Source organism: Astatotilapia calliptera, chromosome 3 (genome assembly GCF_964374335.1).
Source record: "Astatotilapia calliptera chromosome 3, fAstCal68.1, whole genome shotgun sequence".
Taxonomy (NCBI): Eukaryota; Metazoa; Chordata; class Actinopteri; order Cichliformes; family Cichlidae; genus Astatotilapia; species Astatotilapia calliptera.
This window is the reverse complement of record NC_137424.1, coordinates 62,711,585-62,840,341: the sequence shown is the minus strand read 5'-3', so window position 1 is coordinate 62,840,341 and position 128,757 is coordinate 62,711,585. Positions and strand designations below refer to the sequence as shown.

The 128,757-nt window shown below is 39.5% G+C and overlaps 7 protein-coding genes across 15 annotated transcripts; 3 read left to right on the top strand and 4 right to left on the bottom strand.

Annotated features, from left to right (window-relative positions):
* The first annotated feature begins 16,499 nt into the window (after window positions 1–16,499).
* Window positions 16,500–113,532, top strand: LOC113017443 (butyrophilin subfamily 2 member A2-like). 4 transcript variants are annotated; one of them, XM_080293564.1, is made up of 7 exons: window positions 16,601–16,698; window positions 22,680–22,828; window positions 23,065–23,406; window positions 23,685–23,972; window positions 24,076–24,195; window positions 24,299–24,316; window positions 24,353–25,411. In XM_080293564.1, exons 2-7 carry the CDS (start codon window positions 22,720–22,722, stop codon window positions 24,823–24,825), a joined length of 1,350 nt encoding a protein of 449 aa, XP_080149690.1. In that variant the 5' UTR covers window positions 16,601–16,698; window positions 22,680–22,719; the 3' UTR covers window positions 24,826–25,411. The 4 variants fall into 4 exon arrangements, with proteins under 4 accessions (XP_080149699.1, XP_080149690.1, XP_080149685.1 ...); XM_080293573.1 differs by lacking the exons at window positions 23,065–23,406; window positions 23,685–23,972; window positions 24,076–24,195; window positions 24,299–24,316; window positions 24,353–25,411 and adding exons at window positions 107,199–107,540; window positions 111,651–111,938; window positions 112,030–112,149; window positions 112,267–113,532 and having other exon boundaries at window positions 16,500–16,698; XM_080293559.1 differs by having other exon boundaries at window positions 24,299–25,411.
* LOC113017464 (uncharacterized) lies at window positions 25,355–34,757 on the bottom strand. Of its 2 annotated transcripts, none has more exons than XM_080293606.1 (9): window positions 34,720–34,757; window positions 33,905–33,964; window positions 31,462–31,728; window positions 30,841–31,092; window positions 29,595–29,753; window positions 29,418–29,471; window positions 28,247–28,321; window positions 27,966–28,031; window positions 25,355–27,512 (listed from the first exon to the last, which is right to left on the bottom strand). In XM_080293606.1, exons 1-9 carry the CDS (start codon window positions 34,748–34,750, stop codon window positions 27,421–27,423), a joined length of 1,056 nt encoding a protein of 351 aa, XP_080149732.1. In that variant the 5' UTR covers window positions 34,751–34,757; the 3' UTR covers window positions 25,355–27,420. The 2 variants fall into 2 exon arrangements, with proteins under 2 accessions (XP_080149732.1, XP_080149734.1); XM_080293608.1 differs by having other exon boundaries at window positions 29,418–29,468.
* On the bottom strand, window positions 46,216–51,518 carry LOC113019640 (low affinity immunoglobulin gamma Fc region receptor III-A-like). 2 transcript variants are annotated; one of them, XM_026163406.2, is made up of 7 exons: window positions 51,335–51,518; window positions 49,488–49,547; window positions 48,918–49,184; window positions 48,273–48,518; window positions 47,877–48,044; window positions 47,251–47,317; window positions 46,216–46,962 (listed from the first exon to the last, which is right to left on the bottom strand). In XM_026163406.2, the coding sequence occupies exons 1-7, from the start codon at window positions 51,363–51,365 to the stop codon at window positions 46,953–46,955; spliced, it is 849 nt and encodes a 282-aa protein (XP_026019191.2). In that variant the 5' UTR covers window positions 51,366–51,518; the 3' UTR covers window positions 46,216–46,952. The 2 variants fall into 2 exon arrangements, with proteins under 2 accessions (XP_026019191.2, XP_080149588.1); XM_080293462.1 differs by having other exon boundaries at window positions 46,216–47,317; window positions 51,335–51,515.
* LOC145420934 (uncharacterized) lies at window positions 55,195–56,509 on the bottom strand. The gene is made up of 3 exons (XM_080290370.1): window positions 56,356–56,509; window positions 55,674–55,775; window positions 55,195–55,500 (listed from the first exon to the last, which is right to left on the bottom strand). Exons 1-3 carry the CDS (start codon window positions 56,386–56,388, stop codon window positions 55,195–55,197), a joined length of 441 nt encoding a protein of 146 aa, XP_080146496.1. The 5' UTR covers window positions 56,389–56,509.
* On the top strand, window positions 60,486–86,661 carry LOC113019638 (butyrophilin subfamily 3 member A2-like). 3 transcript variants are annotated; one of them, XM_026163403.2, is made up of 7 exons: window positions 60,486–60,740; window positions 62,751–62,838; window positions 63,032–63,370; window positions 64,058–64,336; window positions 65,867–65,986; window positions 66,375–66,899; window positions 67,028–67,840. In XM_026163403.2, exons 2-6 carry the CDS (start codon window positions 62,760–62,762, stop codon window positions 66,893–66,895), a joined length of 1,338 nt encoding a protein of 445 aa, XP_026019188.2. In that variant the 5' UTR covers window positions 60,486–60,740; window positions 62,751–62,759; the 3' UTR covers window positions 66,896–66,899; window positions 67,028–67,840. The 3 variants fall into 3 exon arrangements, with proteins under 3 accessions (XP_026019188.2, XP_080149667.1, XP_080149662.1); XM_080293541.1 differs by lacking the exons at window positions 60,486–60,740; window positions 67,028–67,840 and adding exons at window positions 61,205–61,452; window positions 86,196–86,661; XM_080293536.1 differs by lacking the exon at window positions 60,486–60,740 and adding an exon at window positions 61,208–61,452.
* LOC113017468 (butyrophilin subfamily 3 member A2-like) lies at window positions 74,030–86,235 on the top strand. 2 transcript variants are annotated; one of them, XM_080293593.1, is made up of 7 exons: window positions 74,030–74,128; window positions 82,414–82,504; window positions 82,700–83,041; window positions 83,884–84,162; window positions 84,254–84,373; window positions 85,558–86,082; window positions 86,191–86,235. In XM_080293593.1, the coding sequence occupies exons 2-6, from the start codon at window positions 82,423–82,425 to the stop codon at window positions 86,076–86,078; spliced, it is 1,344 nt and encodes a 447-aa protein (XP_080149719.1). In that variant the 5' UTR covers window positions 74,030–74,128; window positions 82,414–82,422; the 3' UTR covers window positions 86,079–86,082; window positions 86,191–86,235. The 2 variants fall into 2 exon arrangements, with proteins under 2 accessions (XP_080149719.1, XP_080149722.1); XM_080293596.1 differs by lacking the exon at window positions 74,030–74,128 and adding an exon at window positions 81,398–81,415.
* LOC145422358 (high affinity immunoglobulin gamma Fc receptor I-like) lies at window positions 93,731–98,325 on the bottom strand. The gene is given in 4 exon segments (XM_080293624.1): window positions 93,731–94,122; window positions 94,317–94,408; window positions 97,515–97,689; window positions 98,295–98,325. Coding segments are annotated over 4 exon segments (618 nt in total). The 3' UTR covers window positions 93,731–93,802.
* Window positions 113,533–128,757: the final 15,225 nt, after the last annotated feature.

The following is a 128,757-nucleotide window of genomic DNA, read 5'->3' as shown; positions in this document are numbered from 1 at the left end:
AGTGTGTGAATGGGTGGATGACTGGATATGTAAAGCGCTTTGGGGTCCTTAGGGACTAGTAAAAGCGCTATATAAATACAGGCCATTTACCATTTACCATAGCAGCTTTGACTGGCAGCTGCAGTCATGGAGAAACTTGCGTATCTCTGTTCGGGAATAGCAGATAGAGCGTAGGCTCTGAGAGGAGGGCCAGCGTTTACGTTACGAAAACACGACCGACTGTTTTAACCTGACAGCCTGAGGTGTTCTTCAGTAAACTGGACTACCCGAAAGAAGGACCCGAGGCCCTGCTGCTTACTTTTTCGGTAAGTTAAATGTGTTTGTAAGCTAATCCGTAACTACAATCCTAGCTAAGATGAGCACTCGGCTGTCGGGGTTCAGCTCCTGTGCAGAGCTGAATATGAAATATGTGCAAACAACAGCATGTTTTTAGTCTCTTGCCACATCTGTAAAGACAGTAACTTAAAAAAAAAAAGCTTGTACCTTGTAGCTCCTCATTAATCAGGAACTATGGATTAAAGTACTGTAGTGTACTGTAATACTGAAAAAAAATGTAAGAGAACAACTTCATATCCTGAGTGTGTGAGGACAGAAGAATCAGCTTTATTTCAATTTTGAGGGATAAAATTTATATCTGAGTTTGATGGTTCTGTTCTCTTTGTGATTACAGGAGCTGCCCTCAGATTCAGACCTCAGCACCACCCAGTGACAGCAGACAGATCATCCAACATGTTCACATGTTAACTGCAAAATGAACTGATGTAAACAGTACAAAGGTTAAAGTACCACATGTGCTGTAGTGAAAGCTGCAGCTGTTTTATTGATGTCAATAGAAAATTGAACTTAGTAGTCAGTATAAGCTTTTAATGATATAAGTTAACATGTGATAGAATACTGCATGATGACCTTTTTATTACTTAGACTGATTGTTCACTATAAGACTTGTTCTGTTCTTTTCTTATCAGTTTCTTCCCACAGCGATAGTAAGAGCTGAACAAGCAGTTTTCACTCCCTACCAGGAAAAGGAGCTGCTTCCCACAAACCGCACACGCACGCACATGCTCATGTATCAACATTCCACTGAACCAATGTATTCACTGTTGTATTACTCTTGTGTATAAATAAAGACAATTGCAAGAACAGAGCGCGCACATCACAGGGCCCCCACTCTGGCGCTCTGTGACCGCCCTTGCAAGTAAAATCTGCAGCGTGTGTGTTTCTACTCTCTGATTCTCAGCTGAAGAAGTGTCTTTTAGAATAAATCTCTTGACAATTGATAAAGTTAAAGTCAAAAAGTCAAAAGAATGAATCACCCCTGTAACTATGTCACTTTATATCAGCATTAACAGGACCTCAGTTTGGTGTTTCAGAGAGCTGCTGATCTCAGACCTGCACACCTTCCATTTTAAACACTTGATGTACTCAGCTGCATGAAGAGCATATGAGATTTTCTCTGACACAATTAAATAAAACCTGATGAAAGTCAAAGGTCGTCACTTGTATGTTGAACTACAAACTTGTCATCTGGAATTCTTTCACAGTTTTTTGCAGATAGTGTGTTATTTATCATGAAGTGATTCAGAGTTATTCATACCAGAGTAACCAGAGAGCATCATATATATTTTTAAATATATAACTTTCTACAGGACTGAATATAATATCTTTGTGTATGAGTCCAGAGCCCTTTACACAAACCAAAGGTCTCCATCACAGTGTTCATGAAATGCTGGGTTTATCCATTTTGGGCCTACGGAGGAGTGCTGAAGATTTCCCTGTGAGGGAGCTGCTGGTGAAGATCATGAGTTCTGCTTGATCAATGCCATGAGCTTCAGTGTTCCTGTTGTTTCTTAAATGAAGCCTCTCTCAGTGGGTCAACAGAACTTCTGGCACAGGACAGCTGTGATGAAAGAAAGGGAAGAAGTTTCTCCAAACCTCTGGACCCAGAGACCCAGCTTAGTCCTGATGGTCTCCCTCACTAGTTTCTCTCCAGGGTGAATGTAGCTGTTGATATAATATGGACTCTATTATTAAATGAAAAGAACAAATTAGACTACATTACTGAAACGTTCTGCTGATGTTTTCAAAGTTTCCATGTTACCAGGATGTAGAGGGCTCTGAAGATTTAAACTGTTATAGATCCATTACACTCACAGTCTTATGTTAAAATCTCAAAGGACAGCGTTATATTGTTGATATTAACAGTAACTCTGGGCCTCTGTGGAGTGAGCAGCTGATCTTATCGCTGTCTAAAAATGGAAACAAATCCTAAGGAGTCCTGAATCCTTCAATAACACAGACTATTAGAGTAACAGGTGTGTAGCATCACTAACTAGCTGGCAACAAGCCCCCAACACAGTGCGTATGCTTGTGGCTAATCTAGCAAACGAATTAACAACAGAGTGATTTCAGATGTTGTAGAACTATAAGATGATAAGCTGTTTGTCTTTTTTTTTTTTTATTACAGTCACATTGTTGTATTTACCTTGATTGAACGAGTCATCAGTCTCGGTAAACCAGCAAAAAACGTCCAGCAGGTGTGTGGGCGGAGGCGTTACACAGTCGCTCCACCTCAAGTCACTACTGCGCAGACTCTGGCTCCAAAAATGCAAGATGGCTGCCTCCACAGGAAGGATATATTGGCTTCATTTTTTTACAATGGGAGGAGGCGGTGTCGCGTCGTCCATGTTTTCTACAGTCATTGGTATGGTGCGCGTCTATCAAGCGATAGTTATGGCCAGCGATAGTTATGGCCAGCGATAGTTATGGCCAGCGCTGGCGGTCCAAGTGGAGGAGCAGAGAAGTTTACGGCATTTAAGCAGCCCTATGCTGCCCAATCCAACCGGGCTAAAGCTATTGCAAAAGCTATTGGGGTGTTTAGCTGCAGACGGGAGGCCGTATTCTGTTGTGCAAAACAAGGGGTTTAAACTATGATGAACGTACTTGAGCCACGCTGTGATATCCTGTTGTGCGTCCACTTTAGTGGCAAGATCATTCCAAGCATGTATGAGCAGGAAAAGTTTAAAGTTATGGCTGAACTGTTCCAGGCACCTTCTGTTACCCTAACTACAGATGGGTAGACCTCCGAGGACACGGAAAGCTACGTGACCGTGACCGCTCATTATATCACAGCGGAGTGTGACATAATGAGCGGTATGTATTATTGTAGGGTCTACCTTACAATATCAGTTGCCTTGAGGCGACTGTTGTTGTTGTGATTTGACGCTTTATAAATAAAATTGAATTGAGTGGTAGATACAAAGCTCTATACTGCCCTATATTGTACCATAATTTGTTTTTATATAATTGCGTTGAATGAGTCTTGAGTTGAATGTTTTTTACAGGCAAAAAATACTTCAATAAGTAAATGTTACATTTTTGTCATTTTTTCTTTTTTTGCTGATCCGAAAATTGATCCGATCTGTGACTTAAAACAGTGATCCGATCCGAACCGTGAGATTTTTGATCCATTGCACCACTAGTGAGAAATATAAGTCCAGACATGTGTGGTATTCACAGAAACCTCTTAATCTAAGCTAAACTCTCATAGAGACCATTTCTACAACCACCAAACTCAATGAAAACAAGCCATGATTATACGAGCAGTTATGTAAATGCGCACAAGTCCGCTAAACAAACAAGGCGAACCAGAAATTCTCCACACTTCATGTCACCAGCTAAAGATAGGCTGGTTATGTTCCAGAGCTATCACTACTTCTAAACACCAAGTTTCACCACACTCTGACCAAAATTCACTGAATGAGCTGCAAAAGAAGACCACAAAAACACACAGCGGTAGTGATGGCCCGCTTGAAGCTGACGCTCCGGAGCGTGTGTCGAAAAAAACAACACACTGGTTCAGAAGCACTGTGTCGAGGCTTGCTTCGTTTGGCAAAAGTCACGTGACCAGTGACGTCCGAAGCTTCATTACGCACGTAACTGCTTCGGTACCTGATTCAAACGGATATAAGGAAGTGAATCATCCACGGGATTCGTGGAGTGTGTTGATGGTGACAGATAGCGACGAGGTGATCATTCCACTGACAGATATGGAGCCAGCGAGGAAGAGAGGACGTTCTGGCGTGTGGGGATATTTTGAGTTGATTTTGCTCAATTCATTTTATCTGCCGAAGTGAAAAACTTGAAATGTCCAAAATCATGTTTTCATAATGTAAATATCATTACAGCATATGACTTTAGGAACACTTCCATGTGAATTAAAGCTAATGAAGACTACAAAAATGTATTTGACACTATACGTACATTACATTGCTACACAGTTTAGAAAATCATTTTGTTTATTGTTTTTAGGTGATAGTCTGCAGGACCCAGGGATACCTGCATATCTACCAACTTACAGTGTAGTTCCTGCACTCCACAGCCTCTTCTGTTCCATGCAAGTGGATTTTCTCCAGGGCAGGAGAAACTATTTCTAAGAAAAGAAACAGACTCAGCCAGCGCACAGTAACACTAATCCTCTTTTTAAATGTAAATAACAAAAGGGCTACCTTACATAGATCATGTTTTTACTTTGCAAGTTCTTGATTAGGGGTGGGTTTTGATTATCGCTTTTCTGATTACAATCCATGCTAAATTGAATAAAGTGATATTGATTCATTAAAATCCCGTGTCGATTTGTAAATTAACGTTATTATGCCTGAAACGCCAGCATCTCAGCTTAAACCTCACAAACATGTCGTCAAACACCATACAGCTAAAACAGTAACTGGGAGCAGGTTTACGGATTCTGCATACAAACGTGAACGCAGAGCGCGGACCCGACGCGTCAGAGTCAGATTTTGGTGCGTCGTCGGGTCCGTGCTGTGTTTGCCTCTTTTTTTTTCCGCTGGCTTCTGCAGCTGCAGGTTTCATAACTCTCTGTTTACATCTCTAATTAAGTCTCACATGTGTCAGCTTTCTTTTAATAGATACGAAATTATGGATATATACTGATACATGACCAGAATTGTAATATTTCTGACTGAGGCAAAACTTTCCAGATTCCAATCAAATTGAATCGGATCCTGTATCGAATCAAAATGATTCTACAAATCAGTGACGATGCAGCCGTACTCAGCTTCCTAAGCATTTTCCCTTTCCAGTTCACAATCAATCCCACCCCTAGGTCAAAAATATGTATAGGACAATTGGCCTAATCTAATATTTTGTATGAACCTGTCCAGCTGTCCAGTGATTAAACGACAAGTAAGATAAGATAGAACTTAGTAGATGGAGGCAGGACTTCACAGCAGGGGCATACTCCATAATGTGCTGTGCATTATCATATGTATATTATATATATTGCTCACTTATTGTATTTACCAACATCAAGGAGTTATGAGCAAAGAAAGGCCACACCATAGTGCATGTTTAAATAGGTAAAGTTTATTGATCAAAATGTATTACGCAAATACGCATTACATTTTTTTCAGCCCCCCAATCGAGAAAACAAAACCAATTACATGTTCAAAGCAACGGAACGGTGGCCCAATATCAGAGAGAACTCCACTCTTGAGTGAGCAGTGATGATTGAGCAGTCCGTTTTATTTTGCAGATTCAAGCTGCTCTTCAAAATTTTCACCACCAGATGTCACCGGAGAGGACTGTGTTGAAAAGCTTCGAGTAATGAACCGTTTTTCAATACAAGCTTCAGTGCTTCGGAAAGCTTCATTTGGCCATCACTACACAGCGGCGCAAATGCGCAAAGACAGTAATTGGCTTACCGTCCAGATTTCCTCACCTATAGACATGTGACTGGACAGACGTCACATGCAGTAAATTTGGGCCCACATGGGTTTTGGCCTTGGAACGTCTGATTGGTTGAAGTAACGTGAAGGTGGCTTCGTTACTGTGATTCTATTGGCTCAAACAATTAAAAAGAGGTGTCAATCATGCAAATTGGCCAAAAGAATCAAAAGTTACAGCCCCTCAGAGTTTAAAGGGCCAATTAAGCGCTCCATGCACACGGCAGAAAAGGCCCATTATCATGTAAATGTATGGTTAATTCTTCAAAAATGTATTTAAAAAAAAATCATTTTTAGGTATATTAATAAAATTTATTAATTTCTGCTCTTAAATACCTGAAAAATTCAACTGGCATGGTGTCCAATTGTGTGCCAAAATTGGACATTTTTGTACAACGTCTGGATATTCATGCATTGACAGCGCTGTAATTTTTCACTCTTTCACTTTAAAAACATAAATCTTTGCACAAATGATGTTTATATGTTGGTTATTAAATTTCTGTAATGAAATGTGAACTGAGTACCGATTTGGCACCGGTATCGGATAAAACCTAAACAATACCCATCTCTACTCCAAAGTGTGGAGGCCTACCTCCCTTCACCATACTTCCTGCCAGTGGCTGATGCCCTCAGGCGTCAGTGCGTTGGTGTTTCTTGGTGTCCAGGGCTGGGCGCTCAGGTGTGTACCGGCTCACTCCCAGTGGCAACATGGCGGGGCCTGCCACCCGTGGCTCAGTCCTCTTCCAGGGTGTGAGGGGCCCTCCGGCCTCTGGGCCTGTGGCTCAATTCCCTCTGGCACAGCTGGCTTCCTGCAGAGCCTGCGGGCACATCACTGCAGTCCCCTCTGGCTTCTGCTCCGTGGCTGCTGGGTGACCCCTCATCTGGGGCTCTCCTCAGCTCTTCCCAGGAGGGTGGCAAGGATGCCCCTCCGGTGGTCCTCCTTGGGCTCTTGCACTCCGGGGAGTCTGCATGTCTGGGGCCTGGATCTCCTCCATGCCTGCTTCATGCCCTGGGGGACAGAGCTCTACACCCTCTAGCAGATCGTTACTTGGAGAAACCTTTTGAATACACGTGTGCTGATCCACACAGGTTTACACAAAGGTGATAACAGACACAAACTACACCTTTCTTGGCTGCTACCTCAAAGCACATTATGTGCTGTCCATCCTGCGTGCTGCACAACAACATTCAATATTTAGTATTTATTGTTATTTACTGTTATCTAGATTAATGCAATGGTGCTGTGTTTATTATGTTGCTGTCTTTTTTTGTTCTCTCTTTTTATTCTCTCTCAACAAGTGATCCAGGAGATTTTTTTTCTTTTAAGTGTCCTTCCTCACTGTCCTCCTTCCTCTCTGTTTTTCTGTTCCTTCATCTTTCTCTCTCCCTTTTCCCCCAGCCATGTCTGTCCCATCGGTAACAACTGAAAACCAAATAAAATAAATGACAACAACAAAGGTCGATCAAATGGACCAAAATGACAAGGCTGTGATGATTCACTTGGCAAAGCAAATCCGTTGGGTATATTTGTTGGCTTTCACAGATAAATTCTGACGGCTAAAAAACCAAACAGGACAGGCAAAAATAAATAAATAAATAAAAAAGAAGAAGAAAAAAAGAAAGGGAGACAAACACTGAGCTCAGTGATGTTTTGCATCACACAAAAACAGACTTGAAACAACTCTAAATAGTTTTCAAACTACCAGAGCTGCTGTTATATGGGTTAAACCTCAGTAATTCCATTTATAACCAGAAAGTCACACTAGTGCTGCCTTCAACACAACTTGTAGTCATTTCACATTCACTTTTTTACGCTTGATTCATAGCAATGAACTAAATTGGTTGTAATCTGCAGTGGAAATGTAACTATATGTTGCAGCAATGCGTACCTTATACATATTACACTGCAAGTGTGCAGAGACGAATTTACAAGTCAGTGCCTCTGTAGTACTGGCAGTACCTTTCAATACATGTATAAGTACATCATGAAGCAGTGCAAACATTTTCCCACACAGCAACACACACTTATGCAGATTGACATGGCTGATCTGAGCCTTTCATTTCCATTAAAGTTCCTTAATACCAGAGTGATATTTACATGTGCATATTATGAGAAGTTTATGCCTCCCACATTCTCCTAATGAGAAAGAGTTGATACTCAGAGCACTCAGGCTCTATAATGGCTACTTTTACATCTGATCCCATTGTTTTAGCACTCATATTCCCCCGTTGAAAAGATCCCAACATTAGCCGAGCCCCTAAAATTATGTATGGATGGTGCCTTCATGAGGGTTATGTTGCCAGTATATTATAATAAAGAGGGACAGAACATGAGCTTGTTTACAGCTTGACACTCTTGCCTCTAAGGGGGTTTCCATTTCTACTTAGTGCCATGCGCCACCTAGTGACATCTTGGAGTAATGTCAAAGGAATCAGTAAGTAAAGACAGAATAAAGATATTATAAAAAAAATATTATTTAACTTATGAATTGAATTTTGAATCCCTACTTGTGTTATTTATCAGTTAAAATCACCTTCAAGCCTCAGTCTGCCTGGGCCTTGTGTTCAGCATCATAAACAACAATCAAAGACAACAGTGCGTAAACTGAAGGTCCTGGCAGTCCTAAATATTCTGTTCTCTTTTCTTCTTCCTCATTTGAGCACCTCTTTTTTTTTAGCTTAATTTAAAATAGTATAAAATAATAACACAATAATCAAAAAGGCCACTGCCTCACCCAGTGACTGTCAACTGATTTGAGGTCATCTTGCACAAATGATTTGGGACGCCCCTTTCTGTAGATTTGCCTTCCTGGTCTCCCCGTTTCCCACACCTTCAACTAATAATTCATCAGAGACCTCCATATAGAAGGAATAGGTGTGGGTATGATTCTCTGTGAGACCATGGTTGTATCTACTAGAGATAGACTGATCCAATATACAGCATCGGTATCAGTCTGATCCTGACCTAAATTACTGGGTCGGAGATCAGGGAGAAATAAAAAATGTATTCCAATCCTTTAAATATCACAAAAGCACCTCACAAAACTTACCACATGACATAATCCAGGTAGTGAGAAGTGTCCGTCACATGATAGAGCGAGTTACTTCACACTGAAAGCATTTGGAGCATCTGGAGTCTCAGTCTGTGCTGCCAAACCAGCATTTCATCTCCGAGCAGGCCAAGCCAGACAAGTAAAGCAGGTGTGTTCTTCTCTGAACGTTTGTAAAGCATTCCCACCTTAAGCTCAACAACCAATATACGGAGCTCCAATGTCTGTGTGTTGTCATTGCTAAGTCTGACCGTACGATGGATAGACTCAAGTTTTACAAAAAGCAGTGTTGCAGGCTAAACAGTTTTGTGGTTCTAAAATAAATTTATGAAAAACACAGTTTTGTATAGAAATTACACAAAATTCAGGACATCCATCTTGATAAAAGATGAGTGTCATGAAGCTGTGTTTGCATTTATTTGCACTGCTTTCCACTCTGGATGTCTTACTTATGTTGAGCTGTACGTATAAAAGGGTCTATTCTACAATCAGATCTTTTTAGGTTGTTGAATAGAAACATTAATTTGTACTGATATTGCGCTTATACTTATTTTTTCAGAACCAGAGTTTTTTTTTAAATCTGCATAAAATTGCATTATAAATTACTTTTTATTATTACTTTATATATTACATATATATTATATAAATTACTTCATTATTACTTTTATTACTTTAAATACTTTGGTTTAAAGTTCTGCTAAAAGTTAAAGTAAAAAGATCAGTATTGCTGAACTGTAAAATATTTTGGGTGCAGTGTATTTTTTGCATACATATATAATAGAGTAGCTTTAGTGTTTTTTGTTTTGTCTTTTTAAATTTGAGTATGAACTTGTACAAAATACAGCAAGACATTAAAAAACAGTTTTATTGATTAGAAAATACACTAAATCGAATTCATATCGGTATTGGCAGATATCGAAATTTATGATAGCGGTATCGGACATAAAAAAAGTGGTATTGTACCATCTCTTCAAAATACCATCAATTATTTAATATATTGTCAATGCCCATTCACGCCTCGTGTCAAGACAAAAACTGAGTAAATAGAACTGTTTAGAAGATGGTGGTAAAATTGTGGTGAGCCATGTGTAAGGCAAATGATATACAAGCGTTTGCAAAGCTTTGAGTGCTTCCAGATGCAACTCCAGTAATTGCATGACAGAAGTTAGAGCTAAGACCCAGTTTGGCTTGGAGTTGACCAAATTAGGCAGAAAGACATTAAGGGATTCATTATGTTGCTTTCAGCATCTCTGTTACCACGTTACTGTTTTCTAAGAGACATGTTTTTGAATGTGCTGCATGAAAAACGTTTGCTCTGTGTGTGTGTGTGTGTGTGTGTGTGTGTGTGTGTGTGTGTGTGTGTATGTGTGAGGGCATTTTCTTCTTTGTCTGCAAAATTAATCACATAAAATTGAGCCATTAATATCACAAATGCCTTTCCAATTTGGTAATAGAACAGACTTAATTTCTTCTTCACATATCCAAAACACATCTGCTAGTGGATAAGGTCCATTTGTTAAACTATAAACATTTAACCATTGGGAATAGGATTTATTATGTCCTATTATATATACACCCCGCCCCGTTTTTGGCAGGTCATACATGTTCTCACATATTCTTTTGCTGAAGTTTCAAAATTTATAGTGTAGAATTGTCGGTATATCATAAAGACCATCCCTCAGATTATCCCTCCTGATGAGCCATGGCTCAAAACCATGCCTCACTAGAGCGGCTGTTTTGTGTAATGACTTGGGAAGAATGGGTTTTCCTGCTATTTTCACTATGTCATCAGTGTCTAGTACTGCTCCATGTTTTGCTTCTGTTCTCTTGGTGATGCTGCTTTTTGTTTGCCCTGCAGTACAGATAGTGGACTGGTGTGGTTTTCATGAGTTGTTAGTAAGACTGTGGTTGCTATAGCTGCAGCTTTTTGTCAGCAAAATTGTTTCCCTTTGTAATTTCAGAGTCATCCTTCTGATGTGCTGCACATTTGCAAATTGCTAAATGTCGCATAACATGAGGAGTTTCTTCCCATGTAAACAGATGTGTGCCATGATAAAACCTTCCTCCACACTAGAAATAAGAAACTGATTTCAACCCTCTGTTACTTCTTATTCTCTTATTTTATAATCCACTCATTTTTCCAAATCTAGTATCAATCAACAAATTTACATATCAGCTCATAATGCGCTACGTTGACAGGTCAACAGAAATGCACGTTCAAAATATTATCACAAAAGAGAATTTCCTTCATACAGTAAATTACTTGTGTTGCATCAATCAACCAGAAAGCATCTCAAAATTTATTGTATTACCAACTAAATGTATTGTCTGATTACTGCTGGGTCATACCAGACTGTCTTTGTCTTTATTTTTTCTTTTCTGTTTTCACAAACGTTTCACCTATTGTCCTGCAAGCTGGAGAGTTAAATGTCAGCAGTGGATAAATTCAACATTTGATAACAAAACTCTGTTAAGTCTTTCCTGCTTTAACACCAATGGGAGATATAGGCGCATGTATAGTGTGTGCTATAGTGTAAGCTGTTCTTCATTGCATGTATGTGTATTAGTACGCTTGCATGCAGGGCCTGTGGGCCTGTCTCACTCAAAAGGGCATTTTCTTAACAGCTGCCTTTCTCTCACGTGTATTAAGAAAGGCAAACGTGCTTGTAGCAGTTGTGAGATTATTATGCTGTTATATATTACATTATACCTGTAATCAAACTGAGTGAATCATGATACTGCTGTAGGCCACATCATACTTCTTGTGTAATCAGTATGTAGTTTTAGTTTGCATCATACTTCTGAGTTAAAAGAATGTGAAAATCATTAGATGTATTAGATAAGTTTGTATCATCCTATGCTGCTGATTTTCTGTGAGTGAGTTACACTATTTCATGACATTTCATATTGCTGAGCTATGAAGAGAATATTTTGTTCAGAGAGTCAGGGACCCTTCCCCCCCCCCTGATAGTAGAGACAACAGAGCACATTGCATGGGAGCTTCACCCCCACCTTTTGTTGAAAGCAGAAAAACAGGGAGCCAAGGTCATAACTCATGCTCACTGACAGTTAGAAAGGATGTGAATGCTTAGTTTTGTGGCTGTGGCGCATTTTGTATGGCTTCTTTTCTTTTGTTCAGTAGCTTTCTGCCTTCACCTGAGAGGGTGTGCCCTAGGTATGTGCCTTCAGGTCTCCATAATTAGAGTTTATTTAAAGATACCTTGTGGCCCTAACTTAACCAAGTGGCGTAACATAGCCATAGTATTTTGCTTACACCCTTCCTCTGTGTGGCCAGTCACTAAAATGTCATCTACGTAGAGTGGAAACTGTCTCTGCCCCTCAAAAGTGAAGCCAAACAGGTGTTGTGGGTCAGGGTGGAAAGGCACTGAGAGAAAAAATTCAATTCAATTCAATTCAATTTTATTTATATGGCGCCAAATCACAACAAAAGTCGCCTCAAGGCGTTTGATAAGTCTATCACTGAGAACCATTGTTCTTTTGGAGTGACTGGATTCAGTATAGTGTGAGGATTTGCTACTACTGGTGGCATCATTTCAGTGATTTCATTTATTGCTCGCAGATCATGCACTAGACGGTATTTTGCAGTATTAGCTTTCTTCACCACTTAAACAAAACATCACTCTTTGTTTTATTATTATTATTATTATTATTATTATAAAAATTACATTTTCCTATCTCAAAAAACAGAAAATGAAATTGTAGTTGTTTATGGCTGAGAAACACAAACCCCCCCTTTTATTGTTTAGCTTTCAAGACAAGAAACTAAGTTTTAACTTTTCTACCTTGTCACCTAAAACAAAGCAAACAACCCAGCTCTCAGCTGGCTCTGAACTTATCATTATCAAGGTCGCATGGTGAGAGCTACTTCAGAAGTCACAGTGCTCCTCACTCAAGCAACACGTCAAAAACAAAAACAAAAAGCAAAAAACTCAGCACACTACACAGAGAACAACAGTCAAGACACAACTGAAGACGCTGTTCTTCTTCTTCATTCTCCTTGAACTTTAGAATAAACTTATCTGCATTAGTAAATCATATACCTAATCATTATATGTCACTGTGATCCACGAGTGTGATCACAAAGTTACTTATTTTTCAAAACAAAACAAAAAACAAATTGCTGATCACATGAACACTTTACACACATGAGTCAGGATGCAAAAAAGGCTGCTGCCAAAAACAAATCAGAAGTATGAGAGAAGAAAAAACTGAGCTCACAGACAGCTGCATGTTTGAGCTCTCATGCAGCTCCTGCTCTAGAAAACGTGTTACTTGCTCATCAGCTTACAGTGACCACATATTTAATTCAGCTTCTCACTCTTGTAGCTTTAGCTGTTGTATGCAGGGTTTAGCTTATTAGTTGTTAGTATAGGTGTGCTCTATATCTCAATAATGTCTCATCCAGGATGACAGGTTTTCAAGCAGGTCAAGTGCCTCTATGCACTTAATTAGTTTAGATATTCTCTTTATTTTCTTCATCTCATATGTCATTGTACTGAATTTGAGCAACCTTAAGCTTGATGCAGACTATTTCTAACAATTATCCACCTCACATCATAACTGACTAAGGTTCCTCTTCATATTAATATTATTTCATTATTAATGCTATTATTTTTATATAAAAGCAATGGTATATTACAATATTTTATTTATTTTGTATCCACCTAGGGCTGCAGGTGATCTGCAGTTTCACCCTTTTGCAAGCTGGAGACATTTTCCACACTTTCCGTGGCTGAACAATGACACAACCTTAATATACCTTATGCATCTCTCTATTTTATTTAGTATGTGTTTGTGTGAATTATCTGCTTTCATTCATTCTATTCATTCTGGGCATGTCTCATTGTTAATACCAGTTTACAGGTTGTTATCCTTGCTATTATTAGTTTGAATACATTACAGTTAAGCTCTAATGTAATTAAGCCTTTGGTTTATTTAACTTTATTCCTCTTGTATTTATATGTATTCAGTCGGGTTTGTTTCCAGCCCTTTTTAAACTTCTACTTTGATCTCTAATTTTTCACTGAGTGAGGGATTATTACGTTCTTCCTGATCTGAACTGCTCTCATCACCTGAGCTGCTATCCTGTTCTGAGTCTCTGTCTTCTTTGTTTGTTAATGCTTTTATTCTTTTTTGCCTGTCTGCCTCTCCCTTTCATCTGTCATTCTGTGCCGGGCGTTCTCTGTGTCTTACAGTCACGTGCAAGGCGTCCCTTTTCCCCACACTCCCAGCATGTAGTGCTAAAGCCACTGTTTGGTGTGTGTCTAAACCTGCCTCTACCTCTTGCTCTTCCACTCTGCATTCCTCTCCCCTTCTTTTGGATTATTCCTGCTCCGGCTTGTTGTTTTTCTAACCATTCCTCATCAGGTGTTAATTTTGCTTGTTTATCCCCCATTTTCAAAGATTTTGCTGGACCGTCGCTGGCACGCTTGACTTCAGAGTGGTTTACTGATACGGCCTTCGACTTCACCCTAAAGGTGAAGCGGTATCAGTTTTATGAGATGAAACTCAACCGTTCTCCTTTGTCACCAGTACGTGAGCCTCAGCAAAGAAAACAAAATGGAAGTAGTTCAGCAGCGTATTGTGCTGTAAAATCAACTTACTTCCAAACACATACACACATAGACATTTTATGGCTACTTCTAAAACTAGTCTAAACTTTGTTCTTTTTGGCGAACTTAACCTATTTTATCACCTTATTTCACGCATTTCTTAAAACCTTCTCGGCAGTTTTATACATCAAAATAGTGTTTCTCACCCTCAGACGTCTCACTGGTTGTTTGGATCGCCAGACTGAATCCCACCGCCGTGGACCAGACTATAAACACCGGCCCGGACCCAAATTTACGTCGCGGGGCTTTCGTCCTCGTCTAAGAGGGCTGTCAACAGACTTCAGTGCTGGCTTCCCACGGCGTCAGGAATCAGTCCTGCCAGATCCTGGAACAGAGTCACAGATAACAGTTCTGATGTTTCTGCCCCAGCTACGAAGGACCAAAATAATTGTCAAGAGATTCATTCTAAAAGACACTTCTTCAGCTGAGAGTCAGAGAGTAGAAAGTCACACGCTGCAGTTTTTACTTGCAAGGGCGGTCATAGAGCGCTCACATCAGAGTGGGGGCCCTGTGAAGTGCTTGCTCTGTTCTTGCACTTGTCTTTATTTATACACAAGAAAAATGAAAACATTTGTTCAGTGGAATGTTGATACGTGAGCATGTGCGTATGTGATTGTGTGTGTGTGTGTGTGTGTGTGTGTGTGTGTGTGTGTGTGTGTGTGCGAGCGAGGTCAGAACTGCTTGTTCAACTTCCCACTATCGCTGTGGGAAGATTCAGATAAAAATATCAGAACACATTTTATAAAGAACAATCAGTTCTAAGCAAGGAAAAGGTCATCATGCAGTATTCTATCACATGTAAACTTATATCATTAAAAGCTTATACTGACTACTAAGTACAATTTTCCATTGACAATTAACCTTATGAACAAAATAAAGTTCAACATCAGTAACATAGCTGTTAGGTTTTGTATTGTTGATTGTCATTTATGCTTAGAAATATTTAACCATTTAAGCTTAGAAGTATATAATCATTTGTAGATTGAAAGAATGTCTCATCCTAGGTCTGTAACAACTCTGTGTAAGCATGAAGAGGGGGGGAGTGTGTTCTGGCATAGATCACACACCTCCTCCTAGGAGAGGTCGTATCTTCTCTTTCTGATATATGTACACATGTATATCTCTTTAAGTATAAGAGCCTTTTGTTCAGATGGACCGCTAGACTCCTGGCACCAGCTTTGGGGAGGCTTCACAGGGTCACATCTTGACCTCACACAAATCACACACACACACACACACACACACACACACACACACACACACACACACACACACACACACAGAGGCATGGTACTCTTTGTGTGTATGTAGACGTCATATGTTAATGAACCTATGCATATTCATGTAACCTCAATAAAAGAACAGTGGTACGGGAGAACGGACGAGAGCGACTGGGGTCAAGCGAAGGAACGGCGTTTGTCCGGCCTCTCCCGTGCACGAGTAACATGAAGAACTTTGCCTACTTCGTGTCTTGCTTTGCTGTGTAATTATATTGTCTTTAACGTTCCAGCGAATAGGTTCAAGCTACAAACCTATCAATAGCACCCACCCAGCTGTATAGAAACTCCGTCATGCTAGCTAGTACCCAGTACGAAGAAGTCAGCGTAAGGAAAATAAACTCCACCTAAACTTGGTTTATATCTGACCCAGATAGACTGCAGGTTATAACTTCTTAACTGAAGTTCAGTTCACCTAACACTCAGGCCGGCAGTCTCTCTTCCTCCTGCATCCCCTTTCTCTCATCCACCTGCTGGCCTCCACCACTTGTTAATGTTACTGAATCTGTGGAAGCGCCGCGATAGCCACCACACGAAGTAACAAATAACAACCCTAAATCCCAGTAACGATTAACGCATTCCTGATTTTGCCATAATAACTAGTTACCGTGCTTGTTACCACAATAATAACGTAGTTACTAAAACGTGTTACTTAATAACGCGTTAGTCCCAACACTGGTTGTGTTTACAGACAGAATGAAATGCAAATACTACCAACAACATGAGCTCCTTGTTGAAGGTAATAAGAAACTGCTGAAACTATTTTGTGCTTTGGTTTACACGTGATTTACACAAGTGAACCTGTCCCTGTGTTCATAGTGCTCACTGTTCACATGATGAATAGACCAAGGAATTCTAGAAGGTGATCAGACTGGATTGTCTGGTTTTCAGTGACTCATTAATTCTTGTCTCAGTTCCTGCTCGTCTCCAGTAAGTCACTTCACTTTGACAGCGACAGTTTGGATCACTGTGTCGGAATCTGGGGTCTTTATCTGTGGTAAGTCTATTTTTTTATTTGTTCGTTTTGTTTTTCATTTGTTTTGAGTAAGAGAACAAACAATCAAGAACACAAAACACTAACAATTAATTTCAAAATTAAAGGTCATAGTCTAAGCTGATCTGTGTTCCTGGTGAGTGTTTGATGGGTCACCTCCAGCCTTGGCTGAGCCTTTGTGCTTTTCTTTAATGTATTTGCCAAATAGAGATAAAATACAGAGCTGACTGCAGCAGCTCAAGAGCTGGAGAAGGAAAAAACGAGATTGAAGAATGTCTACAGAAAACTGAAGGACTTTCAAAGCTATCAAATGAAGGGATTCGAATAATAACAGCTGAGGATAAACAAGTGAAGACAATAAAGAAACCGAAAGATGAGAAGCAGGGAAACACAGGCACTCAGAGAGTACAGTGCAGGTAGATTCCAGGAAATCTAAGATAAGGAGAATTTTCTGTTCAGCCAGAAAGACATGCCAATATCCTCCCAGCAACCAGTCTATTCATTTATGCCCTCCATAATGGGCATTTCTTGATCTATACCTTTTAAATTATTTAAGCTACCCTACTAAGTCCTGATGTACGAAATAGAGAACATCCTGGGCTTTCCATTGATATTGTCACGGTCTGGCTGGCAGACCGTGGGGAGATGGGGAAATAGGACCCAAACGCCGGACTCTTCAGTGCAACAGTGTTTATTTACAAGGTGGTGAAGTAAACAACAATAAATCCCCAGTTTCCCAGACTCCCGTGTAGTGCTCTCTGCCCCAGTGTCCCTGCACTCCCCGTGCTCACTGCTTCTCGTCCCACACTCCTCCTGAGGGGAAAACAATAGAGGCAGCCGTTACAACTTATCCCAGCAGGCATACACTCACACTTGACTTGACTTGACTTGCTAGAAGACTGACGTGTAGTCAAACGCAATAATCCAGCGTCGGTGGAAGCTCCATCGCTCATCTAAATAGCTCCTCTGACGAGCCCAGATGAGGAGCAGGTGTGCGGCCAGGACTTCGGGTGTGGCCAGCCCTCAAGTTAGGCCACGCCCCCAGGGCTGAAGGTGCCTGTAACTTGGCCACAGCAGAAAGGCAATACACACACACACACATACCTGCCTACATACAGATGTGCCAAGGGGCAGTGCAGACAACACACCAAATAATAATAATAATAATAATAATAATAATAACAACAACAACAACAACAGTCATAGTCCCCACTGTCCACGGACCCCAAGTCCCCGGAGCCGGGTCCGTGACAGATATCCTGTGTTTGGGTGGTTTCTTTTAGCTGCAATGAGGCAGGAAGTCACATGAAGTTAAATGGGAATATTAATTTTCTTTTAGTTCTCAATATGATATGTCTAAAACTGTGATCAAAAAAATAAATAAATAACCAGGGTGTTGAGGTTAAACAGACTCGAATTCAATACAGTGTAAAGTAGTAGCAGATCCTAAATAAATATTTATTTACAGAGCTTGCCTATAAAAGCTAAAAAATGATCTTCTGTGTTATTTATAAATACCTCTATTGCGAATAACGGTCTTAAATCTAACCATTGTCATTGCACTGAGCCTGTGACCCAGTGTTCATGCATTTTCAGGTTTAAATTATCCTCTGGGATTTAGTCCCTAAAAGGTTAATTCTGTTTATCTGGATGTAGCGTTTACAGTGGGAGAAATGTTTCCTCAATCTTCCACTTTCATGAGTGACTTAGATCAGAAGCTAATTTTTCCCATAGAGATTGTAACAACTATTCTGCGACCAGACCTTGTCCTTTGGTCTAACTCCTGAAAACTTGCTTACGTCACTGAGCTGATGGTACCATGGGAGGATGCAATTAGGAAGCATTTGAGTGTAAGAAACTGCAGTATGCATACTTGGTAGCTGAATGCAGAGGACAGAGGTTGGAAGATCAAGGTCTGCTCAATGGAAGTGGGGTGCAGGGGCTTTGTTGCCAGTACAACAGCAAAACTACTTAGAGAGACTGGAATCAGAGGACAGGCACAAAGGCAGGCTATAAGAGAATTAAATAACACTGCTGAGAGGACCAGTCACTGGCTATGACTAAAGAGGGCTGACATCACTCGGGCAGCTAAGGTAGTCAGCTAACTGTGAGACACATGCCGAGGATTAATTGACCCATGGTGCCTGCCTCAGTAGAGGGCGTCAAAAGGGTAGAATATCTAACACTAGAAAATTTACTGGTTGACTGATACAACTCTCTCAGGGATTCCTGGGGGCTGTGCAGTTAACCTGATGGTAGTGAAACCTAGGGATGGGGATTGTTTAGGTTTTATCCGATACCGGTGCCAAACTGGTACTTTTGAAATGGTGCCGGTGCTTAAACAGTGCTCGAACCGGTGCTTAAAGAATGGAGAACACACACTTTGTCCAAAAACCTCTCATGTTCAGCTGTTTTATTGTAAAAAGATAACAATGTTAGCCTTTTCTGCAGCTATAAGGCATATATGGTTTCACTCTTGGCTGGAAGCAGTGCTTAAACAATGGAAAAAACACAAACTTTGTCCAAAAATCTCTCATGTTTATTAACTGTTTTCCACTTTTCTTTGGTCATTTTGGGTGAAGGTAGTGTCTGCCATCAAACAAGAAGACAGCCGCATGTAACTATGTGTTACATGCGGTGTTTGCTAGTTCACCTTATGTGCATTAATTTAATAACATAAAAATATATATGTTACTCTTCTCCCCTCCCCCTCTTTTTCCCTTTTCTGGGAGGCAGTGGGGAAGTAGAGCGTACAGTTCGATCCGGCGAGGAGGTGTGGGATACCAGATCAGGTGCCCCCCTTCTGGCACAGAAATAACAGTTTAACATGAATCAGTGACACTGATCAACCCTGGCAATGCCTCCTTGGATGATGATGTTTACTGTAAATGGCAAAACACCCAATGAATGCATTGGGTAAAAGGATTGTAAGGATTGTAACATCTCCTTTTACTGAATCAAGCAACTTCTTCAGTCTCCTCCTCCTTTATTTGTGATTTAGTATTGTTCATGGTTCAGTTTCCTTGTTTTTCCATGTCTCTCGTACATGTCTCCCAGTTACTGTTAATCTTGCATGTCTTGAGTCTCTGTCTGTTTCCTGTTTTATTTTGACAGTTCCAAGTCCTGTGTTCAGTGTTTCCAGTTTGCTTCCTCCTTGTCTCAATCCTTGTCAGATTTGTTCCAGCTGTGTTTTCGTCCTGTGTCTCATTCCATTGTTATTATTTGTGTATTTAGACTCTGTTATTTCCTCTGCACATTGTTGCGTTGTCCCATGTTGCTGTGTTGTTTCTCTGTGTTCCTTGAAGCTGTGAATTTCCTCCTGGTTTGTCTAGTTCTAGTTAACCAATTTCCCTGTTTTCTAGTTTTAGTTCCTTGTTTCTAGTTTGCAGTTTTGGTTTCGTGTCTCCTATTTACCGTATTTTAGGACGATAAAGAGCACCGGATTATTAAGCACGCTGCCGATGAACGGGTCTGATTTCATACATAAGGCACACCAGATTATAAGGCACATTAACCCTTTAAAACCGGTCAGAGCGGGCACGCTCTGTTTTGCTTAACTATTTTTAAATCCCTGTAGCACTGCAACCACGTAAGCTGGCGCAAATTTTTTTTTTGCATATGAAACCGGAGGAGTTGTACTTACATCTCATGCCATCAGCTTGTCCTAGGTCATGGTTTCCTTCCACATATAGCTTTGCAAAAACTGCATAAAAAGTGCTTGCAGGAACAAAAGCATAATATTCCAGAAACAGGCTTTGCCGATCCGATCAGCTGTTCATAACACTTCCTAGGTCCATCAGCGGGAACTTTTGCATGTCCGCCATGACCTACCAAAAACCGGAAGTGACGTCATTTTCGTGGAAATGTAGTTTTTTACCATCATGGCCTCATGAGCTTATGCTTGTGTTTTTAAAAGTTATCTTTGACTTTATGACTTTCTGTGTTGTTTCTGGGATGCTTAGGACTCACATTGCACTGCTGGAAATAGTTTATTTTGATGCATATGCTGCTTTTTTGCAAATTTGCACTATAATATTTATTTTCGTTTTTCCTGCAGTATATAAAAATTGGTGTATTTCAAAAATAAAACTATGAAGACACTCAAAATAAATTTCCTGTGGTGGGAAACTATTTTGTGCAACTTTTTTGTATTTACAGTTTTGAGGGATAAGCCTCTTAAATTTCTCTAACTAGAAATATATGTTAAAAAAACAAAAACGATTTTCAATCTTTTTGTAGTTTATTGCACTTTTTTGCAATTTATGTAGTTACTATAAACTTAATGCTTACATATTTTTAAAACTTAGGCTGTAATGGTTGTATTGATGTATAGAAACTTGAAATGCTCCCAAAAATGGCTCCACAGCATGTAAAAATATAATATAAGCTCTGGCGGACTTGGTTCTATGGTAGGTCTTAAAGGGTTAAGCAAAACAAATAAGTCAGATAAGTCAAAAAAGTTAGCGTTCATCCCCCAGCTTCACTGTGTTTATGTTATGCTAACATAGCTGTCACTAGCGATCACGGAGCACATCATTATATACCAGGTAGTCCAACTTCAGTAACCCTACAAACGTCACTGATGTTTAGTTTTCTGTCTTCATTTATGTCAAATTTATGTTAAAGTGAAAACAGAGCTGTACGTTTGAATTTTTAAGAAATCTCTTAGTCAGAACATGGTATATCATGTTTAGATGGAAACTAGTGAGCTAACTTCCTGCTAGCTTCTAACTACAGTAAATTTAATAAATTCCGTTTTCATGGATGCCTAGATGTTAAACGTAATTGTTACACCCAGTAAAGCAGCAGCGCTGATCATTTTATTAGAGAGGAAATAGTTTAGACAGTTTTCAACTCGTTTGACTTTGGGACCTGGAAAAGATGGAGTTTGGACCCAGATTACTCCGAAAGGCTCCTGCCTACGGTAGCCGTAATGCTCCGACAATCCATCAAGTGGTGCGGCTTCCAAAGTCGTACTAAAACATTTTCTGACAGGTCTTTGAGTGCCGTGTACCGCATAAGTTTGGTTCAAGGTCAGTAAGCACAACCAGAATACATGTAAGGTGCACTGGATTATCAGGTGCACTGTCGATTTTTGTGAAAATTCAAGGATTTTAAGTGTGTCTTAGGGTGCAGAAAATAAGGTAGTGTTGTAGTTTTTACAATGAAATTAAGCTCCTTCGTCATGTTGTTCTTATGAGTATTGAGTCCTGTTTTTGGGTCGTCATCCTGCCTTGCACAGTACATTTACATGACAACCTCACTGTTACAACATCTGCCATAAAATCCTCAAAAACACAGACACATATATGGAAACAAACATAGGTTTTGTCAGTTTTTCCACAGATAAGTAATGATTCAAATGTTTAAACTGGCATTTAAAGCGTTCAAACCTTGAAAATTATTTAATGTTTGATCATTTTGAAAAGCGCTCAAGTTGGTTATTTTTGGGGAAAAGGACAGAAAAAATATTGCTGTATTAGGATTTTATGGCAGATATTGTCAGTGTACATTTTTGTCTACAAAGGTGTTGCAACGGTGCAAAATTTGAGGAGGACATAAGGGCTAAAACAGATATTTTGTGTCCTTTTATTTGTCTAACAAAAATGTGATAATATAAACTGTAACTGCCCACCAGAGACTAAAGACTCTCTGGCCTTAAGTACGAATTGCCTGGGCGCCTCCTCTCTGTGGAGAAATAGCTCTACACAGAGGTGGTACATTAGGCTGGAAAGAGGGTAGGATGCCCACAAAGGCAAAAGAGCCAGTAAACTCTAAATGCTCTGATATGCCATATCAAACAAGCCTCATTAAACAAGGGACAGATTGTCCTTTATCAATGATTAACAGTTAAGGTTCTTCTGTAGTTGCCCCAGTTGCCTCAAGATGCTTTATATGTCTACAATTGTGATGTGAAAAGCTAAATCATAATTGTTTATAGTGGTTATTTGTATGAATAATGTTCAATTTTCTGTGCTTTCTAGGATTCTTTTCCCATATTTTTCACTTCAGTCTACATCTACAATGTTTTGCCGGAAGGATGGACGATGCTGTAAAATGCCACTTGGGGCCATCTGTGTCTTCCTTTTTCATCACTTTATTTTTTTCTTTCACTTAGCACAGTTTTGTGGAGGTAATTAAGTCTTGTCGTTATGGAGTTACACAAATTATGCAACACATCTAAGTCTATTAATTACTCAAATATTTCTGTTATTGATTAAATGTCAGCCATTTCATTTATGCCACAGGCTAAAACAGCAAATGTACAACACCTGGGCTTCTGAACCTCGGTTTAAAATAATCAGAAACTAATAAAACAATGTTTGGTAACTTTCTCAAAAATGACACGTATTTGTAATTTTCCTTTAGGTGTGTCTCGGGTGGTTGGTCCATCTGAGCCAGTTGTGGCAATAGTTGGTGATGACACTGTGTTACCATGTCATCTGGATCCTGCTGTGAATGCTGCTGATATGACAGTAGAGTGGACACGATCTGACCTCACACCTAAATTTGTGCATGTTTGGCGAGACGGCGTGGAGCTCGTGAATAAAAAAAATGAAGCCTACATGGAAAGAACATCACTACCCATTAACAACCTGAAGCTGGGGGACATTTCACTAAAACTCTCCAAAGTGAAACTGTCAGATAGGGGATCATACAAATGCTTCAGTCCTGCGCTTAGTGGACAAACCAGTGTTGAGCTTGTTGTTGGTAAGTGGAGATATAGTCTTTGCACAGAAAGCTCAAAATGAGATCTAATGTTGGAAATCATCAGTCAATATTTAGTTTAGAAAAAAAAAACATTGTTAGTAGTAAAAAATCACAAGGGTAAAAAATACAGAATAGTAGAATAGTGTTTTTCATGTCACTGTTAAATGGTTTAAATACAGTTGGTGTACACGTATTCAGTGCATTTGCAATAAATTTAATGGCCCTTTAGTGTTGCTACTAGTTATGGTGACCAGTGTGTTTTCCCTTTTCAAAATTAGGTGTAGTTTCATCACTTACCATCACTGTAATGAGGAACAGTGAGGACAGCGGTAAAGTGGTGTTACAGTGTGAGTCTGCAGGCTGGTATCCAGAGCCTGAGCTGCTGTGGTTGGACGGTGAGGGAAACCTCCTCTCTGCTGGCCCTACAGAGACCCTCAGAGGTCCTGATGACCTCTATACTGTCAGCAGCAGAGTGACTGTGGAGAAGAGACACAGCAACAACATCACCTGCAGAGTCCAACAGAGGAACACCAACCAGAGCAGAGAGACACACATACATGTTCCAGGTAAAAAAATCAAACACACAAAGTATTTAGTTATAGTTTTATGTATTTTTTGTGTAAAATTGCTGCAGGCTACTTGTTGATATTCTGTGTGTTCTTATTCCAGGTGATTTATTTAACCCCTCATGTAGTTCTGCGGCTCACATCACCATTGCTGTTGTTGTGACAGTCTTGCTAATTCTTGCAGTTGTCTTAGTTGTGTGGAAATATCGTTCTAAACGCCGAGGTACAGTATCTTGTTGTAAAAAGTGACAAAAAAAAATTTTCTTAAAAAAAATTATAGGATAATAGATTTCTGTGAATTTAAATGACTTTCTTTTGTACAACAGGAAGAAACTTCACAAGAACGTCCTCTGATCACAGATCACTTCAGCTCGACACTGAGGAGAAAGGAGAAACAAAGCATCTCACCGAAGACAGTGTTGACACTGTTGACATAAATACAAAACAAGAAAATCTTGAGGCTCAAAAAGAAAAACAAGCAGTAGACAAATTTCATTTGTTAATGGCGGTTCAATTATTAATGAATCATAAATTTAATTTAGAAAAAGATATTGATGAACTTACTTCCGAAGTGCGGGAGCTAGAGAAACAGCAAGATAAAAATCAACTGGTGACAAATATGCAACAGACAGAACAAAATAATATACAGTCTGCAAAAATAAATCAAGATGAGGAAACAAAAATTATTTTTTGTTCAATGAAGCAAGCTCTTGATAAAAAAATACACGAAAACGAATCAGTAGTGTATGCGGTTCAGGTAATGTCAGAGAAGAAGGAAGAATTAGACAAGACTTTAGAAACAATTCTTGATCAGTTGGAGAAAATAAAGAACAGAAATGAAGTTCAAATGTAACTCAATCAGACAGACCAGAGGCATAAAAGTAAAGCCTAAAACAGTCACATTATTCATTTAATGAAGAGTCTCTAACATTGACATAACCACTACAGGAAAGAGTTCATAAATAAAACAAAATCCACAGCAGCAGCTGAAGTAAAGAGAAGATAACTTTTATTTCTTCCACAGAAGAGACCCTGTCATCACCACATAAACTCAGTAGAAGGCATTGGTTGAGTTGCCCCACTCACACAATGTTTAATTATACCTCAGTGACCTCTAGTGGCCATAAGATTTATGACAACAGTATATGAGTAGATACCGATGCAAGATAGAGTTGCCTGTGTCAAGGAAATGGCATTTTTGTGTGGCATTTTTCTTTTCTTACTGGTAATGACAACCCAACACTGGTGATGACCTTAATATAAACTGAATATTAGTGCATTTTGGTGCCATGTACCAGTTCATACATTCACATTCTACATCACAGTTTCCAAATCTATTTGTTATCTGATTGCTTTCTGTCTTTAATTTTGTCTTTCTAAAGCTAAAGTTTTGCTTTGAATATACTGCAAGTGTGTAGTTCTATTTTGTTTAAGAAAAATTTTTTTTTTCACAAAGGTTGTGTCAAAATGTCAAATAAGACATTAAAACGTGTAAAATAAGTTAGTACCGTGACAGCAAAATTCACATTATCAGCAGAATGTACTACTTAATATACCATCACTATTAAATGCACCAGATATTTAAAGATAGTTATGATCTGTCACATGATGTCATGTTTTTAAGCCTGGTGTGTGTGTGTGGTTACAAGTGAAACTATCATTACCAGTCAGTGTATTAATAGCTCTTCATATCAGCAGCATCTTCTAGTTGACAGTAAAAGATGAACTGTTATGCTGAATGGATATCTCTTAATAAACAAACTCTGATGAAAAGAGTAATAACCACATGAGAAAATTTCCAGTTCAGCTTATTTCCAGGTAATAGCTACTTCAATACATGGTGGCTATATAAAATACTGTAAATGTACACAGTGATGTCTTTAAAAAGTTACAGTGTTCAACAGTTTCGTAATACATTTACTGCAAGCTGAAAGTTGTACAAAGTATGCACAAGTACCCAGCTGATACTTTACAAGTCATCTTGGAGGATGTCTTTACTGTACAGTTCTTAAACATTGCAAGGTGACAGATGTGGTAGAAAGAAAAAACACATCAAGTCTCTCCATTAACCTGATGTTTCAGTGATTAGATCTTCATTGGACGAGACAGATGAGGTGACTTGGATATCTAACGATCTTAATTTCATTTTTCCCCTAAAATGCAACAGTTGTCAAAAAAGGTTATTTCACAGATAAAACAGTACTTCTCCGTCCATCAGCCTAAGCTCTTCTTTCAACTATTCCCTTTGAGATTTGCCACAGTGGATTACTGATCTCCATCTCACCCTGTGCCTAGCTTCCTCTTCCATCACACCAGCACAGAAATGACATAGAAACACAGAAAAATGTTTTTTTATGAATGTGTTTGTTAAAAGAGGGGAATGAAACATGGTGTATAGAGTCCATTTACTTTTCACCATCTTTAAATCATAAAACATGTCTCACTACTACCTTGGAGTACTAAATGTTGCCCTTTAACATTGATTTTCCACCTGTACTGCTAAAAAAATATTTGTGTCCTTTACGTTCTTTGGTGACTAAACAAAGGAGGTTTGTGATGTTGATGTTATCACATTCATTTTGCATGCAAAAGTTTCCTGATTTGAAACCAGGAGGAGAAAAAAATACAACTTGGAGTACTTCTAGTTCTGGTCACAATGCTGAAGAAATAGCTCTGTTGTGTGAGGAAAGAATTCTGAGATTAAATACCTTACTATGTCAATTCACTATAGCAACAATAAATAATTATATTAACCACAAATGAGTTGTTAGGCCAGTGTTTTTAATAAGAGTCCACACCAAACATATTACAAAAAATTAGAAATGAATCAATTATTTATATATATATATATATATATATATATATATATATATATATATATATGAAAACAACTCACAAAACAAGCTAACAACATAATCATCTTAGATAAATTTCTTTTATAACAAAATGCAGACTTTTTTGCATTAAATTCATTCTCCCACCTTGTGTTGACAGTATCACCATCTTTACCATAAACGGATATTCTGTTGATAGCTGACACAACACTAACATTTGACACACTGTGTTGCCACAGAAGCCACAGTGAGTATATTGAAAAATTGCAACAGTGTATTCATATCTATAATGAGGCATGAGGCAAAGCAAATAGACCCGGGCTTCACTATTTTTAAAAAAAACTGCTACCCTTTAAAATAGACATGATGATGTGAAGTGGCAGACGTTTTACTCTCAGATGAAGAATGGAGATAATTAACAAAACAAACCATGAGGGTGAGATGTTTGCAAGTTTCTATAAACAGCCATCTTTTCACCAATTAGACATTTATTGTTTATACAAAAGGAATGAAATGTGCTAATAACAACAAAAATGTTTCATTGTATTTTATATAAATGCCAATTTTTCCAAAGGAATTAAAAGGCACGTTGAAGACTAGCATTCCCTTTACTTTTAATTTTGTATTGCACAGTAAAAGTTATCCGGATCCATGCTAGTAATTCGTTGACTGGCACCTCTCTGCAACCAGCTCGCTGCCGCCAGCTCTGTTTGGAGACACAATCAATTTCAAAACAGTTGTTTGGTTATTTTTAAATAACAACAGAGCTATATTGGAAATACTGGAAACTATATTTGAACCAACTAATAATTTCAAATTTTTTGCCAACTATGACAAATTAAGGCTTCAAATTTAAAACAGTGTTATCTAACTGTTTTAAATCTGATAAACCGAGGGGACTCATCAACATATTTTTTTTTTCAGTTTCTTGTGTGGGTTTTTTTTTCTTTCTGAGATTCACAAAACAAAGCTCAAAATAACATGAAACAACATGAAACACACACGGTGTGTTTAAAAGAAATATAAATCAAAAAGAAAAAAAATATATAACATCACTGTCAGAAATCCCCCAAAAGCACCAAAACTAAGATGCATTTTAGTTGTTCTCAAAACATAGTGGTGAGCATAAAGGATGTTAAATCGTTTCAGTGTCAGTTACCTTTCACATTGCTGGGTTTTCTGACTATAGAATACGTCTCCTGGACTGATTCAAGTGCATGGTCCTCTGCAGGCATATAACAACAAAGCATCATAAGAATGATTTTTCTTTTCATTACATTTAAATGTAAATTGTCCTCACTTATTTCCGGCTGTGAAAATGTGATGTGTGGACTTCTGGAAGATGTTACTTTTTATATGATAGCATATTTCTCTTCCACTAGGCCTTTTAAGCAATTAAGGGTATTATAATTTCAATGTTTTCCAGTTTAGGCAAATTACCTTTGGGCATTCTTGGTTTTGTGATGAGGGAATATGTCTCATTGTTTTGTTCAGCTCTGCTTACCACTGCAGGCACTGAAATATAGAGATAAGCCAAACCTTAAACAAAGTATAAAGATATGGGCAGACAATTTAGTTAAATTTTTTTAAATATCTCATTCTAGACACTTTCTCTATATGATAACCATCTCAAAGTAAAGATAGTAAAATGAAAGAGAAATGACAAAACAAGAGTGATGGTTAAAATGTTGTGTTGTTGTTTTTGGTCAACAAGTTACTACTAAATTAAATTATATTACTTATATCTTAGGACCCTGATAGTTTGTATTTATATTAGTTATTACAATGTCATTGTCTTTCCTAGCAACCACATACCAGTAGTGTGACACATATTTATAGGATATATGCTTCTACCACATGAAAACACAACACAATTTGTTTCATAACAGTAACATGCAATTTATATACAAAAAATGATAACAGCATGTTGCCTAATAAAAATAATTGACCAATCTTGCTTGTGCAGTAAGGCTATACTGGGAAATGGTAAACCCTTTTTTTGCAGAGGGGAAGGTAGATCTAGCTCTCGTGCTCCCCGTGTCTCATGAAAATGTGACAAAATGTTAAGAGTAGATATAGAGACACATTTTATGTCAAGGAAAATAAGTTGTCTGGAGAAACACACCAGTCGAAATACTTCAAACTTTTATGCTTTCTATTTCAGTCAACTGAATACATTTTTAGTCTCCTAAAGTCTTATGATATTTAGTCGACTAAAACTATGAATTTAGTTGACTAAATTATGACTAAAACAAGATGATGTTTTATTCAACAATTTTAATCAAAGGTCTGCTCTAATCAAAGGTATTAATCATATTCAGTCAACTAAGACAAGATTAAAATTCAAAAGATTTAGATGCCTAAATTTTGTTTTATTCACAAAACAAAATCAATTCAATTAAACTAAATTAAAAGCTAAATGAAACATTTGATATCGAAATTAACACTAAAAAAACCTGCTGAAGGACTAAAATCACAGACCAAACAATACAATAGCAGGTGCATGTCCTAGGGTATACGGTTTACTTAAGGACTGTGTTTCTAATTTCCATGATCCTGCAGATTTGAAGTTCATGTTTTTTATTCCTAAACAAATGTTGGCCTTCCTGACCTGTTTGTGCAGAAGAGGGAGACCGGAAGGAGGCAGTAGAATTTTGAGCACCTTCTTATAAAAAAGACAAAATAAACAAGAAAAAAAGTTAATTAATGATGGCCACCAGGAATCACTAAGCATGCTTATTGTTATAAAATAAAAATACATGTTTTGATGAGCATACTGCCAACATACCTGGTGTCAAAGAAATTTCTTCTGTGTGATTTCTGATGGTTTGTTGATGTTTATTACGTTGAAACACTCCTACCAATATTAGCAGAATGACCACCAATAAAACACCCAAACCAATGCAGAGCCCCATGTAGATCTCTAAGTAAGGCACTGTAGGATGACCTGCCGGAAAGACAATTGCAATGTGCATTAGAAAGGATTAAAATTATAGATATATATATATATGAAGAGTTTACATGGACAAGAAGCATGAACATAACCTGAACAGAATCGTGAAAGCCTTAATCTTGACGTGTTTTGGAGGAAAGAAAAACAGATGACCTGACAAAGACTGAATGACAACGCACAGACTAAATGCACACGGGAGGTAATCAAGGGAAGTGGAAACACATAGTGAAACAGTTGACACAAATCAACAACATCGTAGGAGAAGAGTAAAACTAAACACTGAACAAAGAAACACAAGACTTACAAAATAAAACAGGAAACATGTAGAGACGTAGACATGATAACATGATAACACAAACTTGACAACATGAACACGCAGACAAGAAACCTAAGACAGACTAACACAAAAGACAGGAAAAGACACAAACACAGAGACATGGGTGAAAACACAACTAGACTAAGCGTCAACTAAACCCTTACTAAGAATAACACCACAAGAACTTCAGATATTTCAATATAACCTAAAAGTTTGTTGTTAAAAAAAAAAAAAAAGAGATGTCAACAACGACCACATTTTGACTACACATACCTGTGTACAGCAATCCTATGGACGTCAACACCAGACTATCATTAGATATCGAAATAAAGATGTTGCCTTATGTTACACAACAACCAACTTCAGAACTGAACCTCCAAAAATGACATGTAAAGGCATTATTCTGATGTCTCTTTGAACAGTGGCTATGTTCATCATGGACCATATATTATTTCTCATTTACACACTTTATCACGAAGCTTTAAAATATAGTTTGGGTACTGTGGCACGGCTGCGAGTGAGACTGACACACCTGAGCTGCATAAGCTCGTCACGCCTCCCCTGCATATAAGAATGAAATGGGTCCTGACTGTGTTGTTGTTGTGTACATGTGGCTGGCAGCTAAAAAGCTGCAGCTGTGAGTGTAAGACGCAACTGAGTAAATAAAGATGCTGAAAAGCGTTGAAGTGTGGTCAGATCCGTCTTTACTGCCACAGATACAAAGTTTGTCTCCATTTTTTGGGGAAAAATATTGCTGCATCTTACTTCCAACAGTTAGCCAGCTCTCTGGTGATTCTCCAGCATCAGCAATGCTACATTTGTAAAGTCCTTCATCAGATTTGGATACAGTGGGAATCATTATGTTTCCTGATGAGCTGCTCCCAGTGGAGACGCCATTTTTATAGAATTTCACAGTGTAGTTGGAGTTTGCATCCTTTTTTCTACAATGTAAGGTCACATTTTCTCCCTGCGTTACAGGTTGGGGAGGAATCTCCAGGATCACATGACTCTCTAAATCTAAATGGAAGAATGTGTAACAGTTATTGTTTCAAAAAGTGATATTTGTTAAAATTATACATATATGGAAATCATTAATTATATTCATTCATTACTAACAACAATAATAGCTCAAATCATTTTTAAATAGAAATCTCTTTCAAAACATATGCTACTTCTGATTATTACAATGCACATGCAGTGAATATATATGTATTTGTGTTATTTTATTATGATTGTGATGCATTTTATGAAGAAAAATTATCCCTTAGTGTTATGAAAATATATATCAAATATGACATTGTGCATTACTGTAATCGATATACTTAACAGAAAAAATGGTGAATGGACTAAATATGTTAACACATAATTGCTTTTCTATGGACATACCAGTTACAGTGATGTTGACAGAGTTGCTTTTTTGTATTCCTCCATATTCACACCAGTATTCTCCACTGTCAGCTGATGGGTATGCATTACTAATTTTGCAAGGTCCAATCGATGTTTCCCAGGTTGAAGCACATGTTCTAACATCTCCATTTATCTTTTTCATCACTCTCCATCCAGTCATCCCATTTAGCCGTTCACAGCTGATAGTGATAGGCTCTGATTGAAAGAACTGCTGCCTGTTTGGAAGAACTTGAGGAAAACCTGAATCTGAGACAGAAAATCAAATAAAGACTCTGCCGCCAATGTCTGAATATATAGAATAAAACTTGGATATATAGAATAAATGAACCTTATGTTGATAGTTAAGGTTTTCTGAATTATCTGCCTTTACAAAATGGCAACAGCAGAACTATTTCAGTAGTTTGAAGAGTTTGACAACTGTTTTGTGACAGTTCTCTTCAAACGAAGAGAAGATTTTGCACAATACTTGAGAGAAATTATCAATCAAAGATGGAGATGTCAACTGAGATAACATGTCAAGCAGAAGCTGAAGCACATGATAACACATAATACCATATCACTGAAACCGTTATACCATTTTACATCCAAGATAAATCATAAAAATGCAAACAAATTTAACGTCACTTTTCATTAAATATATTCAGAAGATCATTCTATATATATACAAATTTCATTCCATATATTCAAATATCTCACACACACACACACACACACACACACACACACACACACACACACACACACACACACACACACACACATATATATATATAAAAAACACCCAGCACGCCCCTGCGGGCGGTTTATCCTTCAAGCTCGGGTCCTCTACCAGAGGCCTGGGAGCTTGAGGGTCCTGCGCAGTATCTTAGCTGTTCCCAGGACTGCGCTCTTCTGGACAGAGATCTCCGATGTTATTCCCGGGATCTGCTGGAGCCACTCGCCTAGCTTGGGAGTCACCGCACCTAGTGCTCCGATTACCACGGGGACCACCGTTACCTTCACCCTCCACATCCTCTCGAGCTCTTCTCTGAGCCCTTGGTATTTCTCCAGCTTCTCGTGTTCCTTCTTCCTGATATTGCTGTCATTCGGAACCGCTACATCGATCACTACGGCCGTCTTCTTCTGTTTGTCTACCACCACTATGTCCGGTTGGTTAGCCACCACCATTTTGTCCGTCTGTATCTGGAAGTCCCACAGGATCTTAGCTCGGTCATTCTCCACCACCCTTGGGGGCATCTCCCATTTTGACCTCGGGACTTCCAGGTTATACTCGGCACAGATGTTCCTGTACACTATGCCGGCCACTTGGTTATGGCGTTCCATGTATGCCTTGCCTGCTAGCATCTTGCACCCTGCTGTTATGTGCTGGATTGTCTCTGGGGCATCTTTACACAGCCTGCACCTGGGGTCTTGCCTGGTGTGATAGACCCCAGCCTCTATGGATCTTGTACTCAGAGCTTGTTCTTGTGCTGCCATGATTAGTGCCTCTGTGCTGTCTTTCAGTCCAGCTTTGTCCAGCCACTGGTAGGATTTCTGGATATCAGCCACCTCCTCTATCTGCCGGTGGTACATACCGTGCAGGGGCCTGTCCTTCCATGATGGTTCCTCGTCTCCCTCCTCTTTCTTGGGTTTCTGCTGCCTGAGGTATTCACTGAGCACTCGGTCAGTTGGGGCCATCTTCCCAATGTATTCTTGGATGTTCCTTGTCTCATCCTGGACTGTGGTGCTGACACTCACCAGTCCCCGGCCCCCTTCCTTCCGCTTAGCGTACAGCCTCAGGGTGCTGGACTTGGGGTGAAACCCTCCATGCATGGTGAGGAGCTTTCTTGTCTTTATGTCAGTGGCTTCTATCTCCTCCTTTGGCCAGCCTATTACCCCAGCAGGGTACCTGATCATGGGCAGGGCGTATGTGTTGATGGCCCGGATCTTGTTCTTACCATTCAGCTGACTCCTCAGGACTTGCCTGACCCTCTGCAGGTACTTGGTGGTTGCAGCCTTTCTAGCGGCCTCTTCATGGTTCCCATTTGCCTGCGGGATCCCCAGGTACTTGTAACTGTCCTCTATGTCTGCAATGTTGCCTTCTGGTAGTTCAATCCCCTCAGTTCTGACTACCTTCCCTCTTTTTGTTACCATCCGACTACACTTCTCTCTCTCTCTCTCTCTCTCTCTCTCTCTCTCTATATATATATATATATATATATATATATATATATATATATATATATATATAAGGGGCTATTTCAGAACTGTTTTAGAGGTTTATGTTGTAGCTCTATTTTTCGCTGGAAACAACAACTGCATTAGTTTCAAAAACATTCAGATTGTTAAGAGATTATAAAATCTATTACACACACTACTACATCCACACACACACAGACACTTAAAAAAACACAAAAAACAACATGAATAATTAAAAACTTACTATGTGTTTGAGAATCACTGAATTCAGCTACTGTAACCAACAGCAAAAGAACATTCAGCACTGAAAAGGTTAAGAATGAGACTTTTAATATTTAATATTTTTGTCAGTGTTTTTGATAACACTTTTTAACACAACCAGCTAATAATGCGCAAGTACCCTGTATTTACTTGCATTTTGCAGGAATCTACTGGCAGAAGATCTAAGATGGAGAAATATAGTTGTTGGGTTTTTTTTCCAGGATTTTACCATGAAATCACCCAGTATTAAAATTACCTAATTAAATTTTATGTTATTATTGAAATATTTCATATTTCATATTTCATGAAATTACAGGCTACTTGTGCCTTAGTCATGCATGCTACATTGTAATTGTTTAATTGTTTCGGGGGTCTTGCAGGTGACTCACATTTTAGAAAGTACACAGTACTTACAATCTACTTGTTTGATCGTTGACTTCAAAAACATGAGTTGTACTTACAGTGTACTTTGTTCATTGCTTCTTGCAAAAACCTGACTTGTTGCTTGCAAACTGCATGTAAGTACGGTGTATTTGTGCCTTGTTGTCTGCAAAATCATGTTAGAATAGGGTACTTGCACCTTATTTATGGTTCATATTATAAAGCATGACCATGTTTTTTTGGGGTTTTTTTGCATCATTAATAATAAGTCCTATGCATTTATTAGTGAGCTGTTACAAACAGCTGTTACAAACAGCTCACCATAAAAATACATGCAAATATATGGCTGTATTTTGGATATATTAATTTGCCCTTCAGTCTATCCATGTATTTTTTTAAGACAATGTCAGTACTCACAAATTCTGATGGTGGGAAATCTGACCTCCATGCTGTCTTGCTGCTGACTGCATGAGCATCAGACTAAATTGAGGATATATTATTTTGTACGAACTTCCTCTTCCTGTGCTTCTGTGGTGACTGAGGCCCAACAGGGTTCCATTTCAAAGACATGTGATTGCATGAAAATGTCCCTACAGCCTATTATTTGTTTTATGCCCTTTTATTTATTGAATTTTGTGTTTTCTCAATTTTAGATTTTGATCAGTCAGCCTACTTTTTGGCATCTGGTGAAAATTTAAAAAATAAAGTAATTGCTCAGTCATAGAAACCCACAGTGCACCGTGTTTTATTGTTTTTGTTTTTGCTGATGGCTGATGGTAATGCCATAGTTTAAGATTTCTGCAGTTACTGAGTCAGCAGAGTTTGGGTAATAGAGAGAACTTTAAAGCACTATGGCTCTAACCACTTGGCGACCCCTGCTTTGTAACTTTTTTTCTTCCACTTTGTGGCTGAGTTACTGTGATTCCTAAAAGCCATTTTGAAATAACACAACATATGACTGTGGAATTTTCCCAGGAGCGAAAGACAAACGGTCTTGTTCCTATTTCTGTACAACCCTTTAAATCAGTGACCAGGTTTGTAGAAGCATGAATAGGTGCTTGATTTAATGAGACTAAGAACAAATCATTGCCTTTTGACCTAAAGATAAAGGTGGTTTTGGCCTTCTGGACTTCATGGACCTGAACTGTACATTTAAGGAGAAAATGTACAGCTAAAGCTATAAGCTAAAAGAACGCTTAAAATCTCCTGAATCATTATGGCATTTTAATCCACACAACATTTTTAGGAAATATTTAGATTAAGTGGTGTGGCATAATATTTTTTTCCATATAGTTCATGTTGTCCCAGGTATTCCATTATATTTTTTTAAGCTTCATTACAATTCATGAATAAATTATTACAAAAAGGCTTTTTATCTCCTCATGGCTCATTTGTACTGTACATATCTATTCTATGCTATACATTAAAACAGAGATGCAGTTTGGTCAAGAGGGAAACAAAATTTCATGCCAAATGCAAATATTATGAATTATGCATGTTGACTGTGCTGCTTATATGCATCCCTCCAATTTTGCACCAGTATTCTCCAATTATGTCTCTAAAATGTAAAATCTCTAAAATGTAGACTTAAAATGTGGACTTAAAATTAGATATCTAGAAAGCTACTCTTTCTGTAGTTGATAAAAATAAAATACATAAATTAATTAATTAATTAATTAATTTAAGAGTTAATTAGATGGTTGGGCTCACGTCGCTAACCTGGTCACAGAGGGAATACCGGTGAGTCCTGGCTAACACTGCTAACTCCGAAACGAGCGTGACACTACCTGGATTCCAGCTGCTGCGGGCGACCAGGACGAGAGAGAGCGGTAAGCAGTAAGCGGTAAGCTCAAGGGTTGTCAAGTCCTGCGCAGATCAACTGTGTGGGATGATGGAGCGCATCTTCAACCTGAGCCGGAGGGTGGGGAGAGTCCCACAGCTCTGGAAAACCTCTTGTGTTGTACCAGTGCCAAAGATTCCACGTCCCAAGGACCTCAACAGCTACAGGCCGGTGGCTCTGACATATCCAACTGATGAATTTTATTTTATTTGTTTTATTTATTTATTTACAAAGCACATTTAATAACAACAGAGAGTTGACCAAAGTGCTGTGCAAAGTAATAATTAAACAGTGACATTAACATCAACAACAGGTAAGAAAATTAGGATAAAAGAATTGGTAACTCTCATGCAGTATCGAAAGCCAAAGTGAAAAAAAAATTGTTTTAAAATGGGATTTAAAAAGAGTAACAGTTGGGGCCTTTTTAATGTGGAGAGGTAGATCGTTCCACATTTTCGGTGCCACAACCGCAGCCCCCTGATCCCCTCTATGAACCATCCTAGACTTGTGTAAGGTAAGGAGTAAATGATCTCTTGATCAAAGGGCTCTAGAGGGCGTATAATGCTGCAAAAGGTCAGACAAATAGTCTGGTGCCTGGCCACTTTGCTCTTTATAAGTCAAAAATTAAATTCTAAAATGCACTGGAAGCCAATGAAGGGAAACAAGCACCGGAGTAATATGTTGATGTCTCTTCACACAAGTCAAAAGGCAGGCTGCAGCATTTTGTACAAGTTGGATCATAAAAATGATCTCACCTTGGATAGGAGCCTTAATTTAAAAAAGGAGAACTGAACAACTAATTTAATTTGTTTCTCAAATGTAAGTTTGTTCATTGGCAGAAGACTACCGCTAGCTCCTTGTAACCAAGGAGCTAGCGGTAGTCTTCTGCACAAAAATCCTCCACTGCAACTACTAAACATCCAAGGACAGTTTTAAGCCTTATCCTAATAGTAGAGATAGTGTCTCCCTCCCAAATCTAAAACTTTACAAGTTAACATGTTTTCATGTTAACTAGTTAACGTATACAAAGTTAACAGAGAAAATGATTTTTAGGGCCAAGTACAATAGTCTCAGTTTTACCTGAATTTAGAAGAAGAAAATTAGAGTCCATCCAGGTCTTTATGTCTTTAAGACATTGCTGCAATTTAACTAATTGGGGTGTGTTATCTGGCTTCATGGATAGATTGTCACGGTGGGTGTTTGGAGGACACAGATGAGGGGGCAAAACTTTTACTGAACTCAAAGCGAGCCTTTATTAGGGCCGGTAAACAGTAAAGCAAAAATAACCAAACATAAACTATGGCAATAACCCAAACAAAGAACCTAAACTGGGAAACAACTAAAGACTATCAATTACTAAGACTGTTACTTATTACTGTAACTATGAGCAATGAACAGGACATGAAAAGGCAAAGAACAGAATTCTGGACTGGTACATGAAAGACTATGAAAACACAACAGGAGCAGATAACTATGAACATGTCAATAACAGAGTCTTGAGAACTATGAATTATGACGTGTAGCTAAAGTGACAGGGATGGTAACAGATGACGCGACGCAGACTGAATGAAACACAGAGGCTGTATCCCAATTCAGGGTCTGCACGCTTGAAATGCGCGCACTACGCGTACTGTAGTACGCGTAGTGCAAGAAGTACAAGAAGTGCGGAAGTAAGAGGCTTGTGAAATTGGACGGTCTAGCCTTCGTCGCACTGTTCAGGTTGCCTAGCAACCATGATACTAACCGCGAGAAACGTTACATACAGCTTTGTTTGACAGAAATGAAGGAGAAAAAATGTTTTGTTGGTCATTCATTTTTGTCATGACATCACTTTGATTAGTTGAGTATCTGAGGCTGAGACCACGGGACTGTAAAACATGATTGTTGGGCTTCATTTCTGTACTGAACAGTCATTTAAGATTAGCTAGTAAATAACAATTAGCTAATGTTGTTCATGAGACTAAAATCATCTCACTGTGGTAATGTAAATATAATATGGACAATATATGTATTGTCAGATTATTATGATGTATAGATATATATAGTGAGCTTGAACTCTTTTTTCAAGTTGCAGTTATTTATATTTCCTATCACCTTAAATCTTCACTCAAAGACAAGTGTAGATTTGACAGTGTATATACAGATGTATTATATATAAGAGACATATTATTCGTTTAGTATGGTAAATGGTCTGTATTTGTATAGCGCTTTACTTGGTCCTAAGGACCCCAAAGCGCTTTACACTATACACAATCATCCACCCATTCACTAGTGATGGGCAGATGAAGCTTCATGAAGCACTGAAGCTTTTCATCCAATTGGTTCACCCCAGCACAAAGCTTCTTGAAGCTTCATTTGCTCTAGTAGGACACCTACTGGACGTAAAAATATTAGTTGGCATGAATTTGAAGAGTGTGGCCTTTTGCACACAGCCTGTAAATGTCAACAACAAAAGGAGTGTGTAAAACATGTATATTCTAGTGATGGCAGCATACTGTGTATATTTATACTGGCAGTACGGAAAATGATCATTTGGAAATGTTTAAAATGGAAATGATCATTTACTGTGAGGTGAGGTGTGGTTGGGGTGTGGACAGTAGTTGTGCTTTTGTAACGTTGAGGTATGGACAGCTACACACTGAGGCCTCAGTCCTGCCTGTTCACATTTTATTCTGTAAAAACTAAATGTTCACTGCTTTTATGACCTTTTAGTGGGGAGAACATAGCTAGGATTTAATGATTTAACACATCTTTTAAATCCTTTGTCCTCCACAATGCTAACTGGCTGGGAGTCCTCAATTACCATGCTAATCAGGGCCCTATTTCAGGAAGCCGGTTTAGTGGAAAAACTGAGTAAGTATACCCTGAGTTAACGAAAACTCTGGGTTTTCGGTTTCACAAAGCGAGTTCAGATGAAGCCTCAGTGAGTCACTATGACGACACACTCCGTGAAGCTAACCTGCCCCCTAGCAGGTTTACTACAACTAACCCTGACTGTCTCCGCCCCTTTGTCGGAAACCTGACAGTAGGAAGTGTCGGACATGGCGTGCCACTTCCTTGAAGAGCCAGTAGATCGTGAAGCCCAAATTCTCCGCAGAGCTCACCACCGGGAGAGAGTGATCAGAGCGCGTTTGGACATTTTATCATTTCCTGATGATTTTCTGTGCGAACGTCACCGTTTCTCAGCACAATCTATAAGTTATTTGGATAACATCCTCAGGCCATATATTACGCATGTGACACATCGCGGACATGCTCTCAGTTCATTACATATTATTTGTATTGCACTTCGGTTTTTTGCAAACGGGAGCTTTCTGTATAATATTGGTGACGCTGAGCACGTTTCCAAGGCTACCGTCTGTCGGGCAGTCAGGAATGTTACAGTTGCACTGAAACGTCTCCTGTACCCGTTTGTGGTGTTCCCCGGTCATAGACCCACAAGATTTATCAAAGAGGGATGCCACAAAATTGCAGGTATCAGGATGACCAAAACCTAATTTATGATGTGGTGATACTTGGACTACTACTTAAATTTTACATTTATTTTCAGGGTTCCCAGGCGTGATTGGCTGTATAGATGGCACTCACATTCCAATCATTGCTCCTTCAGTAAATGAAGGAGACTATGTGAACAGGAAGTCTTTCCACAGCATTAATGTGCAGGTACATAGTTCCCTGTAGCATTTCAAACTAACAAATTATTTCATTATAGTAATGGATGCTAATTTGTGTTCTCTGCACTGTGAAGATCATATGTGATGCTGCCAACAGTAACACAAATGTGGAAGCCAAGTGGCCAGGCTCTGTCCATGACTCACAAATATTCCGTGAATGTACACTGAGCACAAAATGTGGACATGGTGAGTTGAGAATACTTTAAAATATATAAAGACCAATTGCTTCAGGGACATTTGAACTGAAGTGTATCCTTCTGTCTTAGGAGAGTTCACTGGCTACTTGCTTGGTGATAGGGGTTATCCATGTTTACCCTATTTGCTTACCCCTTACCCTGACCCTGAACCGGGCCCACAGCAGCGATATAATCTGGCTAATTGCAGGACAAGAGCCAGAATTGAAATGACTATCGGAATGCTTAAGGCCCGGTTCCAGTGCCTGCAAAGACTCAGGGTCACCCCAGAAAGGGCATGTGACATTATTGTGGCATGTGTGATTCTACACAACATTGCCACAATTAGAGGAGAACACTGTCCTTCTGAACCAAACATCAGCAGTGATCCAAACCATGAACATCCTGACCCTCCCACGGACATACAAGATGGAAGCGCAGTCAGAGACACCATATGTCACAATCATTTCCTTTGACCCATCACCTCAACATGTTGAAAGAAGAATAAACAGATTTTTTGTTCAACTGGCTTTATTGGTTGCCTGTGTTTCCTGTACACAAAGTATTAAAAGATGTAAACCTCATAAAGTGTCTCTGTTGCTTCCTCCTCTGTAACAGCTGTCAATGTTTCTTCATTATTTTCCTGTAGTAAAGAAATAGACAACATTGCTGTTCTACTGTAAACTCATATAATCTGTGGAGTATTACTCACAACTGCATGTTGGTCTGGCTCAACAGGAGGCTGCACCAGATGCAGTACACCACCACCATCAACTGATAGAATATGAGGTTTATACAGGTCACTTATAACTTACAAGGGACCAAATGGCAATTAACAAACATACCAATCACCTTACACTTCATTGTCATTATGCTCTCAAAGACAACCAAGACTGAGGGAAGGCAAAGTCAGTAGGAAAATAACTTCACTACAAAATAATCCATTATGGTAAAGAGTTTATCAAATGAATGAGTAGCACTGCAAAGGTGACTGTGAAGAAAGGATGTATGCACATCATGTATTATTTTGAATTTACCTCTTATGTCGGCACTTGTGTCTTGCGGGGTTATTGACTCAGAGGATGTCCCCGCAGAGATGCCTTCAGCCACAGGGCGCCCACTGTTTTGGCTGAGGGCCAACTGCTCAGCCTCTGTGAGTAGTGGTGGTGGAGGACCCCCACCTGTTTTTCGGGCCTCCGCTTTTTTTCTGTTGGCTATAACGGGCCACATTTGAGCATACAGAGTAAGCAAATATGTACTTGTAATGTGCTCAGATAATTTCAATAAGTGCTCACAGAAAGAAAATTAATGTAGCCTCTAACTGCAATTGATTTACATCGGACAAACAGACCAAGCACTATGGCTCATAATACAATTACACCTTACCTGTTTGGACTATATTTTTATATTTCATTTTTACTTGCTGCCAGGAACGTTTGGGGCCTGTTGGGTTGCACCTGTGCTCACATCACATCACAAAATAAAATGTATAAAATAACAAATAAAATAACATATGATAAAATAACGTGTTAAATGGGTGGAAATCCCTAGATCAATGTTTATATTTACACTCACGCATTGACTCTGTCGGCTATGTTTTGCCATGCATGCTCCCTTTCTTTTGCAACTGTGGCTGTGTTACTTTTTTCCGCGGAATTTGCATGTTATCGGCATATGCTGCCATCAGAATTTCGGCCTCAAGCGCTGTGAAATACATTGACCGCGCCTTCTTTCCCTCCGTCTCCATGGTGACTCGCTTAATCTGTGCTCCGCTTATCAGGGCTTTATGTATCCTCGTCCGCGCGCTTCACTTGGGGTTAAAGCAACTCCGCGTTGACTGAACTAATTGTTATCAGCCTTTCTGAAACCGAATATTCCGAGTTGGACAGTTTGGGGTTACTCAACCCTGCGTATCGTTTTTCACTCTGAGTTTTCTAAACCGGCTTCCTGAAATAGGGCCCAGGTCTTCATCTATTTGAGATTGTTCTCCTGAGGAAAGACAATAAAGACAAAGCACAAATATAAATATCACAAATATAAATATCACACACATAACTTATTGCATTGTTTAATATTGTTGTATCATTTAGTAACATTACAGCATGCTATATTATCATGGCATTTGATGGCTCACCTGGTCTTGCTCCACAATCGGTGTCCCCCTTATTCTCATGCATAGCTCTGTAGTGCCAAAGCATGGATGAGGTGTTGTTGTTATATCCCAGCTCCCTGGCACATAGCAAACACCTCACCTTGTACAAAAGTACAGACAGCTTAACATAGGTTTTATTGCACCATCAGTATTATGAAAATACATCTTCTGTGGAAAGTTACATACCTTGTTGGGAGATATAAGCTCAAAATGTTCCCACACAGGGGAGGACATCCTCCTCTTCTTAGCTGGCTCCATTCTCTCCTGACTTTCTCTCCTCACTCTCATAAACCTCCAAACTGTCTCCAAACTCTCACTAACCGCAACTCTCCATCAAACACCCACATTTTGAATGAAGTCTGAGGGGTTTATATCGCTGTCATAGCTCGCGGCAAAGTTCGAACCGCTTCCTGAACCAGTCACGTGGTACAGCCGGGCAGCGAGGCTTCGGACGTCATCATTTTCAGCTCCTCCCATAAATGAAGCACGCCTCGATACGCGCTTCGCGGAAACGCCCCCTCCATTACTCGACACACGCTTCGAAGCCTCGATACAGAACGTCACATCACTACCATTCACACACTGGTGATGGCAAGCTACAGTGTAGCCACAACCGCTGACAGAGGCGAGGACACTGAGACACCGGGCCCTCTGACCACCACCAGTAGGCAACGGGTGAAGTGTCTTGCCCAAGGACACAACGACCGAGAGCCGGGGTTCGAACCAGCAACCTTTCGATTACAAGACGAACGCCCATCTCTTGAGCCACGATGTTGGCATTATTACATTTGGCTCAATGCCTACATATATGTGTAAAAAGCAAATGTACGAGCTGTGATAATTGTTTCTGATAAAATGAAGAGTAGACTGATATATTAAATATTCCTTTATTGGGTGAGAAAATCAGACCATGTCATAACTGCTTTAAGTCATACAGAACAGATATCAGAGCCTTAAACAGGCTGACTTCTGCTAAATGGGTCAAACTGGGCAGGAAGTATACAAACACATAACATCCTTATAGAATATGATGTAACACTATAGATCAACTTACCTCAGAATATATAAAGCATATAAACAATTACAGCAATATGATGCAACAAACACAGCAGTGCTACTGATCCAAAATACTCAAAGCTTCATAGAACTGAAACAAACATTTATTTTTAGCTCCATTCTGCTGCTGATACATACTTTAGGTTTCTGAATATTAAACTTGTTGCTGCCTTTCATAGTGTGTAACTTGAAGGCCCTGAGTACTTTCTCCCACACTGAAAACACTGGAATGATAAAAGTATTTGAACATTACCTAATAAGACTGATTCAGGACAGACAATTAGTTATGTTGAACTTTTCTAGCAGTCCTTCACAAACAGGGAACAGTCTCTCTATTCTCTCCATCTGTCAGCTGCTGCTGGCTCTTCCTCCTCCTCTTCCTCACACACTGCTGAGTTTGTCCTGGTGGATCATCAGGGGTGCAAAGCCTCACAGATGATGTGCAGCAGTGGGTCCCTCAGTCTGTCTTCACTCTGGACACTTGCAGTTGTCACACATGGAAATCAAATGTGTGATAAGCTTCAAACACAAGTGTAACTTATGAATAAATGTTCATACTTTTATTACACAATCAGAGAGAAAGAAACAGAGAGAGAGTGCAGGACAGACAGACAGGTGACAGTCTCAGGTGTACACACTGCTACAAAACAGCACCAGAGAAGGAGGATTTAGTGTTTGTGTTATTACGAGTGCTAAACAAGAAGAGTTCCCAGATGGTGCAGTGGACACATGTGTGACTCCTGTGATTAAAGCATCTTTCTTTCAGCTTAACGAGTGAACCGTCAGCTCGTTCAAACACACGTTAAAGTCCGTTTGGCTCGACACCACCGAACAGAGGCAGCAATATAACATAGCTAACATTAACAGTGCAGTGAATCCTGCTTGTGACGTCATATTCAGGACTGCAAACCGAGCAGCATCACTGACTTTCAGCTTGTTGTGTTTGTGGATATATGACTGACTTTAATTATCCACAAAATCATCACATTCTCTGTAAGATAAGATGTGATAATTATTAGGTTATCTAGATTATTATGTAAATAACAAAATAACTTAAAGCAAAAATTGGGAAACGTAAAGTCTGAAGTCTTTATATTAAGGGCCATCAGTCAAACAATATTGTTTGCTCTGGGTGTACAGAGATGTGTGTGACGTCTTCTTTTGCGCATGCGGGCTGGGCCGCTTTGAGTGTTCACACTAGAGCACGTTTGCTGTCCCATTTTATTTGTAGTGTGAACAAGCAGACAAAAAAATCGGATTTGATCAAAAAATCGGAATTGAGCATTAAGACCTGCAGTGTGAACGTGGCCTTGGTTCAGGGGGGATGACAAAAAGAACTAAAAAAAAAAAGGACTAAAATGCAACCTAGAAATTAACTAGATGAGCTAAACTAGAACAAAAATGAATACAAAAGATACATAAAAACTCAAACACTGGGTCACACGACCCAGTACCGTGACATAGATAAAGCTGTATGCAGTGTTGGGGAGTAACGGAATACATGTACCGCCGTTACATATTTAAAATACAAAATATGAGTAACTGTATTCCGTTACAGTTACCGTTTAAAAAGGTGGTATTCAGAATACAGTTACTTTGTTGAAATAAATGGATTACACTGCGGTACTTTCCTGTTTCATTTTGTCGCCGGTCAGGACTGTTTAGGTTTTGTTTGACAGCTACGTTCTGTTGTTCCAGGCGGCAGCGTTACGGTTGCCATGGTTACAGGGCGACGCTCTCTCTCTCTCTGCGACTGTGTGTTTCCTGGGTGAGAGAGCGCCTTTTCGTTGTTGTTGTTGTCGTGCTAAGCTAACAGGCAGAATGCTACAAGCATAGCTCTAAAGAATGTAGCATCATGGGCAGTGTAGTCCGTGCTGCAGGGAGAATGGACTGCCATACACGTTATGGGTCTGTGGGCGCGAGGAGGGAGAAAAAGGGGAGTGGAAAGGTACGAGCAGTCATCGAGAAAAAACGGGAGCTGGAAGCATGTAAATATAATAATAACCACTGCAGCCAAGAAGAGTGCCTGACGAGCCCAAGTTGTAAGTAAGCTATTAAGACTCGACTGTACACCGTGTTCGTGTTTTCCTCCGAAACAATAAGTTCCGTTGGAGCAGCCTTTCAACGCCCCTCTCTGTCTCTCGCAAGAAAAGTTGACCCACACAACAAAGTAAAGCTATTTTTCGGCTACGAGCCGACAGGGACCCCGCCGTATTAGTCAGAGGTCCCTTTACTACAGTTCGGAGTCGCGGACCTTCAGTAATAGTAATAAATCACACAGCAATAGTACATTCACGTTGTTGTAAAAAGCATGATAATATATTAAGTAATCCAAAGTATTCAGAATACGTTACTGTCATTGAGTAACGTAACGGAATACGTTACAGAATACATTTTGGGGCATGTATTCTGTAATCTGTAATGGAATACATTTCAAAAGTAACCTTCCCAACACTGGCTGTATGTCATCTGCATAGCACTGAAAATGTATGCCATGCCTACTGATGATACTGCCTCATTTGTAACCTTCACTAAAGCTGTTTCTATGCTGTGATGAGCTCTGAAACCTGACTGAAACTCTTCAAATAAGCCTTTGCAGATGACCTGTTAGCTGTTCGACAACACCCTTTCAAGAATTTTTGAGATGAAAGCCATGTTGCAAACATGTATTTTAGAATTACTTTACCCAATCTTCACTATTTCATATAAGACAAGTCTTGTGTTGACAATATTATCACCATTTTTCCTATAAATGAACATTGTGTTGATGGCTTATGACATTTTAGCTTTATGTCTTAAGCTACATTTGTCATATTGTGTTGCTGCAAAGGCCACGGTGAGTATATTTTTAAAAATTTGCAACAGCACTCTCATACCTGTAATGAGGCAGAGTAAATAGAACTGTCTCTCTCTTTCATGTTTAATTTTAACACACTGCTACCTTTTAAATTAGAAGTGATGATGTGAGGTGGGTGAAGTTTCCTTTTTCATGTGAAGAATAAAGACGATGAAAAAACATGGTCTTGGGGTCATTTTTATTTCATGCAAACTGACACCATTTCATCAATTATAAATCAACACATTCACTGTTTATAGAAAAGCACAATCTAAAACATCAAAATTCTGCTAATAAACACAGAAATGTCCATTGTCTTCTCTCTAAATGCAACTCTTTTGACAGTTTTTTTCCATACACTCATGGCTTCAATAACATTAAAATTCAAAAAAGAGCATTAGAGACTAATATATCCTTCATTTGTGGCTTTGGGTTGTACAATAGAAGTGTTTCAAATCCTCTTCTGTTAAAACTGAGTTGGTACCTTCATGAACATGCCTGCTAGGGTTGATTCTCTTTTGAGTACAAATTAAATTTCAAAATATTCTTTTTTTTTTTTTTTAAATGAAACCTGAAGCATTCTGGGAATTATATTTGAAACAACACATGATTTATACATTGTTGCTCTTCTACATTATTTACTCTAATACGATTTGTTCATTTATGAAATGCAATTATGAATAAAATAAAATAAAATAAGGTACCAAATTTAAAAACTTCTAGTCTTTTTTTATTTCACTTGCAGACACACAACTTAAGCTGTCAAGTGGCTGAGCATGTGACCACCAGTTAAAAATATATCTTATGTGCACATTCATTATGATACTTCACAGCCTTCAAACAACCTACATGTTGAAGTGAGGGTGCTCAGCTGCATACATTTTTGTATTTGGGTTTCTGGTGTGGTTATTGTCAGACATCATGACCTTCTGTTAAAAAAAGAAGCTGGTAAAGTTTGTCTTTCTCTCTGTGAGAAGATTCAGCTGCTGACACACAGTGTAACAATGATTGAATAATGACAAGACTTTAAGAAATGCTCACAAAAACATCAGATAAATTTAAGTCTTGATCAATAATTTCTGTCTGGAGCAGAAAAGTGATGGACTGCTGAAAAAATCATTTATTTTTCTTTTTTAATGATTACATTGTTTCTTCCACTGGCTTTTTAAACAGCTAGAGATGTTATAGTTTCAATATTTTCACGTTAGGCAAATTACCTTTCATCAACTTTGCTTCTTGTGATGAGGGTACGCATCGCCTGGGTAGAATTAGTTATGCTGACCCCTGCAGACATTGAAACATACAGGCAAGTCAAGACCATAATACAAAGATAACTATGAAGGAAAAATGTTTCCTCAGCTTGACTCACACATGCCAAGGCTAATCACAAAGTACAGATAGTGTAACATAAAAGATACGCATTTATGATATTATGTAAGTACTATGCGATCATCATGCTGCCTAGCAACCACCTACCAAATAATAATACCAAATTTACAGTGTTTCAGCACTAGAACATCTTAAAAAAGGACAGCATGATTTTAATTTCATGAAAGTAGCATCCAATATGTATTCACAAAACCTCAACTATGTATGTCATATTATGGCATTATCATGTTACCTAGTACCCATCTAAGAACAGACTAAAATTAAAAAACTTTAAAACTCTAAAAGAAATGTAGCATGGGCATGTATTAGTTTTTAAAATCTACTAAAAAAGGTGTAAGTCTTCATCTCTACTCTGGAGTGACATCAGAGAGGGCCAGGGCAGCCAATGCTTATGATTTGGTTTATTGGTTTCAAAGCTAAACAAGAAGTCATGTTCTATAATGGTGAGCCATACTTGGTGTCAAAGAAGTTTCTTCTATGTGACGTCTGGTGGTCTGTTGATGTTTCTGATGTTGAAATACTCCAGTCAGAAGGACCAAAATAATCACCATTAAAATACAGAAACCAATGCCGAACACAAGGTAGAGGTCTAAGCGAAGCACCTGAGGTGGAGCATCAGCTCCTAGAAAGATAATTGCATGCATTGTGTATTAGACATAATTATAATGATGTAAATTAATGTAAACACTTTATATTAATATAAAAAACCAAACACAAACCCTAAACCATCAATTTATGGTATACATTCATCAAATAATGCGTATCTGAACACATGAACTTCATGTTTATGCAAAGCTTCAAAATGCATTGTAGATAAAACACACAGCTTTTAATTGTCTATAAAACTTACTTCCAACAGCTAGCCAGCTCTCTGGTGATTCTTCAGTCTTAGAAATGCCACATTTGTAGAAGCCTTCATCAGACTTGGAGACAATGGGGTTCATCATCTTTCCTGTTGAACTGATCCCAATGAAGGCACCATTTTTATAGAATTCAGCAGTGAAATTGGGGTGTGCATGCTTCTTTTTACAGAGCAGGGTCACATTATCTCCCTCCAACAAAGGATAGGCAGGACTCTCCAGGATCACAGGACCATCTGAATGTGAATGGCACATGACTTGAAAAGTTTCTTATAGAAAACTTGATTTCTGATTAAATTATATAATCTTTCAAATACTACTGGCAATAGGTCAAATATCATTTTTAAGAAAAAATGCATAACACATTATACAAACTTTGACGAAGATGCCTTTGTTATCAGAGTAATGCTTAATTTCCAAATATAATGTGCTGTGTTTGCTACCAAAAACAACTGACATATGTCATTCCTTAAGCGAAATGTGTAAAATGATTGTTTAAGCACACAAACACACACACACACACAAACACACACACACACACACACACGCAAAACTGTAACTGATATACCAAACCAACAGATCTAAAAAGTGGATGGACTAAATATGTTTTTATATTTTTTGGTGTATGTGCATACCAGTTACAGTGATATTGACAGAGTTGCTTCTTTGTGTTCTTCCCATTTCACACCAGTATTCTCCACTGTCAGTTTTCGGATATGCATTACTAATATTGCAAGGCCCAGTAGCTCTATCCCAGGTTGGAGCACATGTTCTAAGATCTCCATTTATCTTTTTCATCACTCTCCATCCAGTCAGTCCACGTAGCCCTTCACAGCTGATTGTTATAGATTCTAATTCAAAGAACTGTTGCCTGTTTGGAACAACTTCAGGAAAACCTGAATCTAAAACAGAAAATCAAGATGTGTTATTGCTTCTGTCTTTCAAAACACAAATGGACAATATTACTATATTTACTGAAACAAATGCACATGTATGCTGTATTTTTAGGTTTTTCTTAAATACAGATTTTTTTTTTCAAAGTTGTATTCTAATGTAATGTTGTGTTGGAATGCACTATGCTTTTGCAGCTGTTGTAGCCCAAAAGTAAGTGCAATAGTTGCCGAACCTTTCACGTTGTCATGAGACAATATTTACCTATTACATTTTTGTTATAAATAGATCAACATGAATTTTTAACTACTTACTATGTGTTTGAGAGTCACTGAATTCAGCTACTGTAACTGAGATCAACAGCACATTAATCACTGTAGGGATTAAGAATGACAGTTAAACATGTAAACTTTTTGAATATTTTTTCTTCATCATTACAGGCAGTGCAGAATTATTAGGCAAATGAGTATTTTGTCCACATCATCCTCTTCATGCATGTTGTCTTACTCCAAGCTGTATAGGCTCGAAAGCCTACTACCAATTAAGCATATTAGGTGATGTGCATCTCTGTAATGAGAAGGGGTGTGGTCTAATGACATCAACACCCTATATCGGGTGTGCATAATTATTAGGCAACTTCCATTCCTTTTGCAAAATGGGTCAAAAGAAGGACTTGACAGGCTCAGAAAAGTCAAAAATAGTGAGATATCTTGCAGAGGGATGCAGCAGTCTCAAAATTGCAAAGCTTCTGAAGCGTGATCATCGAACAATCAAGCGTTTCATTCAAAATAGTCAACAGGGTCGCAAGAAGCGTGTGGAAAAACCAAGGTGCAAAATAACTGCCCATGAACTGAGAAAAGTCAAGCGTGCAGATGCCACTTTCCACCAGTTTGGCCATATTTCAGAGCTGCAACATCACTGGAGTGCCCAAAAGCACAAGGTGTGCAATACTCAGAGACATGGCCAAGGTAAGAAAGGCTGAAAGACGATCACCACTGAACAAGACACACAAGCTGAAACGTCGAGACTGGGCCAAGAAATATCTCAAGACTGGTTTTTCTAAGGTTTTATGGACTGATGAAATGAGAGTGAGTCTTGATGGGCCAGATGGATGGGCCCGTGGCTGGATTGGTAAAGGGCAGAGAGCTCCAGTCCGACTCAGACGCCAGCAAGGTGGAGGTGGAGTACTGGTTTGGGCTGGTATCATCAAAGATGAGCTTGTGGGGCCTTTTCGGGTTGAGGATGGAGTCAAGCTCAACTCCCAGTCCTACTGCCAGTTTCTGGAAGACACCTTCTTCAAGCAGTGGTACAGGAAGAAGTCTGCATCCTTCAAGAAAAACATGATTTTCATGCAGGACAATGCTCCATCACACGCGTCCAAGTACTCCACAGCGTGGCTGGCAAGAAAGGGTATAAAAGAAGAAAAACTAATGACATGGCCTCCTTGTTCACCTGATCTGAACCCCATTGAGAACCTGTGGTCCATCATCAAATGTGAGATTTACAAGGAGGGAAAACAGTACACCTCTCTGAACAGTGTCTGGGAGGCTGTGGTTGCTGCTGCACGCAATGTTGATGGTGAACAGATCAAAACACTGACAGAATCCATGGATGGCAGGCTTTTGAGTGTCCTTGCAAAGAAAGGTGGCTATATTGGTCGCTGATTTGTTTTTGTTTTGTTTTTGAATGTCAGAAATGTATATTTGTGAATGTGGAGATGTTATATTGGTTTCACTGGTAAAAATAAATAATTGAAATGGGTATATGTTTGTTTTTTGTTAAGTTGCCTAATAATTATGCACAGTAATAGTCACCTGCACACACAGATATCCCCCTAAAATAGCTAAAAGTAAAAACAAACTACAAACTACTTCCAAAAACATTCAGCTTTGATATTAATGAGTTTTTTGGGTTCATTGAGAACATGGTTGTTGTTCAATAATAAAATTATTCCTCAAAAATACAACTTGCCTAATAATTCTGCACTCCCTGTAGTGTTGATTCCTGCATTTAGCACTGAGCAGTTACCAATTCCATAATTAATTCAATAATATTTATAAGTGTGTTTTAGATATGTTAATTTGCCCTTTAATTTCATAGGTGCATTTTTTCAATAGCTTATTCAGTATGTTTGTATAGATAGACAAGGATCAGTACTCACAGACTTTGATATCAGCAACTCTGACCTCCATGTTGTCTTTCTGCTGGCTGTGTGAGTGTCAGACTGAAATGAGGATGAGTTGTTTGTAAGAACTTCCTCTTCCTGTGTTTCTGTCTAGCTCACCAACAGGTTTTAGTCTTCCTGAGACAGAGAAATGCTCTGTGTTTAAAAGAACATTGTGTGCATAAAAGGATAAACAAGGATGTGGTTTCCACTCCATTTACATGCAATCAAATTAAAAAAGCCCCTAATTCAGCCTAAATGTGATTATTTGATGCACTGTTCTTTGTTTTACATGATTAAAAAAATGTCTGTTTCTATGCAGCGGAAGAATGTATAAGATCACATAATAATCATGTATATGTAACCCTGCCAGTCCAAGGATCTCCCTCCACCCTGGACTCTGTGTTGTGTGATTTTGGTTTGGATTGGGGTGCACAGTAGAGAGACCAGTCATTCAATATGTGGGTCGGACCACAGCGCTTATTTAGACACTGGGGCATAAACAACTCCAACTCAGCTGCTGGCATCTTAACAACATTTCTTGGTTTCAGGTACGTGTATGAGGCAAAATTTACATAACAACACTACTAGCAAACTGTAGCTGAAGAACTAATTCTTCATCTTCTTCATCATTGCATCAATGAGTCCTCTGTTAGCAAGCAGAAGTGTTGCCCCAAATCGCCACAGATATTTCCAAACATAAACACACTCTCATCAGACAGTACATGAACATCTCAATAAATACAGTATATTCATAGTTTGACTGGACAATCACCATTTTACAAAGTATAATACTGATTTTTTTTAATCTAAACTATGTGGAATGCCAAAGACAGTGCTTACTTTGCAAAGTAATCACAGAAAACTCTGAGCCAAGATGGCGCCCTCACAAACAGGAAACTCGACCTAGGGTGTCCTGTAGGGGACAATTGTCAAAATTGCTCAAATCTACAGTGTATATGCAGCTCAACAGTGACACCCTGTGACATATTATTTGTAAGTCACTACCTTACAATAAAGATCTTTTATTTTAAACATGATTATGCATTCTATGTTAAACTTTTATCATTTCAATCCATTGAAATATAAAATGATATGGATGGATTTGTGTGTCCCAGGGATCCCAGGTGCTATGTTGTCTTTCGGACTGCCTCAAAGTAATTTTGGAAAACAGTCAGGCGACTTAGAAGGGGAAAGTGGTGCTCTACCCACACTGTGTATAGTGCGGGTGGAGTCTCGTTGTCTTCAACTCAGGATATTGTCGGATGGTGGAAGGAGTACTTGAAGTTCACTAACATGTCTTCCGTAGAGGAAGCAGAGTCTCTGGATGAGGTAGATGACTCATCTACTCTGAGGGTAAGGTCACTGAGGTAGTTACACAACTCCATGGTGGCAAGAGGGCTTGGTGTGGATTAGGTTTTCCGTGTGTTCCTGAAGGGCCTTTCCGTTAGACTTCTTATGTAGTGGCTTGTTTGTGTAAAGATGACCTCAGAGGCTTTGAGTCTGTGTGTATGTGAACAGGATGGGAAGGGTGAGTGAGTTACACAGCCTGTTTGAATATATTGTAAATGTACAATATATTCAATTGACTATTTTTATTGAGTATATTGTGATCAGCAAACCACAAGTTTTAAAGAGAAAAAGTAAAAGGAGATTATGTCAAAATGGATGCTCATCCGAGAATGAACTGAGGATGAATCTAATTGAAGATAAATTTCATAAACTGAATGAAAAATGGAGTGAAGTATATTCATATGTGACTAAATTTTCAAAAGTAATGGGATTATTGTTAATTCCATGTTAAGTAGAAAATGGAAAAGGAGAAAAAGTAATAAAGTTGTTTTAAAGTTGAAACTTTAAATTTTCAACTTTAAATTGTCTAAATGCATGTTCAATCATCCAGGTAAGGAAATCCCAAAAAGGTGATTCTGTTCAACTGGACATTTTCAGTGGGAGAAACGTTTCGTCACTCATCCAAGTGACACTTTCAGTCTCAGTTGAAGATTATGCAAATGCATCATTTATAAGGTTGGGGAAACCTGCATTCAGCTGCAAATTGATTTTATATTTTTTGTCTTTTTTTCTCTGCTCATTTTGCTGTGTTGGAATATAAACTCTAACGGATCCTGATCTTCATTGTTTACTCGAATAACTGAACTAGATCCAATTAATCCAAGAGCGCCCTAACCCATTCTAGCGAGCCCACCCTACAAGCTACAGAGAAGCAAACCAAAGTTAAAGGCTATTTTCTAAAAGTGCGTTTTCTAAAAGGCAAAAAGATCCAATGTACCTGAGTGTGGGGGTAATTCTTTAAAAAAATAATTTAAAAAAACAACCATTTTTAGGCATGTATATAAAGTTCAATCATTTCTGCCGTTCAATACCAAAGAACTGAAACTGGTAGATGGTGCCAAAATGCTCCAATGGCAACATGTCTGGCAATGAGTTTATCAAAAGTTTTATCACCTTTTACTGTTTCACTTCAGCAGCATCAATCTTTATATAATGTCCATACATCGGTTCCTGGTTTTCTGGAGTTTATTGTCTACACTGTAAAAACTGTGACTAGAGGTTACTTAAAAAAGTTATGGCAACAAAGTGACACTTGAAATAATTAAGTAGATTTTAATTTCAAAAGGTTTATGTAAAATGTAGAGAAAATGTTAATTAAATTCAAATAGAAAACAAAAGTAGATATTAATAGAATTAAACTGTAAATATGTGTTGGATTTAGGGTCAAAATCTCAAACTGAAGGTTGAAATTGCCCAACTTTACCAAAAAAAATAATTGATATGAAATAAGTCTCTGAGAAAAATTACTTTGAATTTACTAACTATCTGGCAAAGGTTTAGTAAAAACTTCCTAAAATATCCATTACAAAGAAATGAAATCTTCTTGTTTTTTCAGTAAAACTCAAATTGCATTCAATAATTTTCCAAATAAACCTTAAAAATAATGACTGAATAATAAGAGAAAATGAAATGAATTTTACTTATTTTCTGAGTAAAATGAATCAATTTCACAAAGAAAACATCAAAACAGTAATTTGTTTTATTGTGGAAAATAAAACACAGTAATTTATAATATAACATTTTTCTGCTCGTATACACTGAATTCTCATCAACAATCTCCTGATCTCCTAAATACATTCCTCTGCTGTAAATTTGTTTTAGTGTCATAAACAGTTTATCACACAGCTTTGTGTACAGAGCAACAGCAACATAAACTGCATGAATGTAAACCAGTTTTGTAAAAAAGAAATTAATCTTTAGACTGTAATATCAACATGAACCTGAAATTTGAATATCCTTTACCGTTTCCTTTATCTCTGTTACTTATTTATGATTGACAAACAAAAACTTTAGTTTGTCAATCTTTTGTTAAATTGAATCACTCAATATAACTGTAGAACAAAGGTTTTTCACTCATGTACATGGAATATCAATAATGTAAATCAACCTTTTATCCCAATTTGGATGTTTAACCTGAGAAAATCTAAGACACATGTAAGAGGAAGTAACATTTCTACAGCTACAGGACTGCACTTCTGTTAAATTTTAAAGTTGTTTTAAACTAATGTTTTATAGTAACATACACTATAAACAAAGAAAAGCTTCACTAGTGATTCCTCCAATTTGTTGCCTTTCAAACAGAATATTCCTAAGAAACTTGTAGGTAATAAAAAACAAAATTAAAATGAAGAGCACAAATACAGCCTGACACATTGCAGGTCATTTGGGTAAGATATGAATAAGATGAAATTAACTTAAAAACTGAAAAGATAGCTGCATCTAACAAAGACAAACCAAAGGTTTTCAGTGAGCTTACTTCCCTTTCATTCTTTCAGAGTCCTCGTTTAAGCCAATAACTTGTTCTTGAGGCTGTTCACTTTTGGTGAGAGCTTAGCACAATCCAGTTCAAGGAAAAGTTTCTGGAATACTTCCAAGGTGTATTTTAGCTCTTTGGGATAGGCAAGATCGACTGCATATGTCAATCCAACCAGCATTGCGCATGCTCTTGGAAAATTACCCAGAGCAGGCATAACTCTCACACCCTCCAGCACAATGCCAATGTCATCCTCCTCAGATCCAACAGCCTTGATTTTGTAGATTTTCATCCTCTGTTCAGAAAGATCTTGTGACACACCATCCTCATCAGCATCCTGAAACAACAAACACATGGGTTTTCTGACTGTAGTTGCACACATGAAATATTTCCTGGACACATCCTGTAGCTGAATGACAAATAAAACATGATAATGCCTCAAATTATTTGAAACTTGACAAACACATATGAATAACAAAAACAGAATAATGTTTCTACTTCAACACTTACACTGTACTCTTTGATCAGTTGATCAATGGACTCCCCAAGGTACACCATCAAGCACCGAATAACCAGATTTCTGGTTATGTTATTGCTAGGATTGCTTGGTGACTGAAAATGAGCAAGAATTCCAAAAATTACCATCAGATAAGTGACCATTTATTAAGACAAAACTGTGAGAATTGGCAGTATTAAAAAAAACTGTTAAATATCAAATTATCATCACATGGAGCATTATGTGCGATAATTAGCTGATGTTAATGCACATGCCTGGGTGCTGACAGTCAACACAAAGGTATTGTCAGCATGCTTGACAGGTTCAATCTTTAAATGTGTCGTTTTAGTAAATTACATTAATTTAGTCATTTAGTTTTTTTATCTAATTTAGTTTATGTTCGTCAGAAAGGGTTTTTCCTTCTTGGGACAAAACAAAAACCCAGCAATACCTGTACTTGTGTTTTTTTGTTTGTTTTTTGTTTGTTTGTTTTTACTAAGAATAGACATGTATTTAAAATACAATTAAAACATGAAACCCATAATTGTGTTGTTAATTATATCAGTGACGTCCTGGCGTCCTCTTGCACTGACAAAAACATGCAAACAAATTAGTGGAGCTGTGCACCATGCAAATGAAATTTGACAAAAAAATTCTTTAAATAAAATTCCAAGCTGAAATGTCTGTGGAAAATACCTTGGCTATGATAGCCTGCAACTTCAATCCCATGCTGATCAGGTGAATTTAAGTTGAGGGATCTTCCATTACCTGAAAGGAAAGCAACATTATCATTTTTGACGTTTAGTCAGCTGTGTAAAAACCAAGGAGGAACCCACCCGGGGGATTAATAAAGTTTTGTTTTATCTAATCTAATCTAATAACTTTAATCTCAGCCAAACCGATTTACTCACGAACAAATAAAACACTGAAAAAAACCAAACAATAACATTTTTAGGTTGTCTAAGTGACTTATACATTACGTTTAAACTGAGTAGCGAAACCCCGCGGTGATCTGAAAATGATGTGCTGGGAGTTGTGCCGTTCTCAGCGGCTTCAGTGACCCTCGAGCTCCCGGCTTGCTATCGAGCTGGTGGGTAGCAGATGCTCCGAAAACGTCGAAGCACTTTTGCAAACATGCAATATCTTGATAAACCGAGCAGATATTTGATGTTTACACAGCTACTTTCGCGCCTGAAAATATGTTAAAAGTTTATTTTGTGACCCAGAAAGATTACTAAGAGTAATTTTAAAACTTAGTAGCGGCCGCCATTATTGGAAACTGGAGTTCGAAAAACTGACTGTGGCTGACAAAATCACTCACAACTGACCGCAAAACCTTTTCATGAACTTTTAAACGTGGATGAAAGACGTTAAAACTCATCGGAATATACCGTTGATATTTTTTAATACGGTAAAACATGTGGTTAGTTAAAGCTGTTCAGTAACACAGTCGTGAAGGCTTGGAAAGTGACCTTGTGCTAGCAGTCCACTAACTGCCATTTGTGTAAAAATACGATACTATCATTACAGTGATGATTATTAATAAAATTTCGACGTATCATACTGTTTAAAACCTTTACTCAAAACCGATATACGTTATTGTTTAAACCGTGTCTTATATTTGAACAAATTAAGAAGTCTTACCTCTGACAAAATGGAGACGTCCACTCATGAAGCGCGTGTGTCCTGCACGTGGCACAAAGGATTATGGGCGGAAGTGTACAATGATTAAAATGAAAATGCTTTCATCAGTTAAATCTATTAGATTTCTTAAATTTTTTTAGTACTCAAACATTTTTTTTAAATCTACTCAACAAACCATTGCTGAATTTACCCCAAACAAAACTGTGTAAATTTAAATAACTGCACATCTCAAAATTGTTGAATTTTGCTTAGATTTGATTAAAACTACTCATACACGTTTTTACTGAGTAATAATTACTATTACTCTCCTATTAGATTCTAATTAACCCCAATCACAGTTTTTACAGTGTACTCAAGCATATTTTCAAAGTGGTTTTATGCAATAAAATCCAAAAATAAATTAGAAGAGGTTAAAACATACTTACTTTTTCTATCTTCGAGCCTCAGTAACATTGACACAATAGAATCAACTATAATATTTACATCTCTGATGAAATGTCAGAAGCGATAGCTTTATTTTAATACCAAGATTGTTTACATGGAGTTTGTTATAAGAAATACTGTTCATTTTGTGTGTGGTTTTTTTAAGCAGGAAGCTCAGAAAGACATTTCAGACTCAAATAATAGCTATTCATTTCTGCTGAAGATATTTGAAAGGTTAACATGTGAAAAATTAAATAAAAAGCAGCTTTTTCTAAATCAGTTTCCATGAAATATTTATATATATTTTTTAAATAAATCATGGAATAAATAAAGAGTGCATAATTGGTTTCTATACATACAGTATATACACGGGTGTGTACAGTAAGGAGTATAAACAGCACATTGTGGTTCAGCAGCAGGTATGGTGGATGTTTTAAATAAAGACAGTTTAGCCTGTGGAAAGAAACACATGTCAGAGGTTAGGAGCTGTTACAGTGTTCAGGGTGTGACGGGTCTGCAGTGATGATACCTGCTTTTTTCCTGATTGGAGATCAGTTCAGCATAAGTGATGTTTTCTGCAGACCTCACTGTCTGCTGTGGTCTGTTCTTGTCCTATTTGGTGGCTGATCCAAAAAAGCAGTGATGGACGAGCAGAGAACAGAGAAGATTACTGCAGAGTGAAAATGGATCAACAACTTCAGCTGAAACAGTTCTCTCTCTGCTACTTCTTCATGTTGTGACCTCTATCGGTTTGTTACAGAGATTTTCACCATGACGTGAAAGCAGCTCCCAGTGACTCTAATATGCAGTAGTGTTTGAACATGTGTAGCAGGGCTCTTTGACTCTGGCCGGATGCTCAGGGAATATGTTAATATTTGAGCTTCACCCTGTTTTAAAAACACTAAAACGTTTCATGTTTGCTCTCTGTGTCTCAAGTTATCCTCAGGTGATCAGTTCATCTCAGCCAATCGTGTCCACTCATGACAATGATGCCATCCTGCCGTGTCATGTTGAGCCCCTGGTTGAGGACCATGAGTGGTGGAGACTGGCCCTTCCTCCTGACCCCGAAGACCCACAGAGCCAGCACAGGCATGTGCCCTTTAAAACTGAAACCTGGGAGGACGGAGCTGTTCAACCAACCATGGAACAACTTCAGAATAAAAGTGCAAAGACTTTGAGTTCTCCTTCTGTAACGTCTCCTGTGTGGGATGTTCTTATTTTTAGGCGGAGGAGGACTGATCGCTGCTGCTGCTGCAGTGAGTTTCTTCCTCCTGCTGATCCTGGGTGGAGCAGGTGGATACTGACTTAGACAGAGGTCAGTCTCTATCAGAGCACTTTCATCAAATATGATTGTTTCTGTTGTTCTGTCTCTGCTTCGAAGTTTCTTAAACTTGTGATATTCAGTTGTGTATTGTTTTAAAGAGAGTGACTCCTGCTCACACACCGGTGTAGAGGCCTTGATGAAGAGAGCCTCAGCATGTGGACACCATCAGCTGGACACAAAGAGTCAGAAGAAGAGATCCTAGAAGCTGCTGAAGAGAAGACTTGAACATTTCTTATTGAGCAGAAGTTTGGATTTCAGCTTGAATCTCAACACCTGTCACTCATTAGAAGCTGTGAGCTGATGTCATAGTCGGGAAATGAAGGAAGGAAACAGAGCCTGATCTGATCACAAAGACCTCTAATGTTTGTCTTTAAAGGTCAGAAACTCTGCAGCCGACCTGAAGCTACAGGCTTGTTCACCTGAAGACCTCAGAGGCTGAACACACAGAGCTCCAGCTGTGCTGCGTCCTTTCAGTGCAGCTGGACACTAGAGGTCACCATTTGATTTTGTGTCAAAACATTAAAAACACTGACTTGTTCCACACATGAGTGGGAGCCTCTGCTTCCAGCATATAAACATGTCAAAGAGTCTTTTAAAACTAATCTTATATACTTTACATCATTTTAAATATAATTATTTTCTATTTATGTGACTACATGTGTATTTGATTTTTAGTTAAATTCATATAACATACATGATAAACATGAAGTGAAAAAAACTTTTTGATAAGAAAAAGATTATTTAAAAACATTCAGGAACATTGTACATGTACTGTTTTGTATTTAAATGGTTGTAACCTATTACTGTAATGAACAAAACAGAGTCGTGAAGCACGGCAACAGAATAAAGGCAACAGAATTTGAAGCATAGATAAAATACATTTTATGAAAGTTTGACCATATTTGACCCTAAAGAAGAGGTCAGAGGTCCAGAGTAACCTGATATTTACAATCCCCATGTATCATTCGCTACATGCTGTCAATACCAACAATGACATAGTTTTAAATAAATGGCTCTATATAACATTATCATTACTCTGACTTTCAGGTTGATCCATTGAACTTGGGGAGAGGTCAGAGGTCAAATGTGATATGATATTGTAAGTCTTTGTACTTTATAAATGTTGAAATTACACAGCACACTTTTAAGAATCATAATTTTTGACTTTTAAGTTGTTTTGTCAATTTTCAACCAACAACTCATAAAGTTTACCGTGAAGACCTCGATGGATGTAAGCCAGATTTTATTGGATTTTTATAACATGATCCTGCTCTACACCCTACAGAGTTTTATCAGAATACATTCAAACTTTTAGAGCTGTCGTGTTTACAGACAGAATGAAATGCAAATGTTGCCAAAAACATGAGCTTCTTGTTGAAGGTACTAAGAAACTCCTGAAACCATTTTGAGCTCCTCTTTGGTTTACACATGATCGGATTCGGCACTGAACTGATGCAATATGCAATCAAGGTCAACCGTCCCTGTGTTCGTCATGCTCAGTGTTTATCTGATAAACACCAAGGAACGTGCAGCAGTGAACGTTAGAAACTGATCAGACTTGAGTGTCTGGTTTCCAGTGACTCGTTAATCATTGTCTCAGTCTTCGTTTCCTGCTCGGCTCCAGCGACTTGTTTCACTTTGAGAGTGACAGATTGAATCACTGTGTCAGCGTCTAGGGTCTTTATCTGTGGTAAGTCTTTTTTTTATTTGTTTGTTTTCGTTTTTAATTTGTTTTGAGTCAGAGAACAAACAAACAAGAACCTTATAACAAAACACTAAAAATGTGAAAAACAAAGGGATTTTTTCTACATGTTACTGAATAAACTCTGAATAAAATCAGACTGTTGTTTCTCTGTCAAACTGTGAGCACATACAAGATGAAAAATGTCTGTCAGTTGTTAAAAGCTCCCACAAAGCTCCAAATGTAGCAGCAAAAAGCTGTATTATGTTTATAAAGAACTGTTCTTGGAATCGTGCAGAGACCTGCACGTAAAGCAGGACTTTGTCTCATCGAGGTGACTTAAAAGAAACTCTGAGCTTTCAGTTTTAGTCATGTGCTTAAGTTACACTGATACTGAGCAAGTTAATTTTAAACTAAAAGATCATAGTCTAAGCTGATCTGTGTTCCTGGTGAGTGTTTGATGGGTCACCTCCAGCCTTGGCTGAGCCTTTGTGCTTTTCTTTAATTTATTTGGCCAAAAGAGATAAAACACAGAGCTGACCTCAGCAGCAGGTTTCTCAGATTTTCTTTCTGTCAATGCCACAGGCTGGTGTTGATTGGTCTGCTGTTTACAGAGTGGGCGGAATAAACTCACATGAATAATTTCAGTTTCTTCTTTGAAAATGACTGCTTGATACAAACTCAGGAGCACAGCTGTCGGAAACGACTGAAGATGAAGCAGGTTTGTAGAATTTACTGAGATTAAAGTGTTGAACTGTGACAATCATCAGTTAACACGACTTTTCAGCTGTTTGGGGGCAGAGACAGTTTCCTCAGAAAAAAACCCTGTATGTTTGGAGGTGTTTGGTTGATTTTAAGCTTTAAGCTCAACAGGTTTATTCTGTACTCTGTCAATCAAAACGAGAGAGCTCACTCTTCTGCTTTCAAAGGAAGATATAGCAGCAGCTACTACTGTTTACTACACTGTAAAAACCCACATGTCCTTCTCAGGACTTTTATTTATTTGGCAATCATGTTGTTGTTGTTCTTTTTATTCACAGTTTTGAACTAGATGTCATCCATACTCTGCTGATTAATCACTTAATCAAATTGAGCACTTTTCAAAATTATAAAACATCTGTTGGTGTTGTTTTTAGGATTTTAAGCCTTTAAATGACAGCTTAAACATCTGATGTATTAATTATTTATTCAAACAAACTCACAAAGAATAATTTTCCATATAATAAATAGGATGAGGATGTGACATTGGGGTGATTAGATTCTTGGGCATGTCAAAGAACAGCAACATCATCGATTTGATTGCATTTTTTGTGTAGTGTCTTTCGACACAAAAATGCCCCATTCACTTCTACTGAAACCACATTTTTTATTCTCTCTTGTAATACTGTTGTAGTATAAAACCATGCATCCTGTAATGTCAGCATTTTATTTTGAAGAAAAGTTGTATTTTTTGAAATTTTTAGTGTATTCCCTCAGATTCAACCATTTTGCCATTGTAGGCTAATGCACGAAATTCTTGTCTTTTTGCCACTGGTGTGACCACCAGGGAGCCCCAAGAGTGATTTCTATGCACGTGTGTGTGAAACTACTTTTAAATCAACATCTGTTTCATTATTGAGCACATTTATTATGCAAACTGCACCAGCACTGAAAACTTTAACAACTAAAGATAAGCTCAACAGAATATATGTATAAATTTGAAACTGTGTAACTGATATCACAGGTAAATGGTTCTTAGCAATTTTCTACTCTGAGTACTGAAAGGGCTTAATTCACACAATGTTTTCTCTATGGATGTGCTTTCAATCTTACATGCAAATCCAACCACCAACCTTCAGATTAGCAGATGACCTGCTCTACCTCCTCCAAATCCGCAAAAACATCAACAATTCTGTGTTTTTCTGTCAATATGGTGTGCTATGTGTACATTAATGGCTGCAATATAACAAAAAGTGAAAAATTTAAGGGGGTCTGAATACTTTCCATACTCACTGTATTTATATTATTTTTACTATGCAGAAATCGAGAATGCGTTCAATGAAGGATAGGCTTCTCTTGGTTTTCTATCATGATGTTATCCTTCTTCTTCTAACATGGCATTGTGGAGGTAAGTTGCAGAGTAATATTGAACAATGAACATAATGTTAATGTGGTGAGAGTTTTTGTGTATATGTGATGGGAGTGTTGCAAGACAACTGGAAGAAAGATGTAAAGACACACCACCTGGGAAATTGCAGCCCAAGAAAAATTACCCAAATGAAGTGTAATTATATTATTCGTTTATTATACTTTATCCACAGGTCAGTCTCAGATGATTGGTCCAACTCACCCATTGGTTGCAATGACAGGGGATAACATCATTTTACCATGCCAGCTAGATCCAGCTAGGGATGCTGTTGACTTGACTGTGGAATGGTCTAGACGTGACCTTAAACCAAGATTTGTCCACTTAAAGCGGGACGATGCAGAGCCCCTGACTCAGAATACTTTATACTCCAGAAGAACATCACTGTCTGTCAACAAACTGAAATGTGGTGACATTTCATTGAAACTCTCCAAAGTGCAAGTGTCTGATGCAGGAATGTATAACTGCCTTGTTCCTGAAATTGGTGCAGAAACTGGGATGGAGCTTGTTGTTGGTAAGTTGACATCAATACCATTTGCTCTTAAAAAAAAAAGGAAAAACATTAAGGCATGGGATACTGACAAATAACAAAAGCTTACCTTGGATGACAAGATGGATATTCTACTGGGAAGTGAATCATCTACAGGAGCATATAAGTTGAATACATTTTGGGAAAGACAGATTAGTTCTTACTTGAGCTAACATAGCTAACTGGATTGAGATTTGGACTGACCAGACGCATGGCATAGTTTATTGAGTTCTCAAGAAGTGCAGTTTACTAACAGGAGAGAGGTGTGGAAGATAGTGATATGGTATATATATATATATATATGGTATGGTATAGTGGTATTTAGAATTAGAGACATTTCATAGGGCATTAAGGCCAATGAGAGGAACATTTGGGCAGCTGGGTAAAAAACTACAAAAGAAAAAAGCATTTGACCTGACCAGATTACATTTAAATATGTAACAGGATTAAATCGGACAACCATAATGGATCTTTAAAAGAGCATAGTAGTATTTATAATTACAATTTAAGCCACTGTACCATTTCAACAAAAAGCTATATGGCGTGACCACAGAGTAATCGAAGGTAATCGGGAAGGAATTTGGAATAACATGAACCATTGAAATAATTCAAAAATGTTTTAATTCTTAACTTTGCATTCCAAGTAACTTTTATCCTTATTTTACTCTGTAGGTTCTGTTTCTTCTGTAGTCATGGAGATATCCAAAGTCGAAAATGAAATCTTCTTTAAATGCAAATCTAACGGCTGGTATCCAGAGCCTCAGGTGATTTGGCTGAACAGTCAGGGAAACCAAATCACAGCTGAATCTACAAACAGTGCCAAAGGTTCTGATGGCCTCTATACTGTCAGCAGCACTGTGACTGTGAACAAGAGACAGACCTACAGTCTCACCTGCAGAGTCCAACAGAAGAACATCAACCAGACTGAAGAAGCACATATCCATGTATCAGGTAGAAAAATGATGTATGCCTGACTCAGGGCTGGACTGGGACAAAAAATCAGCCCGGGCATTTTGACTAGAGACCGGCCCACCAGGAATGGTGCCAAAAAGCCTTTGAATGAAAACAAACAATGTTGTGACAGTGATGTACAGTCTTGTTGGTATTTATGTAGGATTTCTATACATTTTACATCAGATAAAAACTTTGGTTGTAAGATTCAGATAATTATTTGTTAAAAGTGAGACATTTTAAATGAGAATAAGAAAGAAAAGTATTTCTTTGTGCCCCCCATTCCTGTTATTTTCCCAAACTGGGCCCCAGGCAAAACTTTGCTAGATCCGCCCCTGCACAGTTACCAGCTGTCAGCTACCTAAAAAAGGATCCTGGTGTTATTTGTCTCTCAGAAACAGTTCATAACTTCCCTTCAACTCATTCATGTCACCTAAAAGGTAAACCTGTTTCTCCATCACCTGTTCAGCTCTGATGATTCAGTAAGGACATCTCCTGGTTTCATCTTCATGTTTCCCTCTCACCACATATCCAAACCAATATCATGACCAGCAGCTCTATGGCTGTGGCTCCAGCAAACATCAGCTGACAGTAGAAAGTAATATTAAATACATTCTATCAACAGCTGATCAAGCTTAAACATGCTGCTGTTGTTTAACGCGACATCCGCTTATTCCCTCTTTCTGGCGCAAAGTGGGCGATAAACAAGAGAGACGGGAATGGTGTCAGAAAAGCCGATCAGCTGATCATTGATCAGTTTCATGATTGAGGTAGCAACAGGAGAGGGAGGGGAGAGAATGAGAGAAGAAGAGGCAGCTGTGCAGCAAAGACACAGAATAACTCCAGCTTTGTGCCTTTTTTCATTCTAGCTGAAGTACAGGACAAACTTTGTTTCTTTTCAGCTCAATACAAAACGCGTAATATTTTCTCTGAATATGAGACCATTCCGTTTTTTACGGGACGGTGGGCAACTCTACTAACTACCCTTATGAATAAAATAAAATTCACTATCAGTAACATCATAGCACCCACCCAGCTGTATAGAAACTCCGTCATGCTAGCTAGTAGCAGTACGAGTTATTGTAACTGACTGTAAAAAGTCAGCACAACGAAAATAAACTACAGCTAAACTTGGTTTATATCTGACCCAGATAGACTGCAGGTCATAACTTCTTACCTCAAGTTCAGTTCACCTGCGGCCGTCTCAGGTCTCTCCTCCTCCTGCCTCACCTTTCCCTATTCCACCTGCTGGCCTCAGTGGAAGCTCCGCCATAGCCACCACCAAACAACTGAGCTATTTTTACACATCTGCCAACATCTGGCCAATCCACCACCTTTCATTGTTTATACCGTTACAAAAGACAAACAAAAAAAAAACCCATCGGCCCATGAAAATGAAAAATCACCATCGGCCCACCGGGCAAATGCCCAGTATGCCCGATGGCCAGTCCACCTATGGCTTGACTTTATTAGTTATTCACATTACTTCTTATTTACAGACAGTATATTCTGTGTGCTTTCTAATTTAAGGTGATTTCTACTTGGTCCAGTGTAATCCTGCTGTTCCGATTACTATCAACCTAGCTGTTTGCTTAATATTGATTGGTACAACAGTATTACTAATATGGAAATGCGGACAAAAGAAAACCAGTAAGTTCTAACTTTATCATACTTTTCTGACAAACGCAGATAATCATTAAATTCATGGATGCATTAGTTTGGAACTTTAAACATGTACTGATTACTAAATTTATCCCTACCTTTGGAACCAACATAATCTATATTTTTTTAGTGTTTTAGTTTAAAATGTTTCTTAAAAACATAATATATATATCTACCTGATATTTATTAGGTTTCATTAACACTGTTTCAGTGCGTATTATTTAACTTTTTTGTGATGCTGTTTATGATTTCATTTTCCCCTGCAAATGTGAAATTTTGGGGGAAAAATGTTTACTGTAGCAAGCAAGTCTGTTTTTTTTAGCTCTCAGTGATATTACTTTAAAAAAAATTTTTTTTTTCATTTTTATTCACACAGAAATCAGCATACATGATGAGGATGAAAACAAACTACATCAAACAGAGATGGAGGGAAAATTACAGAGAGAATGTGAGGAAAAGAAAAGACTTGAAGATGAGTTGCAGAACAAGGAGGAAGATTTAAAACATGTCAGACAAACCATTGAAAAACTGATGGAGCAGAAGACATTTCTGAAGGACCAGAGAGAAAAACTCATCACACTACTGCAGGAGGACAAGGCAGAGATGAAAGAGGTCATGAAAAAAGAGAAAGAAACTCCAATAACTGACAAAGAGAAAATAATGCAGAAGCGTGGAGATAAAAAAATTTACCTGGAAAAGAGAATAAAAGTACATGATGAACTGTTAAAGATGACAGAAAAGCTAATGGAGGAAACGGAGAACATTATAATCCAAATGACAGAAAGAAAGGGAAAACTAGAAAAAGACAAGGAACAAATTATTAAACACTTGAGAGAGAAACAAAAACATGAAAGAGATTTAGAAGAAACTGTCAGAGAAACAAGCGAGAAACAATGAACAGGTGTGTAAGTTTTTCTTGTATATATTTCTTGCTAAAATCACACGTACAAACTGTCGTGTTGTGTTCAGTTTACATTCCCAGTGTCTTCAGTTATGAACCTAACCCGTTTTTTTGCTTTTCTTCCTCAGCAAAGGACAGAGTAACACGACAAACAAAACATGGATTTTGCTGTTTTTTTCTCTTGCTGTCATTTTGCAATGTGATGCCTAATGTTTCTTTATTTGTTTCCTTTATATTTATACTATATACTTTTAAACAATCAATCAATCAATCAATCAAGGCTTTATTCGCCACATGCAGTGAAATGGGACCCCCCCCCCCCCGACCATACACACACAACACAGACATCAGATGGGGATACACTTGAGAGAGAATTAAAGAAATGAAAGACATTTAGAAGAAACTGTCAGAGAAAGAAGCGAGAAACAATGAACAACTGTCCAAGAAGTCAGGATGAGTTTTTCTGGAATATATTTCTTGCTAAAATCACATGTATAAACTGTCGTGTTGTATTCATTTTACGTTCCCAGTGTCTTTAGTGTCTCTCCTTTTTTTAATCAGCGAATGACAGAGTAACACAACAAATAAAACATGGGTTATTTTTGTCTGTGCTGTCATTTTGCAATGTGATGCCTGATGTTTCTATATTTTTTTGCTTTAAATTTATACTATATACAGTTTAACAAGACATGCATTTTGAGTGAATTTTATCATAGGAGATTTTATTTTGTTTCTTTAGAAGAAAATAGAAGAGATTCAGAAGAAACTCACTTGATGAACATCTGTCTAAGAAGTCAGATGTTTATTTTACTTGATTTTTTTTCTGTGTTACAAAAAAATATATTGATGTGTTTATTATTTAAGTTGATTTCTAATAATAATTGTACTGTTATAATTTATTCTGATGATTTAATCATCTAAACTGATCCGTGATGAAAACACATCTGTGTGTAAGCGTGTATTCTTATCTTGGTGGGGACCAAAATTTGGAAGTCAGCCATACTTGTTGGGACCAACAGCCCTTATGAGGACCAAAATCCCGGTCCCCACAAGTTTGAAGGCATTTTTGAGACTCAGAATGTAGTTTCAGTGACAGGGTTAGAATTGGGTTTTGGTTAACTTTAAGGTAAGGGGCTAGGGGAAGCATAATGCCAACTAGGTGTCCCCAAAAGCTATGGATACCCAACATATACGTGTGTGTGTGTGTGTGTGTGTGTGTGTGTGTGTGCGTGGGGGGGGGGAGTCCCTAAACACAGGGACTACCTCAACATTCAGCCCTTCTGACAACTTTGTCTTCCTGCTGATATACACTGCCATTTTTGCCTGTCCTAACAAAAAATTAAGCAGCTGGCATTTGTTCTTCCTAAGACGAGTAAATCTAAAAACACAAATAAAAATAGTCACCCCCGCATCTACCAAAGATAGCTTTCAGAAGCGCAAACAGAGCAATGAAACTGGGTCTCCCTCTGCTCACAGAATGGACATTTGTCTTCCACAGCAGCGTTAATAACAGAGACAAAAGAATTTACAGCAACAATGCCATGAACAATTCTCCACTGCAAGTCTGCATGCTTTTTCATGAGGGGATGTTTGTAAAGGGATCTCCATGCTGGTTTGATGTCAGGTGCTAAGGAGAGATGGGTCCTCCTCACTGTGTGCATTCAACTTGCCTTGATTGAAAGTTTTTACCAGCAGCCTATACAAAGTTTTCCAGAGGCCCCTTCCAGGGACACCCCCGCAACATCCACATTATCCAGTAAAGGACCAAAGCAGTTCTTAAAACCAGGAAACAGTCTGATGGAAGGATAAGGATCTAAATGATTTGGAAACAGAGTGCCGTCACAATAACTTGCCAAACGTGAACACTCAATCAGAATCAGAATCAGAATACTTTATTGATCCCTGGGGGAAATTATTTTTTATTACAGTGCTCCATTATAACCAACATTAAGACAAGACAGACAATACACTAACTAAGAATAGTACAATATATACATATATATACATACATACATAAGTCACTCATAAATAAATAGCTGGAAAAGAAACATGTGTAGTTGTAGCAGTAAACAGTGTGTTAAGTGGATGCGTTGTACAGGGAGATGGCCACAGGCAGGAAAGATTTCCTGTGTCGTTCAGTGGTGCTTTTCGGTAATCTCAGTCTCTCACTGAACGAGCTCCTGTGACTGACCAGCATGTCAACTCCACCTAATTTGCGTTTCCAATTATCGAAAAGCTGACCAGCAACTCAAGTAGACCTTATCCCAAGCTGTGCAGCGAGACCATCCGAATTATCCAGCCAGCTCTACCACCCTCTTCAGAGAAAAGACTTGTGCAGCATGGAGCCGTCTGGATAAAGTAGTCCTACCCCAGACAGGGCAATCCAGCAAGCTGCCAAACAGTAAAGGTTCTTCCAGCAACTAGTACAAAGATTCTGCCTGCTGTTGCATCCGTTTCCTCAGCAGAGCCCATACAGAAAAACACTCTTGTAAAAAGGTGGAAGAAGTGAAGCGTTCAGCTTGCTTGAGTCCATCAGAAACAGAGATAAATCCAAACCCATATGACCAAGCTGCTGAAGAATACAGCACGATATCCTCCTCCATACTAGATCTGTGGGTCCTATAAGTAGCCTCTGAATAAACTGAAAGCGAAAAGCAGCCCCTCTACTGACCAAATGGACCAGACCTTGTCCGTCTTCCTCTCTAGGGAGAAAAAGGACACTTTGAGGAATCCAGTGCAACTTATCCCAAAAAAAAGTCCACCAGGATCCTTTGAATGTTAGACAAGAGGGTAACTGGGGGATCAACACAAGTCAACCGGTGCCACAGAGCAGAAGAAACCAGATTATTGATAACAAGAACTCGACCTCTGTATGACATACAGTAAAAAACGAAAAAAAAAAAATATTATAGTGCAAATTTGCAAATAAAACAGCATATGCATCAAAATAAACTATTTCCAGCAGTGCAATTTCAGTTCTAAGCATCACAGAAACGATAAAGAAAAGCATAAAGTCAAACATGACTTTAAAAAACACCAGTATAGGCTTATAAGGCCCTGAAGGTAAAAAAACAAACAAAAAAAAACCCCCCAAAAAACAAAATGGCGTCAATTCCGGTTTCGGGCAGGTAATGGCGGACATGAGCTAGTTCGCGCAGACGTCTATTCCAACGTAGGAAGTGTTACGAACAGCTGATCGGATCGGCAAAGCGTGTTTCTGGAATATTATGTTTTTGTTGCTGCAAGTGCTTTTTATGCAGTTTTTGCAAAGCTTTATGTGGAAGGAAACTGTGACCTAGGACAAGCTGATGGCATGAGATGTAAGTACAACTCCTCCGGTTTCATATGCAAAAAAGTTATTGCGCTAGCTTACATGGTTGCAGTTCTACAGGGATTTAAAAAATAGTTACGCACAACGGAGCGTGCCTGCTCCGACCGGTCTTAAAGGGTTAACTTGTGTTCTTAAGAATTATCTTCTTGATAACACACATCGAGGTGACCGACTGGGAAACACTCTGTGAGCCTCACGCCAAGGACATCAATGGGCTTACTGAGTGTATCACAGACTACATAACTTTCTGCACCGACTCCATTGTTCCAGCTCAGACTGTTCATTGTTACCCAAATAACAAGCCGTGGGTGACTAAGGACATCAAAGCCCTCCTCAACAACAAGAAGAGGGCTTTCAGAGGGGGCAACAAAGAGGAGGTGAGGAAGGTCCAGGTGTTACTAAAGGACAAGATCAGAGAGGCTAAGGACAATTACAGGAGGAAGCTGGAGTGGAAACTCCAGCAGAACAGCATGAGAGAGGTGTGGAGGGGCATGAAGACCATCACTGGATTCAGGCCAACCAACAGCAGGGGAGCTGAGGGAGGTGAGAATAGAGCCGACGAGTTGAATCTGTTTTTCAATAGATTCGACACCACAGTGTCTGCTCCCACCCCCACAACCTCACCTGCAGTCAGCCTGGAATCCAGAGCCACACCACTGTGCCAGCCTCTCTCTTCACATGTTGCCTCCTGTGAGATTCCTGACACCCCTCCCCCACCCATCACCTTCACTCAATACCAGGTTGAGATGCAAATGAGGAGACTTCACTCAGGCAAGTCTGCTGGACCAGACGGAGTGAGTCCCCTTGTCCTCAAGGCCTGTGCCCCCCAGCTGTGTGGAGTCTTTCATAAACTGTTTATGCTGAGTCTGAGTCTGCAGAGGGTCCCGGTGATGTGGAAGACATCATGCCTCGTCCCTGTACCAAAGACGCCTCGTCCCAGTGGCCCCCAGGATTACAGGCCCGTGGCACTGACCTCCCACATCATGAAGACCCTGGAAAGGCTCATCCTGGACCAGCTGCGACCCATAGTAAGACCACATCTGGATCCCCTTCAGTTCGCTTATCAGCCTCGTCTCGGAACAGAGGACGCCATCATCTACCTGCTCAATCGTGTCTACACCCATCTGGACCAGCCGGCGAGCACTGTGAGGGTCATGTTTTTTGACTTTTCCAGTGCTTTCAACACCATCAGGCCGACCCTCCTGGGTGATAAGTTAGCAGCGATGCAGGTGGATGCTTCTCTGGTGTCCTGGATTGTTGATTACCTGACAGGAAGACCACAATATGTACGTCTCCCACAGTGTGTGTCTGACAAGGTGATTAGCAACACAGGGGCACCACAGGGGACTGTCCTCTCCCCCTTCCTCTTCACCCTCTACACCACAGACTTCAGCCACTGCACAGAGACCTGCCATCTTCAGAAGTTTTCTGATGACTCTGCGGTGGTTGGATGCATCAGCAGGGATGATGAGACAGAGTACCGGGCTGTGGTCGACTCCTTTGTCACGTGGTGTGAGCAGAATCATCTGCAGCTCAACGTGGCAAAGACCAAGGAACTGATCGTGGACTTCAGGAAGACCAGGAAACACTTGACCCCTGTTTCAATCCAGGGGGTCAGTGTTGACATTGTGGAGGACTATAAATACCTTGGAGTACACATTGACAATAAACTGGACTGGGCTAAAAACACCACAGCACTTTACAGGAAGGGCCAGAGTCGTCTCTATTTTTTGAGGCGACTGAGGTCCTTCAACATCTGCCAGAAAATGCTGAGGATTTTCTATGAGTCTGTGGTGGCCAGTGCGATCCTCTATGCTGTTGCATGCTGGGGGAGCAGGCTGAGGGTCGCAGATGCCAACAGACTTAATAAACTGATCCGTAAGGCCAGCAATGTTGTGGGGATGGAGCTGGACTCCCTCAAGGTGGTGTCGGAGAGGCGGATGCTGTCCAAGATAAAGACAATGTTGGATAACACCTCCCACCCACTCCATGACATGCTGGTCAGTCACAGGAGCACGTTCAGTGAGAGACTGAGATTACCGAAAAGCACCACTGAACGACACAGGAAATCATTCCTGCCTGTGGCCATCTCCCTGTACAACGCATCCACTTAACACACTGTTTGCTGCTACAACTACACATGGTTCTTTTCCAAATATTTATTTATAAGTGACTTATGTATGTATGTATGTATATATATGTATATATTGTACTATTCTTAGTTAGCGTATTGTCTGTCTTGTCTTAATGTTGGTTTAAAATGGAGCACTGTAACAAAAAATAATTTCCCCCAGGGATCAATAAAGTATTCTGATTCTGATTCTGATGATTCCATACTTTGTAAGTTATCCCATTTCTTTTTGGCCTGCAAGGGGGTGACTAGTTATCCCATTTCTTTTTGGCCTGCAAGGGGGTGACTTTCCCCTCTAGGCCCATCTTCTCCAGAATTGTCCTGATCACACAAAATAAATAAGAGAAGAGAGGAAACCATGGCAACTACTGTATGTTAATCCCTAAATCCACAAGTTTTCACTGCAGAACACCCGAGGAACACCGTCTGGACCTCACAGGTTCTGTACAGCATGAGGGTTAATAAAACCGTGCTCATGTTAATATGATGTGTAAATTGATTTATTCTTGTACCTCCATGCCTGAGTGGCCAAATTCATTACCCCAGGGAAGAGGTGATCATTATCTCTTCATTTTAATAAATTGAGCCGTTCTTTGTTCTCCACAACAATATCACAAAAAGGTTAATTCGCAAAAATCACAATTGGCTGTATGTAACCAGCAATACATCAAAGTTTGGTGCAAGGGGCACCGAAGAAAACTATTTGCAAAAGATGTATACAGTGAATATTAAAATGTTTAAAAACTAATCTGATATACCTGACATAATTTTGAGTATAATTAGTTTATATTTATGTGGATATTGTACATGTGTAGCATTCATTTGATTTTGACTCAAATACATTTATATTTTTAATGGTAAATACCAAAAAAAAGGGTTTTTATAAGAAACAGTTTATTTAAAAACATTCAGGAACATTGTACATGTACTTTTTTGTATTTAAGTGGTTGCAACCTGTTACTGTAGTGCACAAAACAAAGTCATGAAACATGTCACCAATATAAAGGCAGTAGAATTAGAATTATAGATAAAATACATTTTATGAAAGTTTGACCATATTTGACCCAAAAGAAGAGGTCAGATGTCCAGAGTAACCTGATATTTACAATCCCCATGTATCATTCCCTACATGCTGTCAGTACCAACAATGACATCGTTTTAAATAAATGGCTCTATATAACATTATCATTACTCTGACTTTCAGGTTGATCTGTTGAACTCAGGGAGAGGTCAGAGGTCAAACGTGACATGATATTTAAAATCTTTATACTTTATAAATGTTACACAGTGCACTTGTACAAGTGTACAAGTTTTAAGACTTTTTGTCAATTTTCCACCAACAAGTCATAAAGTTCACCTTGGTGGACGCAAACCAGATTTCAATGGGTTGTTATAACATCATCCTGCTCTACACCCTACAGAGTTTTTAGAGATGTTGTGTTTACAGACAGAACGTAATGCAAACACTACCAAAAACATGAGCTCCTTGTTGAAGGTAATAAGAAAGTGCTGAGCTATCTACACATGCTCTGTAGTGATCTGATGCAACATGCAATCAAGGTCAACCGTCCCTGTGTTCGTCATGCTCAGTGTTTATCTGATAAACACCAAGGAATGTGCAGCAGTGAACGTTAGAAACTGATCAGACTTGAGTGTCTGGTTTGCAGTGACTCGTTAATCATTGTCTCAGTTCCTGTTTCCTGCTCAGCTACAACGATTCATTTCACTTTAACAGCAACAGTTTGGATCACTGTGTCTTTATCTGTGGTAAGTCTTTTTTTATTTATTTGTTTGGTTCTTTGTTGTTTTGTTGTTTTGTTTTTTGATTCGGAGAACAAACAAACAAGAACCTTATAAAAAAAACACTGAAATGTGTGGTTAAAGAAAAAAAAAAGTGATTTTTTTTTGTTGTTTTGCTGTCAAACCGTGAGCACATACAAGATGACAAATGTCTGTCAGTTGTTAAAAGCTCCCACAAAGCTCCAAATGTAGCAGCAAAGTGTGAGAAAAGCTGTATTTATGTTTATAACGAACTGTTCTTGGAGTCGTGCAGAGACCTGCACTCAAAGCAGGACTTTGTCTATCGAGGTGACTTAAAAGAAACTCTGAGCTTTCAGTTTTAGTTATGTACCTAAGTTACACTGCTATGGAGCAGGTTAATTTCAAAATAAAAGGTCATAGTCTAAGCTGATCTGTGTTCCTGGTGAGTGTTTGATGGGTCAGCTCCAGCCTTGGCTGAGCCTTTGTGCTTTTCTTTAATGTATTTGCCAAATAGAGATAAAACACAGAGCTGACTGCAGCAGCAGGTTTCTCAGATTTTCTTTCAGGCTGGTGCTGATTGCTCTGCTGTGTACAGAGTGGGCGGAGTCAACTCACATGAATTGTTTCGGTTTCTCCTCTGAAAATGACTGCTTGATACAAACTCTTGAGAACAAAAGTCAGTTTACTCCTCAGAAAAAATCCTGAAAGTTTGGAGGTGTTTTGTTGATTTTAAGCTTTAGACTCATCAGGTTTGTTCTGCACTCTGTCAATCATAGCTAGAGAGCTCACTTTTCTACTTTCAAAGGAAAATATAGTAGGGGCTCGATGGGTGAGAGCACTAGCACAAAGACTCACGGTTCATGCTGAAAAAAAAACCAAAAACAAAACCGGTTACCCTGATGATGACATATCACCCGCAATCAGTTGTGGGAGTGTGACAGTCAGGCATTAGTACAATGTCAGCAATGTTACTCTAGTCAGTGAAACACAGGAGTGTTTGGCTGCGTTATAGCTTGCAACATGGATTTTTGCCAGAAATCTTCTTTTTTAAAATCTAGAGTCTTTTAGTCTTTTTCTCATCCATACTCTGCTTATGCATTTTGCACCATTTCGATACCTTTGTGTACAAAAATCTACACTCTCAAAATCTGCCAGAAAAACCTCAACCAACAATATTTCTTCTGCTTTTTTTCATATATCACTTTTATTAAAATATTCACAAGTATTAAATTATCTTCTGGATTTCAAGCCTTTAAATGTTTGAATCATTTACTATTTATTGAAAAAACTCACAAAAAATAAATTTCCATGTAATAAATTGGATGAGGATGGGACATTGGGGGTGATTAGATTATTGGACATGTCAAAGAACAGACACAAAATGGATTGTATTGCATTATTATTTTTTGTGTAGTGCCTCGCGATACAAAAATGCCCCATTCACTTCTACTGAAACCACATTTATTTAAATCTCTCTGCCGTTGTAGTATAAAACCATGCGTCCTGTAATGTCAGGATTTCCCTAGCACCTGTAAGAATAATCTCAGTCTGTATGTTCTTTGCTGATTCCAAGAAGGATCCACAACACTGAACAGTACTAAATTATTGAAGGCAGACTCAGGACATGTAACTCACTGCCATGGTGGTGGCTGTGAATGCAAACAGAGATGAGAAGACAGCTCTCGCCTTTGTCAGCTTCAGCGTTGGAGGGAAGCTCCGGCTTGTTTGCCTTGATATTCCCTACCAGTATCATCCATGCTCTGCTGATACAGAGCATGGATGATACTGGGCAAGGGAGCAGGTTATGAAAAAATTATAACAAGTAAGTTTGACAACCTGGAGCCTCCTTGTGTTGATAAGGACAATTGAGTCGGTCATCAAATCGGAGGTTGGTGCTTACTATCTGACGTGGTGGCCATGAAGATTGGTTACCCATTATGCTCATCCCACAGGATGGGATGAGGATAGATTCCCCTTTGGACTGATACACATCTGCTAGGATGAGAAGTCCTGTGTACTCAAATCTCTTCACATCACTCCATCCTGACATCGAATGCCTAACTTGAGGTTTGTCATTTACAAAATCAACAGCATCATGTCAGGAGAGAAGAAAAGGTCAAAAGAAGAGGCCACATGATAGATTTTTAAAATTGAATATCTTGTGGGCCCTGGCATCATGCTGGGGGATGCCTGAATGAAGCACAACATCTACGCCACGTAAAAAAAAAATTGCAAGTACAAGTATTGAAGTATAAGTAAAAGTTCAAGTATTGTGTTTTGAGGAGAAATTTATTTTGAGCAAAGAAAAGCTCAATTTGAGTGAACAAAATTTATTGCTGCATGCAAACAGTGTATTTCAGTGTTTGCTATTATCCATATACACATACAGTCCCTCTAGCTCTGTTTTTGCATTTGCTCTTGGTCAGATCTCTGGGGACCTGCTCGCAGTGTGTCGCTCGCACTCTCAACATCTCTGCTCCCTGCATGTTCAACTCTTTCTGCACACCGTTATATATGTACTACATAACCAACCAATAACAGACTTGGATGCAAAAACTTCTGATTAGCTGTTTTTGTCTCCAATCAGCTTGCTAGCTACTGCATTCTGGGAAAACTGTCCAAAATGTATCTAAATCCAGTGGCGTGGTTTGGTTTAAAGTAGCTTAAAACCAACAATAGTCTTAAAAATTATATACTTTAAAATAAAATAATTAAACATACATACGGGAATGAGGATCAGCACCTCCAAATCTGAGGCCATGGTTCTCAGCCGGAAAAGGGTGGAGTGCCCACTCCGGGTCGGGGATGAGTTCCTGCCCCAAGTGGAGGAGTTCAAGTATCTTGGGGTCTTGTTCGCGAGTGATGGGAGAAGGGAGCCGGAGATCGACAGACGGATTGGGGCTACAGCTGCAGTAATGCGGACGCTGCACCGGTCCGTCGTGGTGAAGAGGGAGCTGAGTGTAAAAGCGAAGCTCTCAATTTACCGGTCGATCTACGTCCCTACCCTCACCTATGGCCACGAGCTGTGGGTAGTGACCGAAAGAACGAGATCGTGGATACAAGCGGCGGAAATGAGCTTCCTCCGAAGGGTGGCTGGCCTCTCCCTTAGAGATAGGGTGAGAAGTTCGGCCATCCGGGAGGGGCTCAGAGTAGAGCAGCTGCTGCTCCACATCGAAAGGAGCCAGCTGAGGTGGTTCGGGCATCTGACAAGGATGCCCCCTGGGCGCCTCCTGGGTGAGGTGTTCCAGGCATGTCCCACCGGGAGGAGGCCCCGGGGCAGACCCAGGACACGCTGGAGAGATTATATCTCTCGGCTGGCCTGGGAACGCCTTGGTGTTCCCCCGGACAAGCTGGAGGAGGTGGCTGGGGAGAGGGAGGTCTGGGCTTCTTTGCTTAGGCTGCTGCCCCCGCGACCCGGCCTCGGATAAAGCGGATGAAGATGGATGGATGGATGGAACATACTAATCAAAAATGGGGCGGTTTCTCAAATTTCAAGTAAACGAGCCCGCACTCGCGTTCAGACTTTGCAAGTCCAGACTTCCTGAGAACGCCAGTTTTTACTGCCATTCCCTCTTAATTTAACTGTGATTAATATTTGCAATTGAAATTACACATGATGTAGATTTTTTTTTTTAAGATAACTTTAAAAAGCACTTTGGCCACAATTCGCTTTTACATATCATGTTTCATAATGTCTAATAAACGTCATACAGTTAAGCACAATGACTCACTACATGACAGAAACACATGCTTAATCTCTCTTTCAATAAAAATAGCACACATGTATGCCTGAATAACAACAAACAGGTGAGACGTTAGAATGCTTTTGTTTTTATTTTAGTAGACACACACAACTGACAATAGATGGCTGGATTTTGGAAGAGAATTGAACAAATATTTAACATATAATCTGATCATTTTTGTAGCAGCCTTCAGGATCTCCATGTATTAACATGCTGTTATTGCTCCCGGTGAAATGTTTCCTCCTGAATTTAAATATTTTTATGTTAGATTTAATTCAGAGTCAGCTGTTTAACTAAGAACAGAACATTTTACATCAGGGGATATGACGGGTGAAATTCAAAATAGACTGACAGCTCTCCAAGTAAGACTTCAGTATTAAATAAAACGGTCCAGTTATAAAGCTGAACTTTAATTTCAGCCAAACCAATTTACTCAGGAACAAATCAAACACTGAAATAAACCAAACATGAACATTTAGAAGTTATCTAAGTGACTTATATATCATGTTTAACCCGAGTAGCGAAAGACCGAGAGGGGTTTGAAAATGATGCGCTGGGATTCTGTGCCTTGACCACCCAGTCAGCTGGTGGGTAAAAGCCATCTCGAAAAACGTCAGAGCACTTTTGCAAATATGTGATGTCTTGATAAATCAAGCAGATAGTTGAAGTTTACATAGCTACATTCTCACCTGAAAGTACACTCAACAAAAATATAAACGCAACACCTTTGTTACTGCTCCCATTCCCCATGGGATGGACGTAGAGACCTAAAATTCATTCCAGATACACAATATAACCATCCCTCCCAAACAGTGGTCACAAATCAGTCCAAATGTGTGGTAGTGGGCACATCTGCCATATTGAGATAATCCATCCCACCTCACAGGTGTGCCACATCAGGATGCTGATCTGACATCATGAGTAGTGCACAGGTGTACCTCAGACTGCCCACAACAAAAGGCCACCCTGGAATGTGCAGTTTTTTGCGCTATTGGGGGTCTGGGGACCCAGAACCGGTCAGTATCTGGTGTGACCACCATTTGCCTCATGCAGTGCAACACATCGTCGCATGGAGTCTATCAGATTGTCAATTGTGGCCTGTGGAATGTTGGTCCACTCCACTTCAATGGCTGTGCGAGGTTGTTGGATATTCGTGGGAACTGGTACACGCTGTCGTACACGCCGGTCAAGCACATCCCGAACATGCTCAATGGGTGACATGTCCGGTGAGTATGCTGGCCATGCAAGAATTGGGACATTCTCAGCTGCCATCTGCCCTGAACAATGTGAACCATGATTCATCCGTGAAGCGCACACCTCTCCAACGTGCCAGACGCCATCGAATGTGAGCATTTGCCCACACAAGTCTGTTACGGCGACGAGCTGGAGTCAGGTCAAGACCCCGATGAGGACGACGGGCATGCAGTTGAGCGTCCCTGAGACGGTTTCTGACAGTTTGTGCAGAAATTGTTTGGTTGTGCAAACCAATTGTTCCAGCAGCTGTCTGGGTGGCTGGTCTCAGACGATCTTGGAGGTGAACCTGCTGGATGTGGAGGTCCTGGGCTGGTGTGGTTACACGAGGTCTGCGGTTGTGAGGCCGGTTGGATGTGCTGCCATATTCTCTGAAACGCCTGTGGAGACGGCTTATGGTTGAGAAATGAACATTCAATGCACGGGCGACAGATCTGGTTGACATTCCTGCTGTCAGCATGCCAATTGCACGCTGCCTCATTGCTTGTGGCATCTGTGGCATTTTGCTGTGAGACAAAACTGCACATTCCAGGGTGGCCTTTTGTTGTGGGCAGTCTGAGGTACACCTGTGCACTACTCATGATGTCAGATCAGCATCCTGATGTGGCACACCTGTGAGGTGGGATGGATTATCTCAATATAGCAGATGTGCCCACTACCACACATTTGGACTGATTTGTGACCACTGTTTGGGAGGGATGGTTATATTGTGTATCTGGAATGAATTTTAGGTCTCTACGTCCATCCCATGGGGAATGGGAGCAGTAACAAAGGTGTTGCGTTTATATTTTTGTTGAGTGTATCTTAAAAGTGCCAGGGCTCAATGGCCTGTGAAAAAGGAAGGGACTCAAGCACAGAACCAAAAACTGGACCTAAGTGACGGGCGATGGAAACTATAGCGGACCAGGAACACTGGAACAAAGGAGATAATAATCAGAGCCCGCGGCGTTGTAAATGAATCTAAGATTTCAAAACTAAGAGGTCTTACATGGCTGCAGGTGGAGATTAGCTAGAGGAGGAGGTGATTTAGATGAAGGTGAGTACAGAGTGCGATGTGGGTGTGCAGAGAGGCAGGCAGGTGAGGATGGCAGTTTGTGAGTGAGTTTTACCAGCAGCAGCAGACCAGAATCCTGAGACGTGACTATGGCGAGAGTTAGAAAATATATCCAGGTGCCGACTAGCGACTAGGAAAAAAGGGTTAAGCAAAACATACTGAGGAACTCAAGACAAAATGTGAGGCAGAGAACTGACTATGGTAAGCAGACAATCTGGCAAAGGTTCATTGTGAGCGCTTGTCATAAATACTGCTGAAGTAATTGCCAACAGGTGAGGAGCAGGGAGGAGCAATGAGAGCTCCACCCAGGGGAGGAGAGCTGATGCTGTGGAAAATCACTCAGACTCACCCAAAACATAACAAGAAGTTTATTTTGTGATCCAGAAAGAGTAATATTTCAAACTTTTTAGCTGCGTTCCTCCGCCATTGCCTTGTTTGAGTTTTGGACAAAATGCATTCTGGGATATTTGTCTGGGGTTAGCTACAGTAGCTAGCGAGCTGATTGGAGACCAAAACAGCCAATCAAATTTTTTTGTCCTAGTGTTTCTCTTTAAGAAAACACTTATTTTTAAAATTGCCAGCTGTGCCGTGAGTGAGCTGAAGCTCTTTCTCTCAGATGAGGAATGGCCATGGTGTTGAAGAATTTTAAAGTCCCAATGCAAATATAGCTGAGAACATTGTTTTTACACCCCTATTAATTAATTTTATTTGATGGAATGGCTCATCCAATAACTGAAGTGCTGCTCTTGCATACATACACCAAGAAAACTGTATGCATTATATCTACACTTTACATAAAGACATTTAAACATAAATAGATGTGTTTCTGTTTCTTTTCTGTCTTCTTCTCTCTGTTTTCACTAACACTCTACTAACTAACTAACTGATAAAACTACACCCTCAGTTTCATATCACTCCTTGTACACAGTTAGTTATATTTGACACCCTTCACAAACATAATGTCCTTGTTCATTCCTAAACTCCTCAACACGGAACTCACAGCATGTACGATGTTGAAACTTATTCAACTGTTAAAACACAGCTTTGACTTAAACTTTCAATTTGATTCATTTGTTCATTTAAACAAAGTTCAACTCATTTTATGAAAAGAACTGACCTTTGATATCAGGAACTATAAAGTCAACACAGGTTATTGTTTAACAGAGGGTTGGGCTGAGAGTGCACATAGTTTTATTACAACCTACTTTCTTTGAGCTGTGGGGAGGGTTTTAAGCAGTTCAACGGGTATGTAGATTTTTACCATATAAGCTACAATGCAATCATTTCCTTCTTTATTTATTTTGATTATTTACTTACTTTACTTACTAAATTATCTAGCAGGTGTTTATAATACATAAAATCTGATTAATCACATAAGCATTTACAGTTACCAGAGGCACAAAGAGTGTGTAAGCGGAAACATTTTTTGTAGTGAAGGAGTGAAAGTAACATAATTAGTATTTCTGGATACTTGTGTATTCATAAATATTTAGAATGTGTAATTTTAATTACATGCTGTTATTGGTAGCTGCTTGGAGAGTTTGCAATTTGAAACAAAATCCATATCTTCTATCAGCATTAAATAGACAGTAAGTCTATTAATTGCAAACAGGACAATAGAAACCATGACCTATGCACAGACAGCTTATTGGAGGAGGACCTCATGGATATACTGAACTCAATGTTACTTGTGTCTCTTGTCTCTCTACTTTCATCGCTCTGTTAATTTGATCTCTTTAGTGGTTACTGGTAAGAGTAGATGTGGCAACCAGAAAATGTGAAAAAGGCACAGTACAACAGCCAATGTTTTATCACTGTTTATCAACAAAAACATACTTTTGTGCAAATTTTCACAGACCTTTGATTTAGTAAAAAGTGCTTTTGTTATTTTGCTTGTAGTGTAATGACTTCACAAAGATGAGTAACTGGGCTGTGTCCAGATGACATGGTAGCTCTCATCAAGAGCTGAGAAGAAAACGTCAACAATTCCCAGCTTGTCTTTCAATTGAATGTCCAGATTTCCTGCAATGTTCTTGATCTCTCTTGTTACTGTTACTCCTGGAAAGGAGCGCATTTCCAAATAATTAAAAATAAATTTAACATAATTAAATACTTTTTTCAAATGTGATATTACCGTGACAGTCTACATATCAGTCTTTCACTGTTTCATTTTTTCTATCAGAGAATGGCTTAATATAAAAAGGTGTGTTGCTATGCCCCCCTCCCCCCCTTTGTTGTTGCAGACATCTAGAATGAGTCCTATAAAGAATAAACATCTCTTGGTTTTCCATCATGTTGTTGTCGTCCTCCTTTTTCTAACACAAACTTGTGGTGGTAAGTTGCACACAAACATTTATAAAATCCACAATTTAAAGTTTTTACCTGTAGTCTTTCACAGATGATGGAAACACACACTGTAACAGCACCAGTTTATGTTGATGTAGTTAAATAAATCAATTACACAGTTTGCTCAGACTGATCGTCACAATTACTAAACTGCTGAACTGTATGTGTCCCTAAATTTGTTAGGTCAGCATCAGATGATTGGTCCAACTCAGCCAGTAGTGGCCATGATTGGTGATGACATCATGTTGCCATGCCACCTGGAACCTGCTGTGGATGCTGTTGACCTGACTGTGGATTGGTCCAGAACTGACCTCAAACCTAGATCTGTCTATGTGAGGCGAGAGGGTGTGGAGCTTCTGACTGAGCAGAATCCTTTGTACACAGGAAGAACATCACTCTCTGTCAACAAACTCCAGTGTGGAGACGTTTCATTGAAACTCTCCACAGTGCAACTCTCTGATGCAGGAACATACAAATGCCTTGTACCTAAATTTAATGCAGAAACTGTGGTGACGCTTGCTGTAGGTAAGTTTCATTTAATTTAGATTAATTTCTTCACTTTGCAATTTAGATGTGAAGAAAGACTTTAAGCAACATAGATATTGAGGGTCAAAGGGCACTCAGAATGACAAGAGGGATAAAGGAACACTCGGGTCAGCTACAATAGAAAGTGGATCATTCACAGAGGCATATGAGTTGAGAATAGAAGTGCATTCATTCTGGGTAACCAAAATAGCTCTTACTTGGGCTAGAAAATACTTCCTGGACAGATATGTGGACTGAGCATATTGACATGAACATGACAGGGGAATGACTACAGAGTCATTGGCATTCTGGTTTTCTGGCCATTAGGGCACACAACCTGACCAGTGTAGCACATGGAGCAGCTGGGTTATTAAGCAGTACAACTGGACAAATAAGAGAGATACATAACAAAAAACAAAAGTACTTAGAATCACAGGGGATTTGAGCACCCACTAAATGGGCTTTTTGCCAACCGAGGGGTATCTGGCCCCATGAGAAAAACACTTCAGCCAAGGAGGCCCTTTTACCAAGATGAACCAGAGGAAAGCTGATTTGACAAAGAACTACTTGGATAGGTACAAGTTAATTTCAGCCTATATACAGGAACTTCGAAAAGAGAAAATGGAATAAATAAGTAAGATTATTAGAAATTTGACCAGTTAGATTGGCACAGTTGATGTCACATAGCATTGTGCCTCTCTTTAAGTTTAAAAGGACAATTTGAGTTAAGGTCAAAAAGAGACACATTTGGGCGAACTGTAACTATTTTAAGAATCTTTTTTTCAGATATATATTTTGGCAACTACATTTCAATATTTTGTCTGTCATTCTTTTCTTTGCAGGTTCAGTTTCCTCACCAGTCATAGAACTCACCAATGTCAAAAATGAAATGGTGTTAGAGTGTAAATCTAATGGCTGGTATCCAGAGCCTCAGATGTTGTGGGTGTACAGTGAGGGAAAACCCATTTCTGTTGAACCTACAAAGAATGTCAGAGGTTCTGATGGCCTCTATGCTGTCAGCAGTAAAGTGACTGTGGAGAAAGGACAGAGCTACAGCTTCACCTGCAAAGTTCAACAGAAGAATATCAGTCAAATCAAAGAGACACACATCCATGTTTCAGGTAGAAATGCCTTTTTTTTTATATATCACTCACATTAATTTTCAGTTACAGAAAGTAGAATCTAGAACATTTTGACTCCTTATATTCACAGGTGATCTCTTTATGGTCCAGTCTAATACTGCTGTTCACATTATCATCAACTTGGCTGTCTGTTTAATAAGCGTCGGGACAGCAGTAATCCTAATATGGAAGTGTGGACAAAATAAAACCAGTAAGTTCAAACTTCATGGTACTTTTTTACCCCAACCTCAAATTATCATCAGGCCTTTTTAATGTCTTGTTTTAGTGTAACTGCCTTTAAAATTAAGGGCTAAGAAGTACAAACGTGATTCAAATAAAAATGACACAAACACATAAACAGTTATGTTAAAGGCGCTCGAGGGAAAACAGTGGATGGAGATTGCAGAAATTACAGCGATTTACTAGCAAAATTGGAGGTTCTCAGCAACTTTACTTTTATAAAGGAATATAACCCTGTGTCCTGTGTTGTAAAGAGATGTGTTAAGACATGCAGAGTTGTTCCCATCAGTGCAGACTGACTGAGATTGCAATATCTTGACTCTCTGTCTGCATTTATAAACTAAGTGTCAATTATTGGCAAGTGGTTGCCCGTCTGTCGGAGAGTAACTAGACTTAGTTCAAGTCACGCTGTGATTATTTGTTGGCAGTTTGCATCTTATTAGCAACCTGTGCAATTGCCTTGTGATCAGAAGTGGAGTATAGAACACCCTCAACCTCTAGAAGACCAACTGGTTTCCACAACCACCTGCTGAATGTGTAGAAATTCCACGCGAGGAAGTTGCCTTCCTATTGTTTTCCTCTAGTGTGACTGAGACATTTTGGGGGCAAAGGCAAAAATATTTGAGGAAATCACCCACTGTAAAATTATAGTTATAGCAACAATATAAATGAAAACTTTTTGTGTTTTATCCTTGTTGTAGGAATTGCAACCAAAATGTTCTCACTCGTTTACTCATATAAACGAAGCAGTGCAAGAAAATTAAATGTGAAAATTAGATATGCATGAATAGATAGATGTGATTTTGAATAAAATTGGCCAAACCTCTCTGATTCACATGTAGCAGTTTCAGTACATCTAATGTTATTTTAAATATCCTTCATTAGTGATTTCTGAACATCTATTTTCACTGAATTTTGAAATACATCTGAAAGTCAGTCCTTCTCAAAAGAAGACTTTGTTCTAGACTCTACATTGTTGTAGGGTAGTAACCATAGTGTCAGTCTCTATAGTAATGCTTCAGACTGTTTATTTCCATTTATATTTGATTACTGGTATACTAAATTAATACTGTCAACACATGTGAACACATAAAAATGACTAATATGTTGTCCCTATTTTCCAAATATTTTTTTCCTGCAATTTTATTCACACAGAAATCAGCAAACATGATGAGGATGAAAATGAACAACATCAAACAGAGATGGAGGAAAAATTACAGAGAGAACGTGAGGAAAAGAAAAGACTTGAAGAGGAGTTGCAGAACAAGGAGGAAGATTTAAAACATGTCAGACAAACCATTGAAAAACTGATGGAGCAGAAGACATTTCTGAAGGACCAGAGAGAAAAACTCATCACACTACTGCAGGTGGACAAGGCAGAGATGAAAGAGGCCATGAAAAAAGAGAAAGAAACTCCAAGAACTGACAAAGAGAAAAAAATGCAGAAGCGTGAAGATAAAAAAACTGACCTGAAAAAAAGAATAGAAGCACATGAAGAACTGTTAAAGATGACAGAAAAGCTAATGGAGGAAACGGAGAACATTATAATCCAAATGACAGAAAGAAAGGGAAACCTGGAAAAAGACAAGGAACAAATTATTAAACACTTGAGAGAGAAACAAAAAAATGAAAGAGATTTACAAGAAACTGTCAGAGAAACAAGCGAGAGACAATGAACAGGTGTGTAAGTTTTTCTTTAATATATTTCTTGCTAAAGTCACATGTACAAACTGTCGTGTTGTGCCTTCAGTTGTGAACCTAAAACGTTTTTTTGCTTTTCTTCCTCAGCGCAGGACAGAGTAACACGACAAATAAAACATGGATTTTTCTGTTTTTTCCTCTTGTTGTCATTTTGCAATGTGATGCCTAATGTTTCTTTATTTGTTTGCTTTAAATTTATACTATATACATTTAAACAAGAAATGCAGTTTGACTGTATTTTATCATAGGAGAGTTTGTTATGATAAAATGTATCAACATTTTTGTGATCCTTTAAATCTTTTGTCTGTGTGTAAGTAAGAATTACACTGTGAGAGGAAGAAGAAAATATGTCTGTATTGTCGTGAGACCTGGGGTAGAATGAGATTGAAGTCCCCCCTGGCTGCCTCCACATCACAGCTAAGAGATATTGAAGGTCTTAATAGTCAGACTTATGTGAGTAAAAGTGATCAAAGTTCTAAAACAGAGCTTTCATCTATTTCCTAATAATTAAGCATTTTATTCTTAATCAAGATAAATAAAATACAAATGTAATCAATATATTAATGACAAACATAGTTTGAGTAATAGAAATAACTGTTTTAATGTCTGAGTTTTGTGGTGAAATGTGTGAGTGCTCATGAGCAGCTTCAACCGTGGCAGTTTTGTTTCTAATAACAGGCCTCACCAAGAGTCTGACCTGTGTGCGTGTGTGTGTGTGTGTGTGTGTGGGGGGGGGGGGGGGGGGGGGGGGTGCAGGATGGGGGTGAAAGAGACACACTGGAACCACTAATCTCAGAAAAGTGTCTGGCTACAAAATGTATGATTTAATAAAAGAGGGTTGTTTTTTTAAATAAATTAAAAAACAGTTAATTAGCAGAGTTTAAAAAGGTGAAAGAAAGTATTCCTCTGTATTTTAATTGAAAAGAGATTATGTTACAATGAATCTACATGTGAAAATGTGCTAAAAACAAATTCTGCATGTTAAGAATAACAAAGGAAACGTAATAAATTGAATTTAAGGTTTAAAAGTACAAACATTGTGTTAAATCATGTAGGTCAGACATACAGAGAGACATAGAGAGACAGATAAGGTGTGGGTGGACATCGGATGATTAATGTCAACAATTTGACTGGATGTCCAAAATGTGAAGATGTGATGCCCAGCAGGATAGGATGGATGGGTTTAAAGACCACAGAGACCCGGTGTTTAGAAAAAATGCGTCTCAGCTGTTCCGATACTGCTGACACATACAGGATCACTACAGGTTTTCGCTTGGGTAGTGGTTGTTCTTCTCTCCTGGATCGGCTGGAGCTTTCTTTAGGTGCCTTTCCAGCTTTGACAAAAGTCCAGCTGGGATAACCACATTTACTCAGGGCCTTCTTGATGTGATGTTCTTCTGCTTCCCTGGCCACTGTGTCAGTGGGGATGGTGTTCACTCTGTGTTGTAACGTCCTAATGACGCCCAGTTTATGCTCCAGTGGATTATGAGAAACCTTAAATACTGCTCCGTATGCTTTGATTTACGGTAAACATCAGCTTACTTATTACTTAATACTTATTTTCCACCCTAATTTACGAATAAATTCTTTACAAATCCTACCATGTGAATTCATGGATTTTTTTTTCACATTCTGTCTCTCACAGTTGACGTGTACCTCTGGTGCAAATTACTGACCTCTGTCACAGGCACGTGCAGAGGGGGGGCTAGAGGGGCTTGAGCACCCGCCCCTTTCCTGATGGGTGCCCAAAGTGCCCTTTTGTTGAGGCAACTTTTTAAAAAAATTATTATTATTTTTTTTAATGTGTGTGTGCGTGCGGAGTCCTGTCTGTGCCCCTCAACAATAATATTTAACTATTAATCACAGTTTTGCTAAATAAAAGGATCTGGCTTGCATCTGTCACATGATCACATTTAACCAATGATCGCCCTTGACGGCAGAACGCGCTGGTTACGAGCCGGGAACGAGCTCACAAAGAGCACGCGCATTTTTAGTGGTCCGGAGCTGTAGAAGAAACACAAGTTAACTCAGAGACACAGACTGATGCAACAAAACCAGTAAGTCGGTGTACAGCGTACACTGTAGTGTGTAGCACCCAGGAGTATTAGCTTATTACGTACACGTTGGTAAGCTGTCTTGTTGCAACTGATGAACTGAAACAAACGAGCGTGCTGTGAGTGCAACAGCGCGACAAACATTACCTGTCCTTTTATTAACTACACAAGTAGTGCTGGTCACAGCTGCTGGCTACCTGTGTAAGGCTGTCATGGGTCTGTAGCTCTGTCACCGTTTTAGGGAACATATTTAGTTTTAAAGTATTTAGAAACATATTTAGTTTTAAAGTAAGTTTCCGGGCTTTTCCTGCCTTTCTGGAGGGATTATATTTCACTAAAAAACGATGTAATATGCATGCCCACATAATTATGCATTATTATAATTATAATATATTAAAAAACACACGCTGTATTTTAAAGAACATACATTAAGAAGCAGATTATATTAGATTTATATTTTAAATAAGACAAAAGTTGGATTTTACAGCAGTAAAATGATTGTATCTCTACAGTTTAAACATGTAATAAGCTTTGCCCCTGCACAGAGTGGATAGTGAAACAAATGGAATCATCATAAATACATTATTTCATATTTATTACTTCCCCCTCCTCTTTGCTTTATTATTGTAGCTCTAGTAATAAATAATAATGTAAGGATTCTGAATCAGCACCGTGATGCCCATAGTATATACAGTATTCTGAAGAAGGTCTAAAATGTCACTGTGTGTGCGTGCATGTGTGTGTTTTATTTAGATGGATTTTTAAAAAAAATATTACTCATGATATAACATTGTGCAGACATGCCTGGTAAGGACATGAGGAGGAAACAGTAGGAGCTGTATGAGGCTACTAAAGGCAGGGCTATAACATTTTTCTGTCATCATTTTATTATAGATTAAGTGCTGGAGTTGTTAGGTGTGGATAATTAGATTATAGTTTATTGCAATAGCAAGTTGTGCCTTGTTCTCAGATAGACAGCAAGTGGAGAGTGATATATGAAATGATGGGATGGAAGGAAGAAGAGAAGCAAAGAGTGATTCACAGGCAGAGCCTAAATTATTTCTCACAGTTTTTTGTTGCCTTATGGTTCCAAGTACTGTCACCAATCTTTGCATTTTGTTATTATCTCATGATACTTGTTTAATCAGCTACCATCTCTCCTATGGACTTTTTAATGTCTACAGTCTCAGATCAACACAGCCCTGCCCTCCAGCACTATCCACAGCAACCCCTCAACAGCAACATTGTACCCATCAGGTAAAGCATCGGCTACGTTTGCTTTGCCTTGTTGCCCATATTAGATTCTTGATGAATGTGTGTTGTTGTTATTCAGCCTGGTTCAATGTGCCCCTTTTTAACTTTGAGCACCCGCCCCTTTAAACCTCTCTGCACAGCCCTGCTCTGTCATCATTTTAGGTGGGGGAACTTGCACAATCGGTGGCTGACTAAATACTTTTTTGCCCCACTGTATCCTCCCTGGTGAATTTGATGTGTTGGTCCACCAAGTTAATGTGATCCGTGAATTGTGGTACGTCCTGACATTTCATTACATTTCAAAAAGTCATTTGGATGAGTAATGACACGTTTCTCCCACTAAAATGCCATGTCCAGATGAACAGAATCAACTATCAGAGTTTTGCTCACATCATTTTTTTCTCCACACTTACTGTGTCCTTATTTATTTTACACTCAAGCATACATTACTAATAATGCAAGCACATCATATAATTACGTCAGCAGTTTCTTCCCAACATTAATAAAATATTAAAGATCGTGATAATACTCTGAAGGAATTTTTGCTCTAATATCATATATTTGCCTGTTTTTTTAATAATTTGAAAAAAATGTTTTATGTTCGCAAGTGCATAAATATCTGAAGTTTTATGGAGATGATTTGATGTGGTTATTCAGCATGTAATTAAAGATTATTTTTGATAGGTTTGTAGCTTGAACCTATTCGCTGGAATGTTAAAGACAATATAATTACACAGCAAGCAAGACACGAAGTAGGCGAAATTCTTCATGTTTCTCGTGCACGGGAGAGAACCGGACAGGCGCCGTTCCTTCGCTTGACCCCAGTTGCTCTCTCCGTTCTCCCGTACCACTGTTCTTTTATTGAGGTTACATGAATATGCATAGGTTCATTAACATATGACGTCTACATACACACAAAGAGTACCTTGCCTGTGTGTGTGTGTGTGTGTGTGTGTGTGTGTGTGTGTGTGTGTGTGTGTGTGTGTGTGTGTGTGTGTGTGTGTGTGAGGTCAAGATGTGACCCTGTGAAGACTCCCCAAAGCTGGTGCCAGGAGTCTAGCAGATCTATCTAAACAAAAGGCTCTTATACTTAAAGAGATATACGTGTGTTTGCTAAACCATATATCAGCAAGAGAAGATACGACCTCTCCTAGGAGGTGTGTGTGATCTATGCCAGAACACACTGTAGAGGAGTGAACGCACTCCCCTCTTCATGCTACACAGAGTTGTTACAGACCTCCTAGGATGAGACATTCTTTCAATCTACAAATGATTATATACTTCTAAGAATATATGGTTAAATATTTCTAAGCATAAATGACAATCAACAATACAAAACCTAACAATTTTCACTTTTGAAATCCAAAGTAAAAATAATATTTTCACAGAAGAACTCATAACTGCATCAATAAATAAATAAATAAATGCTAGAACTGATTTATGGTGTAATATGTCCAGTGACATCTTTATTGTCTGAGAAAAGCAAATAATTTTAGGAACACAGTAAACAAAATAAACAAACAAACACAGAAAAACTAAAGCATATATTTACATTGGAGAGACCAAACAGCCAATTCATAAACACATGGCACAACATAGAAGAGCCACCTACATGGGACAAGACTCTGCGGTCCATCTGCATATAAAGGATAAAGGACACTCTTTCGAGGATGCCAATGTTCACATTTTGGACAGAGAGGACAGATGGTTTGAAAGAGGGGTGAAAGAAGCCATCTATGTCCACTGTGAACGACCATCTTTGAACAGAGGCGGTGGTTTACGACACCAACTCTCTGCCATCTATAATCCAGTTTTGAGATCCCTTCCAAGACGCCTTAACGCCCACTCACACCCTGGGCCATCTGACCTCGGGAAATCACATGATAGGGTGGGATTAGTTTTTACAATGAGCTCACCCGAAACTCTGGCTGATTGTGACCTACACCCTTTTTCACACTTTGGCTCGTGTGATTAGGTAGAGGATCATTAGGGGGTCCATTGACCCTCTTGGAGGGTTACTCCCACAGGGTTTAAATCTGGGACTCTCCACCATTTGACCCTAGAACTGAAGAAGCTTCCCGGATGAGAGGTGAAACGTCTTCAAGCAACTTGAAGAAGTCCAGACGCCTATCTTTCCAAGCAACTTAGACTAAGATGTTCTAGCTTTACGGAGAGTTTTCTTAAAAGCAACAAACTATTTCTCCAGACTAAATGAAGATCTTCTAAATTTGTGACACGCCATTTCCTCTCCAGATTACGAGTCATCTGCTTTAGGCTACGTGTTTGAGAATTATACCACGGAGTCAGATACTTCTGATTTGAGGCCTTAGTTTTCACAGGAGCTACAGTATCCAGAGTCGTACATAGTGAGGAGGTAAAATTATTAACAAGATAATCGACCTCTGTTGGAGTAGCGTTCAGATAGCTGCTCTGCTCTGTGTTGGTATTGAAGATGATAACAGTGGGTGGATTATATTCTTAAACTTAGTTACAGCGCTTTCAGAAAGACATCTACTGTGATAAAGTCTACTCTCCACTGGTGTGTAATCAATTATTGTAAATGTAAATGTTATCAGGAAATGATCAGACAGGAGAGTGTTTTCAGGAAACACTGTTAATTGTCTAAGCCGCATGATAACTAGAGATTAGGGGTGGGTTTTGATAATCGATTTATCGATTAAAATCGATTCTGGCTTGGATAACGTGATATTGATTCATTAAAATCCTGAATCGATTTTTTTAATATTAATTTATTTTGCCCAAAACACCAGAATCTCAGGTTAAACCTCACAAAATTTCAACAAGCACCAAACAGCTAAAACAGTAAATGAGAGCAGGAACACGGATTCTGCACAAAGATGTAAACACAAAGCATGACCCGCGGATCAGAAACAGTGAGATGTTGCCTTTCTCACCCGACGGCACGGACACGGTCGGGGCTGAAAGCCGACAGCTCGCTGATTCTGATGTTTCGGCGGGTCCGCGCTTTGTGTTTACACCCTTTTTGCGGTGATTCTAAAGCTGTTAGTTTTATCTCTCTCCAAACAATACTGACTGAACCAGCAGCAATATATTCCCTTTTATTGTTGTATAATTAGTGCCCTTAATCTGATGACATATGTGGTACTTTGTTAATAGTCTTTTATTTATTGTCTTAATTTTCCTGTTTTTATTGTAAAGCACTTTGATGTACCACTGGTCTTTTAAATGTGCTATACAAATAAAGTTGTATTGTATACTTCAAGAACAATTTCCCGTCTAAAAATCTGTTTTCTGCATTATTCGCTTGCTTGTTACATACAAGTCTACCGTTGTTTACAGCGCTGTCGGCCACTGTTTTTTTCCCTTTTACTTACTTCCGAAAAGAAAACCTAATTTCTGCTGTTCAATGGGCTTCTGAACAAATGTAAACTTTTTGAAATTATGCAAAATGCAAAATGCTTAGCTGTGTCTGTAATAAAACCGCTGTAACTTCAGAGGTAACGTTCATATTTTGATTAATGGTTTTCTTTTGTTTTTGATGTACTGCAGAATATTTTTATAAATTCCCAGGCCAGGAAATCACCATCATGTTTTTCTGTGTTTTATCTTCAGGTACTTTGACACAAAGGCACCTGCTGTGATGCTCACGCCTTTGATAAAGTCTTGCGAGTGTCAGCTTCCTTTTTATAGATACAAAAATATGTAAATGTACTGATCTGAATTATAATATTTCTGACTGTCTGAGGCAAAATATCCCAGAATTAAATCGAATCTAATCTAATCGAATTGAATTGAATCGTGGATCGAATTGATTCAGGACCTTGTGAATTGGAATTGAATCAATTCTAGAAACCAGTGACGATACCCAGCCCTACTAGAGATGTGTAAATAAAGGTATAAACAAAGCTCCATAAAAATTAACTAGTAGCCTAAAGTACCCTTCTCATCCCCTGGAAACATGGGACTACAGAAGCAGACATTGCCTGGTGTTACAAAACAACCTCTTCAATAATACGGTGTCCACAAATCACATATAAAAGCATCACGCTGATGTCACTTTGATTGGGGGTGGCTGTAGCTCAGGCGGCAGAGCAGGTCAGCCACTAATCAGAAGGTTGGTGGTTTGATCCCAGGCCCAAATATCATTGGGCAAGATACTAACCCCATGTTTACCTGCTGGTGGAGGTCAGAGGGCCTGGTGGTGCCAGTGTCTGGCAGCCTCGCCTCTGTCAGTACGCCCCAGGGCAACTGTGGCTACAATGTAGCTTGCCATCGCCAGTGTGTGAATGACTGAATGTAGTGTGAAGCGCTCTGGGGTCCTTAGGGACTGAGTAAAGCGCTATACAAATGCAGGCCATTTAGGTATGTTCATAATAGACCACATATTGTTTTTTCATTTACACAATTTGTCATGAAGTTTTAAAATACAGTTTGGGTATAAAGTTTGTCTCTAATTTATTTAAAGAATATTGATGCATCTTACCTTCAACACTAAGCCAGCTCTTTGGTGATTCTCCACCATCAGCAATGCTACATTTGTAGAGTCCTTCATCAGATTTGGATACAGTGGGAGTCATTATGTTTCCTGATGAGCTGCTCCCAATGGAGACGCCATTTTTGTAGAATTTTGCAGTGTAGTTGGAGTTCACATCCTTTTTTCTACAATGCAAGGTCACGCTTTCTCCCTGCATCACAGGTTAGGCAGGAATCTCCAGGATCACATGACTCCCTAAATCTAAATGGCAGATAACAATTTTGTGTCAAAAAGTTTTTTGATTTCCTTTAAGTTCTCTTGAAATTGTACATACATGGATGCTTAAAAATGACACTGTGCATTACTGTAAGTGATGTACTGAACATAAAAAAACGAAATATGTCAATGCATGATTAAGTTGTTTTTTTTTTTTTTTCCCATGGACATACCAGTTACAGTGACATTGACAGAGTTGCTTTTTTGTATTCCTCCATGTTCACACCAGTATTCTCCACTGTCAGTTGATGGATATGCATTAATTCAATTGAATTCAATTGAATTCAATTCAATTTTATTTATATAGCGCCAAATCACAACAAAAGTCGCCTCAAGGCGCTTCATAGATACAGAGAAAAACCCAACAATCATATGACCCCCTATGAGCAAGCACTTTGGCGACAGTGGGAAGGAAAAACTCCCTTTTAACAGGAAGAAACCTCCGGCAGAACCAGGCTCAGGGAGGGGCGGCCATCTGCTGCGACCGGTTGGGGTGAGAGAAGGAAGACAGGATAAAGACATGCTGTGGAAGAGAGACAGAGGTTAATAACAGATATGATTCAATACAGAGGTCTATTAATACATAGTGAGTGAGAAAGGTGACTGGAAAGGAAAAACTCAATGCATCATGGGAATCCCCCGGCAGCCTACATCTATTGCAGCATAACTAAGGGAGGATTCAGGGTCACCTGGTCCAGCCCTAACTATATGCTTTAGCAAAAAGGAAAGTTTTAAGCCTAATCTTGAAAGTAGAGATAGTGTCTGTCTCCAGAATCCAAACTGGAAGCTGGTTCCACAGAAGAGGGGCCTGAAAACTGAAGGCTCTCCCTCCCATTCTACTTTTAAATACTCTAGGAACAACAAGTAGGCCTGCAGAGCGAGAGCGAAGTGCTCTAATAGGGTGATATGGTACTACAAGGTCATTAAGATAAGATGGGGCCTGATTATTTAAGACCTTGTATGTGAGGAGCAGGATTTTGAATTCAATTCTGGATTTAACAGGAAGCCAATGAAGGGAAGCCAAAACAGGAGAAATATGCTCTCTCTTTCTAGTCCCTGTCAGGACTCTTGCTGCAGCATTTTGGATTAGCTGAAGGCTTTTCAGCAAGATTTTTGGACATCCTGATAATAATGAATTACAGTAGTCCAGCCTGAAAGTAATAAATGCATGAACTAGTTTTTCAGCATCACTCTGAGACAGGATATTTCTAATTTTAGAGATGTTGCGCAAATGGAAGAAAGCAGTCTTACATATTTGTTTAATATGTGCGTTGAAGGACATGTCCTGGTCAAAAATGACTCCAAGGTTCCTCACAGCGTTACTGGAGGCCAAGGTAATGCCATCCAGAGTAAGAATCTGGTTAGATACCATATTTCCAAGATTTTCAGGGCCGAGTACAATAACCTGTTTTATCTGAATTCAGAAGCAGAAAGTTAGCGGCCATCCAGGTCTTTATGTCTTTAAGACATTCCTGCAGTTTAACTAATTGGTGTGTGTTATCTGGCTTCATGGACAGATAGAGCTGGGTGTCATCAGCATAGCAGTGAAAATGTATGCTATGTCTTCTAATGATACTGCCTGAGGGAAGCATGTATAATGTAAACAGAATTGGTCCTAGCACTGAACCCTGTGGAACTCCATAATTAACCTCAATGTGTGAAGAGGACTCTCCATTTACATGCACAAATTGGAGTCTATTAATAGATATGATACAAACCACTGCAGCGCAGTACCTGTAATACCTACAGCATGTTCTAATCGCTCTAATAGGATATTATGGTCAACAGTATCGAATGCTGCACTAAGGTCTAGCAGGACAAGCACAGAGATGAGTCCACTGTCAGAGGCCATAAGAAGATCATTTGTAACCTTCACTAAAGCTGTTTCTGTGCTGTGATGAGCTCTGAAACCTGACTGAAACTCTTCAAATAAACCATTCCTCTGCAGATGATCTGTTAGCTGTTTGACAACTACTCTTTCAAGGATTTTTGATATGAAAGGAAGGTTGGAGATTGGCCTATAATTAGCTAAGACTGCTGGGTCTAGAGATGGCTTTTTGAGTAAAGGTTTAACTACAGCCAGCTTGAAGGCCTGTTGGGGTAGCGTTCAGATAGCTGCTCTGCTCTGTGTTGCTACAGGGCATTGGAGATGATAACAGTGGGTGGATTATATTCTTAAACTTAGTTACAGCGCTTTCAGAAAGACATCTACTTTGATAAAGTCTACTCTCCACCGCTGTGTAATCAATTATTGTAAATGTAAATGTTATCAGGAAATGATCAGACAGGAGAGGGTTTTCAGGAAACACTGTTAAATGTTCAGTTTCTATGCCATATGTTAAAACAAGATCTAGAGTGTGATTAAAGTGGTGGGTGGGTTCTTTTACATTTTGAGAGAAACCAATTGAGTCTAATAACAGATTAAATGCCATGTTGAGGCTGTCATTTTTAGCATCTACATGGATGTTAAAATCACCCACAATAATTATTTTATCTGAGCTCAGAACTAAATTAGATATAAAGTCTGAGAAATCAGACAGAAACTCTGTGTAAGGCCCAGGTGGACGATAGATGATAACAAGTAAGACTGGTTTCTGAGTTTTACAGCTGGGGTGGACAATGTTAAGCATTAGGCTTTCAAATGAATTAAAAGTCTGTCTTGGTCTTTCATTAATTAATAGGCTGGTGTGAAAAATTGCTGCCACACCGCCCCCTCGGCCTGTGCTTCGAGATTTCTGGAAGTTAGAATGACTCGGGGGTGTTGATTCATTTAAACTAACATAATCATCCTGCTGCAACCAGGTTTCTGTAAGGCAGAGTAAATCGATTTGTTGATCAATTATTAAGTCATGTACTAACAGAGACTTGGAGGAGAGAGACCTAATATTTAATAATCCACATTTCACTGTTTTACTCTTTGGTTCAGATGTGGATACTGTATTGTTCTTTCTTTGTGATTGTTTATGTTTAATTTGTTTGTTGCTGGTTTTTAGTTTGTTTTTTGTCTTTTTGGAAGCTGACACAGTCTCTATGGAGATGGGTGTTTGGGGGGGGTAGCAGGAGGAGAGAAGCTGCAGAGAGGCGTGTAAGACTGCAACTCTGCTTCCTGGTCCCAACTCTGGATAGTCATATTTTGGGGGGGTTAATAAATTTGTCCATATTTCTAGAAATGAGAGCTGCTCCATCCAAAGTGGGATGGATGCCGTCTCTCCTAACAAGACCAGGTTTCCTCCAGAAGGTTTGCCAATTATCTATGAAGCCCACATCGTTTCTGGGACACCACTCAGACAGCCAGCAATTTAAGGAGAAAACATGTCACTCCTGGTCTGATTGGGGAGGGAACCAGAGAAAACTACAGAAAACTATTAATAATTTTGCAAGGTCCAATCGATGTTTCCCAGGTTGAAGTACATGTTCTAACATCTCCATTTATCTTTTTCATCACTCTCCATCCAGTCAGCCCATTTAGCCCTTCACAGCTGATAGTGACAGATTCTGTTTGAAAGAACTGCTGCCTGTTTGGAACAACTTGAGGAAAACCTGAATCTGAGACAGAAAATCAAATAAAGACTCAAGAAATACAGAACAAAATAGTTTCAAACTTAAGGTTATTGCATATGTGCTACTTCATGTGTATTGTTGTCTTTATTTTTTCTGGGGTGGCTGTGGCTCAGGTGGCAGAGCCGGTCAGCCACTAATCATAAGGTCGGTGGTTCGATCCCAGGCTGCCTCCTGGCTGCATGCTAAATATCCTTGGGCAAGATACTAACCCCATGTTTGCCTACTGGTGGTGGTCAGAGGGCCTGGTGGCACCTGTGTCCAGCAGCCTCGCCTCTGTCAGTGCGCCCCAGGGCAGCTTGCCATCGCCAGTGTGTGAATGACTGAATGTAGTGTGAAGCGCTTTGGGGTCCTTAGGGACTAGAAAAGCGCTATACAAATGCAGGCCATTTACCATTTTTCTGATGAACACAAATGTATACACATCAAGCATCAACACTTTTATGAGATATATCATCTGCAGCAGTTACAAATTTCCATAATGAATACATGCAAATACATGGGAACATTTTGGATATATCAATTTGCCCTTCAGTTCATGCATGTATTTTTTTATTTTTTTATTTTTTACAAAAGGCAAGGTCAGTACTCACAAAGTCTGATAGTAAGAAATCTGACCTCCATGTTGCCTTGCTGCTCACTGCGTGAGTGTCAGACTAAAATGAGGATATATTCTTTTGTAAGAACTTCCTCTTCCTGTGGTTCTTTGTAGTGACTGGGGCCCAACATGGTTTCATTTCAATCACATGTGATTGCATAAAAAGATTCCTGCAACCTACTATATGTTCAGTTTCTTGAATTTTATGTTCAATCTAGATTTTGATCATTCAGCCTATTCTTTTAATTAAGTTCTCAGTAGAAGTACTGTGTAAGATAGATAGATAGATAGATAGATAGATAGATAGATAGATAGATAGATAGATAGATAGATAGATAGATAGATAGATAGATAGATAGATAGATAGATAGATAGATAGATAGATAGATAGATAGTACCACCCAATTTCAGTGTTACTCACACATTGGTTAGTCACTCTCAATGATCACCAGTTGTGTATAGTATGGAGTTTGGAGACCCCTGCGTATTGTTGTTAATATAACATGGAAACAATCAACTCATTATTACTTTAGAAGTCCAAAGAGAACTGAACTAAAGAACTTCTGGTACAGGTATGTGTGGGACTGATGACAAGTGACAACAGCCATTAATTCAGGTGATAACATCTGAAATGAGTAAGTAGTATGCACTGACTGATTCAGTGCATTTTAAAGCAATTATATATGTAAGTATGCAATTGCTTATATAACTGCTTATATAATACAAGGAATTATATTCAGTTCCTTGAGTTTTTGTGCTTTGTATTACTTTTCCCCTTGTTGTCTTGTAAATGTATATTGTCTGAGTCTACCCTTGTCCTTTGTTATAGAGTGCCGTCTTATTTTATCTTTCCCTGAAGTTTGCTATGATTTGGATTCCTAGCACTTCCGTTACCTGAATTTTTGTGATTTTTTTCAGTATTTACAGTTTTTCTCAGTCGCTTTGGTGCGTTTCTCAGAACACCATTAACATTTGCACAGCAGTTAGTGCATTTCCCAAAACAATTAGTGCAAACTGCAAAACCTAGTGGATAGCCCGCAAAAGCACGTCACATGCACAGAATTGATTATCCATACCGCAAAAGCAAGTATCCATGTCAATGAAACTGCCAGTGCCATCAAAATGAAAAGTCTTGACACCATCTTTATGAACAAGATAGTCAAATGGCATTGTCATGTTTCCACTATGACAGTTTATAATTTCAGTGTTTCCCATTGCAAAAACAATTGGTGACACCTGAAAATGCTGACGACAGCACTATGGCCTACCTGTACAGCCATCTGAAATGTGCAGTAAAGTCATTGTAGATGTTATGGGAGTCTTGGGAGTAACTGAGACACTGAATACGTACGTTTCACATTTCCATTGTGTAGAAGTGTTTGTAATCCTACAGAATTGTGCAAAAGAAAAATATGCTACAGTCACTTGTTCACTGTAGAATACATGTAAACATAAAATCACCCATTTGGTAGAGCTGTGCACTAATGTGAACAATAAACAGCACATGTAACAGTACAGTAAATCATTCTGGCACATACAGACGTTCCTGTCTGTCTGGCCACATATTTTCATCTACATCACAACAGATGTTATCCCTCGCAATGCAGCGAGGAAAGTATCTCCTGGAGTGGCGAATCCATCCTCTGCAGGACCCTGCTGTGATGTCGTCACATGCTGCATCCATGGCTGCTAGCAGGGCCATTTGCTCATGTGGATGCCGGTCATAAACTTTCCACCTCCAGGCAGAGAAAAACTCCTCTATTGGATTAAGGAATGGGGAATATGGAGGGAGATATTCAACCAGAATTCTGTCATGTGCTGCAAACCACTCTCTGACCTGATGGGAGTGGTGAAAACGGACATTATCCCAGACAACAACATACTTGCTGAGTTGGCCTCCACCTCTCTCATTCTCAGGGACTAGGTCCCTGTAAAGAGTGTCTAAAAATGTCAGGAGATGTTGGGTATTGTATGGACCAAGAAGGGGGATATGGGTGAGGACGCCGTTGTCTGAGATGGCTGCACACATGGTAATATTCCCTCCGCACTGACCAGGGACTTCAGTGGTTGCCCTCTGTCCAATGCGATTTCTTCCACGCCTTCTGCCTTTGGCCAGATTGAAACCTGCCTCATCAACATATATGAATGTGTGCAGTGTTTCCCTGGCTTCCAGCTCCAGTACACGCTTTAGAGAGAGACAGAAATGCAATGTCACAATATGCCTGTGTACAGTAACAAACAGTAATGCGTGCATTTGGTAAAACACATTGTAGAGTATGTGCTGTGGAATTGCAAGTGTACTGCATGAAACTATGAAGTACTGTAAAACAGTTTGCAGTGCAGAACATAGAAGACCAGCTTTACCTGCACATACTGGTGACGGATCTCCTTCACCCTGTCACTGTTTCGTTCAAATGGCACTTTATACAATTGCTTCATGTGGATTTCATTCTTCTTGAGTACTCTGTCAATTGTTGAAATTGAAACAGATTCAATATTGCCAAATACCGTGTAATTCTCTATGACAGCGCTTTGTATTTCTCTCAGCTTTATTGCATTGTTTGCAATGACCATTGCACAAATGGCTTCTTCTTGCTGTGGGGTAAAAAGGGGCCCTCTTCCGCCTCCGCGAGGTTGTCTTACAATCCTATGTGGTGCAGAGTGGACTTTTTGTGAATTTGCAAATACAGTACAGTAACATGTGATGTGTCTGAGATGGCACAGTACAGTACAGTGTATTACTGTTTGCATACCTGTTTTCCCTACGGAATGTTTGAATGATTGAACTGACAGTAGTTCTTCCAATATTGGGTTGCACCCTTCGACCAGCCTCCTCCATGGTGAGGCCGTGATTGACAACATGGTCCACAATTGTAGCCCTTATTTCATTAGGAATCCGCCTATATCTGCCTCTTCTCCCTCTTCCCCTTCCCCTTCCTCCCCGCATCCTCACCCCTCTTCCACGGTGCTGACCTTCCATTTTGTGTCACAGAAGTGTAGAAATGGTACACACTAGCTCCTGCGCAGTTTATATATGCTTGCCAATTGGGGATTCACAGGATTCATCCATAATTGACAGTGAACAAGTTGTTTGTCATTGGTTACAACTGAACTTTCACACGCCTCCTCATGAGTGACAGCTGTAATCCACCTGAGATCAATTGTTCAATTTCGGAGACATTTCCAGGAAAAATGATACAGAAAGGTATAGGATTTGCTTGACAGATGGCCAATATTTGGCATGTGATAACTAGTTCAACAATTTTGTGTGTGATGACTCAAGCAATGGATGTATGACTATTAGTTTTATTGGGAACAACTATTCAGCATCCATAGGTATGATTACTTTTGACTGACATGACATAGGCAAATGGAAATGTCAGAAAGCAGCAGGGAAATGTATGGAAGCAACTGATTCATGTCCAAAATCATTTGCAGTTTGTTCAGAGAGAGGAGAAATTGCTACTATGATGTGCACAAATGACTGAGTGTTGTGGAGGTTGAACTAATAGTTATGAGAATTTCAATTCTGATCTGAGAAACGCACCAAAGCGACTGAGAAAAACTGTAAGCTGTTGTTTTGAGTTCATTCCGTTTCCCATGTCCTGTGTTTGGGTCCACAACAGGCCTGTCATATAGCCCTCATATAATAGTTTTCTATGACATTTTGTCTCTATATCTGTATGTACTAGCACTGTAATCTTAAAACTATGATTACATCAGCTGACATGCATCAACATACATTTATTGAGGATAGCAGAAGCTATTGCAGAATACACTTGGATACAATTTTGTGCCTGCTATTCAGTACAGTAGCAGTAAATTAATTTTTATGAACAAAAAAAAGTCTTACCTGTCATTGACAAATGTCACTATAAAGTTAACAGAAAGAGAAGTACTAGTCTACTTTTTTTCTACAGTGACAGAACATACAAGAATGCAGTTGCATTTAAGATGACTGGTGTGCTTTTCCAGTTTGTTGGGTAGATTTTGACTTCGCATAGTGAATGTTTCTTTATATTTCCATAATCCTGGAAGTCCCACCAACAGAAACTTGGACACCAACAAAAAAATTACACCAATGGTGCGTACCATACTAAGCATGCTGGACTTATGAGTGAGTTCTTCTAGACTTAGACTTAGAAGATTAGAACTTTTAGTGTCATAGTACAGTTGCTTGCCCAATAAAATTATGTAACAAGACCACAAGGTGTGAATGTAAAAAACAATATACAAAGGAAGAATAGAATATATATATATATTATAAAAAATATATATTATTAAAAAGTTATGCAATATTGCTTAACTTTGAGAGAGAGAGAGAGAGAGAGAGAGAGAGAGAGAGAGAGAGAGGGGAACACTATGTACACTAGAATATAATAAATAATAAATAAGGGTGGAACGACTATGGAAATTGCTTATTTTGCGCGGAAATGGCACATCTGGAAAAAAAACCAACATATTGCACAATGGAAAAAAAAAATACAATAATAAATACAGTGGGGCAAAAAAGTATTTAGTCAGCCACCGATTGTGCAAGTTCCCCCACTTAAAATGATGACAGAGGTCAGTAATTTGCACCAGAGGTACACTTCAACTGTGAGAGACAGAATGTGAAAAAAAATCCATGAATTCACATGGTAGGATTTGTAAAGAATTTATTCATAAATTAGGGTGGAAAATAAGTATTTGGTCACCTCAAACAAGGAAAATCTCTGGCTCTCACAGACCTGTAACGTCTTCTGTAAGAAGCTTTTCTGTCCCCCACTCGTTACCTGTATGAATGGCACCTGTTTGAACTCATCATCTGTATAAAAGACACCTGTCCACAGCCTCAAACAGTCAGACTCCAAACTCCGCCATGGCCACGACCAAAGAGCTTTCGAAGGACACCAGGAAAAGTATTGTAGACCTGCACCAGACTGGGAAGAGTGAATCTACAATAGGCAAGCAGCTTGGTGTGAAAAAATCAACTGTGGGAGCAATCATCAGAAAATGGAAGACATACAAGACCACTGATAATCTCCCACGATCTGGGGCTCCACGCAAGATCTCATATCCCGTGGGGTCAAAATGATCATGAGAACGGTGAGCAAAGATCCCAGAACCACACGGGGGGACCTGGTGAATGACCTGCAGAGAGCTGGGACCAAAGTAACAAAGGTCACCATCAGTAACACACTACAACGGCAGGGAATCAAATCCCGCAGTGCCAGACGTGTTCCGCTGCTGAAGCCAGTGCATGTCCAGGCCCGTCTGAAGTTTGCCAGAGAGCACATGGATGATACAGCAGAGGATTGGGAGAATGTCATGTGGTCAGATGAAACCAAAGTAGAACTTTTTGGTATAAACTCAACTCGTCGTGTTTGGAGGACGAAGAATACTGAGTTGCATCCCAAGAACACCATACCTACTGTGAAGCATGGGGGTGGAAACATCATGCTATGGGGCTGTTGTTCTGCCAAGGGGACAGGACGACTGATCCGTGTTAAGGACAGAATGAATGGGGCCATGTATCGTGAGATTTTGAGCCAAAACCTCCTTCCATCAGTAAGAACTTTGAAGATGAAACGAGGCTGGGTCTTCCAACATGACAATGATCCAAAACACACCGCCCGGGCAACAAAGGAGTGGCTCCGTAAGAAGCATTTGAAAGTCCTGAAGTGGCCTAGCCAGTCTCCAGACCTCAACCCCATAGAAAATCTGTGGCGGGAGTTGAAAGTCCGTGTTGCTCAGCGACAGCCCCAAAACATCACTGCTCTCGAGAAGATCTGCATGGAGGAATGGGCCAAAATACCAGCTACTGTGTGTGCAAACCTGGTAAAGACCTATAGTAAATGTTTGACCTCTGTTATTGCCAACAAAGGTTATGTTACAAAGTATTGAGTTGTATTTTTGTTATTGACCAAATACTTATTTTCCACCCTGATTTACGAATAAATTCTTTACAAATCCTACCATGTGAATTCATGGATTTTTTTTTCACATTCTGTCTCTCACAGTTGAAGTGTACCTCTGGTGCAAATTACTGACCTCTGTCATCATTTTAAGTGGGGGAACTTGCACAATCGGTGGCTGACTAAATACTTTTTTGCCCCACTGTACCAAGTACTGCTCACGCTCTTATCATATCGGGTAATGTCTGTGTCTTATGGTTCCTGTTTTACTTTGAAGAGGTCTTGTGTTCTGTGTTCATTGTTTTAGGTTCACATTTTTTCCTGTTATGTCATCACGCCACATGGTCATAGGGACACATGTATCAGCTGTGTCCCCATATGTTTTCCGTCCCCTCGTCACCTCCTGTGTATTTAAACATCACAACCTTTCCTCAAAATGAAATACTGACATTACAGAATGCATGGTTTTATACTAAAATGGCAGAGAGGATAAAAAAATGTGGTTTTAATGGAAGTTAATGGGGGCATTTTTGTACACGTAGGTGTCAAGAAGGAGTATTTGGCACTACAAAAACAAAATAATGCAATGAAATCAGTTTTGTTGCTGATGGTTGTCCAAAACTTTAATCACCACCAATATCCCATTCATATACTGTTTAGTATATCAAGTTTTATTGTCATTTCAGCCATGTACAGTGATACAGTACAGAGTGAAATGAGACAACATTCCTCCTTTTTGGAAAATAAATTATTTGAAAGCTTACCAAAATATATCTAAAGAGATTGTCCAGGTTGAAAGATTTTACAAGAACAATCTCAGTCCACAGGCTATAACACAAAGGCTCTCTGGCCTTAAGTACTAATTGCCAGGGTACCTCCTCTCTGTGGAGAAACAGCTCTACACAGAGGTGGTACATAAGGCTGGAAAGAGGGTAGGACACGTCCACGCAGGCAACACAGCCAGTAAACTCTAAAGGTACAGATCAATGATTAACAGATGAGGTCATTTCAGTGGACTTTGACAGAGAAACTGACTGCATCCTGTGACTGTGCGAGGCAAGTAGGCTTTAATAATACTTTAAATTTCATTTAAAATGATCAGTAGGGAAATGATTGGTTGCATAAAATGCTTTTAATCATTTGTTTAATCTGTCCAAACCTTTTAGTCTGTTGTTTGTTTTCTACATCTGACCGAGTAAATATGGAGTGTCACGGTCCTGGGTCGGTGACCCAGTGTATGAACTTTTGTTTTATTATTATTATTAATCCGTGATTTCATTGTGGTTTATGATTACTTGTGTTTTGGTTTCTGTTTTGTATGTCATGTCACTGTTGTCTCTGTGCTCCGTGGTCCCTTTGTTCAGTGTGAAGTCCTTGCCTCTGTCGTGTGTTTCCTGTTTTACTTTGACGGTCCCTTGACCCATGGCAGTGTTTCTAGTTTTACGTCTCCCCGGTCTCGGCTGTTTAATTAGTGTCATCTGTGTTTCCCTCCTGGCCCTCATTCCCTCATTTACTCCTTGTATTTATTGTCCGTGTTTTCCTCCGAGTATAAGTACCCTTATACTCGCCTGTGTGTTCTGTTCACAGTTTTTCCGGTTTGGTTTTATTTTGACTTGTGCAAGCAATAAAGCTTAGGTTTTTTGAGTTTAAGTTTTACATCCTGGAGTCTGCTTCTGGTTCCTGCCTTCTGCACACAGACCTTGAAAGGAGGATGCAAAAGTGCTTGAAGTCATGTCATATGATATTGTGACTGGAGAGCTAGGGGAAAGTAGACCACAGAAAAAAAGTTGATATAAATGTGTATATAAGATATATATGAGTGTCATAATATTTAATATGTTTTCTCATTGGTACATTTGATATGCAATATAATATTTTACAAATGAAGTATCAATATTATATAAATATGGCACAGGCACTGCCACTCTGAGAGTGATTTATCAACAGCATATCAAGCTGACTGTGTGAACCATGTAGCCTGGACTTAACTGTTCAGCCTTTGTAGTGTTTTAAGTTGTTATACCCCTGAAAAATACATGTATGGAGAATTATAACTGAGAACACATTCTACAATTTTAGCATCTGTGTCGTATGATCATCCAATTAAAGCTGCTGTCTGAAACTCACAGACCGGGGGCCTCTTGCGGCCCACGTCACCCCTACTTGCAGCCCGTATATTGAAGAAATATAACGCAATTTGGCCCTTGAAGTCACTTTTTTGTTAGGGAGAATTTGTTTGTTGCTGAGTGCAATGTCCAAATACATTCTTTTAATTCAAAAAATTAATTCATATGAAGGCAATATGAGCAGAGAGTACAAACATGTTGAGGGATTGGCTCTGTTGGTTCAATGAGAGAGGTATTTGTAAAGAAAACAATTTTCACTAGCAGTCAGAAACTAATGTGTACACTTATGTCTGCATTTTTAATTTTGTTAAATACGAACAAAATTATAGCAGAAGTGCTGCCACGCGTCTGGCCAGAAAAAGATTTGTTTTCAATTTGTTTATTTGGTAGTTGACAGACACACAATGACACAATGACAGTTGCCTCAATATGTTTTATATGTCTACAATTGTGATGTGAAAAGCCAAATCATAATTGTTTATAGTGATTATTTGTATGATTAATGTGCAATTTCTTTATGATTTTTTTCCCATATTTTTCATTTCAGTCTTCAAACTTCTACAATGTTTTGCCTGAAGGACGGACGTTGCTGTAAGATGCCACTTGGGGCCATCTGTGTCTTTCTTTTTCATCACTCTATTTTTTTCTTTCAGTTTTGTGGAGGTAAATAAGTCTTATGTTCATGAAGTTACACAAATTATACAAAACATCGAAGTCTATTAATTACACAGATATTTATGTTATTGATTAAATATCAGCCGTTTAATTTATGTCATAGAGTAAAACAGCAAATTTAAAAGAGTTACATCACCTGGGCTTCTGAACCTTTTTTTTTTTTTTTAACATGTTTAACACGTATTTGTAATTTTCCTTTAGGTGTGTCTCAGGTGGTTGGTCCATCTGAGCCAGTTGTGGCAATAGTTGGTGATGACACTGTGTTACCATGCCATCTGGATCCTGCTGTGAATGCTGCTGATATGACAGTAGAGTGGACACGATCTGACCTCACACCTAAATTTGTGCATGTTTGGCGTGACGGCGTGGAGCTCGTGAATAAAAAAAATGAAGCCTACATGGAAAGAACATCCCTACCCATTAACAACCTGAAGCTCGGAGACATTTCACTAAAACTCTCCAAAGTGAAACTGTCAGATAGGGGATCATACAAATGCTTCATTCCTGCCCTTAGTGGACAAACCACTGTTGAGCTTGTTGTTGGTAAGTGGAGATATTGTCCTTGTACAGAAAGGTCAAAATGATATCTGATGTTGAAAATCATCAGTCATTATTTAGTTTAGAAAAAGTACAATGATAGTAGTAAAAAATCATAAGGGTAAAATAAACATGTTATGCTGCACTATCATTTAACACATACATGCAAAAGAACATACAGAATAACACTAAAATCAAACCAATAACAATGTGCATTCAGTGTAGAGTCAATATTTGTGCTCAAAATGATGACAAACTGAAAAGAAAAATCTACACATCATCACTGAAAGGGAAAATTATTCATTTCCATTTTTAGATGAAGTGTTTTCTCAGCTAAAAGACACACTGTGGCCTCTTTATTCTATTTTACAAAGTGAGCCAATGTTTATTTAAATCAATTTCCACAAACATTTTTGCTCTAGTTTTTTTTTTGCATTCTGTTGTTTTATTACATATATATTGAATCCATTCAAAATTATTGTTAACAATTAAAACAAATGAATTCTTGCTGTTGCATTAGTACTGGAATAAATTTAGGAAAGGTTCACTCATAAATTAAAGATAGCTTGTAATAATAAGTCAAAGACAGCTGCAATGAATGCAATCAATAACAATATCAAAAGTGGTGTCTTATTTTGTTTTATTGTAGTTAGTGTTGGTAAGGTGGCACCATTTATCAAATGGAAGTACAAAGGTAGCTGATAAGCAGTTTTAGACAATGTGTTAGGTCCAACATTAAAACTACTTGATTAAAAGGGTCTTGGTGCTGCTTGCCTGGTCAGAAGAGATTGCTCTATTGTTTGGGCTGTCCTTTTTGTGCCTGAGACAGGGATATATAGGCAGGAAATCATTTGGCTTCTGATGGTTGTGGCATGGCCATTTGAGGACAGGGCTTGTTGTATTCAATTCAATTCCATTTTACTTATATAGTGCCAAATCACAACAACAGTCGCCCCAAGGCGCTTTATATTGTACAGTAGATCCTACAATAGTAGATACAGAGAAAAACACAACAATCATATGACCCCCTATGAGCAAGCACTTTGGCAACAGTGGGAAGGAAAAACTCCCTTTAAACAGGAAGAAACCTCCAGCAGAACCAGGCTCAGGGAGGAGCGGCCATCTGCTGCGACCGGTTGGGGTGAGAGAAGAAAAACAAGATGAAAGACATGCTGTGGAAGAGAGACAGAGATTAATAGCAGATATGATTCAATGCAGAGAGGTCTATTAACACATAGTGAGTGAGAAAGGTGACTGGAAAGGAAAAACTCAATGCATCATGGGAATCCCCCGGCAGCCTACATCTATTGCAGCATAACTAAGGGAGGATTCAGGGTCACCTGGTCCAGCCCTAACTATATGCTTTAGCAAAAAGGAAAGTTTTAAGCCTAATCGTGAAAGTAGAGATAGTGTCTGTCTCCCGAATCCAAACTGGAAGCTGGTTCCACAGAAGAGGGGCCTGAAAACTGAAGGCTCTCCCTCCCATTCTACTTTTAAATACTCTAGGAACAACAAGTAGGCCTGCAGTGCGAGAGCGAAGTGCTCTAATAGGGTGATATGGTACTGCAAGGTCATTAAGATAAGATGGGGCCTGATTATTTAAGACCTTGTATGTGAGGAGCAGGATTTTGAATTCAATTCTGGATTTAACAGGAAGCCAATGAAGGGAAGCCAAAACAGGAGAAATCTGCTCTCTCTTTCTAGTCCCTGTCAGGACTCTTGCTGCAGCATTTTGGATTAGCTGAAGGCTTTTCAGTGAGTTTTTTGGACATCCTGATAATAATGAATTACAGTAGTCCAGCCTGGAAGTAATAAATGCATGAACTAGTTTTTCAGCGTCACTCTGAGACAGGATATTTCTAATTTTAGAGATGTTGTGCAAATATAAGAAGGCAGTCTTACATATTTCTTTAATATGTGCGTTGACATATCCTGGTCAAAAATGACTCCAAGGTTCCTCACAGCGTTACTGGAGGCCAAGGTAATGCCATCCAGAGTAAGAATCTGGTTAGATACCATATTTCTAGGCTTTTCAGGGCCGAGTACAATAACCTGTTTTATCTGAATTCAGAAGCAGAAAGTTAGCGGCCATCCAGGTCTTTATGTCTTTAAGACATTCCTGCAGTTTAACTAATTGGTGTGTGTTATCTGGCTTCATGGACAGATAGAGCTGGGTGTCATCTGCATAGCAGTGAAAATGTATGCTATGTCTTCTAATGATGCTGCCTAAGGGAAGCATGTATAATGTAAACAGAATTGGTCCTAGCACTGAACCCTGTGGAACTCCATAATTAACCTCAGTGTGTGAAGAGGACTCTCCATTTACATGCACAAATTGGAGTCTATTAGATAGATATGATACAAACCACTGCAGTGCAGTACCTCTAATACCTACAGCATGTTCTAATCGCTCTAATAGGATATTATGGTCAACAGTATCGAATGCTGCACTAAGGTCTAGCAGGACAAGCACAGAGATGAGTCCACTGTCAGAGGCCATAAGAAGATCATTTGTAACCTTCACTAAAGCTTTTTCTGTGCTGTGATGAGCTCTGAAACCTGACTGAAACTCTTCAAATAAGCCATTCCTCTGCAGATGATCTGTTAGCTGTTTGACAACTACTCTTTCAAGGATTTTTGATATGAAAGGAAGGTTGGAGATTGGCCTATAATTAGCTAAGACTGCTGGGTCTAGAGATGGCTTTTTGAGTAAAGGTTTAACTACAGCCAGCTTGAAGGCCTGTGGTACATAGCCGATCATTAGAGATAGGTTGATCATATTTAATATCGAAGAATTAATTAATGGCAGGACTTCTTTGAGCAGTTTTGTAGGAATGGGGTCTAAAAGACACGTTGATGGTTTGGAGGAAGTAATTATTGAAGTTAACTCAGAAAGATCAATTGGAGAAAAAGAGTCTAACTTAACATCAATGGTACTAAGAGTAGCTGTAGATAATATTACATCTGTGGGATGATTATTGGTAATTTTTTCTCTAATGATTAAAATTTTATTTGTGAAGAAGTTCATGAAGTCATTACTAGTTAACGTTAAAAGGATGGTTGGCTCAAAAGAGCTCTGACTTTTTGTCAGCCTGGCTACAGTGCTGAAGAGAAACCTGGGGTTGTTCTTATTTTCTCCAATCAGCGATGAGTAGTAAGATGTTCTGGCTTTGCGGAGGGCTTTCTTATAAAGCAGCAAACTATTTCTCCAGGCTAAATGATGATCCTCTAAATTTGTGACACGCCATTTCCTCTCCAGATTACGAGTCATCTGCTTTAGGGTACGTATTTGAGAATTATACCACGGAGTCAGGTACTTCTGATTTGAGGCCTTAGTTTTCACAGGAGCTACAGTATCCAGAGTCGTACGTAGTGAGGAGGTGAAATTATTAACAAGATAATCGACCTCTGTTGGAGTAGCGTTCAGGTAGATGCTCTGCTCTATGTTGGTACAGGGCATTGAAGATGATAACAGTGGGTGGATTATATTCCTAAACTTAGTTACAGTGAATGAATACTCTATCATATTATTATCTGGGGAGTTTGAAGGATGGGTTGACAACAAAGTCATTCCTGTTCCTTGAGTGGTTTTTGATGTATGCAAAAGGAAAGAAATTATAATCTGTTTTTTGTCCTGTCTTCTTCCGCTCATCATCGACCAGTTATGGCAGATGGCTGCCGCTCTCTGAAGCTGGTTTTACTGGAAGTTTCTTCATGTTTAAAGGGAATTTTTCATTCCCATTGTTGCCATGTGCTTGATCATAGGGAGTCATCAGTTTCTCTTTATTATTGAAAGGTCTCTACCTTGCAATATAAAGCACCTTGATTTGACTGTTTGACTGTGATTTGGCACTATATAAGTAAAGCTGAATTGAAGTGAAATAAAAATAAAGCAGTCGGTAGTGCATTACAACTGCTTGATTGTTTATATGTTAAAGAAGCCCCTAAATGAATGTCAGTACCTTATGTATTGACAGCAGGGCAGGTCACTATTCAGTGGTTCAAATATGATTGGTGTAAAAGTAGTCAATACATTTCCCAGAATTTTAAACTTGGCTCTTTGGTGACTGTAACTGGTAGCAACAGTAATGTGTTTTCTCTTTTCCTAATCTTTAGGTGTAGTTTCATCACTTATCATCACTTTAATGAGAAATAGTGAGGACAGTAGTAAAGTGGTGTTACAGTGTGAGTCTGCAGGCTGGTATCCAGAGCCTGAGCTGCTGTGGTTGGACGGTGAGGGAAACCTCCTCTCTGCTGGACCTACAGAGACCCTCAGAGGTCCTGATGACCTCTATACTGTCAGCAGCAGAGTGACTGTGGAGAAGAGACACAGCAACAACATCACCTGCAGAGTCCAACAGAGGAACACCAACCAGAGCAGAGAGACACACATACATGTTCCAGGTAAAAAACAAGTTATTTAGTTATATTTTTTTTGTTTGTTTGTAAAATTGCTGCAGGCTACTTGTTGATATTCTGTGTGTTCTCATTACAGGTGATTTATTTAATCCTCCATGTAGTTCTGCTGGTCACATCATCATAAGTGTTGTTGTGACAGTCCTGCTTATTCTGGCAGTTGTCTCTGTTGTCTGGAAATATCGTTCAAAACATCAAGGTACAGTTTTTTGACTAAAAACGGAAATAAAGTGACTAAAAAAATCATCCATTATTTATTAAAGAAAGACAAAATAATGTATTTCTGTCAATTTAAATGACTTTTTTTGTACAACAGGAAGAAAGACAAAAATTTCCACTGATCACAGAGAGTGTCAGCCCCTCACTGAGAAAAAAGAGAAGCACTGCATCTCACAGAAGATAGTACTGACACTGTCGACTTTGATATGGAACAAGAAAACCTCAACACTTGTTTTAAAGAAGGAAAGGAAGACAAATTTCATTTGATAATGGTGGTTCAATTTTTAATGAGTCATAAATGTGACTTAGAAAATGATATTTATGAACTGAATCTGAAACTGCTCGAGCTACAAAAACAGCAAGATGAAAATCAGAGTCAGCTGGTAAACAATATTAAACAAATAGAACAAAATGAAAAAACATCTGACAAAATAAATGAAGAAGAGGGTATTGAAACAGAAACTAATTTTGAAACAATGAAGGAAAACCTTGAAACAGAAATAGAGGAAAAGGAAACACAAAGAAAATCAGTGTTGTATGGGATTGATGTAATGACAGAGAAGAAGATAGAGTTAGATGACACTTTATACAAAATTCATACACAGAAGGAGAAAATAGAGAAGAGGAGAAATGAAGTTCAAATACAGTTCCAATCAGGCAATTCAGAGGCATAAAAGTGAACATTAAATAACGCTCACATTATTCATTTAAGCATTCATTTATCACAGTTAAAAAAGTAAGACATTTACAATCTCTAACACAGCACTACAAGATATATTACATGGATGAAACCAAATCCAAAACAGCAGCTATAGTAGAGACGATATGAATTGCACTTATTTCACAGAAGAGAGCCTGTCATCACCATTTTTAACACAACAGCAGAAATTGGTTGAGAGACCCCAGTGACACAATTTTAAATGAACTTCAGTGACCTCTAGTGGGCATATAATTTATGATAACTGCATATAAGGAGAAATGTGTTTCAGAGCCAAAAGACAGTTGCGCTCTTTCAGTCACAAAGAACATTACAGTGTTATTGTTCCATTTTAATAAAATTCTAATAATAATATAAACCAAACATTAGATCATTTTACATATTTGGTGCCATGTACCAGTCCATACATATACTTTTACTTTTTTTTCTTTTTTTTCTTTTTATTGTCTTTGTTCTTTTTTAATGTGCAAGTTATTTACATTTTATATAATATGAGATAATAATCAGATTTCTGACTGTAACTTGTCTTTCTAAATTCCCTACAAGTGTGTATTTCTTTTTTGTTTGGTGAAAAAGAAATCAGTTTTTGTTGTAAAAATATTAAGCATGCCATTAAAATCTTTAAAATGTGTAAAAGAAAAAGAAGTACCTTATCAGGAGAATTAACTTTATTTGCAAAATACATTTAGTAAATATACAATTACTATTAATTGTATACATTTATGGCAGTTATGATCTGTCACATGATGGCTTTAGGAAAAGTATAGAGTAGACATGAGAACAGAATCTAAACACAGGCTAATATAAATACTAAGGGAGGAAGGACTACAATCACTAAGAACTAAAGAAAACCAAAACCATGACAACAATAATCAAATAATATAATTACAGAGTCTGAAACACAAATACTGGGTTGCAGACCCAGTACCGTGACATCTTCTCCTCTATTGTTCTTTCCCTCTCCTTCTGTTAACTCTCTTCCTAATTTCTCTTTCTTTCTCTTTGCTGTCCTCCGGTCCTGTAGCAGCGATACAGAAAGAAATAACATATTCAATAAAATTCTGTAAAACAACGTCAGCAATTCAGATGAGACTTTAAAATATGTAATTTTCCTTAAAAGGAACAGTCTTTGCTGAACTTCTTTGGTAGTGACATCAGCATGAGGCTCAAAACACAGTCAAAACAGTTTGTGGTCAAGAACAACCCCTAAATGCTCAATATCAGCAGCTTTAATAATAGTAAGGTGATGAACTAAAAGAAGACTTCCTGAAATCAATAATCATGTCTTTTGTTTTTGACACATTTAATGAAAGGAAGGACTCATCACACCAAGCCACAAAATCTTCTACAACCTGCCCATGGCCTGTCTCGTCCCCCACAAAAACACTAACGATCACTGTGTCATCAGCAAACTTTACGATGTGTCTGTTAGTAACACTGCTCATTCGTATACAGAATTAAAAGAAGGGGTGAGAGACGGCAACCCAGCACATCAGAAAGTACATGGTTCACCTTCATGCATTGTGAGCTGTAAGTGAAAAAGTCTAGCTCCCAACTAATCAGACTAAGATCGAGCTTAAGGTGGTTATAAAGCCCATCAGCAAGTAAGGTGGGCTGAATTGTGTTGAATGCTGACGAAAAGTCAGTAAATAATAATCTTGCATGAGTGTTAGGGCCCTCAAAATGCTTACACAAGAAATGCATGAGTGTGACAACAGCATATCCCACACCTCTTCCTGCTGGAACAATGATTGGATTATTCCAAATCTTTGATACTGTCTGTAACTCTAGGGAAAGTGAAAGAAATGTGATGAAAAATCCCACTCAACTGATCAGCACAAGTTTTCAGTACCTGCCCACAGATGTTGTCAGGTCCAGGACTCTTAATCTTAGTGTGTCTAAAGACATTAACTACACCCCTCTCCTCAGTACAAAATGATGAGGGAGTAGTATTTTTTTTTTTTTTTAGTGTACTCGTCTCCATAAAACAATCAAGATTCTCAAAATAAAGATAAAAACTATTACAATTATCTGCCAAATGTTTGTCAGAGGTAAACCCATCTTAAGAAATGTTACAGTGACCCTTAGTTTGTAGCCCTTAGATGGTTTTCATACCACACCAAGCTCTGTTAAGGTAATTACTACTCATTTCTGCTTCAATCTTATTTTTATATCTCGTCTTCTTTATTACAGCTCTCACCTCCTTCCTTAATGTCCTCATAGTGGAAACGTCATACTCATTAAAAGGAATTTTCCTTTTAAGAATCAGATTCTTGATGTCTTTGGAGATCTGAAGAACGTAGTGCAGGTCCAGCCACAGACTTATATTCCTCCTTAATTGATCCATAACACAAATCCAGCGTTTTGTTATGCCTTGTAGGACAGGTGAAATATAATTTTTTTAATTATATTGTAGTCTTAAGAAATTATGTTCAGTGATCTCTTAAGATTACAATTGTTAAAATCACCTAAAATAAGAGGAGGAGGAGGCTAGAGGCTAAGATCAAGGTAGCACGGAGGGAGGTAAGCCAACTATCGGAGTTGCAGAAAGGCGCGATGAGGAAGGTGCCTAAGAAGTACAGGAAGCTGTCCCTACATGAGGCCTTGGAAACTACCAAGCAACGACTCACAGCCTTGGCCAGCCGCTTGAGGAGGTACACCAGAAAGATAGAAGGCAGGAGAATAAACCAGCTGTTCTCCACGGAACCAGCAAAGGTGTACTCTCAGTGGCAAGGGAACAATATGAGAACAGCACCACCAAGGCTGGAGGCAGAACAATACTGGAAGAGCATATGGGAGAAGGACGCAACCCATAACGGCAATACTCAGTGGCTAGTGGATCTGAGGGCAGACCACAGCGACCTCCCCGAACAGGGTCCAGTAACCATCACAGTGGCAAATATCCAAGAAAGGGTCTCCAGTATGAAGAGTTGGACAGCACCAGGGCCCGACATGGTTCACGCCTACTGGCTGAAGAAGCTGACTGCACTCCACCAGCTGCTAGTTGACGAGAGACACCCGGAATGGCTTACCGAAGGCCGGACAGTCCTGATCCTCAAGGACCCCCAAAAGGGACCGGTCCCCTCCAACTACCGACCAATAACCTGCCTCAGCACCACGTGAAAGCTCCTGTCAGGCATCATAGCGGCTAAGATGAACAGGCACATGGGTCAATACATGAGCGGGGCACAGAAAGGAATGGGCAAGAATACCAGAGGCACAAAACACCAGCTACTGGCAGACCAAGCAGTCAGCCGAGACTGCAGGACCAGACTGACCAACCTGTGCCCTGCCTGGATTGATTACAAGAAGGCCTATGACTCAATGCCCCACACCTGGATCCTGGAATGCCTAGAACTATATAAGATCAACAGGACCAGGGGTAGGCAACCTTTCTGATGGCGAGTGCCATTTAAAATTTCCTCAGAAGTCAGTGTGCCATATGATTGCATTAGCAATAAATTTAATAACGCTCTATATGAACAGTTACACAATATATAGAACCACTTTATAGAATTATATTTGTTTGCAGATGTTGGCAGCTATCAGCGAATAGTTATCATCTATTTTGAAACAAAAAGACACTTTTTATCCATAACAGCAAATGAACTGTACAACGGAAAATACAAATGCTATTTATAGTCTCCTCACAACAATGATAAGAAAAATAAACTGAGCCAATATGGCATGTCTGTTAATACAAAGACACACATGTTAATGTGATCTTTGGTCTCCCATTCAGAGACACAGGTCTCCGAGTGTCCAACATTCAGACGGCTACCTGAGGACTCATGTGAGAGAAAATCTGCTCACACAGATATGTAGAGCCAAATGCTTTCAATAAGGCCTCTACAATGTTCTGAAGACAGTTAAACTTGTCAGGTATTGATGTCCAGCAGGTGAAAATGCAAGCTCCATGAACACGCACATCTATTGATTCCAGCTGCTTTGATGTTGCATTAACTGGCATTAACTCAGCCAGTTAATGCGAGACAAATCTAGCTGCTCATTAAAGATTTCTGGTTTGTTCAGAAAATCAAACATTGGTCCATACACCAGAAAGTCCCAAAAATCCATTGTGTCTCGAGTCTACAGATGTGTCCGTGTATTTCCGTGGTGCTGATGCTGTGCTGAGCGGAAAGCTCCTGAAGCTTTTGAAGTGTCGGAATGTGGAAAGCTAAAAACGTCCCTCTCACCAGTAGGCTAAGTTATTTTTAGCCAATTACAAGTTTAATCTAGTAGTTGGGGTTGTTAGCTAAGATACCGTCATTAAGACGAGGAACAACTAATGTGTCTATGCGAGCTGATTTGCCATTTATTTTTTGATGCACCTTCTCAGATTAATTCACTGCGTGTCGTGCCCAGGGCTGGACTGGGACAAAAAAACAGCCCGGGCTTGACTAGAGACCGGCCCACCAGGTATTAAAGCCATAAAGCCTTTGAATGAAAACAAACACTGTTGTGACAGTGATGTACAGTCTTGTTAGTATATGTATGATTTCTATACATTTTATGTCACATAAAAACGTTGGTTGTAAGCTTCAGATAATCACTTAATAACCGCCAGACATTTTAAATGAAAATAAGAAAGTATTTCTTTGTGTCCCTCTTTCCCTGCCCCACCTGGCCCCCCTGGCAGAACTTTGCTAGACCCGCCCCTGCACAGTTACTAGCCGTCAGCTACATAGAAAAGGATCCTGGTGTCATTTGTCTCTCAGAAACAGTTCATAACTTCCCTCCAATTTATTCATGTCACCTAAAAGGTAAACCTGTTTCTCCATCACCTGTTCAGCTCTGATGATCCAGTAAGGACATCTCCTGGTTTCATCTTCACGTTTCCCCTCTCACCAGATAACCAAACAGACATAATGACCAGCACTTTTTACAGCTGTGGCTCCAGCAAACCTCAGCTGATAGTAGAAAGTGATATTAAATCAATTCTAACAACAGCTGATCAAGCTTAAACATGCTGCTGTTGTTTAGCGTGACATCTGGCGCAAAGTGGGCGATAAACAAACGAGAGAGAAAAGCTGATCAGCTGATCATTGATCAGTTTCATGATTAAAGTAACAACAGGAGAGGGAGGGGAGAGAATGAGAGGAGAAGAAGAGGCAGCTTTGTAGCGTAATGGCAGAATAACTCCACATTTGTGTCTTTTTCCATCCTAGCTGAAGTCCGGGACAAGCTGCGTCCCTTCTCAGCTCAACACAAAATGCGTAATAATTTCTCTGAACGCGGGACGATTCCGTCTTTTTACGGGACAGTTGGCAACTCTACTAACTTACCTTATGAATAAAATAAAGTTCACTATCAGTAACACCATAGCACCGACCCAGCTGTATTGAAACTCTGTCATGCTAGCTAGTACGCAGCACAAATTATTGCAACTGACTGTAAAAAGTTAGCACAACGAAAATAAACTCCACCTAAACTTGGTTCATATCTGACCCAGATAGACTGCAGGTCATAACTTCTTACCTGAAGTCGGACCGGCGGCTGCCTCGGGTCTCTCCTCCTCCTGCCTCCCCTCTCCCTGATCCACCTGCTGGCCTCCACCACTTGCTAATGTTACTGAATCTGTGGAAGCTCCGCCATAGCCACCACCAAACAACTGAGTTATTTTTACACACCGGCCAGCATCTGGCCAATCCACCACCTTTCATTGTTTATACCGTTACAAAAAAGAAAAAAAAAAGACAAATTATCGGGCCACCGAGCAAATGCCTGGTATGCCCGATGGCTAGTCCAGCTGTGTGCAATATACTCACTCAAATGAGCAATCCTATTTATCCATATTTTATATTCTGTATCTATATATGTGTATATGTGTATATATGGTGTATTTATGCTTACCGTATTTTCGCAACTATAAGGCGCACATAAAAGCCTTAGATTTTCTTTAAAAAGTGTGGCGCGCCCTATAGTGCAGTGCGCCCTGTGTGTTGTAAGGAGGACGTAGTAGAGAACACCATGAGAACGCTAAAGGGTGAAGTGTGGGCGTTGATCGTATATACCGGGACAATCGCACATACCTGTATAAAAGGACAGGTAGGTGCATTATGCGGAACATCGTTGTTTTAACAACCCTGAAAATGGCAAAGAGACACGCTTATGAAGCACAGTTTAAACTGAAGGCCATCAGCTACGCGGAGGAACATGGAAATTGAGCAGCCGCGAGAGAATTTAAGATTAATGAATCGATGGTTCGCAAGTGGAGGAAGGTGGAAAACAAGCTCCGACAGGTCAAGAAGACGCAGCTGAGTTTCCGCGGACATAAGGCGAGGTGGCCCGAGTTGGAGGAAAGACTCGAGCAGTGGATCACTGAGCAAAGAACGAGTGGGAGAAGCGTTTCGACGGTCACCATTCGACTAAAAGCGGTTTCGCTAGCAGAAGAAATGAAACGGTGCCATTTTTCCATCCGGACCAGGACTACGGTAGCGCAGCAACTTCCAGCGGATTATAATGAAAAGCTGGCCATCTTCTGCTCCTACTGCAGCAAACACATCGCCGACAAACACATCCAGCCCAGCCACATCACTAACATGGACGAGGTGCCGCTCACTTTCGACATCCCGGTGAGTCACACTGTGGAGAAGAAGGGGACCAGCACGGTAGCGATACGCACAACGGGGCACAAAAAGTCTTCTTTTACTGTTGTGCTTGGCTGCCATGCTAATGGACAGAAACTGCCGCCTATGGTGATTTTTAAGAGAAAGACTTTGCCTAAAGAGAAGTTTCCAGCAGGAATCATCATTAAGGCAAATGAAAAGGGCTGGATGGATGAGGAAATGATGAAAGACTGGCTGAGGGAGGTGTATGTAAGGAGACCAGGTGGTTTTTACAACGCATCGCTGTTGATCTGTGACTCTATGCGTGCCCATCTCACAGCCGATGTGAAAAAACAAGTGAAACGAATGAACTGTGAGCTTGCTGTCATTCCGGGAGGCCTGACAAAGGAACTCCAACCGCTGGACATCGGTGTGAACCGGCCGTTCAAAGTAAGGCTGCGAGCGGCGTGGGAGCGATGGATGACCGATGGAGACCACAGTTTCACTAAGAGTTACAGGTACGCCACAATTTGCGAATGGATTGTAGATGCTTGGGCTAATATGTCTGCTGGCACTGTTGTTCGAGCTTTCGCAAAAGCCGGCATCATTTCCGAGGAGCCGCACGGCACGGAAAGTGACTCTGACGGTGAAGAAAGTGAACCTGGCATGTTTGATGGAGATTTAGCGCAGCTGTTCAATTCAGACACAGAAGATGAGGACTTCGATGGGTTTGATTGATGACAATTACCGGTAATAAAAATGTGAGTACCAAACTCAGTTTTGCTCCCGCTTTATTTTTAAACACGCATACTTGTATGCGCCCTATAATCAGGTGCGCCTTATGTGTGTGTTAAATACAGTAATGGCACACATAACTGAGACTGCGCCTTTTTGTACGGTGCGTCTTATGGTCGTGAAAATACGGTATATCCTTACTCTCATTCCCCTTAATGTATCTGTAACATGCAACTTCTTTCGGTGCTTTGCTACTGGAAACTGAATTTCCCGGAGGAACCCACCCAAGGGATTAATAAAGTTTCATCTAATCTAATCTAATCTAATCTAAGCTATGGTCGTGCCATCAGATAACCTGTTCAGGGTTGCCGACCCCTGAACAGGACCCTGAGAGCCTTCATCAGGAACTCAATGGGGATGTGGTGGACAACAGTGGAGGCCAACCTCAAGCCCATAGCACAAGTCACCATCAAGTGCGAGATCTACCAAGGAGATGCTCTGTTCCCACTGCTGTTCTGCATAGGCCTGAACCCCCTCAGTGAGATAATTGACAAGACTGGCTACGGAATGGAGCAGTTGTCAGCCACCTCCTGTACATGGATGACATCAAGCTGTATGCCAAGAGTGAACGAGACATTGATTCACTGATCCACACCGCCAGGATATACAGCAATGATATCGGAATGTCGTTCAGACTGGAGAAGTGTAGTCGGATGATAACAAAGAGAGGGAAGGTAGTCAGAACTGAGGGGATCAAACTACCAGAAGGCAACATTGCAGACATAGAGAACAGCTACAAGTACCTGGGGATCCCGCAGGCGAATGGAAACCACGAGGAGGCCGCTAGGAAAGCTGCAACCACCAAGTACCTGCAGAGGGTCAGGCAAGTCCTGAGGAGTCAGCTGAACGGTAAGAACAAGATCCGGGCTATCAACACCTATGCCCTGCCCGTGATCAGGTACCCTGCTGGGGTAATAGGCAAAAGGAAGAGATAGAAACCACTGACATCAAGGCAAGAAAGCTCCTTACCATGCATGGAGGGTTTCACGCCAAGTCCAGCATCCTGAGGCTGTACGCTAAGCGGAAGGAGTGAGTGTCAGCACCACAGTCCAGGATGAGACAAGGAACATCCACGAATACATCACGAAGATGGTCCCAACTGACCGAGTGCTCAGTGAATACCTCAGGCAGCAGAAACCCAAGAAAGTGGAGGAAGGCAAGGAACCATCATGGAAGGACAGGCCCGTGCACGGTATGTACCACCGGCAGATAGAGGAGGTGGCTGATATCCAGAAATCCTACCAAATCAAAACAAATAAAAAGCATGATTTAAAATTGATTAAAACAAGCAAACAAACTAACTAACTAATTAACAAACAAACAAACAAAACAGTATATAAAATCAAAACAGATAAAATCAGAACAGTAGATAAAATCAGTAGTTAAAATGTTAGTTTTGAAATTTAAGCTTAAAAGTGTGGATTTGGTGCTTTATTCAAATGCAGCTGAGAACAGGTGAGTCTTCAACCTGGATTTAAATAAACTGAGTGTTTCAGCTGATCTGAGGCTTTCTGGGAGTTTGTTCCAGATATAAGGAGCATAAAAGCTGAATGCAGCTTCTCCGTGTCTGGTTCTGACTCTGGGAACTGATAAAAAACCGGATCCAGATGACCTGAGGGATCTGGAAGGTTCATACTGGGTCAGGAGGTCACTGATGTATTTTGGTCCTAAACCATTCAGAGCTTTATAGACCAGCATCAGAACTTTAAAGTCTATCCTCTGACGGACAGGCAGCCAGTGTAAAGACCTCAGAGCTGGACTGATGTGGTCCACTTTTTTGGTCTTAGTGAGGACTCGAGCAGCAGAGTTCTGAATGACCTGTAGTTGTCTGACTGATTTTTTAGGTAGACCTGTTTTACTGTTACAGTAATCAAGCCTACTAAATATGAATGCATGGACTAGTTTTTCCAGGTCCTGTTGAGACATCAAATCTTTTATCCTTGATATATTCTTGAGGTGATAGAAAAACACATTAAGACAATAACAAAATCAGCTTACTAAGTTTAGCTCTGCATCCATCACTACACCCAAATTTCTCGCCTGGTTTGTGGTTTTTAGGTGTATAGATTGAAGTTCTCTGGTGACCTGTAATCGTTTTTCTTTAGCGCCAAAGACTATTACTTCAGTTTTGTTTTTGTTTAGCTGGAGAAAATTGTGGCACAACCAGACATTAATTTCCTCAGTGCATTTACCAAGAGCCTGTACAGGGCCTCGGTCTCCTGGTGACATTGTGATATATATTTGTGTGTCATCTGCATAGCTGTGGTAGTTTATTTTGTTGTTCTTTATAATCTGTGCCAGTGGGAGCATGTAAATGTTAAACAGAGGGGGTCCCAAGATGGAACCTTGGGGAACTCCACATGTGATACTTGTCTGCTCAGATGTGAAGTTACCTATTGATACAAAGTATTTCCTGTTTTCTAAGTATGTTTTGAACCAGTTTAGTACAGTTCCTGAAAGACCTGCTGTTAAGTCTAATTGTTGAATGTTGCCATTGTGTTTCTTAAATTTGTACAGTCTTAGTTCAAGCAGTAGGATCAAAGCCATTCCTTTGATCCTGACCACCTCTCCAACCACTCTGTGCTGGGGGAGGTTTTATTGTAGATACATCCTATCTGAAAGATCTGTTTCTTTTGATGTAAACTTCCTGGGTTTACGACCCTTTGGTCAGCAGGAGGTCTGACACACACACACACACACACATTCTCACATAACACACACACACTCAGTGTATACATTTACATACAGTGCCTTGTCTTTGTAACCAAAGGGGGTTGCAAGGGGAGGTGTTTTGTAAACTATTGTTTGATGTTTGTCAATAAAAGGCAGCGAGAGGAGGCCATCATCGGGGTCATTGTCGTGCTGGACACAGATGAGAGGCCTCCCTTGCGCAAGTAATGGATCGATCGACTGTCTTGTTTTCTTCATGATGAATAAGTCTCTAGAATTAGCGGGGCTTGTGGAAACACAGACCCAACATTTATTTGGTCCTCGAGCCGGATCCTAACACATTGCATCCACCGAGGAGAGGGAGAGGACACCACCGCAACGTCTGGGATGATTGACGTAAAGCCCTGGTGTTTCACTTTGCTTTGTCACCAGGCCGGGAAGTTTGCGCCTGAACTCCCCTCGGGATGGATGACGATTGACGGGATCCAGAGACTCTTCCCATGAACGTAAACAAACAGTGAGTACAGAAGGCCTTAGAGAGCGGCTACGTGACCCTGCGTTGACCGCAGGTACGGGAGCGCGCTAGCCGCGTGAGAGAGACGCAGGCTTCTCCGCTGTGTGGGGCGTGGAGATAACCTAGGTTCGGTGACTCCGCCGTGAAAAGAGTCCGGAATCTCCGCCATTTGGGGCGTTAGAGAGTGTCCGAAGGTTGAATTCTCCGCCATATGGGGCGTTTGAGAGTTTTCAACAGAGAGCGCTAGCTGTGCGTGCAGACGCAAGCAATAGGCCTATGTTGTGTGGGTGTGCGGGCCAGACGTGGTCTGCGTGAGTGTGGCTGATTGTTGTCTTGTAATGGAGAATAAAATGTGTAAGTCTGCCTTAGAAGGGGATGTAAAATTTATGGAGAAATTTTCACCGGGCAGCACGCAGTATGTGGGTTGTTGGTGTAAAAAATATGGATTTGAAGGGACATTAGTGGAAGTTAAAGGTAAAATGCTTGTAGAAAGAATAGCTGTAAGTGTAGCAGGTAAAACAGGGAAAGCGAAGCAGAGGAAGGAGTTGCAGTTAGCAGTTGCTAAGTTGTGGCTGGAGCAGGCTCAAAAGAGAAGAGAAGCACAGAATGTTAAAAGAGCAATATTGCAAGCAGTAGTTGTGAAACCTGAGGATGAAAACACAGCTCAATCCACTGCAACTACTTTAGAACCATAGAAAAGCTTTAGAAAGAGCAAGAATGTTAGCAGAAAGAAGAGCCAGAGAACAGCGTGAGAGAGCAGAGGCAGAGGTGGAGGAGAAATTAAAGGCTGAGTATGGAGAGGCATTAGGAGCAGCATTGAGTCCAAGACAGACTAGGCAGGGTAGGAAACAGAAAGTAAAGTTAGTGAACACAAACGTTACAACTACATATCCATCCCTGACACAACACACAAAAAAAACATATGGTGTTTCTGTCCCAGAGTGTGAAGATGAAGAAAGTTTTTCTCCTGATCCATTCCGTGAGTGTGAGCATGTTTGACGTCATGGTGTGTGTGAAAAGGTATCCAGCTGGGGCAGACTGATTCTGCAGATCACCTGCCCAGTGGACAAAAAGGAATAAAATAGTTGTGTGGATGAATGATAGCATGAAGAGTGTTTGGTGTTTCTCAGTCTGAAACAGCTGTAATGCTATTTTCTGTTTTGGAGAAAAGTACAGTTAAAAAAAAAAAAAAAAAAACAGAGAGAGATGTGTGTTGTTTAAGCAGTGATGAGAATAATGAAAGTGTGATGAGAGACTAACACAAAAACATACAGAAAATGCATTAACTATACTAAACCTTACATGCATATACACATACAATGATACTCATGAAGACCAGACAGCATCTTAAGCATGAGATTCTGTTTGTCATCTTGTCCAAGTCACTAGTAAGATGAAAGTGATACATAGACTAGTGGACTGAATATTATAGGAGGACAGATGGTTGCATCATAGAGGAGAAAACAGAATGCTGATGAGAGGTCTTAAATGAGTGAGCTGAGTGAGCTGATTGTGAGTTTCTGGTGTGTGAAGAAGTTTTACCATGGCACACATTTAGTTACATGAGAAGAAACTTATTATGTGCTAAGACAACAGGGTTATACTGTATGTTGTGTGTATGGCTGATTGGATGAATGTTTGAGATTAAACTGGCTGTTGATTTGTCTTTTGTTATTAAGTTGAGCCTGCCAATTGGGTTGTTACGATTTATCCCCCTGGCATGAAGAACACGTGTCATGACTTTAACAAGGCCTTTCTTTCCTTTATTTTCTTTCTTTCCTTTATTTTCTTTCTTTTATTTTGTTACTTTCATGGTGCACTGAAAGTTTTGTTTGATGATCTCTGTTTGAGCAGATCTGCACGATTAGAATCGAAGCGTCGTCGAGAAAACTGTTGCAAAGTGAGCTTCTCCAAAATTAAAATGGGCTCAGGAGAAAGCCACTTATTTGGGACAATTAGGAAACAAGTTCCTGTCTAAAAGGATTCAACGAGGAAATCCAGTCTAAATTGTTTTTCTTTTTGAAATGATGTCGTTTTGCTGAGCGTGGAAACAAATGCGACGATAATTTCCACAATTAGCAAAAGAAGGAATCACTGAGTGAATGAGTAAGAATTTTAAAATAAATGGGGAACTGACTGACTGACAAAAGCTGACAAGACTGACTGACTTAACACCATTGTGTGAAGTCAACCCCCACCTGACAAAGGTGTGGATGTATCTCTGTGTGTGTCTCTGTTGCAGGAGCAGAAGGAGACCACAGGAGGAAACTTGGGTCACATGACTATGTGAACTCTGAAAATTTAACCTTTTTAGTTTAAATTCTCTGTCTGTGAATTTAGTGAGTGGAGTGAGTGGAAAGACACAACACATTTACACGTGAAGCAATATGTTTCACAACTAAATGGGATCAGCTGCTCATCGATGGTGACATTAGGCCCAGGGTTGTAAAACAGGGGAGGTGGTGCACACACTTATCCCACACTGTCCTGATGGCAGCTAGCTTGTCTCTCTGCCGTCGAGCTGGTCTGTCATCTCGGTTATCAAAACGGATAATCCTGGAAATTTTGTGGAAGTTTTCCAGAGACATTGATGCACGGAAAGGTTCTTGCCAGTTTCTGCATCCCACAGGGATTCTGTGGATTCCCCTTTGGACCTGAAAACTCCTGCAAGGATAAGAACCCCAAAGTAGGCCTTTGGGGTTCTTAGATGAATTTGTTCCATCTCCTTCCACCTCTCTCCAAAAACACACCTTCCTTCTAGATTACTGCAATCCAGAATAATTTTCTGGATGGAATCTGGGATGAAAAACTCAAATGAAGACTTGATGTCCTGCACATGAGTAACTGTCAGCCATGTTGGCCCTGGCTTATCACAGTAACAGCTCTGCAGGGTGGCTCATTTCTTGGGCAAGAAGACCATTCAATTTCACAATTTATTGACATCCATATTTCTTCACTTGCTGTCTGGTGGGCTTGTTCTGGTCCTGGAGCTGGCTGCAGATGGGGTACTCGTCTTCGTTTTGTTACTAAATGGTGCTCAACCTCATCCTCTTCTTCAAAGTCACTGTCAGACTCTGAATTTTCAGAAATGTGAAATATTCTGAAACCTCTTTGTCAACATCATCATCCGAAGCCCCTCTCTCTTCCAAAATCAATTGGATCGCCCTCGCAGCAGATAATCTTTTGCCATCTTGATCAGTTGTGATAAAGAACCACACTGGCAAAGTCTTATTTATAGTATTATGCCCCTAATTTGCAGGAGGGACAGGGTATGAGAAAATAAAATTTGGATCCCTCAAGAAAGAGGGTAAAATGTGTGGGAATGTCAGAGCAGACGGTGTTGATAGTTGAATTTTCAACAATGTTGCAACTTTGTGCAGGAGCAGGAGGGGAAGAAAACACTATCAGCAGCACCAGAAAGGAGGAAGACAGAGTGTGGGAACACAGGACCTACACTTTCAACACTTTTATTAGACCTGGGTCCAGTGGACCCGAACACCTTGTATGTAATGTAAATGTGTGGGGGGAGGTACAGTATGAGGTCATTGAAAATGAGTTTGGATTTATGTTCTTCACAGAAAATAAGCCAATGAATTTCAGGTTGAAAAAATAATTAATTGTTTAATTTTTCTTTTGAAAAAAACTGAAAACGGGTCTCACAGACCCGAACACCATACAAGGGTTAAGCTGTACAATGTTTCAATAGTTTATTTCACCTTTTGACATTGTTAGTTCCACACGAGGTAGATGTTTACTACTGCAGACTAAACTTACATTTCTGTCACCTACAAGACACTTGTCTTTAATGTTACTGTTACTCTCACAACCACACATATTACCATAAAGTGGTGCACAATTCTGAATCTGTCAAACCCTTTTTGCCAACGGAGGAGGGCACTTCTCATGAGTGAACAGACAAAGCCCACCAGTTCTCTGCTGGGCTTTGTCTGTTCTTGGAGTACTGTTTGTTCATCTTTATGAGATAACTCCTCGTTTATCTCAGCCTTGGCACCAAGCACAGATGGATGATGTATGGAATAAAACAAGTTGGAGGTGAACAGTTTCACCCTTGACTTGTTAAAATTAAATCCATTTGCTTTAAACAGATGCCTGCGTTCCCAAAGAATATTAAAGTTGTTGATAAAATGCACTGAGTGGTCAGCACATGCTGATATAAGCCATTTATTCAGTGTAAACAACCTGCTGAATCTCTCGTCTCCTCCTCTGACCGGCGGTACAGGTCCACTGATGAATACAGCTGCATTCAGAGAGTTTACAGTATTTAATAATCCAGTAAAGTCCCGTTTCAGAACCTCCGACTGTTGTTTGGACACATCGTTTGACCCTGTATGCAGAACAATGTTTGTCACAGTTGGATATTCATCTGCAATTTGAAGAATTCTCTCCTTCAGGTTGTTGACCATATCGTTAGGAAAGCAGAGGACTTTAGTGTTCTTACCGCACATCCTTTGTACATCCTTTACGGCAGAGTCACCCACAATCAGAGTTTCAGGCCTAGCCTTTAGCTTTCCCTGTGGCCTTTTACTTTTCAAAAGATTTTCAGACCTTACTTCGCTACTTTTAGATGGATGGTTGTCCGATATAGATCCAGGGTCCTTTGATAGTGGAGCAAATCTGTTCTGCAGTTTCACATTCAGTTGTTTTGAAGGTTTGTTGTTAACCTTCCTATTCACGGTTGTCCAGTCCTGTTTCCTCCCGTATACAGGGGTAGAAGAGCTTCTCTGTCTCGTAGGAAGTGAAGGCCAGTCGGTTTCAGAGATTTCAGCTCGCTGTGCCCTGCCTGTGATACATCCTCCCCCTTCCAGGAGACATGATTTATGTCTTGGTTTTGCACCAAGACAGTCCAAGGGGGGATTATCGCTTGAGGATTTATAATAGTGCACAAAGTCTACTTTCTTGGTCATGTTATCTGTGCTCCTTAGCTGTGTACTAGCTTGCTCATTGCCATTGTTTTGAATCAAAGGCAAGGTTGTTTCATTTCCACACAGTCCATTTACCTCCACATTTACTTCTAAGCGATGAATTTTTGTCTCCAGTAGTGCAGTCTTCTGCAGGAGGCTGTGGTAGTCATCTGTGGAGAGGGAAGGCATCTTGTTGGTCTCCAGTAAGCACAAGATCCATTGAGGCTGGGGTTTATCACACCAGGCACCCAGGTGCAGGCTGTGTAAAGATGCTCCAGAGACAATCCAGCACATAACAGCAGGGTGTAAGATGCTAGCAGGCAGGGCATAGATGGAACGCTATAACCAAGTGGCCGGCATAGTGTACAGGAACATCTGTGCCGAGTATAACCTGGAAGTTTCGAGGTCAAAATGGGAGATG

Coding starts and splice junctions, on each gene's coding strand:
- LOC113017464 (XM_080293606.1), bottom strand. CDS start 34,750: ATGGAGGTCAGATTTCCCACCATCAGAATTT. Junction 33,965..34,719: donor ATTTCCCACCATCAGAATTT/GTGAGTACTGAC, acceptor TAACCTTTTCAG/TGCTGAATGTTCTTTTGCTG. Junction 28,032..28,246: donor AAAACCAAGAATGCCCAAAG/GTAATTTGCCTA, acceptor ATATGCCTGCAG/AGGACCATGCACTTGAATCA.
- LOC113019638 (XM_080293541.1), top strand. CDS start 61,366: ATGAATAATTTCAGTTTCTTCTTTGAAAATGACTGCTTGATACAAACT. Junction 63,371..64,057: donor TGGGATGGAGCTTGTTGTTG/GTAAGTTGACAT, acceptor TTTACTCTGTAG/GTTCTGTTTCTTCTGTAGTC. Junction 65,987..66,374: donor ATGCGGACAAAAGAAAACCA/GTAAGTTCTAAC, acceptor TTATTCACACAG/AAATCAGCATACATGATGAG.
- LOC145420934 (XM_080290370.1), bottom strand. CDS start 56,388: ATGGGATTGAAGTTGCAGGCTATCATAGCCAAG. Junction 55,776..56,355: donor TGCAGGCTATCATAGCCAAG/GTATTTTCCACA, acceptor GCTCATTTTCAG/TCACCAAGCAATCCTAGCAA. Junction 55,501..55,673: donor AACTGATCAAAGAGTACAGT/GTAAGTGTTGAA, acceptor TTGTTGTTTCAG/GATGCTGATGAGGATGGTGT.
- LOC113019640 (XM_026163406.2), bottom strand. CDS start 51,365: ATGGAGGTCAGAGTTGCTGATATCAAAGTCT. Junction 49,548..51,334: donor AGTTGCTGATATCAAAGTCT/GTGAGTACTGAT, acceptor TAATCCCTACAG/TGATTAATGTGCTGTTGATC. Junction 48,519..48,917: donor TGTCAATATCACTGTAACTG/GTATGCACATAC, acceptor ATTCACATTCAG/ATGGTCCTGTGATCCTGGAG.
- LOC113017468 (XM_080293593.1), top strand. CDS start 82,423: ATGAGTCCTATAAAGAATAAACATCTCTTGGTTTTCCATCATGTTGTT. Junction 82,505..82,699: donor TCTAACACAAACTTGTGGTG/GTAAGTTGCACA, acceptor TAAATTTGTTAG/GTCAGCATCAGATGATTGGT. Junction 84,163..84,253: donor GACACACATCCATGTTTCAG/GTAGAAATGCCT, acceptor TTATATTCACAG/GTGATCTCTTTATGGTCCAG.
- LOC113017443 (XM_080293559.1), top strand. CDS start 22,720: ATGTTTTGCCGGAAGGATGGACGATGCTGTAAAATGCCACTTGGGGCC. Junction 22,829..23,064: donor CTTAGCACAGTTTTGTGGAG/GTAATTAAGTCT, acceptor ATTTTCCTTTAG/GTGTGTCTCGGGTGGTTGGT. Junction 24,196..24,298: donor ATATCGTTCTAAACGCCGAG/GTACAGTATCTT, acceptor TTTGTACAACAG/GAAGAAACTTCACAAGAACG.